Source organism: Arachis hypogaea, chromosome 5, assembly GCF_003086295.3.
Source record: "Arachis hypogaea cultivar Tifrunner chromosome 5, arahy.Tifrunner.gnm2.J5K5, whole genome shotgun sequence".
Classification (NCBI taxonomy): domain Eukaryota; kingdom Viridiplantae; phylum Streptophyta; class Magnoliopsida; order Fabales; family Fabaceae; genus Arachis; species Arachis hypogaea.
This window is the reverse complement of record NC_092040.1, coordinates 113309116-113453294: the sequence shown is the minus strand read 5'-3', so window position 1 is coordinate 113453294 and position 144179 is coordinate 113309116. Positions and strand designations below refer to the sequence as shown.

General features: G+C 32.0%; 12 protein-coding genes, 2 long non-coding RNA genes, 2 other non-coding genes and 1 pseudogene across 22 annotated transcripts; 10 read left to right on the top strand and 7 right to left on the bottom strand.

The window, feature by feature from the left end:
- Positions 1–15964: 15964 nt before the first annotated feature.
- On the top strand, positions 15965–20403 carry LOC112802896 (protein DETOXIFICATION 35). The gene is made up of 7 exons (XM_025846287.3): positions 15965–16371; positions 17164–17789; positions 18198–18254; positions 18407–18645; positions 18745–18863; positions 19805–19891; positions 20198–20403. The coding sequence occupies exons 1-7, from the start codon at positions 16102–16104 to the stop codon at positions 20261–20263; spliced, it is 1464 nt and encodes a 487-aa protein (XP_025702072.1). The 5' UTR covers positions 15965–16101; the 3' UTR covers positions 20264–20403.
- A 6043-nt stretch (positions 20404–26446) lies between these two features.
- On the top strand, positions 26447–27390 carry LOC140173162 (uncharacterized). The gene is made up of 2 exons (XR_011881589.1): positions 26447–26590; positions 26731–27390. It is a non-coding gene; the product is annotated as an uncharacterized lncRNA (long non-coding RNA).
- Positions 27391–30558: 3168 nt separating this feature from the next.
- LOC112804034 (G2/mitotic-specific cyclin S13-7-like) lies at positions 30559–32337 on the top strand (annotated as a pseudogene).
- Positions 32338–46419: 14082 nt separating this feature from the next.
- On the top strand, positions 46420–46941 carry LOC112804033 (protein DETOXIFICATION 35-like). The gene has a single exon (XM_025847469.3). It carries the CDS (start codon positions 46420–46422, stop codon positions 46939–46941), a length of 522 nt encoding a protein of 173 aa, XP_025703254.2.
- An 11948-nt stretch (positions 46942–58889) lies between these two features.
- On the top strand, positions 58890–63060 carry LOC112802893 (protein DETOXIFICATION 35). The gene is made up of 7 exons (XM_025846284.3): positions 58890–59258; positions 60068–60693; positions 61219–61275; positions 61624–61862; positions 62010–62128; positions 62415–62501; positions 62776–63060. The coding sequence occupies exons 1-7, from the start codon at positions 58971–58973 to the stop codon at positions 62839–62841; spliced, it is 1482 nt and encodes a 493-aa protein (XP_025702069.1). The 5' UTR covers positions 58890–58970; the 3' UTR covers positions 62842–63060.
- A 310-nt stretch (positions 63061–63370) lies between these two features.
- LOC112802895 (rRNA 2'-O-methyltransferase fibrillarin 2) lies at positions 63371–66362 on the bottom strand. The gene is made up of 7 exons (XM_025846286.3): positions 66147–66362; positions 65741–66036; positions 65417–65512; positions 65251–65328; positions 64980–65156; positions 64032–64100; positions 63371–63761 (listed from the first exon to the last, which is right to left on the bottom strand). Exons 1-7 carry the CDS (start codon positions 66160–66162, stop codon positions 63585–63587), a joined length of 909 nt encoding a protein of 302 aa, XP_025702071.1. The 5' UTR covers positions 66163–66362; the 3' UTR covers positions 63371–63584.
- On the bottom strand, positions 64392–64464 carry LOC112804643 (small nucleolar RNA snoR60). Its single transcript, XR_003203256.1, has one exon. It is a non-coding gene; the product is annotated as a small nucleolar RNA snoR60 (small nucleolar RNA).
- Positions 66363–69654: 3292 nt separating the features above from the next.
- Positions 69655–71286, bottom strand: LOC112802894 (uncharacterized). Its single transcript, XM_025846285.3, has 2 exons — positions 70607–71286; positions 69655–70381 (listed from the first exon to the last, which is right to left on the bottom strand). The coding sequence occupies exons 1-2, from the start codon at positions 71284–71286 to the stop codon at positions 69655–69657; spliced, it is 1407 nt and encodes a 468-aa protein (XP_025702070.1).
- A 2617-nt stretch (positions 71287–73903) lies between these two features.
- Positions 73904–74701, bottom strand: LOC140173286 (uncharacterized). The gene is made up of 2 exons (XM_072196134.1): positions 74630–74701; positions 73904–74506 (listed from the first exon to the last, which is right to left on the bottom strand). Exons 1-2 carry the CDS (start codon positions 74699–74701, stop codon positions 73904–73906), a joined length of 675 nt encoding a protein of 224 aa, XP_072052235.1.
- Positions 74702–92918: 18217 nt separating this feature from the next.
- LOC112804032 (uncharacterized) lies at positions 92919–95565 on the bottom strand. 3 transcript variants are annotated; one of them, XM_025847468.3, is made up of 3 exons: positions 95435–95565; positions 94038–94761; positions 92919–93889 (listed from the first exon to the last, which is right to left on the bottom strand). In XM_025847468.3, the coding sequence occupies exons 2-3, from the start codon at positions 94745–94747 to the stop codon at positions 93163–93165; spliced, it is 1437 nt and encodes a 478-aa protein (XP_025703253.2). In that variant the 5' UTR covers positions 94748–94761; positions 95435–95565; the 3' UTR covers positions 92919–93162. The 3 variants fall into 3 exon arrangements, with proteins under 3 accessions (XP_025703253.2, XP_072092490.1, XP_072092489.1); XM_072236389.1 differs by lacking the exon at positions 95435–95565 and having other exon boundaries at positions 94038–94398; positions 94501–94974; XM_072236388.1 differs by lacking the exon at positions 95435–95565 and having other exon boundaries at positions 94038–94943.
- A 484-nt stretch (positions 95566–96049) lies between these two features.
- Positions 96050–97558, top strand: LOC112802892 (N-alpha-acetyltransferase MAK3). Of its 2 annotated transcripts, none has more exons than XM_025846282.3 (2): positions 96050–96238; positions 96736–97558. In XM_025846282.3, exon 2 carries the CDS (start codon positions 96791–96793, stop codon positions 97391–97393), a length of 603 nt encoding a protein of 200 aa, XP_025702067.1. In that variant the 5' UTR covers positions 96050–96238; positions 96736–96790; the 3' UTR covers positions 97394–97558. The 2 variants fall into 2 exon arrangements, with proteins under 2 accessions (XP_025702067.1, XP_029154431.1); XM_029298598.2 differs by having other exon boundaries at positions 96076–96238; positions 96739–97558.
- Positions 97559–98947: 1389 nt separating this feature from the next.
- Positions 98948–100400, bottom strand: LOC112802891 (uncharacterized). The gene has a single exon (XM_025846280.3). It carries the CDS (start codon positions 100054–100056, stop codon positions 99178–99180), a length of 879 nt encoding a protein of 292 aa, XP_025702065.1. The 5' UTR covers positions 100057–100400; the 3' UTR covers positions 98948–99177.
- A 1780-nt stretch (positions 100401–102180) lies between these two features.
- Positions 102181–102297, top strand: LOC112804749 (U5 spliceosomal RNA). Its single transcript, XR_003203365.1, has one exon. It is a non-coding gene; the product is annotated as a U5 spliceosomal RNA (small nuclear RNA).
- Positions 102298–106583: 4286 nt separating this feature from the next.
- LOC140184630 (uncharacterized) lies at positions 106584–108608 on the bottom strand. Of its 2 annotated transcripts, XR_011881730.1 has the most exons (3): positions 108170–108596; positions 107281–107492; positions 106584–106646 (listed from the first exon to the last, which is right to left on the bottom strand). It is a non-coding gene; the product is annotated as an uncharacterized lncRNA (long non-coding RNA). The 2 variants fall into 2 exon arrangements; XR_011881729.1 differs by lacking the exon at positions 106584–106646 and having other exon boundaries at positions 107027–107492; positions 108170–108608.
- Positions 108609–112519: 3911 nt separating this feature from the next.
- Positions 112520–115663, top strand: LOC112802890 (BAHD acyltransferase DCR). The gene is made up of 2 exons (XM_025846278.3): positions 112520–113012; positions 114412–115663. Exons 1-2 carry the CDS (start codon positions 112581–112583, stop codon positions 115300–115302), a joined length of 1323 nt encoding a protein of 440 aa, XP_025702063.1. The 5' UTR covers positions 112520–112580; the 3' UTR covers positions 115303–115663.
- A 13286-nt stretch (positions 115664–128949) lies between these two features.
- Positions 128950–132440, top strand: LOC112802889 (uncharacterized). Its single transcript, XM_025846277.3, has 2 exons — positions 128950–129276; positions 130463–132440. The coding sequence occupies exons 1-2, from the start codon at positions 129184–129186 to the stop codon at positions 131804–131806; spliced, it is 1437 nt and encodes a 478-aa protein (XP_025702062.1). The 5' UTR covers positions 128950–129183; the 3' UTR covers positions 131807–132440.
- A 5092-nt stretch (positions 132441–137532) lies between these two features.
- LOC112802887 (silicon efflux transporter LSI2) lies at positions 137533–140916 on the top strand. Of its 3 annotated transcripts, none has more exons than XM_025846275.3 (4): positions 137533–137941; positions 138238–139478; positions 139734–139923; positions 139999–140916. In XM_025846275.3, exons 2-4 carry the CDS (start codon positions 138315–138317, stop codon positions 140259–140261), a joined length of 1617 nt encoding a protein of 538 aa, XP_025702060.1. In that variant the 5' UTR covers positions 137533–137941; positions 138238–138314; the 3' UTR covers positions 140262–140916. The 3 variants fall into 3 exon arrangements, 1 of the variants encoding a protein (XP_025702060.1); XR_011881588.1 differs by lacking the exon at positions 137533–137941 and having other exon boundaries at positions 138315–139478; positions 139999–140604; positions 140704–140916; XR_011881587.1 differs by lacking the exon at positions 137533–137941 and having other exon boundaries at positions 138315–139478; positions 139999–140616; positions 140704–140916.
- The last annotated feature ends 3263 nt before the right edge of the window (positions 140917–144179 follow it).

The window sequence follows — 144179 nt, the reverse complement described above, 5'->3', positions numbered from 1 at the left end:
ATGAACATTGAACAATTTATTGATATGAAAGTTTAAGTGAAATCATAGACAAAAATTAATCATATTAAGTATATATAAAAAAATAATTACTAAATTAATTATTAATATAATATATATTAAAATTTAAATTATATACTGAAAATAAATTTAATAATATATATATATATATAAATATGATGATAAATTTAGTAGTTATTTTTTTTGTGTAGGTAATATTTAAAAAAAATTAATGTGCAAATAATCTAATCGATAATAATAAAAGCTCATTTATAAATAATCAAGATATAAAAACATTAAAATAAAATGCTGCATAGTATAATGGTATCTAAAATCTTCCAATGAGATTTGACGAGATTTAGCAAGATGGGGCCTAACGAAAGATTCTATAAATACTTATGTGGAGAGAGGGCAAAAGAGTCATTACACAGTGTTCTAGTTATTCACCACTTTATCTAGAAACTAGAAAAGCCGTCAGTTTGGCTCAGAGTTCGTGTGTCCTTCTGCCTAACAGAAAGCAGCTTACTTAGTTTGAAGGTTAAAATGGTCATTTGAGCCGGTGGGACCCATGTTTGGTGGCAACCGGCTTTATCGGTTTCCCATTGCGGATCACACTAGACGCCGACACGATGAATTCAACGCGCTCCCGGGGCGAAGGTCTTGCACGCGCTATACAATCTGCATACGGAAACCATCTCACTCTTCCGTTTATAAAAAAAAGTCAGCAGAATCAACGGCTCGTATTCAACGATTGCTCAATCACCATCATCATCTCCATTATCAAAAAATCAAAAAATCCATTTATAATTTTTATATATATAAGAACATTTGGCTAACACGTGTTTTTTCTTTTTTAATTCACAATATTTATGCTAATAAGTGTCTTTAATCTATTTTATTACTTATATCCTTATTTACCGGCTGAAAACTAATTAACAACTAAATGTTAATGAATATTTTATTTATTATATACACGTTGCTTGTAGGGTATTTACTAGAGTATATACAGATCAACATATGTAGACTAGGTAGTATATAACATAAAGTGCGAAAATAGATTTAATTTATTCTAATTATTTTAAATATATATTTTTTAAAATTAATGAGTTTTTACTTTTTATCACACACATATATTTTAAAAATTAAAAATGTATAGCTGATATTAAGCCTTACTAATATTTGGTGGGAATAGTTTGTTGGAAGCAAGCTAGTTAGTGAGAGCCAAGAGGAGACATTGACCTAAAAGAAGGTTCACCATTCACATACATACAAAGCATGCAACATAAAGTATTGTTAAAATATTTATTAATATGTAGTTGGGTAATAGAAGATATTCTCCATTCATATAAGTATATATTCTTTAATTTATATATAGCTCATGTAATTTTCATGAATGGAGTATCATTTATTTTCATCTTGTCCCTTCCATACTCTTGTTTTGAAACAAAAAAAAAGCATTGTTAGTCGTTCATCTTATTATTTTTGGTGTGATTGTGCAACTAAAACTTGTATATGTAAAATTAACGTAACAAAATTTGAGCTTACATATATAAGTATGTGTATGTACACTCAGAGTTTTATTAAAAAAAAAATTGATGCTAAGAGTCTTTACATTAGTTTAAATACTCCTACATATCATTGATATGTTAAAGATATAAATCAATTATTCATGTATCTCTTTTTACCAATTTAAAACTTTAAAAGAAATAGTTTCATAATATTTATTATATTTAAAAAATTTAATTTTTATTGAATCTCACAAAAAAAATTAAGTATAAAATAAATAAATAATATATATATATATATATATATATATATATATATGCAAAAGAATACAAACAAATTAAAAAAAATTTCTTACTTGAGTGATCGATGTGTTAAAAAATATAATTATTTATATATTTTTTATTAACTTAAATTTTTAGAATAAGTGAATATAACCGTATAAATAATTTTTTAGTATTTTATTATAAGAATAAAAAAATATTAAATTGCCTTAATTACTTTGTAATTATAATTATTAATTTATAATTAATACATGGTTGCGGTATCTCATCAATTCTTAAAAGTGATACATCCACTTTGATGGCTTCAAAATTTCTAAAAGATATTACCGGCCAACCGTAGCCGGGATAAAATCTTTTGAACAAAATAAAGGATAATAATGCATAGTTTGAGTCCCACTTTTCAACTATAATAACAATAATAATAGTCAAGAGATTACATATAATTAAATTAATATTTTTTTAATATATATTCATTCCCCTAATTTAATAATAATTTATTTAAAACCAAATTCGAAGTTGAAACTTTTTTTAAAAGCAAACCAACCGTAAAACACGCCCCAGAAAATACCTTTGAAAAAGTAAATTTGGTTCATTAAGATATTTTTAATTATATAGCCATGCATAGGTTGGGCCATATTTAGACCTAACCTACCCAAAACGTATGTACGCGGAGCTTTAATGCTATCAACTTGTAATTTTTTAACTTATTTTATATATTTTAATTGTGCTAGCTATGCATGCATCAACTTTCAATCTATCATATAATAATGATATAATCATATGCTTGTGTTTATAAATTATGTAATATAATTATTGTTTGCTATTAAATTAAACATCTTTATTAATGATGTAAGGTCTCACATCGGTTGGAAAGAAAATGAAACATGTCTTATAAGGATGTGGATATCTCTTTCTAATATGACGCGTTTTGACGAATGAGCGTGGAGAATTTTGGCTATCATCCTTATTGTTAAAGACAAAACCGTAAAATTTTATGTGCTAAAATGGATAATAATATACTAGTAGGTAGTCTAGACTGTTATAGATGACTTATTAGAAATGGATCCACTTTTAAAATTTAATTTGGCATTCTCATTAGTTGTACTTGTATGTATGTGCGTAGATATTATATAATTTTAGGTATAATTTTTTCATAAGTATCTAATTATCATATATTGTGTATTATTCTATTTTTTATAAATATCTAATTAAAAATAAAATATTTTAATCCTTATGCAAAAATATATCATATGATTCTTTTTTGGTGAAAAAGTAGGAGGGTTATTATTAGACACTAGCAATATATCAACCGTATAATAAGTTAACCACATAAAATTAAATGACCCTATAATTAAATTATATCCGTATGTATATTAAATTCTTATATTAACATGTACATACAAGAAGGCTTACCTAACTTTTTATAGTTAATTAATAATGGAAGAGTTTCTTATATTATACCAAACTATATATATAGTTTTGTATGTGATATTATTAAACTAGTAAAATCACTAATAAAAATGAAAGAAGGGGTACTTAATTAGGGCTTCTGGTTAATTGTGTAGCAAAGCATAAAGAGAAAAAACTTTTGACCATTAAAATTACTTGAAGGAGAGAAGTGCTTTGTAATTTTAAAAAGAAGGGTCCTTGCTAAAGATACTATCTTTAATTTGTTAATATTTTTTATGAAATAATTAAAAAAAAAAACACATAGACACATTTGACTTAAGCTAGAGAAAAAGTTAGTGGGATTTGAGAAGATTCTTACATTTCATTGTTTGGTCTTATGCATGGTGTAAAAGGCACATTGAATTCAATTAAGCTAGTTAAGATTATTCATAGTCTAATTTCTCAATCAACAATCATAAATAAAATGTTGTCAAGTAATTAATGTTAAATATCAAATATAAAGCATCCAAAATTTTGTTTGGTTGCCAAAAGAATATATATGATGGTGTATATTATATAGTCAATAAAGATAAATAGTAGAAAGTGCAATAATCCGAGGACCAACCACTTTGTTTGGCCAATGGTTTGGCTAAGAATATGCATTGAATTTCAACCCCAATAACCATTGTATGTGATAGGATCTGCCACATAAGAAAACCCTCCTTGACTTCTCCTACTTGCATTAATAATATATAATATGTTGATTGTTGACACATACTTGGTACTTCTATAGTTAAAGCTGTGTCGGCCAATGGGGTCATTCTAAATTTCTAATCTTCTATGCTTAATAATATGCTTCATGATGATTATGTATGTTATGCGAGTTTTCTTGTTATTTTTATATATGTAATCAATTTTAAATGTATTATTATTGTTGTACAATATTCATAGGATTTAATTTTAATATATTTATAAAAAAATTTTAAGACCAAACAATCTTAGCTTTATAAAGCCATTTAATGAAATTTATATTTTTAGATAATTTTTTAAATAATAAATTAAAAAATAATTATTTTTATTGATGTGATAATAAACGACCAAAAAATGTATGTAAAATTCTTTTACATTAAAAATTAAATTTGTATTATGTGAGACATGTAATTTCATGGAATTTCCATTTTTGTTATAAAATTAAACTTGTTCATCTCTTTATTAGTAATATATGGTATGCTATAAAGAAAATGTTAAAAGGGCCCAACATATTTAATGAAAAAAAGGAAATTAGTCAGTATTGGTTCAAATACAAGATAATATATATACTGATCTTCATATTTTTCTGTTAATAGTATTTAGGTTTAATTATTTTCTTAATTTCTATAATTTTATTAAATTTATAATTATATTTTTATAATTCTTTTTGTTTCAATTAAATTTTTATATTATTTTTTATTTTGTAATTAGGTCTTTCTTAGTATAAAAAATATTAGAATTAACGGAATATTTTTTTAAAAATTAAAAGTATCTACAATTAAAAATCTAATTAGATTTTTATTACATATTTTTTAAGAAGAATATTTTGTTGATTTTAACGTTTTTGAGACGAAAAAAATCTAATTACAAAATTAAAAACCAATATAGAGATCCAATTGAAAGAAAAAAATATATAAAGACCTGACTATGAATTTAATAAAATTATATGACCAATGTAATAATTAAATCTAAGATTTATTGTTGCATCTATTTTTTCTTTTTACGTATCTTTCAACCTGATAAGTTAAGGTCTAATTCGTCGACAATTTAAATTTTAGTAGTTAACAATTTGTCGCTGGTTAATATATAAATTATTGCACACACAAAAAAAAAACTTCAAACTTGCAATAAGTAAATAATTAAATTGACTACTCGACCAATCTATATTAATTATATTATTTCTATCTATAAATCATAGTCATCTGAACCATATTTTTAAACACAAAATAAGTTATTTCAATTATATATATTGTTAAAATGACAATAATTTCTCCCTGTAAAAGAAAAGAAGACGTAGAATTTATAATTTGAAGCCTGCTACTGTCACATTATATATAGTTATGGGGTATGGATCAAGTATATATGCTTCAGTCGACTTGCCAATTTATGAAATTGAAATAAATGATAATGAAAATGATGTTCTTTTTGGGAGATAGAGTTGTAACGAGTAATAACGAGGCTCATCAACTTGATTGAGAGAGACCCCAATCCATAAATTGTTTTATGAACTTTTAATATTATATATATATACATTGGTCCATCCCATGCATCCACCGGGGTCCTTGTGAACATGGAGTCATGGACTTAATTAATATTCTTCTTTAAGTTTTAGATATAATTTTTTAGAGAAAGAAGTTTATACCGTGACAAATAAAAAAACAAATATGTGAAAAGAGTCGTCTATCTATTTAATTAGTTTCGAATTATATATTGAAAAAGTGACTGTACAAGCTAAGTTAACTGTTTTATAATTTAAAAAGTTTATTTTTTTTAGACACCACTTTTATATTTTATCAGGTTATACTAAAAGCCTTAAATTCCAAAGTTTTTTAATATTCTGATTAAATAAAAATCATAAATTTATAAGATTCAAATTTTCAACAAAAGAGGAGTAACTTTTGGCAAAAAAAAAAAAAATCACATAAATTTATGAATAATCAACATTATTTAATGTATTACTGAAAGAATAAGTGATGACTACTTAAAACGATCTTAGATATATTCCATGTTTTGAAGTTTATTTAAGATTCAAGTTTTTTTTTTATGATTTAAAAATCATCCAAAATTTTTTATGAGAATAGTGAATGGTATCTGCAAAGAATTTTAATGTTTAAATTAGTAAAGATTTAAAATTAAGACAGTATTCATTATGAGAATATCATAATATTTGTATAAATGTGTCATCATGAGTAGGTTATTACTTTTGAAGTTATTATTCTATTTTTAACTGTGGATAATTTTTCTTTTATCAGAAAAATTGTTATGATCTCCATTTTAAATTAATAAGAAAGATTGTAAAAATTAGTTAAAATTCATCTTATTCGAATAATTCAGATTAAATTGAATCTATTGTAATGACCTCTATGAAGTCAAATATAAATTTAAATTTTTATTCTGTAAATTGTGAATTGGACTTTACTCTTATGATGAACTATAATATAAACACTGTATATAATCTTAATAATTTATATAAAATCTAGCTATTTCAAAATATTGCACATCAATAATCAATTGATCAATGGTCTCAGTTAAATCCTCCTAAACCTGTATGTATCTCACAATATTTAATGGTAACTGTAGCATCATATTATTATTTATTTATGTCATTATATATTATTATTTATTATGAAAAAAAAATTGGATTTTCCAAAATGAATGATGTCGTCATCAGTACTATATTCATTCAAAAATGAAAATGGACATATATGGATATAGATATGGACATATATCTTCCAATATTGGACATGAGTTTATGTTGATGACCAATGTCAGGTGTTATCAGAATCATGACACCGCAACCACACATCTTATAAGCGTGTTTAGAAATTTGGAATCTCAATCTAATTTTAAAGTCGTACCACATCTAAATTTATTATATAAAAAAGGTTAATTGTCCTTTCTACATGAATTTAGTGAATTATAATTTAGGATGCATTTCACATGTAACATACATGATGTAAGATATTTTTAGTCCTTCATCTCGTTCATAAAATTAATTAGTTTTAACTATTAATTTTAATCATAATATATATATAATTAATAGTAATGGCTAAAAATTTTAGAACACCTAATACTATATAGTACATTTAAAATATTTTCTATAGTTTATAGTATAAATTAGTAAGATATTTCAGTAATTTTAATTATAAAATTGATCTTAACTATTAATCTAAATCAATGGCTAAAACTACTAAATTAAAATACTTAATTTTTTGATACAGTTGAAATACTTCTTATAATATATGATATGATGAAGAGTGACTAAATATTTATGCAAATTACTTTAGTTTAGTAACCACACAATATCAATTTTGTTTTTGTGTTTTGGATTCTCTTAATTTTTCTTCCCATAAGCAATGCTTCTATTATCTAATAAAAAAATTTTAAGTGATCAATATTTTTCTTTTCTTATATTTAAACTAATATGAGTCCATTTTTATTTTTTCACACCAAAAATAAATTAAATTATTTAATAAATTTTAATTATCAATTTTCACATAAATATAACATTCTTCTTCTCGGTTCAAAGCAATTTCAATGCCTACTTTCCAATAAATTTTTTTGCAATGTATTAATTCCTTTGTCTGCTCAGCCCCTTTTTGTCCCAACATAAATGCCTAGTAAACTCAATGCAATGCTGAGAGTAAAAATTAATTTAATACTTAAAATTTTAATTTGATCATTTTTCAAATTTCATTTAAATCAATTTGGAGAATTTCGTGCTACAAGATTAATAGGAATTTTTGTTTATTTTGTTTTATGTTAATCCGCATCAGCAATTTGGGTTATTTTATTGTTTAAAGGTAAATTTTTAGAATTTAAAAATTATTATTTTTTGAACTAATTAACTCCTCTTTTTTTTTTTCCCTCAACGTTGCTAATATATCACAATACGCATACAATAGAATAAAAAGTTTAATTTTTCTTAAAGCACCTAAAAGTAATTATATTAATAAAATGTTCTCTATTTGACCAATAAAAACAACCAACAAATGTGAGTAAAAATATCTTGGTTTGGAAAACTTTTAACATGTAATTATTTAAAAGAAGGTGATAATTTAAAATTCTTTTTTGACATATTTAGTTAAATTTCATTTCTGGTGTCTAATGTTTACTCCAAAAAATTATAAAAAAAAGGAATTCTACTTTATTCTATCTTTATTTTTAGATAAATTAAACAAAAATTTATAAGGATAATTCACATAAATAAAATAAGTTAAAGAAACTCTTACGCAAATACAACATTATAAAACTGCAGATAAAAATGCAACAATTCCAACTGTATGTAATCTGCGACACCCTAACACAAAATCTAAATACACGTAATCTGCTGTACCTTATCGTAAATTACGTTGAGAAACTGATTTCACATAAATCGCTGGTTTATGAGCAGATGGGCCCAAAGCATATTCCACTACACCTTGTACCAGATTATGAGGAGAGTGGTTCACTATAAAAATCGTGTGAGGCTATAACGGATTTCATTTTATGAGAGTGGTTAGATACTTAGAGAGAGAAAGTAGAGAGAAAGGAGATGATATTCTTGGAGCAGTGGAACAATGGAAGATGAACTGGGGTTGTACCGGCTCAACGGCGTTACTCACGTAGCCGGATCAATGAATAGGTAAGTCTCTTTATTTTCTTTCAATTATTTAATACCTGTATATTTTATTTAATATTAAGGAAGTTATTTATTAATTAGAAAGATAAAACCTTAGTTTAACTTAGGTTTTGAAAATCAAAATTTAAAATTTAAAATTTAAAATTAAATTTAAGTTGTGGATGGTAAATTAGTAATTTCAAAACCTAGGTAGTTTGAGTTTTGAAACATAAGCTATGGTTTGGTGATGTCATTATTGTTAGAAATTAAGCAGGTGTTCTTTATTTTTGAATATGCAGCTAACCCGATATATTTATAGCATTCGTAGGCAACAGAATATGTCGTTACATGATAGGATCATACCTTACTTGGAGAGGGCTGGGTTGTACCACCTGACTAGGTTGAACGAGCATTGGTTCTAGTTGGATGAGCCTCTGGTCAACGCATTTATCTAGAGGTGGTGGTTTGAGGCTCACACTTTCCATATGCATTCGGAGAGTGTATATCACGCTCCAGGATGTGGCATATCAGCTGGGGCTGTCACTGATCAGGAGTGGCGCTGGCTCGACGACATGATGCAGGAGGAGCAGCTTGGTGGTGATGACGGAGGCCAAGCAGATCACCACCTACGTCGATCTAGTGCTAGACGACGGGATGCTCGTGCTGGACGAGCACCTTCCGTCCACCATGATGACGAGGCTGGATCGTCCCGTGGTCACCCTACTGACACTCAGATTGGTGGCACTGCGGAGGCTAGTATGGGTGATACACTTTTTACTCACGTATCTAGCTTCCAAGTATTGCATGAATGTAGCACGCAGATGTTTGCTAATCTTGCTAACACTACTTTCACCATGGATTTGGACGATCAGCTGATTGGACCACAGTTCTATGCGAATTTCGCTGAGATCATATAGGGTGACGACGTTCAGCAGTACCAAAGTCCGGTCCCAGGAGGTCCGTCCGAGCTTCCGGAGTACAGGCCACAACCAGCAGATGTGCCGTCCCAGGTTCTTGAGTCCCAGCTGCGATCGACCTGAATGAGCCCGTAGGTAGCCCGTACGACACTTGGTTTGGCATGGGGGACGCTGCCATCTGCATTTGGAGTTGGGCTACAGGATGCTCCACCCGGAGATCGGCGAGCGACCAGAGTTAAGCGTCCGACTCGATGTGGCACAGGCTCGCACCTACTTGGTACATTTGGGGGCGACCATGATGATGATGGAGACCAGCAGTAGCACCCATTGTGTTTGTTCTGACCATTATTTTTGTATGAATTATGACTTATTTATTTCTTGTTAGTCTTAACAACTTGTGACTATTATATTTGTATGACTTCTGTAGTTAATTTATTTTATGTTGGTGTTAATGTCCGGTGGCTATTATTTTTGTACGACTTACTTATGACGATTACATTTGTATGAATTCGTACATTTTGCATTCTGAGTTATTACTATTATACTAGTATTCATATGTTCCAAAGTGAACCACTCTCCTCGTAATCCGCTACAAGGTGTAGCGAAATATGCTTTGGTCCCATCTGCTCATAAACCGCTACAGGGTGTAGCGATTTATGTAGAATCAATTTCTCAATGCAATCCGTGATAGAGTGTAGCGGATTATGTATATTTAAATTTTGCGTTAGGGTGTCGCGGATTACATACAATTGGGATTATTATTACATTTTTGTCTATAATTTCACAATATTATATTTACGTAAAAATTTTTCCAACTTATTTTATTTATGTGAATTGCCCATTTTATAAACACTAAAAAAACCACCTTTAATTAAACTAATTAATATAACATGTATTCTATATATGATTATATTTTGACTATTATTTTCTTAACATCGATCACTATCAAAACAAAAACGATATTTTTATTTTAGTAGAATAAATATTTTATTTAGACAAAAATTTACATATATTTATTTTTATATAAAATTAATAATAAAAAATTATCAAATAATTTAAAATTTAACTAAATTATTACTAAAACTTTTTAACTATTAATTTTAGATAAAAAAATGATTGCATGCGAGTTTTATTTTATTTAAATTAAATTATGTTGAGGAGTATAAAAGGAACCAAAAAAAAAAAGTGCGGAACAAGTGATATCATTTATCTTTTTTTTAAAGAGTGTACCTGACTAAAAAATGAAAAAGATAACATCGTACTCATATATTAATACATACAAGATACAACCTCAAGGATTTGAAAACCAATTAGTACGTACCATTTTATGAGTTTGATGATTACTTACTACTTAAATTCTGAATAGCCTCTCATCTCATGCATGCATTTTAATAATCATGATGAATCATAGAGTCCTTGATGGGAGCCTCAGGTATATATCATCACTTGCAGCCTTTTCATTCGTTAATTAATATTCAATCTATTATTTTTTTTATTCATTGAACTTTTAAAATATTGATAAATTTATCTATATTTGAATGTATTGTCATATAAAAACTTCTTTTTATAAATATAAAACTAATTTCATTTATTATTAATTGATAGATTTATAAGTCTTTGAAATTTTTATAATTTATAAATAGTAATTTATTCTAAACAACCAATACAAATATTATTTAGGTTTGATTCGATCAATTTTTTATTTTTTAAAAATAATTTATTAAAATTAATTTTTAAAATATAATTCTCAAAAGTTGCATAATTATGTTTTGACGACTCAAAATAAAATTAAGTATAAATAAAATAATTTATAACAATAATTATGTTAGGTAAGATAAAAAATATTGTTAAAATTTATAATGATTTAAAAAAAATAAATATAAGACATATAAAATTATATTAGATTTCTTATTTCTTTAAAAGCACCTCAAACTTTAAAAATTACAAATATAAGCACGTAATTTTTATCAAACACAGTAAATTTTTTAATTAAGAGAAGATTTTCTCCTTATTAGATTAGCTTGCATGTAGTAGTATTGTAAAAGAAAAAATATTACATCATCAATTTTTATACAGAATTATATTAATAATTATATATAAAATATAGTTTAGTTGTCTATAAAAATTATTGATATAATATTTTTATGATAAAATAACAAAATTGCTTGACACATGGATTTGCTTATTGTATGGATGTTGCGTTTGCTTTTCTAACTATGCTTTTGCTGGCAACAACACTGAGACAACTACCACAAGCTTACGTTATTAGATTTTTCATTGTTTATTGTTCTTTGAGTTGCTTTTGACTTTAATTTAATTTATTATGTAACAATTTTATGAAAACCACAAAATCCTACGTTATACAACAATGACTTGCTATCATAGAAGTTAATTGCAAGTCCAAGCTCAACTCTCATGTTTAAAATACGACGAAGTATAGAGAACTAATGGAGTATCTATATAATGTATATAATGAGATATAAAGATGTTTGATTTAGTAGGATATCTTATGTTTATTATCCCTGGTTAGTATTTGGATGGTTATTTTGGATAGTATGAATGTATTGTGTTTAAGAAATTAATATCTTGAATATTTATTTTTTAACTCATATTAGGTCAGATAAATAGTCCATTTTACACATTGTATAAATACTCTATTGGCTTTCTAACGGAATTCTATTTAAGTTGAAAGAAAAATAACTACATATTACTCTAAAAAAATTACTATAATTAAGAATTATCAATACAAAATATTATATTGTAGAATTTAATTTTTATGTATTAACTGTATACATCAACAAAAACAACTAACTTTTAAATTTATCACTAAAAAAATTATTTAAATAAATATATTTCATTTGATGATTGAATTATAGTAAAAATTCACATGTATGCAGTTATCTTTTGTACGAAGTCGATAATAAAAAACTATTTAATGATAATTTAGTTAAATATATTAAATTATTTAATAATTTTTAACTAACAATTTTACGTAAAGACAACTAAATTTACATCTTAAATTATCTATCAAAATTAAACTTTTTAAATTTTAAATTTTTGAAAAGGTAACCGTATCCATGCAATAGGTGCAACTTTTGATTGATGAGGCAAAAGGCAATTTGAGGAGTGATGATTTATATGGCTAAGAAAAAGAGAGAATCAATAAAAAGGGGTTAATTTTTTTATATGAAAAAAATATTGGTATTTTTGTTAAAAATAGTATTATTTGATATAATTATAGGTGAGTAAATTTTATAGGTGAAGAGTCAATATACAAAATGCGTATTGGATATTTTTTTACATATTTATAATATTATAATATATTTTAAATATCGATATTTAAATAAAATATTATTTTTATTTTGATATTAAAAATAATTTCCGTAAAATGGGTTAATATAGAATGAAGAAATGAGTGGAAAATAATAACAATAATAATAAAGGATCATTGCTTGTTAGGATATTTTTATGTCAGAGAGATTCCAATATTCTCCACTTTGAAGAGATGTTTATTAACTTAAGAAACTAGGCCTGCCGTTTTGTTTTATATATTGTGTGTAAATTTGCAAGTGGGGATTAAGGATTGGTGTTTTGCATTTGAATCAAATGGATTACGCAATATTCATGTTCATATGATATATAGTTCTGTGACTCTCTCTCTCCGCTTTTAAATTTAAAATCTGATTGCTTAACTTGTGTTAGCCTTGTTCATCAGCACAATAAAGTTGAGTTTGTATTTATTCAAATTCGTCTTATATTTTGACCCGAGCAATTTTTTAGATTCTCTTATTCGATTTAAAATTCAATAAAATTTTTATTATTTTTGAGCAGCACAAATATATTATGTTTAGATCAGGTTTAAATTAGATTTAAATCAATCATAACAAAAAAAAATTAATCTTAAAAATTATTTTATCAAACATAATTATTATTATTTGTGTTTATTAAAATATATTTTTAATTTTATTTATCAAATATTAATGTTACAATTTTTAGAAAATTATCTTTAAAAGTTAGTTTTTATAAATTATTTTTAAAAAATAAATAGTTTATCAAACTAAATCTGATAATAACAAAAGCAAATCAATTCAAGTTTAATCAATCGATCACATCGAATATTAACCTTAGTTTAGTTGATATATTAGGCCTAATAAATCTTTTGAGTTTAGATTTGAATTTTTACAATATTTTTAACTTGACTGACAGAATTAATAACTAATTTTCACGGTATTCTCTAACCCGACATGTTGTGAATCTAAGCTTTATTTACGGATTTATCATTGGCCAATAGATTATTACATGCACAAGACGGGAAGTTAGAGTTTATATTTAATTTGATATTATTGTTGGGCCGATGACTAATCCGTCGCGGTACTGTGCTCCATTTAAGGGTTTGTCGCTAGCCAATAGGTTGTTGCATGCACAAGGCAGGATTTGAACTCCCGACATTGCTTAAACGGACTAATGAGTTAACCACTAGACCAGCCCAACTTGGTTAATTTGATATTATTTATATCAGGATGGATTTGACCCAAACAACCGGGTCGGTGCCGTTTTTTCTACCCGGACCGGATCTTGAGTATGAAAAGTAGCAAAAAAGAAAATGAAGTGTACTTTTAAATCATTGGATTCAACAACTGGAAATTTAATATACTAATAAATCCTAGAATTTTGTTCACGAGAGCCAAATGATGAAACAATGTAAAATTATCAGACATAATGAAAATAAGGCATCTTCATTCCCTTTATATCGGTCACGTGTTTTTCTTTTACTAACCTTTTTTTTGTTGGGTCATGTTTTATTGATAGGTGTGAATTAAATCATATTTTCTTATAAAAAAATTAAAAAAATAATTGCAATGTTCAAATTGATCCTTCAAATTTAATGCGTGAATTTGAGAGACTAAATTGATGAGCAATTACTAGTTTGTTATTCTAATATATAGCAACTCCAAAAATAAGTTTTCAATATGGTCTTTTTAGTCAAATCAATAATAGAATCTTCGATCAATAGGTCATGGAATTAAAAGTCATAGAGGTTAAGGTATATTTCTCAACGAAGATACAATTTGTACAAATGATTTATTAGTCTATTTAAAATAATAGTCATTATTTTTCTGCCATTGAACCTGTTTCTATCAATCAATGAAATTCCTCTTTTGAAAGGGAAAAAATATTTTTTTTTCGAACATAAGGAAAAAATATTCTTTTTTCTGACACCGAGAGAAACAAAAACGGATCTTCAAATATATTAGTGCATGTAAAACGCATACAAATTTATTGAGCAAGGTGGAAATGGAAAAAAATAAAATAAAACAGAAGAACAAAGAGATTTTTATTTTTGGTCTGTATTTTTTTTTTATTTAAGAACTAGTGTAGTGATTGATAATCGCGTCCATTTGTCCTAAGAAGCTTTGATTGGGCCCAATATTTTGCCAAAGCTACCTTTAATGGGCCAAGCCCAATAACCTGGCCTGTTTTGTAGTTTGGTTTCTGAAAGGAACTCAGTGCTCTGCTCTTTTTTCAGATTTGTTTTTGTCTTTCTTGACATTTCTTTTTCTTCACCCAAGGAAAACAAACCCAGACAATTTAGAACAGCTCATTGTGGGGCACCGAACCAGATCCAAGCTTCACCCAGAACAAATATCGTAAGCAACAAAAAAAAAAAAAAAACTCTCCCCTTATTTTATACTATGTTTATTTTTAAAATTTTTTTATAATTAATTTTTTATATTTGTTTAATTGAGTTTTTATATTATTTTTAATTTTTTAATTAGATTATTTTCATATCAAAATCGTTAAATTAACAAAATATTTTTTCAAAAAATATATCATCAAAGATTGAATTAAATTCTTTTTTTTTTTTGGTTTCCCACGGTATCCCCCAGCCCAGCAGGCCAAGGACTAATCCGCCGCGGTACTGAGCTCCATTTAAGGGCTTGCCGCTGGCCAATGGGTTGCTGCATGCACAAGGCGGGATTCAAACCCCCGACACTTGCTTAAGCGGACTAGTGAGCTAACCACTAGACCAACCCAACTTGGTTAAGATTGAATTAAATTCTTAACTGTGAGTATTTTTAATTTGCCAAAAAAATATTTTATTAATTTTAATATTTTTTACATTAACAATCTAATTACAAATTTAAAAATAATATAAAAATTTAATAAAAAAATATAAAAACCTAATTATAAATTTAATAAACAATCTATTAAAAAATATAATTACCAACAAGAAATTAATTCTATTGGTCACGAGCCATTCTTTAATTTTATAAATAGTTAAATACCACTCCTCTCAATTATTTTTTCTAAAATTGTTGCTAACTTAATCATTCATGTCCATTTTTCAATTCTCTATTTTAGGTACACTTAGAAACACCATCCAACCACGCATAAAAAAATCTTAATTTTCTTCACCATGTTTTTGGCAATAACAGTATTTTATTTACACATGTTTCACAACGTCATCTCATTTATTTATTTAGTGTAACATACTATTGTGAGAATTGTTTGCTTCTATGGTTTTCTAGCTTGATTTCGAAAGGAGACAAGACTAATCATACCCCACAAGTGTTGTGTGTTTGTGTGATAATAATTTTAGGTTGAAGTAATCATGTGAGAGTCAAGTGAAGTGTGAAGTGTTATCTTCAAAGCTCTAACCATGGAGGCACCATTACTAATGAGAGAGTCAAGTCCTCCAACAGAATCTGATGATTACCTGGAAGTGAAGAACTTGAAGGATGCAAAATTTGTGTTGTGCAGTGAGACAGTGAAGTTATGGAAGATTGCAGGGCCAGTGGCACTCTCCTCACTCTTTCAGTTTCTCACAGTTTCTTCACTCAACATCTATGCTGGTCACCTTGGAGACATTGTTCTATCTTCCATCTCTCTTTACCTTGGTGTCATATCCTCCTTTTATTATAATTTCTTGGTTCGTATATCTCACATCAACTTTATTTATTTTGAGTAAACTCCTACTATTTCTAAATCAAACATGTAAATCAATTCGATACTTAAATTTTGATTAATGTGTGAACCATTTTTGTTGTGTTGTCTAATTAATTCAATTTTTTATGAATACCAAGTTAAGTTAGTTTAATTTTTTTTTTTTTTTAACTAAGGTAGAATTTGCATTCATTGATGAAAATGAGGACAAAAAATTCCATTAAAAACACACACAAGTTTAGAAATGGGACAACCCAATACCAAGACATAAAACAAATATATTATATAAAGAAAAGAAATGTATGCTTGTTTTGAGAAGAAATTCTTCCCCTTAATTCAACTTTTTCTCTCAACACAAATTCATGAGTAGCTTTTTTTTTCTCAAAAACCCGTTTTTTTTTTTTTGCAATCCAAATTTGCCAAATGAGGACAAATAAGTCTTTGACTTATGAATATCATCACGAAAATAAATTAGTCTTTGACCAATAAAAAATACAAAAGCATCATGATCACTTAGAACCTAAAATTTCTGTGTTTTTCGTATCTTTTAAAAGTTACAGATGTTTTTGTATTTTCATTAGCCAAAAGAGATGAAAAGTCTGAAATTTATTTGTCCTTTTTTCTTCGATTTATCATCCAAAAATTGTAGTTATTAGGATGTATAACATGTATTTGAAAATGTGACATAATAGACAGAAATATAGAGATAATACATGACACTGATCTAAGATAGGTGTTAAAACAAACCAAAATGTGTATGTTTGAGCAAAAATTGCAGTTTGGCATGTCATCAGCACTGCTAACACTATGTGGACAAGCTTATGGAGCAGGACAAGTTAAATCCACTGGAATCTATCTCCAAAGATCATGGATTGTGCTAACTATGAGCTGCATAATCCTCTTACCAACTCACATTTATGCAACTCCAATCTTAGAGTTCCTTGGCCAAGACAAAGAAATATCAGAGCTTGCTGGAAACTATGCATTGAAAGCAATTCCATCCATGTTCTCCTTTGCTTTCATACTCCCCACACAAAGATTCCTTCAAGCTCAAAGCAAGGTTATGGTGATAACATGCATAACATTTGTGGCCCTACTTGTACAAAATTTGCTTCTTTATGTCTTCATCTATGGATTTGATTGGGGCTCAACAGGGTTGGCTATGGCTCATAGTGTCTCACATTGGGTTCTTGCTTTGGCTCTTGTTGTGTATGCTTCTTGTTGGTGTAAGGAAGGTTGGAGTGGTTATTCTTTCTTGGCTTTCAAAGATTTGTTGCCATTTACTTGGCTAAGTCTTTCTTTATCTGTTATGACATGGTTGGAGCAATGGTATTCTACTTTCATTGTCCTTCTTGCTGGTCACTTAGACAACCCTGTTATTGCTCTTGCTTCCTATTCTATTTGGTAAGATAATAATCAAACTTCATTATTTAATCATGACTTTAATTTTAATACTTTAAATTTAATGACATTATTTCCTACTAGATTTGCTCATTTTAATATTTTTTAAGTAAATATTTTAATGATATGATAATACATAATTAAATATTTCGAATATTTTTTTTATTCTGACATAATGCAAAAGACAGTTTGATGCACAAATATCCTGCGTTAACACAGAATCTAAAAAATGATCGTACCCAAAAGGATATAGACAACCTAATTTAATAATTACATCGGTAATAAATTTCATAATTTAAATCTATGATCACTTTTTGTGAAATATGATATTTATTAGTTCCTTTTATCAATTATTTTCAGCTCTTTTATTTTCTCTTAGATTTTTATAACTAAGATGCTTTTGTGTTTTAGCACCAATATTCAGGGTTGGTACTTGATGCTGCTACTTGGAATAAGCACTGCCATAAGGTGAGTTATATATAAAAATGAAATCCATTAGTGTATGTTTGATGTAATTATTATCTATAATTTAGAAGCATTTTATGCATATAGTAGTAAATTTTCTTAAAATTGTTTCACTTGATTGTTGATTTTATTGGTTGTATGAATTGAATTTGAAGTGTTCGAGTGTCCAATACGCTTGGCATGTCACATCCAAGAGCAGCAAGATACTCATTCATTGTGACAATGTGTGAATCTCTCATCATTGGAATTTCATTCATGAGTGTTGTTTTGTTGTGTAAACAAAACCTTGCCATGATCTTCACCAACAGTGAGGATTTGATCAGAGCAGTGGCTGATTTAGCTTACCTTCTTGCTCTAACCATGCTTCTTAGTAGTGTTTCACAAGTCATATCAGGTCAACTATATATAAATTTGCTTTAATTTGGTGACTTAGCCTAAGTCACAACCCATAATAAATTCTAATAGACTTTTGTTTCTATAATAATGTTGATAGGTGTTGCAATTGGAAGTGGATGGCAGGTGATGATTGGATACATAAACTTGGCATGTTATTATATTGTTGGACTCTCTCTTGGCTATTTTCTTGGTTTCAATTACCATGTGGGACTTAAGGTAATTATTAAATGGTTTAGTTACTCTATTACTTCTTATAGTTTTACCAAATTTTTAATTAGGTTTTTATATTTTTATTTTTTAATTAAATTTATATATTACTTTTAATTTTATAATTAGATCTTTTTTCATGTAAAAAATGTAAAAATTAACAGAATTTTTATCTAAAAAAATATGTAGTTAAAAATCTAATTTAGTTCTTAATTATGGATATATCTTTAATTTATAGAGAAATATTTAGTTAATTTTAACATTTTTTATACTAAAAAAGACTAAATTACAAAATTAAAAATAATGTAAGAACTTAATTAAAAAAATATATAAAAATTTAATTAAAAATTTAATAAAATTATCGAGACTAACAGGCTAATTAAACTTTATTAAATAATTATATCTTCTTGCAAGCATAATTAATTTCTCAAAATAGCCTATATGATTTTGTAACCATGAAAGGTATATCCAAAACATTATTTATTAAATTAATCCTTCATATATAAAATATATTAAAATATAAAATATATATTAAAAATTATATAAATACATATATATTTACATGTAAATAAATAATTATTAATTTAGTGACTTATTTTTAATATACACATAATATTTTTGATATTTTACAAAAAAAATATGTGTTGAGTTATTTAAAAAAATTATTATTATACTCTTAAAAAATATTTTTAAAACACAATTTAACTAAACTTTGAAATAAAATTTTTTAAAATAAAAAAATTAGTAAAATGATAAAATAGAAAAAAATTAATTATTTTTAAATTAAATTAGTGAGACATATATTTTTTAAAAATTATAAAACTAATAATAATTAATTCTTTATTTTATCATTTTACTAATTTTCTCTTTTTAGAGAATTCAAATTCTAATAGTTTTATTTTATATAAAAGTTATTGTGACTAACATTTGTTTTTATTTTGATTTCGTAGGGTCTGTGGGGTGGCACACAGTGCGGTAGTGTCATTCAAATATTTGTCCTTATACTAATTATTTGGAAGACCAACTGGACCAAGGAGGTAGTAATAATAATAATGTGGAATCCGATTATGTTATTTGCACATTAAAATTAATTATAAAAATTAGTTATTAGTATAAAATATTTATTAAAATATAAATATATATTAAAAATAAATTAAATCACATATATATTTATATATAAATATATTAATAATTAATTTTAGTAGTTAATTTTAATATACAACTATCATTTTTGCGATGGATCTTTTTCTTTAATTAAACAAGTGATTAAAGTTTTAGATACATAATTAGCGATTTATATGATTTACCAACTATAATTTAATTTATAATAAATATAATTGCAGGTGGAACAAACAGCTAACCGAATGAGAATATGGGGCTCTAGCAACCACCACAAGGAGATGATATAAGATGTGAAATTAAAAAATATATTTATTTTGTTATTATATAATTGACTATTCTAATATTATATTAGAATTTTGTAAAGTGAACTCCAAAAATATTATTATTATTATTATTATTATTATTATTATTATTATTATTATTATTATTATTATTATTATTATTATTATTAAATATATTTTAAGACTCTCGACTATATGATTATTGTTAATATAGTTTTTTTCAAGTTTTTTACCATTTTCACCACTTATTTATCTTTTATCCGATCAATTCTATTAAATGTTCTGTTGATTTTCTCTCTATATGTTTCCACATGAATTTCTTAACACATTAATAAAAATTTAGTTAAAATGATAAATATTCTGTATTTTGCAAAATAAATAAATAAGGATGTAAGTTGAATGTGTGGTTGAATCACACATTTTTCTATTTATAACGGGATCAACTATTGATTATAGTTTATGCAATCAATCAATGATAGTTAAGTAATTAGTCAAGGTGATTAAGCATACTAATTATGTGGATTAGTTCATTCTAATCCTAACTGCTCCCGCTAAAATCTAAGAAGACAAAACACTATAGCATGATGATGAAGGCCCAACTTCCATGATAAAATCACTTTGAGATAACGTGCCACACAGTGCTTTTCATAATTGAGATAAGACTATAAACAAATTATGATCACATAAGGTTTGTTAGTTAGTATTGTTTGCAAGTTCATAACAAAATATTCATCACCCCTTTACTGAGTTCCAAGAATGGAGGAGACACCATTATTGGTTATGGAAGAATCTACCTCAGAGGCTGATTACATGGCAGTGAAGAGCTTCAAGGATGTCAAATTTGTGTTGCGCATAGAGACAGTGAAGTTATGGAAGATTGCAGCACCAATGGCACTCTCATCACTCTTTAATTTTCTCACAATTTCATCACTCAACATATATGCTGGCCATCTTGGAGACATTGTTCTCTCTTCAATATCTCTTTACATCTTTTAATTAATTAATGTCTATGTTCTCAAAACACAATTAAAAATAAAGTTAGAACTTAGAAATGTGTAACTTTACTCAAATTTTAGTCCTCATTTTATATTAACAATTATACTTAAAGAGTAGTTAGTACTAAAAAAAGGACATCACTAAAAAGATTGCACCCAAATGGTATAACGTAAGCAGTTTAACTTGATAATTATATAGTAATTCATTTTGGTTTGAATTTTGCAATTTTAAAGTTACAAAAGATAATTCAACCATTATTCCAGAACTTTCTTAAAAAATAATCGTTATAAAAATAATTAAACTTGTTTTCAAATAGTCTTTTCATTGAACATAAATTTTGAATTTTTTTATGAGATTATAGTTTATCTCACTATCACAGCCATAATTAAAAAAAAAATGAAAGTGACTTTTAGTCTAATAGTTAAAATTAAATTATTAAATAAAATAAATAGTATTTTTGCTTTTATAACTTCAGGCTCACCCAAAGATGATTTGGTACATTCAGCCATTCAGGCCCACCCAAGTTTGGCAATTAACATAGAGTGGGCCACTAATTATTACAAAATTATAATTAATTCAATTTCTATATGAGCACGAAAGAAAATTATGACAAAAAAAAGTAATAATAATAAGTCTCTTTCATGTTTATTTAAAAAAAATAAATTAGTAATTAAAAATTAATAAAAAGACGTTTACCACTTGTTTTTTTATAAATTTACGTAACAGATGTGGTGTGTATAGTTATTTAACTATGATAGATTGTGAGATATTTTAAAAACAATTAAGCAATATTTTTAAAGTTAGACCTGTGACAATAAAAAAAAAATATAATAGGTGATTTTTAACTAATTGATTTTTTTGCTATTATTTGATACATATAAATAAAAAATAACAAACAAAAATAAAAAAAAGAGTTGTAGAAGTTATTAATAGATCATTTGTGAACTAAAAGAATAAAATGGAGTTAATCTTACTAGTTATTAATGATAATATCGAAAATGACTACGAATTAATTTTTGTACTTACGGGCTTCCTTATATAGGTTCATTAATTAATAAAATTTATTGTACAATATATTGTAACGACTAAAAATTTATTTATATCTTTCAGCTGTAAGACTAATTTAATTTCTATCACAATAATTAAAATTAAACTCATTACATATAGAGATAGTTAGATGGTATACAGACTAAATTGATATATAACTATATTATTTATACATAAAAATTAGTCGTTAAAATATTCATATATAATATATATTAAATGATGAAATATTTATTAAAAATATGCGAAACAAAACATACACAAATATAAACACATATAATATATTAAGGGTTAATTCTTTTTTATTGTATGAATTAAAAAGTAAAAAAAAAATTAATTAACTAATTTTTGTATTTAGGTTTATAATTTAAATTAAGATTATATTATTTAAAGTCTAAAATTTAATATAAAAAAACTAATTAAAAAAGTGACAATACTTGGTAAAAAAGTTTAGCCAAAAACAAAATTTACTTTTATGTAATAATTAATAAATATTAAATAAAATAAATTCTATTTATTTTTTATTTTTTTAGTATTATCGTTAAAAAAAATTAGTTAAAAAAAATTTAATTCATCACTAGCATTATTCTTATTAATATTAACTAACACGTTGGATTAACACCTTATTAATATTAATATTATTCCTATTATAGCAACCGACTATTGAAATCGTACAGCCTACAGATATACGGACAATACATGAGTCCATACAGTATCTTATACAAAAAAAAAAAAGATCACGCGTTATAATATTGGAAAGTTATCACGTATGGTAAAGGAAAAAAGAGGCATATGGTATGACTTGTACGAATAGGTAGCCAATAAAAAATTTGTCTATTAGCGAATGTTGAATAGACAAAAATAATCCTGACAAAACACTTGAAATGTCATAAATCTCCTGCTTAGAATGACAAATTGGCGGTGGCTAAAATCGAATGGCGAAACAGGGCTTCGGCTTGGAGACTTGTGTTAGGAAGTGGGGCTGAAATTGTTAGTTGTTTGTGGGAAGAAAGGAGTGAGTGTGTCGTCGCTTCTTCACTTGCAGTAAGTGGAGGCAAAGGTGAACAAATAAATTGCCTAGCCTCCATTGATCTTGTGTGCACGAATCGGTTGGTTACCGTGTTAGGTGGTCAAATCTAAAAGTTTTAGAACATCTTATCTTCTCGGCTTTTGGTGATGTTGAAGACGAATGCGAAGCTATACAAGGTACGTCTGCGTTGATCTGTGTAATGGGGGTTATAATTGTGTTTCTTTTGATGGATTTGGTCGAATGCATTTAATAAGTGGGAGATTTGCATATCACAATAATTGAGTTTTTATATGTTCAAACCGTAAGAACAAAACATGATAGTGTGGAAGGGTAGAATAGAGATGGTGGATAGGGGAATGAAGTAATGGGTTCTGAAAGGGTTTATTTTGGGGTTGGGGATAGAAGGTTTGTTGATTCATAATGTGTACGCAATTAGATTTTGGGATTTAATTTAGGATGGGCGATGGGATTTGAATGTTGTTGACCTAATACGATAGGTGGGATTTGTTTTTGCTAGAAATTATGCAGTTTGGTAGAGAGTGTTTTTGTGGTTTGTGACGGTTGTGAGATGTTCATGGTAAGCTAGTTGTTTAGACAATGAGGTGTTCTGCTGCAGCTATGGCAGTGCGAGTTGAGGTTGTTAAATTGTTGCTTATTTTTTTTATGGTGTAGTTGGTCCTTTAGGCGCATGAAGATAGTTGTGTTAACAACAGATTTTAGGCGTCTAAAAAAAGTTGTAGAGCAATATGGGAAGATTAGCATGCAGTAGTTATGTAGGCAGAAATCTTAGAGGCAGTGTATGAAAGTAGTTTGAGATTGCATTCGTGAATATATGGAACGTGGAACCTTTTACTGAAATACTTATATAGTTTAACTTGTGGCCATATATATTTCTCAATTCCGGATCTTTCTGTGTTTCCTTCATGCAGAAATTGACCCAAAGATTTCCTATCGCTATGTGCAGTGACGTAGGAAGCATGGATTGCGTGATATTATAAGAGATTGTAGTGTTGTTGTGTGAGCGACAAAAGCTTTTTATTATAAACATGGCTTCAAGCAGCATATATGGCAATTTAAATGGGGATAATGTATGATTACTTTATTGGTTAACGCCTAAGTTATGTTGTGGGGTATGATTCTCACTAATCTTGGCATTAGATTAATTTAGAGAATCCATGCGATGTGGATTAAGTTGGCCTGTGACTTTGACTATGTGCAGGTAAGCATGGGAGAAGACTCTGTATGAGAAAGGGGGTAGTGGCCTCATCAAATTGTAACTTTTAGTAACAAAAAAGAAATTTTTATAGATATAGCCCTGTCAATTACATTACATAGCTATCATATTAAGAAAAGAAAATAGCCTCGTTGTTAAATAATAGATGCAATTCATTAATAATTTAGTGTAAGCCGATAAAATAAAATGTCCAAATATATATTGTGTTGTTTTGAGAATGAATTGATTTAGAAAGTAAAATATAAATCCTATTATATTCCTAATGCATTCTTGTACTGAAAGAAGCATTTTTACTGTTGCAACTCAAGCAATAGTAACTTTTACTTTTACTTTTTTTTTGTTAAATTAAATAAAATAAATTTAATTTTCTGTTAGTCCTATTTGATGGTGTTTTTATATATTTTTTTATATATTTGATCACTTACTGAGTTTAATAGTATTTGTTATGTGTGTATGTAATTATATGTTATTTTGTTTAGTTTTTTTTGTTATTTAAATATTAAATTATGATTTTGTATTATTGATACTACAATGTTAGTATTATGGTTCTAAATTTTAAATATCTTATTTTGAATTAAAATATTACTTTTATATTTGATAAGGATCATAGAATGTAATATAATTTGTACTTCTTGCTAAATACATCATCAATTATAAAAAATTATTTGGTCACTTGAATTATGGCCCCTAAATAATTAGTCTACATTTGTCCATGCAGAAAGGGTCATTGGACATTGGCATAGAGGAAGCAGACTTTGGAATAGAATATTTGGAACAGAAAACACTTTTCTTCTATACAAACAAAATATTTGTATTCATTTTTTAATTTACACGTATATTAAAAATAGACAATTACTTTGAATCAAAGAAATAATAACACTTCATTTAATACAATTATCTCATATATAAAATATCATTCATTCATTAAAATTTAATTTTATTTAACAAAAATATTTTTATATCCATAATTTTTTTTATGACCACAAAAAATAAAATACATAATTAATATAAAATAGTTATGTTAATCAATACAGACAACTCTTTTTCTACTGTTGTATCAATCCTCAACATTTTGCCTCTCCACATTATTTATTTTTCATCATAAAAACAGGATTAATCGCAACAAAAGAAAAAATTAGAACAAAAAAAAAATACAAGTTACATATTTTAAAAAACAAATTAGATAACATCATTTTTTCTCTAATCAGCTCAACATCAGGCTTATATGTCTACAAAAAAAAAATTTCAGCTGAGCCCAACAACACGAAGCTAGGCGGCTCCAACAAATGCAACACCAACTCTAGCCTATATTATATCCAGCTCTGGAATCCAGCCAAATCACGTGAGTGCCACAATGAATTACCATACCAAACGGTTGATCCTGTATCATAGATTCTACACGCTCTATTCTACATTATTAACCAACACTTCCATCTGAACCATTAACATATTTTAATTTATATATGCACGATTCACATGCTTGCCATACCAAATTCCGTCTTCGTACGTTGCCATACGGGAACACCTTCCTATAATATTACATACCAGGTGCATTGGTATTTGCAATGGCAAGTGCTGTAGAATCTATAAAGATGGTTTTCGAATAAGGAGAGAGGTTGAAATTGAGAAAATCCATCAGGAAATACTAGCTTGCTATTGAAAATGTATCAATCTACATAACAAAATCCGTTTGATCCAAAAGTAATGATGGAATTTGGAGTGCAACCTCCACGGCCCAACCCAACTATCACCAACTTTCTTGCTTCAACATCAATCAGATCCATTCGACCAAAAAAAAAAACATCAATCAGATCCTACCCCAAACAAACAATAATAATTGAGCAAAGTCTTCCATATAGGTTGATACTTAATATCTATATGCGTTGATTTTTGCTGGAAGTTGTAAGCGACAAGTGTCCTATGGAGGAGACAAAGGCTGCCTTGACAGCTTGTGGTGCAGCGGAAAGCTTGGTAGGTTGGTCAGGTGGTTTAGAAGTGAGAGGCAAGTGAGTTAGGATTATTGGCATGAGTAAGTAGTAAATTTTTTGTTGTTTTTGGGCTTTTGAAAGCCTGGAAAAACCAACCCGACCCGAAAAGAAAATATGTGATCCACCATTCAATGATTGAGCCCTTATTATTCTCAGTCATTGGTTTTATCTTTTTGGACAGGTTCAGGCCCCAAAAGCAAGCCCGAACTGACCGAACCCGCTATCCGATCCGGTTGAATATGAAAAAAAAAACTAGTCTCCTTCATTCTCCATGGCTGCCGCTACTGTTCTGCGAAGGAGAGAAGACCGCAGCTCGTCACGCTCGTTTCCTCCTCGTGTGGCCCGCTTCGCATCGCCGTCAGCCGTGAGAGAAGTTCCACAAAGACACGCCATCTTCTTTAACGCGCAGGAGAAGGACCAGAGGAGGCGCGTTCTTCTTTGACCCCGTGACCGCGCCGAGGATGACGAAGAGGAGATCCAGAAAATGCGCCATCATCTAAGACCCGGTGACCCACAGCGTGAATCTGATGTGACCTGCTTGATCGACTTGAAACAGAGAGTTTGTTGTTGAAGTCTTGTTCTTGCGTCTTTCGCCGTCGACAAAGAAAACTACAATCGGTCCGTGACGTGGCTTCGGGTGAGCACAGTAGTTAATTCCCATGGTGGCTGTTCCATTCTATATTTATAATGATATAGATGTGCGCTGTGCTTGAAACAATTCATCTAATTTTCTGAGTTTCATAGTTGTTGATGACAATGTTTTTCTCTAAAGTAATAATCTCTACAATTTGTAATGGGCACTTGCTTGATCAAATGTGATTTAATTACTGTTGAATTTTCAGTTGAGCTAGATTATTAGGTAGTTTGTTTCCGGCTCTGGGAATCCATCAATCCAAGACAAGGCAAAGTGGGAGATCTTTCTGTTTTGGGGCTTTGAGGTGTTGATTTTTTCTTATCCTTTTGTCAGGATTGAGGTTGTTTTCTTATTAAAAAAATTATTATTCTAGCCATTTTTATCTTACAAAAGGTCTAAGAGATATTATTCAAGTTGTTTTAAATTGTTCTTTTTTATAGGCCCATAAAATACTCATCATAATATAAAGTGAATAGGTCCAACTACTTCTTAATTGCACTACTTTTAATTAGTCTAATAAATTTTCAATTAATCTCAAAAAGTAACACCCCATTCCTGCTGACTAGAGATGTTCATAAGTCGGTGAAACCGGGTTTGATGTGATCCAGACTCGACTCGAAATATATATTGGACTTATTTATTAGATCCAAATCCGATCATAGACCCGATGAAATGTATACACTTCTAGGTCACGATTATATCGGATAAAAATTGAGTAAAAATTAGACCATTAACATTAGATTAACCGGATAAAAATATCCAAATTTTCAAGACTCAAACCATTATTTGACATGATAATTAAAATTCACTTAAAAAAATATAACAAAAACCAATCATTCTCTAAAATTAAAGCATAACCATAATCAATATTAATATTGTCTAATAACATTAAATATTTAAATCAATACAAATAACACAATATTATGCATTAGTCTAAAATCTTATACATTTTAAACATAAAACATTAACTTATAGTCTTATAATGACTAATAACACAAATATTAAGGTTTATAATATTTAAATTTCACATAATAATAATTATCATCTATCACTAATAATACAAAATATTAATTGTGTATGATGACCGAGTCACCAGGCTGAGTTCGGGTGACTCGAGCTATGGGTCGAACCCGATCTAAAATAATGATCGGATCTATTTTTGAGACTCTTACCCGTCCCTAAATTCAAAAAAATCACACCAAATTAATTTTTAAAGTGTTCAGAGTCGGACCAAATTTTCGAACAAGGCCATAAACACCCCTACTGCTGACAACTACTGATGCTAGTATTCCTGCGACTGAAGCAACCACAGAATTTCTCCCATTGACCCATTTAATGGATACATGTCATTCTAAAATTCAAACAGCACAATTCCCCATGTCTATACCAAAAAATTTGTCTAATAATTAATCAGTAGAGACATATAAGATATAACACGACATATAAATTATTAAAGTAGAGTTGGGTTGAATGAATACCAGTAAATTGTGTTCTAAGTGTTGAATGAGAAGTTGTGCATAGTGAAGAGGGGTATAGATTTGGCATGTTGGGTACAATTGTGACACGAAATAATTGTTTATGTAATCATTGTTGCCAATGTTCACATAATACAAGCATTTGCTAAGATATTCCTGAACTTTGTTCATACCTCCTAGTGTGCTGGGAATTCTGTAAATAATTATTCTGTGATGTGTTATTTGTAGTCTTACATTCAGCACAGTTAGGGCTAGCAATGAATAAAGTAAGGTAGGATTCAAACTCTATCCTAATTCTATTTGTGGGTTGAAAATTTTATTAAAATTCTGCCATATTATACTCGTAGATTGAGAATCTCTCAACCCTAACCCTACCCGTATCCTAAAATTTTAAATTCTACCTACCTTATCCTACCCGCAGAAATATCAAATTTTTTCAAAGTAAATATAAAATTCAATTATTTTAAATTTTATACGTATTAATAACATAAAAAATAAAAAACTAATACTCTAAATTATTAAATTAACTCACTAATTTAGTGGTTGTTCACTTGTTATAAGTCATTACATAACAGATGTTGTGGGTTCAACTCTTACTTCTTTCATTATATATATGCGTACCCTACCCTACCCGTAGGCATACACAAACCGTACCCCACTCTACCACCCAAAGTATTTATAGTTACTAAACTATATATTAAAGTTGAAGAATTATTAAAGAAATAAATTATATTAATAATATTAAATATTTAATTATAATAATAATAAATAATGAGATTAATTAAGATGATAAAATAAAATATTTTTAATTAATAATGAAACTAAAAACATTTTTTTTAGTTGCGTATGACAAATTGTATTTTAGAAAAAAAAATTATTCAATAAATCTTTCATATTCTCATTATATATTTTATAGATTACTTAATGATTATTCAATCATTTAATAAAAGAAATACTGAAAATTAATTTCAATAATAATAATAATAATAAAATTAATTATTTAGATAGATAAACGTACAAAATATATTATTATTTTAGTTGATTTGTAATTCAATTTATGCTTAAAAATTAATTACCAAAATGCATGTTTAGTACAAAATTTTTTAATTTACTAGTAAATATTAAAGTTGAATAGAAAAAAATATTTAAGGGTATAAATTTCAATTCAAGCGAATGTAACTAACGTATAAGACAATTATTTTTTATGATATAATATTATATAATTAGATGTACGTGTACAACTATTTTATACTAATAATGTATTAAAATTTTATTTTAGAAGATAAAAAATATATATAAAACAAATATTTTAACATAATTTAATAGTTTTTTTAATGTGAAGACAAATATAATTTTTTTAACAGGAATATATATATATATATATATATATATATATATATATATTTATCATAGAAGGCTTCATTGTCTAAAATCATACATTCATGAGCGTTCACAGCCTCACAAATTAAAGCATGATTCGTCCCTGGCACGGAGTATGGAGTACTTGGTCTTGTACTCTAATTTAATTTATGCAATTTTAATAATTATTTTTAAATTCTCTAGTTCTCTTTTTTTGTGCTATCTCAATTTTTTTATCTATGATGTTTTTCTTATTTTTTTTATAACTTTTATAGTATTTAGAGCCACTAATTTTCATTTGATTCATGATGAAAATCAAATTTTTAGATTTAACAAAAAAAATCTTCTCACCCATTATTAAAAAATTCAATGAAAATAACTACTTTACTTTGAGAGATATTTTGGTATTCTTACATAGCATGACTGATAAAGGAAAAGAAACTATTGTCGATAAGCTGAATGTTGTATCAAAAGAAAATTTAGTTACTATCTCTTCTTATTATAAGCATTAATCACTATTTTGTTGAACCCTGTTCAAATAATGGACGTGGAATTGAAACTAACTTTTTGGTAAGAGAAAAAAAGCACCACATGACTACGCAAATAATAGAAAAAGGGATTGAAGATTGATAACTATAACGAATTTTGTCGGGATTTTTTCTAAAATAAAAAAATTATTATCTTTTCAAATCTAATATTCCAACCTTAATTTTAGGAATGTGATTTTTTTTTGTTAGAGTGACTCTATGATTTTATAGAATTCACACCTCTGCGAAACTTTTAAAAATTTTAATTTTTAAATCATTATTATCGTTTTTAATAGACAATGACTTTTTCGATATAAGAGGCACATTATCATGTTTCTAGAAATACACAAATATATGTAAATAAGTCATATTTAATCAGGACTTTTTAAGAAGCTACTCAGATAAAGATATTGAAAACGTCTTTTTATAAAGATATTTTTTAATAATTAAAATTTAATATTTTACTATACATAATTATTCAATTATTTTTTAATTACATTTAAGTAAATTACACTTAATCACACTATTTTGATTTTAAATAAATTTATTTTTTATAATTTTACTTTTAAAAAATTTTTACTCAACATAAAATGTTTCTAAAATGATTAGAATTATATTATTTTATTATACATGTATCATTTTTTTTATAAATTTATGTACTAGTTATTCTACAAACATCTTATGAGGGTAAAATTTTTTTAGAATAAAATTATAAAAAAATAAATTTATTTAGAATAAAATAATGTGATTAAATGTAATTTACTTAAAATGTGATCGTAAAAGATTGATATTGGTGAAACATAAAATTAAAATTTATTTTTATATATAGTTTTTGTTCCTAATGTGTTCCTCCTATTTAAGTTTTTAATGTTTTAAAAACAAAAACATACTTTAGTCTCTATATTCAATAACATGCAAGTTTGGCGATTGATGATGAATAAGGAAGAATGAGAGCCGTCCACATGATTACATAGACTCACAAGAGAGATCAATGAAAAGATGAGAGTTATATTGGTTGTTGGCTCACAGATTTGCACACCAAGTTTGATCTCTCTAATGAGACACTTTATCTCACCATCAACATCATTGATAGATTCTTAGCAGTGACGACTGTGCCAAGAACGGAACTCCAAGTGGTTGGGATCAGTGCCATGCTCATGGCATCCAAGTATGAAGAAATCTGGCCCCGGAGGTGAATGGACTTTGACTGTGCCTACTCCATTTGTTTTCCTTGTTCGTTTCATCAAGGCTGAAGTTCCAGATCAGCAGGTGTCTGTGAAACATTATGCCTTACACTTAATTCATTTTTTCCTTCTTTTTTTCATAGTAATAATAATAATGTCTAATAATTATTCTGCTTTTAAAATTACCACAGCTGGAGAACATGGCACACTTTCTATCTGAGTTGGGAATGATGCATTATGCAACCTTAATGTACTGTCCATCAATGGTTGCAGCCTCAGCAGTTTTTGCAGCTAGATGTACACTTAACAAGACACCTCTTTGGAGTGACACACTTAAGCTATACACCGGTTACACACAAGAACAACTTATGTAAGTACATAAAATATTATTTGTCTTTAGGATATATGATTGTTGTTACTTTAATTAACTGTGTTTTGTTTGTTGTTGTTACACAGGGATTGTGCTGGGCTACTAGTGAGTTTTCACTCGAATGTTGGGAATGGGAAGTTGAAGGTTTTGTACAGAAAATACTCAGATCCCCTTTGCTTCCACCAGCTAAATATCTTCTCCCGGAAGCGTCTTCTTCCTCTTCTGGCTCTACACATTGACCATAACAAAATGTTGAATGAAGCAGCAGAAAAAAAGACAAGAGTAGTAGAGTTTCTTTGATGTGTTAGGGGGGATTTGGCAATAACCATTTGTTAATTATACGTGTTATATTTTTTTAGAAGCCAGCCATATGACTCATATGGCTTCTAAAAAAATATAACGAGTACAATTAACAATAGTTGATTAGTATATGAGTAATTGAGTTGCAAATTTCTATAGTTGTTCTCTCATTCTCTCCTTCCTTCTTCTTTCTTCTCGGTAGTTATTTCTCTTCTTCTTTCTTCTCCTTCCTTCTGTGATCATGTGTTATTGTTGTTATGCTATGGTTTGAGAAAAGTTTTATCATACATGATGCAACGATTATCGTAGGTGTCAATTGCTTCATCAATGAACAGAAGTGTGCAATTGAATCCTCTTAAGTCATTAGTTGATGAATGTGTTAGATGCTACGGCGACTTGGAAACTGGGAAGACGTTGAACGATGTTGTCACAGGGAATTACTTTGTGCTTGCAACTGTTTTCCCTTCTACGAAGGTTTGTCTTCCTAGTATCTAATTGCAACCATTTTATTTGTAGATTGTTTCATGCAAAGGAATACATACAATAGAGAAGCTAAAATTGACAATTTTTCTTTTTTGTAGTAATTTTCCCGGCTACACATTATGCTCAACGTGCTCAACTTGCTTAAGAAATATCTGATTTTACAATTTCATCAAGAGACTGAAGTTAGAAAAGCCATAGAGAAAATTACTTCATGTATCCACAACACAGAATGCTCTATCAAACAGTTATTATTAAAATTATTAATTAGTAATTTGCCTAATGTGGTTTATTTGTATGTATATTATCTCTTAACAAATCTTGGAAAACATAAATAGGATGCTAAAGATGATGTTTTGCTCCTTTGAGTTATGGCAGATAGTGGCTTTCATATGCGGAGAAGACAATGGCTTCACCATAATGATAGGGTTCATATAATGTATAAACAGTATATCTATCTTTGCCAAATGATTTACTTTGTGACCCTTACAATTCTACACAGGTTTTGAAGAATGGACTATGTCTGTCCTCAAATATTTCTTGTACAATGGGATGTCCTCCTTTGGGTAAGTACAGAAACAGTACTTATCTGGTCTTGCAAATGGGAGCAATGAACTGCATTATACAGAAAGTAATTGTCTCTCTATACATAATTGCAAGGAATTGTATCTACAGGTTGCTCCTCATAAGGATGGATTGTTCTTGTCATTTGAGGCCTCTATTCCATTGCATACAAAATTACCTGCCTTAAAATTCATAATCCATGCATATCATTGATATTATACAAACATGTAATTGTCAGAGTGCAAATTCTCTCATGTGAATTTTTTAGCATGATTTGGTTATATGTGAATTTTTTAAATTTAACACATGTCAAACTTCACAACTCACACTTGTAAGAACAACAATATCCTGCACGGAATTGATGTTAAGCATTGTTTCTTTCCTTTTTTTTTTCAATTTGCTGATGATGATGATGGTCTATAATTATAATCTTCTTGTTAAGTGGGTGTTAAGTTCTATTTTCCTCAATTATTTTAATGTTTTTTTCTCTTTTTTAACAGAATAGATCTCAAACAGAAAATGAGAGTTATTGCTTATTTAATTTTACATTTTGAATTAATGAATGACCTTATGATTAAGTTGTTGATGATTTGCTATGTTTTGATTATATTGCAATTGAAAAAAAATAAAAAGAAAATGGTTGATAGTTATAGTGGGCAAGTAGTAATGGATGTTAATATCGGTAGGATTATTTATTTTAGTGATATAGAAAACCTAAGAATGGATAAACGTGCCTTTTATGCATTGTGTAACATACTTAGAGGGATTGAAAGGGTAGAACCAAGTAGGAATATGAGTGTAGAAAAAATAGTTGCCATGTTTTTACATATTATAGTATATGACATCAAAATTAGAATAATAAAAAGACAATTTGTGAGATATGAAGAAACAATTAGTAGGCGATTTAATGATGTATTGCTTGCTATTTTGAGATGTCATAATCTCTTACAAAAGAAACCTCAACCATTTAGTCAGGATAGAATGGATGAACGATGGAAATGGTTTAAGGTAATTTATCTTACTAATGTTATTAAACCTAATATGCTTGGTGTGTTTTAGGATTGAGTTAATTGATTTTTTTTTTAATTTTAGAATTGCCTAGAAACCTTAGATGGTACCCATATCAAAGTTAATATCCTTGAGGCTGATAAACCTAGATATTGAAACAGAAAAGGTGACATAACAACCAATGTATTTGGAGTGGTTGCTCCCGATATACAATTTATCTATGTATTGGTGGGTTGGGAGGGTTCGACTGCGGATTCTAGGATATTGTGAGTTGCACTATTTCGCAATGGGTTTAGTGTTCCCCAAGGTATTTTATTGAGACTTTAGTATGTTATCAAAGTAACCATTTGATCTTTCATTAATTTTGTTCAATTTTATATGTCACACTAGGTCATTACTACTTATGTGATGCTGGATAGTGGATACATGAATTGTGAAGGATTTTTAGCACCTTATAGAGAACAAAATTATCATTTGAGTGAGTTTAATCCACATAATCAACCCCGTATAGCCCAAGAACTTTTTAATATGAAACACTCACAAACTAGAAATGTCATTGAAAGGGGCATTTGGAGTATTAAAAGCAAGACGAAAAATTTGAAGGGAAATATCATTTTATCCTATTAAGACTCAATGAAGAGTTATAATTGCATGTTGTCTTTTGCATAATCACATTAGAAGAGTGATGGTCGTGGATCCTATTGATGAGATAGCAGATTAAAATATGCTTGGCGTAGATGGTGGGACGATCCTCCATATTGCGACGAGCGATGCTTGGGGTAAATGGAGGGATCAATTTGCACAAGAAATGTGGAACCAATGAAGGAGAAGACATCATATTTGATAATTGTGTTCATTTTTCTATGTGTAAGGCTGTCTATTCTCTATTGTACTATTGATTCCATTTTATTGATGTGTTTGCGTTCTTGTACAAGAATTGTGCATGTATGCTTGCAGCTGCTAGTAAGTTTTAACTTTTGAGATTTCTTTGTAACTTTAATTTGGATAATAGTAAAGCTTTTAATACATATGTCGTTAGAATTGTTGAATTTTATTTTATATAAGTTTAACTATGAATTATGAGACGAATTATAAATTATGGAATTTTTGAAAATTTAGATAAGTATTTTATGTTAATATTAATTGTGATAAGGTTAATTTAGAAAATAATTTTAACTAAAGATATTTGTTATTAGGGATATTTTAATAAATTAAAAAATTTAGAATCAATAATAATTTAGCTAAAGAGAGAGAAACGCACGAGATGATCTCCTATCAAAACCGGCGAGCACAAAGCTAGGAACGGGTAACCAATCTCTTATTCAAGGTTTGGTGAAAGGGCCCACAGTAACGTTGCATACAACCCGGGCGGATGACTCCCCCTCATGGATGGACTCGATCACCGACTTTCTGGAAAATGGTAAACTCCCTGATGACAAAAAGACAGCGAAGGCACTGAGAAGAGAAGCGGCCAAGTACACAATAATACAAGGCCAACTGTTTAAGAAAGGGCTCAACCAACCTCTATTGAAGTGCCTACGCCCCGACCAAACGGACTACGTGTTAAGCGAAGTCCAAGAGGGGTGTTGCGGCCACCACATCGGAGGGAAGGCCTTAGCTTGAAAACTCGTCAGGACTGGTTACTACTGGCCCTCTATGATGGTGGATTCTAAAGAGTTTTTGAGGAAATGCAGAAGATGCCAGGAGAACGTCACTTTTACAGAGCGGCGGCGGCTGAACTGAGCCTACTGATGGCCTCCCGGACATTCTCCTAATGGGGAGTCGACCTGTTAGGGCCTTTTCCGGTCGGACCTGAACAGGTCAAATACCTAATTGTCGCCATCGACTACTATACCAAGTGGGTGGAGGCCGAGTCATTGGCCAGCATATCCTCGACAAATTGCCGAAAGTTCATGTGGAGACAAGTAATAGCCAGATTTGGAATTGGAGAGGTCGTCATCTCGGACAACGGGACACAGTTTGCCGACAAAAAATTTGGAGAATTTCTCGCCGGCTTGGGCATCAAGCAGAAATTCTCATCCATTGAGCACCCCCAAACTAACAGCCAAGTCGAAGCAACAAACAAGATCATCCTACAAGGCCTCAAAAAGCGACTTGACCAAAAGAAGGGAGCCTGGACAGACGAGCTAGCATCGGTCCTCTGGTCCTATCGCACAATGCAGCGGTCATCTACCAGGGGACGCCCTTCCGACTCACTTACGGGGTTGACACGATAATACATGTAGAGATTGGGGAACCAAGTCCACGACTATGCTTGGGAGGAGTTGAGGAAGTCGTGGAGAAGGACTTGATAGACGAAACGAAGGAAATGACCCACTTGTCGGAGACGGCGTTGAAACAAAGGATGACCCTACATTACAACGCCAGCGTATTAAAAAGAGATTTTGAGCCGAATGACCTAGTCTTGCGACACAACGACGTGGGTCTCCCAACACCAGGAGAAGGAAGTTGGCTGCAAATTGGGAAGGTCCATACAGGAAGTGGTCGGCAGTGGTGCCTATAAGCTGGAATGACTGGACGGAAGGGAGGTTCCCAAAACGTAGAACGCGAGAAACCTAAAAACATTATTCTCCTAGAGGCCGAAGTACACCCGACGGGCAGGCGATGTACCGGTTTAGTATGACTCGTTGCACTTCATATTGCATTACCTCCCATTAGTTGTTTATTTGCAATTCATCATGATATAATCATGTTAAGGCTACGCTAGTTTTCTCTTTTTTCGTTTCATATTTTAATATTATTCAAATTATTCAAATTACTTTGCCAAGTAAAGGTAACCAATTCCATAACGACACGGCATCCCGAGACTGATCACTCCAAGAACCACTGAAGTCGCAAACGCTACAACAAACGGCTACTAAATAAGGCCAAGTTTCAGGTACTCAAACAAAAAAGCCTCGATCTGGCTTCGTTAATTACCAACGAAACGGTAAGCAAGGGCAAGCAAATAGTTAATTACCAATAAAACGGTAAACAAACACAGCAGCAAGTCGTTAAAACGGTAAACAAGCAATTTGTTAACTACCGACAAAACGGTAAACAAGTTCGCTAAAACTACTCAAGTATTCAAAGATCTACACAAATTATAAAAATCCAAACAAGATACAACAAGTGAGATTACATCACTTTTTTGGGATATCGACAATCTTGCCATCCTTAATGGTTTTAAAGACGCTGACGGCCGAGGTATTAAAATCGGGAGCTAACAGCTTCACTTGAGCCTTGATCGCCTCCTCGGTCACCAGGATGGCATTCTTACCTTACTTCACAGTCTCTTGTACTTTTTCTTCAAAGCAGCTGCCTCAGTCTTGGCTGTAGTTGCCGACGAGAGGGCCTCATCACACTCTTTCTCGAGCTCCTTCACCCGACCCTGAGCAGCGTTGAGTTGGCCCTCCAAGCTAAGCTCTCGCTCGGTAAGTCGCGCTACGGCAGCATCGAAAGTCTTAACCTTCTCTTCAGAAGCAGCCAACTGTGCCTGCAACAACTTCACCTCTACTTTATACTTTTCATTGGCGCTGACGTACAATTGAAGCTTGTTTTCCAGATTCTGAGCTCCCGCCAAGATGGTCTCTGCCTTCCTTGCTATGGCAGCGGCTCGGAGCAAAGTGCAGTACACCCATTTGACTTGAGAAGCAAGGTCCCCACCAAAGAAGAAGTCCCCTGTACCAGATAGGAGCTGGGAATCGATAAAGCTAATAGCATCAAAGTTTTTCTCCATCACCGTGAGGACCCCCTCAAGGCTGGAGGACGATTTCCTTTTCCTCGGGTTCTCAACGACGATAACCTCAGGACCTCCACCCTCCGTTTCGACCTCTGGTCGGGGACTTAGACCAGAGCTGGTCCCAGCTGCCTCTCCTTGCGTAGGTTGGGACTGGGCCTCGGCCTCGGCAGCAGAAGGGTGAGGCACCTCATTAGTACGGGTGGCGAAATCGTCATCGCTGCCCTCGAGCAGAAATGTGTTGAATAAAGCATCGAGTCCAACCTGCTCGCCAGCCATTAATACTGAAACAATGGACGAAAGCTCGTTAGTCGGCAAAACGGTTAATCAAGCAACGAAAAATAACAAACACGAGCAAACAACCAAACGACCACACACCTATATAACTCCTAGCCATATCCTGATCACCCATGAGGAGATGGGGGTTAACATGATTCTTGCCAAAGATGGCCAACAGAACGTCGGCAAATTTCTTATTCTCGGGAGACAACCCTTTGTATGTCACCTTTGTGAAGGTGTTAGCACCTGCCCCGAAACTCCAATAAGTTGGGATGCGGCGTTCCCCTCCAAGGTCAACCAGAAGGGATGCCGACCTTCGGTGGGATAGACCTTGAAGTACTTATCTTTAAAACCATGATAAGAATCCTCAAACAGGCTAAAAATCCTCTGACCTTGTACAGACCGGAAAGACATGAAGCCTTTCCTGACCCTTCCCTCTTTAGAAGGGTTTGTTAAGGTAAAGAGAAACATTAAAACCTCAACGGAGACCTACAACTCTAAATATTCACAGACCATCTCGAAACAACGGATAGAAGCCCAGCTGTTTGGATGCAGTTGGGATGGTGCTACGTCGCATCGGTTTAGCAGCGCCATCTGAAAAGGGTAGAAGGGTATGTGAATGTCCAAATGGGTGAACATCGCTTTGTATACCCAGATCCAATCGGCGATCCGGGGAGTGTGCAGGTTTAGATGGAATATCCGCTCGTGGTCAGCGGGAATGAAAACCTCGTAGTTAGCTTCTTCGGGGCCTCCTCCACAGAGGTAATCAGCTTGTCGGAACTCCTCAACTGCAAGTTCCTCTAAAGACATCTGATTGGGGATATCCTTCACGTCCAAGGTCACCCAAGCATATCGGTCGTAGGGTGCTCTCGCAACGGGAACCCTCGCGATGAGACGTTGGGCCATACCTACAGTGGCGCACCACTCAGAGTCAGTCTATGAGGTCGGGAGACTGGAATTAACACCAGAAACTACAGTTTGCCTATCCAGTATCTACAGTCAAACAACGGCTAAATCTATAGCCAAAACAAAGCCTAAAAAGCCAAAACCCAAAATGGATACCCCCTAATGTCTGCCTAATATTGGAACTATCCTAGCATGCAATGCAAAACAGGCAATACAGGCGTAGAAGCAACATGCAGAAAAACAACATAAAATGCAAAGTTAAAATAAGAAGAGAAGGAGAAAGGAAACTTACCAGGAGAGTGATGATCAAAGAAGAACTGGATAAATCAAAGAAGAATTGGGTAAATCTCAAGAAAATAGACAACACAGAGATAGACTCAAAGCAAAGAACTGCAGGAGAAATGAGAGAAAATGAGGGGAACGTGTTGATAGGGGGAAGTTAGAAACGTAAAGGGAGAAGGGAAACTGAAGTGGAAACTAACGCATAGGAAGCGCAAAAGACAAGGGTAAAGTGGACTTTTCACGCAGGGTTTAAATCAGCCATCAAGAGCATTAAATGTCGACACAAGGATCGAGGTGACGAGCCTCACTCGCACGTAGGGGGTACGCCCTTACCACGACTAATGACACACCGACCAAGCGACGATACATGTGAATAGAACGCGCCAACAATGGCGCTTATGGCCGTAGCCGCCATGTTGGGGGGCACTGTTCCGGCCCAGTCCGGCAGGTGCATTATCCGAACCAATCCGAGCGGCCGACCCGACGGGCCTCATGCACCCGGATTGCAACCCGGATACCTACTCCCTGGTAGCCAGTTATGCGACAGCTGGGAGAAGAAGCTTCCAGGAAAGGGACCTCCCCTGTGGGACCTGCCCTACTGACAAAGTATATATGGGAAGGGTCCTACCCCTCTCCCACGGTACGTCACTATCCCATTATTCTCACTGCCATCTGTACCATCTCTGACTTGAGTGTCGAAATGTCATTGCAGGTGGCACCCCCTCATACCGTAGCGGCTCGGGAGGTTGTGAAGTCTCCGCCCTCATCCCCTAGACCCAGATCAAGACTGGTTCCTACCATCACATCCCTAGAGCTCCACCGACCTGTTCGGAACCCGAAGAACCGAATATTATTATTAATAAATATATTTTAAGACTTTCGGCTATATGATTATTGTTAATATAGTTTTCTTTTAAGTTTTCTACTATTTTCACTACTTATTTATCTTTTTATGTGATCTATTCTATATATTGTTGATTTTCCCTCCATATGTTCCTACATGAATTTCTTAACACATTAATAAAAATTTAGTTAAAATGATAAATATTCTGTATTTTGCAAAATAAATAAATAAGGATGTAAGTTGAATGTGTGGTTGAATCACACATTTTTCTATTTATAACGGGATCAACTATTGATTATAGTTTATGCAATCAATCAATGATAGTTAAGTAATTAGTCAAGGTGATTAAGCATACTAATTATGTGGATTAGTTCATTCTAATCCTAACTGCTCCCGCTAAAATCTAAGAAGACAAAACACTATAGCATGATGATGAAGGCCCAACTTCCATGATAAAATCACTTTGAGATAACGTGCCACACAGTGCTTTTCATAATTGAGATAAGACTATAAACAAATTATGATCACATAAGGTTTGTTAGTTAGTATTGTTTGCAAGTTCATAACAAAATATTCATCACCCCTTTACTGAGTTCCAAGAATGGAGGAGACACCATTATTGGTTATGGAAGAATCTACCTCAGAGGCTGATTACATGGCAGTGAAGAGCTTCAAGGATGTCAAATTTGTGTTGCGCATAGAGACAGTGAAGTTATGGAAGATTGCAGCACCAATGGCACTCTCATCACTCTTTAATTTTCTCACAATTTCATCACTCAACATATATGCTGGCCATCTTGGAGACATTGTTCTCTCTTCAATATCTCTTTACTTTGGTGTAATCAGTGCCATCTATTTTACTTTGCTGGTTTGCTTCTCCCCATTCTTCCCAAACTTGCTGCTACATCTTTTAATTAATTAATGTCTATGTTCCCAAAACACACAATTAAAGATAAGGTTAAAACTTAGAAATATGTAACTTTATTCCCTTAAACTTTAGTCCTCATCTTATACTAATAACTACACTTAAAAGAGTAGTTAGTACTAAAATAGAGCATCCTGCGTCGCACCCAAAGAATATAATATAGGCAGTCTAACTTAATAATTATATCAGTAATTGATTTCGGTTTGAATTTTGTGACCTTAAAGTCACAACAGAGAACTCAACTGTTACTCCAGGACTCGCCTAAAAAATAATCGTTATAAAAATAATTAGACTTACTTTCAAATACTCTTTTCTTTGAACATAAATTTTGAATTTCTTATGAGATTATAGCCTATCTCACTATCACTGCCATAATTTAAAAAAACATGAAAGTACTGAAGAAAATCTCATGCCCTAAGCTGTTCAAGCTGTGATGTTGATGGTTTGATGAATCAGAAAGGATTAAGAGAGGGAGAGAGATAGGTTCTTCTCATTATTGGAGAGAATGAAAAATTCCCCTTAGAAAATATTTGTTGAGTTATTACACCTTATATACTATGTACTTTTTTTTATGTACTCTCACTAAAAAATAATTACAATGGTAAACCTATTATTGATAAAGAAATAATCTAGGTAACACCCTCCCGCAAGCTAGAATTGTGTAAATCTAACAATCCTAGCTTGGAAACATTGGCAAGAAAAGGACCCGGTGGCAGAGCTTTGGTAAGAAAATCAGCAAGTTGATCCTTGGAACGAACTGGCATAAGATGAATGAGACCAGACAAATGCTTTTCACGAACAATGTGGCAGTCCACTTCAATGTGTTTAGTTCTTTCATGAAAAATGGGATTATTGGCAATGTGAATGACTAACTGGTTGTCACAGAATAGAGTGATAGACTTTTGAAGCGGCAAGCCAATGAAATCCATTAAGAAAGATAACCAACTAGCTTCACAAGTGGCAACAGCAAGAGACCTATATTCAGCTTCTGCAGAGGACTTGGCAACTGTGGTTTGCTTTTTACTCTTCCAGCTAATGAGCGAGTTCCCAAGCATGAAGCAATAACCGGAAATGGAGCGACGAGTATCGGCACAGGTAGCCCAGTCAGCATCGGCAAATCCAGTGAGATGCAGATTAGAAGTAGAGGAGAAGAAGAGACCAGTTGCAGGTCGGCCTTTTAAATATCGGAGTACACGAAAAGCAGCCTGTAGGTGAGAAGTTGTTGCACAGTCCAAAAATTGGCTCAAACGTCCCACAGCATAAGAGATATCGGGTCTAGTATTTGTGAGGTAAAAGAGTCGGCCGATGAGCTGTCTGTAAACAGTATTGTCTGTTAAAATGGTACCTGATTCCTTTGAAAGTTTCTGACTATAATCAAATGGAGTAGAGAGAGGCTTGCAATCTAGATAACCAAAATCTCTGAGAAGGTCCATGGTGTACTTCCGCTGATAAATGTGAATTCCAGAGTTAGAGCGTGCTACTTCCATTTCCAAGAAGTATTTGAGATCACCAAGATCCTTTATTTTGAATTTGTCATCCAAATCTTGCTTGATGGAATTGATTTCACCAATGTCATTCCCGGTTAAAACCAAGTCATCAACATATACTAGAATGGCAGTGAAGCTTTGAGATTGTTTCTTAATGAAGAGTGAATGATCATCAAAAAATTGCTTATAACCAGCATCCACAAGAGTCTGAGTGAGCTTAATGTTCCATTGCCTGCTTGCTTGCTTAAGCCCATATAGAGATTTTTGCAATTTACAAACCAAACCTGGTTGTGACACAGCCAAACCGGGTGGTATCTTCATATAAACTTTTTTGTCCAAATCTCCATGAAGGAAGGCAGTGTTGACATCCAGCTGTTTCAAATGCCATTTCTTTGCCGCTGCTAATGCTAACATTACTCGTAGGGTAGTCATTTTGACAACTGGACTAAAAGTATCACCATAATCTACTCCTTGCACTTGAGTGAATCCTTTTGCAACTAGCCTCGCTTTGTGCCTTTCTATGGTGCCATCGGGATTGAATTTTACCCGAAAAACCCATTTGCAACCCACAACCTTCTTGTCTTTTGGGAGTTCAGTGAGACACCAAGTTCTGTTCTGATCTAGAGCTGTCAATTCATCTTGTATTGCCTTTCTCCAACATTCATGTGCAGCCGCTTCCTCATAAGTGCTAGGTTCTTGATTTGAGGTGATGGCTAGAGAAAGTGACTTATATTTCGGGGTTAGTTTATCATATGACAAGTGTTGTGAGATAGGATATAAAGAGTTAGAGTTGGAAACATTGCTAGAGTGAGCTGTGTGGGTTGTCATACAATGATAGTCCTTCAAATAAGCAGGCGGTTTCTTGACTCTTTCAGACTTTCTAGTAATGCAGTCATGTGTGATGTCAGAGTGTTGTGATGCAGGTGCATTATCAGTGTGTGGTGTGGTAATGGGTGCAATGGTGTGTGAGGAAATTGGTGAGTGCATTGAGCTTGAGAAATGTTCATTTGAATCTATGAGTGTGGTATGTGTGGGTGATTGCAAATGATGTGTGGATGGTGTATCATATTGAAAAAGATCAATGCATTGTGGAGTACGAATGGGCACTACAGAAATGTCAGTGCTAGTGGAATGTAAAAATGGAAAATGAGTTTCATAAAAAATTACATTTCTGGATATGAAAATTTCCTTTGATTTTAAATCAATAAGTCGAAAACCCTTTGTTCCTAATTTAAAACCAAGAAAAGCTGTTTTTCTGGCTCTTGGGTCTAATTTTGTTCTTGAATTTGTTAATGTGGAGGCATATGCAAGAGAACCAAATACTCTTAAATATGAAAGGTCAGGTAATTTGCCATACAAAAGCTTATAAGGACTAGCATTATTCAGGTTAGTGCTGGGCAGCCTATTAATTAGGTGAATGGCGTGAGCAACTACGTATTGCCAAAAACAATGTGGAATTCCTGATTGAAATAGCAGTGCTCTAGCAACACCTAAAATATGCTGGTGTTTTCTCTCTACAATCCCGTTTTGCTCTAGTGTTTCTACACAAGAAGTTTGGTGTAAAATTCCAGTTGATGCAAAAAAGGATTTTAGAGTGAATTCTGGCCCATTGTCGGTCCTTATACACTTAACTTGTTTTTCAAAATGTACTCTGACAAAATTCACAAAATTAATAACCAATTGTGATGCTTCAGATTTGGTTTTCATAAAAAAAATCCAAGTGAATTTGCTCTTACCATCCACCACACTCAAAAAATACCTATGTCCTTCATTGGAAGGGACAGAAATAGGACCCCAGATATCCATATGAACTAAATCAAAACAATCTTTTATTTTAGTTGTACTAAGATTAAAAGATAATTTCTTTTGTTTTGCAAAATGACATGAATCACAAGGAAAATTTGAAGCAATACTATCTATAAAAGGATAATACTTCTTCAGAAAAATTAATTTATGCATGGGTATGTGTCCTAATCTAAGATGCCAAATGTTGTTGTGCTCACTGTGTGAAGGTGTGGTGGGATGAGTAGTAGTAGTAGTTACTGCCAATGAAGCTTGCTTTGTTGGAAAAGGGGGAAAATGAGAGAATTCTGGTTCTCTACTCATTGTATATAACCCTTCTATACACTCAACAATGCCAATCATTTTTGATGTGGATCTATCTTGTATCTCACAACACTTATCATTGATTAACAATTGACAATGTAAGTTTGAGGTTAACTTTGACACAGATATCAATTTAAAATCAAAAGAAGGAATGTATAAAACATTTTTGAGAAAAAAATTTTTAGAAAATGTGATTATGCCAATGATGGTGCTAACAGTTTTGGTTCCATTTGGTAATATCACATTGATTGGATCAATATTTTGAAAACTTGCAAAATCTTTTAAGTCAAAAGTCACATGATCTGTTGCACCGGAATCAATGATCCATAGTGCAGATTTTGGAGTGATAATGCTCATAATTCTCGCATTAAAATGTAATGCAATGGTTTTACCTGGAGTGGAAGTGTGAATGGAATTAGTCAAAATTTGATTTGCATTATGAGGTTGTTGCTGCACACTTTTGTCTTTGATCAACTCTAACAAGGCAAATCTTTGCTCTGGAGTGAATCCAGATCTTGATATTCCAATGTTCTCTTGGAGACAATTGGGCTGGAATTGTTTGTCACTGAGTATATCATCATGCCCCTCAGTGATCACGTGATTGATGGTGGTGTTATGTTGCTGCCATTGGTAGAAGTGGGAGGAGTACCCATGCTTCTTATAGCATACATCTTCTGTGTGGCCTTGCTTGTTGCAATGAGAGCAAGCCAATGTAGCTCCACGATCTCTGCAATGGGAGGATCTGTTTGCCATGTTTGCCATTTTGAGAAATCAATGAATCACAGAGTAATAGGGATTCAGATCTTCTTCCTTCCAACTCGTTGATCGGAACAGCTATGTTCACCAAGAAAGAATCTTGCGAAATAGCCTCTCATCAAACTCTATTGGATGAGTTTGAAGGAAGAGGTAAGAATGGGGGAAAGAAAATGTCGAAAGAAAAATTAGGGATAGAAAGAGAATGGCAAAATTGGATTCGCAACTTTTTCTTTTTTTTTTTTTGATTCACAGCTTGGTTGTTCTCCACGCTCACCGCACCATGAAGAAAATCTCATGCCCTAAGCTGTTCAAGCTGTGATGTTGATGGTTTGATGAATCAGAAAGGATTAAGAGAGGGAGAGAGATAGGTTCTTCTCATTATTGGAGAGGATGAAAAATCCCCTTTAGAAAATATTTGTTGAGTTATTACACCTTATATACTATGTACTTTTTTTTATGTACTCTCACTAAAAAATAATTACAATGGTAAACCTATTATTGATAAAGAAATAATCTAGGTAACACCTTTTCGTCTAGTAGTTAAAACCAGATTATTAAATTAATTATTGAAAGATATATATATAGTCCTTGATACCAATGTTTATTGTTATATATTATTATTATTATTATTGATGAAGAAATTTGATGGAAAAATTGCAGGTTGGTATGTCATCTGCATTAGCAACACTATGTGGACAAGCTTATGGAGCAGGGCAAATTCAATCCACTGGAATTTATGTCCAAAGATCATGGATTGTGTTAGTTATGACCTGCATAATCCTCTTACCAACTCACATATATGCAACAGAAATCTTAAAGTTTCTTGGCCAAGACAAAGAAATAGCAAATCTTGCAGGCAAGTATGCAATGCAAGCAATTCCCACCATGTTCTCCTATGCTATTGTTTTTCCAATTCAAAGATTTCTTCAAGCACAGAGCAAGGTCAATGTGATCATGTTCATGTCACTTGTGTCACTAATACTACAAAATCTGTTGCTTTATATATTCATCTATGCAATGGAATTGGGTACAACAGGGTTAGCTATGGCCAATAACATCACATGTTGGTTCAGTCTCTTGTTGTGTATGTTGCTGGTTGGTGCAAGGAAGGTTGGAGTGGTTTTTCTTGGTTGGCTTTCAAAGATTTGTGGCCATTTACTTGGCTAAGCCTTTCTTTATCTCTTATGAATTGCTTGGAGCAATGGAATGGTACTTTCATTGTGTTGCTTGCTGGTCAACTAGACAACCCTACTATTTCTCTTGCTTCTTATAATATTTGGTGAGACAATCAAACTTAGATTGCTTAGGAATTAGGATACACCTTTCTCTATTATTGGTACTTATATAAGTAGAGATAGTCAATAATAATGTTAAAAAATTGGTAATTTTGAAGAAGTTTATAATCTTTCAACAGTGAAAAAGAAAATAATAATAATAAGTTATTTAAAATAACAATATTATTAGATTAGATCTCTTCTATTCTCTTTGTTACAAAACAGTTTTAGAATAGTGCTCGATTTTGCAATAAATAGGATTTATGATAGGAAAAAAATGTTAGAGGGTATCAATTTTTTTTTCAGTAATTAGCTATTAATGTTTAAAAGTGTGGGTTAAAAGTATGTTATTGAATTACTAGCCTAAAAAAATTGGATTAATGACTAAAAACAATAAATTTTAATGGCCCTTAAACGTTTCTGTAAAAAAATAGTTATTCAATAGATTTTAATTAGACTCAGCCACCAATACCAAAGTCATACTAAGTGGTTACTAAATCAATTATTAAGGGTTTAACGCCCGGTATTTTGGAAGTTGATCCTTTCTAGTGAAAAAAAAAATTGGATGGTGTTCAGTGTTTAATCTCACTTTTTATTATTCTCTCACTCCTCCTATTTATTTTTGCTCCCACTTATATAGAATTAAAGGTAATAAATCACACTCTATTCTCTCAAGTGTTAAAAAAAATAGAGAGGATCTATTTCCCGATATTTTTTAGATAATTTCTTGTAGTGCATGCTTTTCTCTACTAACATGTATTTATGTTCTAGCTTCAATATCTGTGGTTGGTACACCATGCTGATGCTTGGAGTCAATACTGCTATAAGGTGAGGGGACAAGCTAAGATTAGATACTAATATGAATGTAAATATTCCCTTTAATATTTAGGATTAGTCACTAATTATGGATTTTTCTGTGGCTCCAACATCAAGTGTTCGAATCTCTAACACACTTGGGATGTCGCATCCAAGAGCAGCCAAATACTCATTCTATGTGACAATGTCTCAGTCTCTCTTCATTGGAATTTTATTCTTGATTTTTGTTTTGCTGAGCAAAGAGCATCTAGCTCTCATCTTTACCAACAGCGAGGATATGATTAGAGCTGTGTGCGATTTAGCATACCTGCTTGCTGTAGCCATTCTTCTTAGTAGTCTCTCACAAGTTATATCAGGTATTTAATTACTTGCTTTGGTAAGTCCAAACTAAACCTACAAAGCACATAAAAAAAATTTGTATTTTATTTGGTAATAAACTAGGATAAGTTATAAAAGTTTAATTTTTTTATTTAAAAAATTTGAAAAAAAAATATAATAATAAAAAATAAATTATATCTCTTGTTAATGTATCTGTGTCTTTTCTGTTGGAATAAACACAAAATATACTAATTCAATTTCTCTAAACATAATGTCTCTATTAATATCTCATTTGTCAAACATAATTTTATGTTTCTGTATCAGTGTTTCGTGCATATATAATTAGGAAAAACAAAAGAATCCTCATTGTGTGTTTTATTAGGTGTGGCAATTGGGAGTGGATGGCAAGTTATGGTTGGATACATAAACTTGGCATGTCATTACATTGTTGGACTCTCTCTTGGCTATTTTCTGGGTTTCAATAAACATTTGGGGGTTAAGGTAATAATTAAGCATCTTCTAATAGCACATGCATATAAAATGTGTCTTCCTTTATTAAGAAATTTCAGAATTTCTCATAGGGTCTGTGGGGAGGCACAATGTGTGGCAGTATCATCCAGATTTTTGTGCTTATAGTCATTATTTGGAAGACCAACTGGACCAAGCAGGTAAATCAAATTTAGATCTTTTTAATTAATTAATGATTCATGTAATGCTAATTATCACACCAAGTTATTTATAATTAAGCTATATACGAGTTTAATTAACGTCAAATAAATATGATTGTAGGTGGAGCAAACAGCTAATCGCATGCGAATATGGGGCTCCAAGAATTTCCAGAAGGACATGATCTAAAATTGAAAGTGTGTTGGATATGTGTATAACTGTAATATAATATTCCATGGGGAATACTACGGTACAAATGTTAGATACAGATATTTTTTTAGTGCTTTTATTTAAGGACACGTGCCTTTGCTCTTTCCTGTAGCGATCAGAGCTTATAATCATGGCTTATGAAAAAACTGGCTTGGCTGAAAGGCTGAAACATACACTGTAACATGATTTATATTTTTTTTTGGACAGTGTGGTTTACATGTTGAGATGTCCAATTACTTTGTTTGGACTATTGGACTTATTTTCGTTTTGTCAGGCAAGTGTGACTCATTGTGTCCTTACTTTTTTAATAATTAAAAAAATTATTAGTATTATTATATGCTGGATCATTGATTAATTATATTAGTATATTAGACATAAAAATAAAATAAGTATTATTATTAGTATATTAGATATAAAAAAAATTATATGTAAGTAACTCATAATGTATAATGTGTATTGTAATATAATAGTAGTAAGTATTTTAAATAATAATAATATATTACATATAAATATGTAATAAATTTATAATAAATATAGACTAAAATCAAAATAATAGTTAGTCTATTTAATTAATTATAATAATAAATATATATATTTTAATGATTGTGTCACTAATTTAAAAAAAATATTCTTATTTTATATTGAATAATAAATTGTGTATAAAACATTCTTAAAATAAAAACGTCTTGACCATTTGTGCTTTTTTTAAATCATTAAATCACATAAGTTTAATACACAATTAATTTTCAACGTTAAACTGAAACTTCGATTAATTTTTAAGCTTAAACTTTTGGGTGATTTCAAGTTTTTTCTGGGTTTAGAACTTGCACACTCTAAAGATAGCATCGCACTTACTCAAAAAAAGTATGCGTTATCATTATTGGAAGAGATAGGTTTATCTAGGATGTAAGCCTGCCACCACGCCTATGAATGTAAATCTGAAATTTTGAGCTGGTGAAGGCGATCCCGTACATGACCCGTCCTACTATAGAAAATTGATTGGCCGCCTCATGTATTTAACAATTTTCAGACTAGACATTACCTTCGCAGTAGTGAAATTGGCCCAATTTATGTCCGATCCACGCCTTCCCCATTTGAATGCCACTCATCAGGTCCTTCGTTACTTGAAAGCTGCACCGGGACAAGGGCTCCTTTTCTCCTCTAAGTCAAATTCAATCTCACTATGTACACTGATGCGAACTGGGGTGGTTGTTTAGATATGAGGTGATCCACCACTGAGTATTGCACTTTTTTAGGTGATTCTCTGATATCGTGGAAGAGTAAGAAACAAGATGTGGTTTCTAGAAGCTCGATCGAGGCTAAATATCGAGCGTTGGCAAATGCTGCTTGTGAGGTCCTTTCGCTCGTTGCCTTTCTAAAATTCATGCACATTGAGGTCCACTCAACCATGGTTTTTTGCGACAACATATCGGCTATTCAGATGTCTACCAATCTAACGTTACATGAAAGGTCCAAACATATCGAAATCGACTGCCACTTTATTCGAGAGAAAATCGCTTCTGGAATTATCAAGCTAGTGTACGTTCCAAGCAAGCATCAATTTGCAGATATTCTCACTAAAGCACTCCCCGCACTTCAGTTTCAATTTCTCATGGTCAAAGTTAAGAACATACAACATGTATGCTCTAACTTGAGGGGGGACTATTAGATGTATTAATTAGTAGCATAAATTAAAGTTAGTTAAAAATTAAATTAGTTGTACTAATTAATTAGAAATAAGACTCAATTAGTCATATGTTTGATCAACTTCATTATAGTGCATGTATATAAATCTTCCATTAAAAATATCAATAACAAATTTCACTTTTCCTTTCTTTCTGTTTAATAGAAATTACCAAAAAAACTATTTATGGACCTATTTAGCCATTTGAATGAAATAAGTAATTATATTGAAAATTGTGATTTAAAATCTTTTACTTATCACCAGTAATTAACTAATTATCATATAACATTTCTTTAAATGAGAATTATTTTGTTAATGAAAATTTTGTGGTTTAAAAGCTAAATTAATATTTATATTGTTCACAAACTTATAAATTTGATAACCTTTTTAACTTGTTTTTGTTATATTTGATTTATTTCAACTTCTTCTATCTTTATCTCTAATTTAATTGTGTCATATTTGATTTATTTCATTTTGTCTTGTTATTAAAATTGTTCATCCTTATCAATTCACCTCTTTTTAAAGTATTTTGTACTTATTGAGTAATAGATTTTAAATGGGTAAAGTATTAAATTTGTCTCTTATGTTTGGGCGTAATTCTGTTTTGATTCTTAAGGTTTAAAGTGTCCTATTTGAATCTAAAAATGTTTCATTTAGCATCAATTTAGTCCTACAATGAGGTTAAAGTTAAATAATTAATGGAATGTCCTACATAACAACAGTACAAGAACAAAATCGATAATCTGAAGAACAAGTACAAGCTACAGAGGCACAAAATCAACCATTGATGCATCAATACATTTATTTATCATTCTCTTTAGTTTTATAGAAAATATTTTATTTATATTATAAGAAAAATAATAAAGAAATGTATTGATGCATCAACGGTTGATTTTGTACCTCTGGAGCTTGTACTTGTTCTCCAGATTATCGATTTTATTCTTGTACTATTGTTACGTAGAACATTCTGTTAATTATTTAAGTTTGACCTCACTGTGGGACTAAATTGATGTTAAATGAAACTTTTTTGGAATTCAAATAGGACACTTTAAACTTTAAAGACTAAAACAGAATTACACTCAAACATAGGGGACCAATTTAGTACTTTACCCATTTTAGATTTATTTCATTTTTTTTTTCATTTTTATACCTAACATTTTATATGATTAATAAAAGATTTCAAATAAAAAAAATTAACTATTCAATTTTATTTAACTTTTTCTTAATTACTTTAAATTTTTATCGATTATAGAAAATATCATTCACAATTAGGGATGTATATTAAAAAACTAAAATATGGTTAATCGGTAAAAAAATCAGACCCATATTTTAGTTAACCAATTTAATAAAATAATTTTAAAATCATATTCATATTTTTTAAAATTAATTAACCAAAACCAAATAAAAAAAACGATTTTTAACTCGTTAACCAAAATCAAATTAAATTTTTAAAAATTTTAATTTTATTTCTTTATAAAAAAAATTTCAATTTTAAAAAAAAGTAGTTTTTTAAAAAAAACTAATTTTTTAGTATAAAAACCAATATTTTGGTCTAAACATTAATTTTTTGTTCAAAAACCGGTTTTATTTTTTTAAAACTAATTTTTTAATTCAAAATCGGTTACTTTTTTTTAAATTGATTTTTATTTTTATAACGGGTAAAAAACCGGTTATAAAATTTTATAACTGGTTAATAACCAGTTTTATCATATAAAACTAATTTAGTTAATTAACCAAGACTAAATTTTTGGTTAACCAAAAAATATGTTTGGTTTTTAGATTAACTAAACCATGTATAATCTTATTCACAATGCACTATATTAGATATAATTTTCAACTATAAATATTTCATACCTGCTACACATACAAGTTTTTTTAGCATGCAAGTTTATACAAGTTAATCCTAACCCAACAAAACTCACTTTCATAATGAGCGCGTGAAATCACGCTATTCCTCCTCCAACGCTTGTATCTTGCATTCCTCCTCCTCCTCCAATGTTTGTATCTCGCATTCCTCCTCCTCTTTCTCCTTTTCCTCCTCTTCTTTCTTCTTTTTCTTCTTGGCATTCTTCCTTCTTTTTTTTCGCGTCCCGTCTTCTTCTTAGAGTGTTTCATCCTCTTCGTCGTTCTTTTTATTACTGTGGTTGTTGCTGCACTTTTGTTGCTGCACTCAAGATATGAACATGAACGCATCTCGGATACACTGCATCTGAGATATGCTTATATTTTGATATGGACCAGTGCATCCGAGATACGTTCGAAAATGCAAGACGGAGGCACTACATTTGAGATATAGTCAACATCCGATATGGTTATAATATAAATAAAAATAGCATAACAGATCAAAAAAATTACATAACTAATTAAATTTGTGTTAACATAATTTTTTAAATAGTAAATTTAAATTCTCCTGAGAGAATTTATTAAATATTTTAATATGAGAATTTTTTTAAATACCGTTATATATAAAATTTAAGAGCATATTAATATTTTTATATTCTATTTATGATTTATAATTTAAGGAGAGACAAACAAAAGTGAAAAAAAGAAAGATATTTATTTTTATTAGAAATTTAAAAATAAATTAATAAGCACGTATAGATTAATATATTTGTTTCTATTATTATATTATCTTTGTTCTCGTTAAAATTTATGTTAAAAAAAATTATATTATTAAATTTAACATGAAATAATATTTATTTTATTATAAGTATTAAAAATAAAAATAAATAAATAAACAAATTTAACATTAATAAATATTGATATATAATATATTTTTAAAACTAACCAAGCTTAATTAATTAATAAGATAAAATTTAATGGATTTTTTATTTAAATTAAATAAATATTATATTTTTTAATTTAAATAAAAAAAATCCAAAATTTAGTTGTCTAAACATAAATGAAATTATTAGTTTTTTTCAAAAATTGGTTAAGAGAAAAAGAATATTATTTAATTATTAATATTCTTTAAATTGTTAATATATCAAATTAATTTAACAACATATATAAAACACAATATTTAATCATTTTAAAATAAAGAAAAGAAACTTTATAAACATATCGGATTTTGATCATATCTTGGATGCAGTACCTCCATTCTGCATTCTCACACGTATCTTGGATGCACTGATCCATATTAGAATATAAGCATATCTCGGATGCAGTGTATCTGAAATGCGCTCATTTTTATATTTCGAGTGCATACCTGAGATATGACTCTCAGACTCTGTATCGCAGAATAAAATCTTTTTTAGTTTCTTCTACTATATTCGAACTGTGACTAAAAATATATTTTAATAAATACTTGCACATTTATTTAAATCGGTAAATATTATATTTTTAAATTTAAATAAAAAAATCCCAAAATTTAGTCCAGCGCATATATTCTATCTCTTCTGTTATATTTTCTTTTTTTTTTTGGTTCATTTGAGTCATGCAACCTTTTATTTATTTATTTATTTATTTATTTTGGTCAGAGAGTCATACAATCTTTTTTTTTTGTAGATTGGAGTCATACAAATTTTAATTACTTACTCTAGCAGAGACTCTTTTAACCGATCCCACCCTTTCAAGTTTCAATCATGATGCTCCCATGGCCCACTATCATCCAAGGCCTCGTATTGTGTTCATTCCAGTTGGGCCCAATCCTCTCACATCTAAGCGCAGCACCTTCTTTTCAAATGGAGCCAATTTCCTCCCAGCATGAGCTACTCAGCTTTCAAATACACCGTTCAACAAACAATCAGAAACAATTCTGTTAGTACAACATAACTTCAAGAAGAATATCTGTATTCTTGTATCTGTATACTATAATATTCCATTTCATTCATGTGTTACAATCTTTTGCTCTATGCCTTACATAGTTATATAGTAATTAACATGTCAAATAATGGTTTAATAGTAAATTTAGTCTAGAAAAGATTCATCATTTTTTAAATTTATCTCTTAAAAAATTTATCAGTTAAATTAGTTTTTTAAAGATTATAAATTAATTATTTTTGATCTTTTTATTCTATTAATAGTTTTCGGGGTTAAGTATGATTTTGGTCTCCAATGTAGAAGTCAAAAATCAATTTCGTCTTCGACCTTTTTTTCACTACAAAATAGCCCCAGAAATTTCAGTTTATTTTAAAATCGTCTTTTTTATCAATTTTATTTTTTTATTACCGAATTACCTTCGTTAAAAAAATTATAAAATAAAATAAATAAATAATAAAGGGATACAGAAAATCGGGAGGAGAGAAAGAAAGGAGGGGTGGTGGGGTACAAGAAACGGGGGAGGGGGGAGGGAAGGGAAGAAAGGAGAAGGGAAGCCGTACCGCCGCACCGCCGCACCGCCATACCGCCGCACCACCATACCGCCGTCCTGCCGTCTGTGATCCGCCACTACTCATCCTCCTCGCCCTCGCCGACGTCATCGCCTCGTCTTCTCTGTCGCCCTCGTCTCGCCGCATCTCCTCCTCGCCGCTTGCATTGCTATCCGCGTCTTTGCCGCTGCTCCACGATTCTCACCGCCCGCCACTTCTTCTTCTTCTTCTTCTTCTGTGAACTGGATTTTTAGTTTTGAATTTTGTTGATGGTTCTGAGTTTTGATTGTTCTGATTTTTTGAGTTCTGATTTTCTGATGGTTGATGATTCTTCTGATTTTCAATTTTGTTGATGATTCTTCTGATGATGATGATATTGATAACCATGATGATAATGGTGATGGTGGTAGTGGGTTCTGGTTCAGCTTGGGCTTCTGGTTGATTTTGGAAAAAGTTTTGATGATGATGATGATGATGATGATGATAATGGTGGTGGTGGTGGTGGGTTCTGGGCTTAGGCTTCTGTTCTGCTTGTTTCTGCTAAGTTTGATTGATTTTGGGGATGAAGGGGGAAGGGTATTTTCGTCCGAATGACGATTTTAAAACAAACTGAAACTTTGGGGGACAATTTTGTAGCGAAAAAAGGTCGAGGACGAAATCGATTTTCCGCCTCTACGTTGGGACCAAAATCGTACTTAACCCTAGTTTTCGTCAATGATTAATGATATGAAATGTTAATTGACACCATATACGATATCTAACATGTCTAATTAAACATTAAACAAATATGTTTATAAAAATATATCAATTTAGTCATTAGATTATATTGGGACTAAGATTTATATAATAAAAAAATTAGACTAAACTGATATAATTTTATAAATATATTTTGTCAGTCGTTCAATTGGATATGCTAGGGATCATATATGTTATTAATTAGCATTTTACATTATTAATTGTTGACAAAAATTATTAATAGAGTGACGAAAAGACAAAAATAATTAATTTATACGTTTTAAAAAATCAGTTTGATTGATAAAATATTTCAAAAGACAAATTTAAAAAATATTTTATTTTTAAAAACTAATTTGACCATTATCCTATCAAATTATCTATCAATTCTTACTAATTAATTTTACATAAAAATAATTACAAGTAAATTTCACTTTGAAATAAATTACTTCTGAGCAAGAATATTATTTTTATTTATAAAAATTTAATATTAGATAAATTTATTTATATATAAGTGAAATTAATTTCATAATTATAAAAGATAATTTCTATGTGAAAAATGTAATCAAACATTAGTTTTATTTATGGTTAAATTTATCAACAAACTATGTTTGAAATTTTATAAATAAAAATAGTAATTATCTATTTTGAGAAGGTATAAAATTAATTTTGGATAAAAATGATAGTTATCAATTAAGAAAAATCTTATTTATCAAGTGTCTAAAGACACTACTCATAGTTAATAATACTATAGTTAGAAAATTTTGATAAAAATATAAATTAAATATTTTAAAATCTTTTCTTTTTGTTCTCATGTTCTTAGAATTATGAAATAAACAATTTGTTTTTAACTACGTGAGGATATAAATTCATTTTTATTTTATGTGAATGATTTTATTATTTTAATCTCGATAATGACACGTGCCTTAGGCCACTATCTATTAGCATGTGTTGAAAATCATAATGATATCCAAGAAGATTAAACTTCATTGCTTCTCCTTTTTTCATCTTCTTCTTTGGGTCTCTTTCTAACTTTCTTTATGCCATTTTCTGAAGAAGGATGGACTAAAAAAAAAAAGGAAAAAAGTGTCCTTTATCCTTTTTATAAGTAGTGCAATTATTCGTTTTTGTTCATCCACATGTTCATTCCCACTTAGCTTCTTTTCTTCTCTAAATTGTCCATGTCTTTCTCAGTTATTATTCATTTTAGTGCAATCAATGCAAACCTAGACTTTGAAAAGAGAGAAATGCTTTGGATTTTATTAACCAGTGTCGGCAATCCAAGATAGAAAGATATTTTGCTAATATATGCATAATGAATATTGATTAAAATTTTAAATGTAAAATAGCTATTTACTTAAAAAAATTACTTTAATTAACGAGCGAGTGACCTAAGAATTAATATTCGATCTTTTATAGAGTTTAATTTTGATGTACTAATAGTATAAAGTATTTTATATCGTATAATTATATTCGTTTTTTTATAATCACTTATGCAGTGAATATAAAAAGAAGTTATTTTGATTTATATATCATTATATAATTGAATGTACGTATAAAACTATTTTACACCGTACATCAAAATTAAATTCATCTTTTATAATGTCCAAAATTTTAAAAAATTTTAGATTTCTATAAAAAAAATAGAAAATAAATAAACTTGTTATTCAAATTAAAACCCATAATAGTTATAATGAATACTTTAAGATAAGAATAGAAAATAATTTTTAATTAGTCAATATTAATAAAAAAATTTATTGTAACTTTGTTTTTTAACTTTCATTTACTGAAAAATATAATTTTAAAAAGTTAATTGATATTAAATTGAAAAAATTAATTTTTGAGTTGAATTCATAAATATTTATAGTAAGAAAATTTAAACTTATTATACATTTATTAAATTATCCAAATTGTTATATAATTCCTAGTACCTTAATCATATATATGAATTTTTGTTTTCTTAGGAAAAGGAATTTTGATGATTCACACCAACTATAATTAATAGAGGGCCCGGAGAACTACTAGAATATGTAATGGAATCATATTGAGATTTCAGCAGAATATTGACCACCACTACGTTAAGACACATGCATCTATATCCCCCTTAGATATTCAATTCCCAGAAGAAAGGTCACAACAGCAATTAATGAGAAAGCTAATTACTAATATTTCGACGTTGAATTTTGTTTGGACATGTGTTAGTAGTGTACTGTTGTTTTGCATAAAGATAAAGATATTATTAAATAAATATGATTATTTAAAAATATTTCCCCTAGTATGAAAAAGAGTCTTTGAAATAAACGTTTTTTTATATTAAATGTTAATGTACACAATTAAACTCGATATAACATAGGATTTTTTTAAAATTAAATAAAATTCAGATACTTTCTTATTAAAGTAATTTTTATCACAGATATAGTGTATTTTTTTTTAGTTTAGAGAAAATAAAATAAAATTTAGGTTAACGTATGTTCTAAGAATACATCATAAGATTATTATTATTAATAGATTGTTTTAAATATTTTTATTTAATAAATACAAAATAAATACATTAAAATTTTATCTTAAAATATAAATTAGATAAATCCATTAAAATATCTTACATTGAGTGTTGGCAATGCAAATTAATGTTGTTAGCTGTAAAAAAAAGACAAGCGCTATAAATTAAACGTGCCATACTTGTGTCTTAATTGAGTAAAAGACAAAGAAGAAAAGGCTACAACATTACATATGAAAACAAAGGACTTGTTTCGTACAATGCAGCATTCTAAAATCGAAAACTCCGGTTAATAAAATATAACATGCTAAACCAATTTGGATTGGTCGAGTGGTCAGTTCATTCATCTGCTTAAACAAGAATTAGAAGTTTAAATTCTATTTTATGCATACAACAATTTCTTAACCAACGACAGACCCTTAAATAAAGCTCCAAAATATATGATAGATTAATTCTTGGTCCATTAGACTCGGGGATTAAAAAAAATATAACAGTACAAAATAGAGTGTTAATAATATCCTCTACACTATTTTCTTTTGTATGGCTGTGAAACTATATCATCAAATTAAAGTGTTTGGGTTAATATCATCATCATAGAGATAATAAGACTTGTATATTTATATATTAGTGTGTTATATATATCTACATATATAGAATTTTGGGGAAGAGGTGGGTTGCTTGAATTCAAAATGGAGGCACCACTACTAGTTGATGTGAGGAAAGAATCATGTACTGATCATCATCATGATGAAGAGAATGATTACTTGGGAGTGAAGAGCTTGAAGGATGCAAAGTTTGTGTTGTGGAATGAGACAGTGAAGTTATGGAAGATAGCATTGCCAGTGGCACTTTCCTCACTCTTTCAGTTTCTCATAAATTCCTCAGTTAACATATATGCTGGCCATATTGGAGACATAATTCTCTCTTCTATTTCTGTTTACACTGGTGTCATCAGTTCTATCTATCTTTGTTTGCTGGTTTGTACCTTCATTCCTTCTCAATAACTCTCTTCTTACTTCTTCATTCTTATATTACTCTTAATTCTTCATCCAATAACTTGGTTTTTCTTCTTTCCATTTCTCAACATATAGCAATACATACAGTGCTATGTGTTTTAAAAATGCTATACAAAAATGAAAAACTATTGGGTTAACAACTTTTAGTATTTTTGGCCGTTATTGGACCAACACGAATACTAAATTATTTTTAACAAATAAATTTTATTAATTCATGTATGCAAATTCTAAAAAATTTAAGTGTAAATTGTATTGATTTATATGTGCAAAATTTTGATAAATATAAGTGTAAATTACATACTTTTTGTGTGCAAAATGTCTGTAAATATAGGTGTAAATTATTGTTGGTGAAGTACTGACAAACAATGACAAACAATAATAATATTTACTGGTCATGTAATATTGTTCTAAAAAAATTGATTACTAATCAGTTAAATGTCATAATGTGATATTTCATACATTTTCAATATATGTTTTGAATTCTAATACTTATTTTAGTGATCAAAATATTTTTTACCTTAGTCAAAAGTTGGTTTCTAGTTGAATATATATAATCATTTGATGTTTTTCTTCTTCTTTTAAGTTATTTATTATACTCAAATTTTATATAAAATAACTATCATGGAGATTTTAATAAGATATTAACACAATAAATTAGTTAGTAAATAAGATCATTTTAGTAAATATTTTTATAATTAACCCTTGATTTTAAATTCATTGAGAACTATCTACTAATTATCTAAGAGTTCATGGTTTCAATAAAATTGCAGTATGGCATGTCATCAGCAGTGGCAACACTTTGTGGACAAGCATATGGAGCAGGAGAAATTCAATCCACTGGAATTTTTGTTCAAAGATCATGGATTGCATTATCTGTGACATCCATATTTTTGTTACCTACACACATATATGCAACACCAATCTTAGAGTTTCTTGGCCAAGAAAAAGGCATAGCCAAAATTGCTGGCAATTATGCCTTACAAGTAATTCCAAACATGTTTTCCTATGCAATTAGTCTTCCAATCCAAAGATTCCTTCAAGCACAATGCAAAGTCAATGCAATCATGTTCATATCATTTGTGTCCCTAGTGATACAAAATTTGTTGCTTTATATATTCATAAATGCAATGGATTTGGGTACAACAGGTTTAGCTTTGGCCACTAATGTAACAGGTTGGGTTTTTGCTTTGGCTCTTACAATCTATGCTTCTTGTTGGTGCAAAGAAGGGTGGAATGGTTTGTCTTGGATGGCTTTTTCTGATTTATGGGCATTTATTAGGTTAAGTCTTTCATTTTCTGTGATGACTTGCTTAGACCAATGGCATGGTAATTTTGTTGTGCTACTTGTTGGTCAACTTCAAAATCCTGTGATTGCTCTTGGTTCCTATTCTATTTGGTAAGATAATCAAATTAAAATTCATTCTTTGTTGTTATGTAATTATAGAATTTAATTTTAATATACTCATAATGTAAACAGTTTACACAATCATCAGTCATATTTATACGGTTGAAAATTAATTTATGAGTAAACATTTAAACTGATTTTTCAAGAAATTTTTTATTGAATATTTTAATTACCAAAAAAAATTATTACCCTAAAAGTCCTTGAGATATATTGGTACTTTTGCAAAAAGAATAATTTATTTTATAATAAAATTTGTTATAAGCTTTTTTTTTTCACCACGTGTATTAAAAGTTTTATTGAAAGTGATAAAATAATTTGTCTTACGAGAATTATTTTGAGTAATAAAAAATTTTTGAGATCAAAGTATCAAATTTAAAAATTGTTGAGATTGATTTGAGTATTTATTTTAATATACTTTTACTGATATATAAAATTACTTATATTGCTTGGAATACACATAATTTTTTATTCCTATGTTATCTTGGTTTACTTCACTAATGTTACTTTATGTTTCAGCATGAATATTCTGGGTATCTACGCCATGCTTCTCTTTGGAATGAGTATCGCCACCAGGTGAGTGGCGGATTATACTAAAAATCAAAATGACAATTATTATTATTAACAGAAAATAATACATATTGGTGGGGAAATATGACTTTGAGTGTGTGTGTGTTTGATCTCTACTACAATATTATTTTTAAATAAGTCTTTACAAAAAAGTTTAATCTCTATTATACAAAAAAGTTTGTAATTATATTCTTACGATATTATTTTTAAATGATAATTATTTATAGAAATTTGATTTAAAATTTATATCTGCAATAAGAATCTAATTTCTTTTAATGATAATTTGTGTTCATTTTTCTTTGTTTTGGTCTAATGCTTATTTCTTAATGTGATTTTTTATTATTGTACTCCTAGTGTTCGTGTGTCTAACACACTTGGCATGTCACATCCAAGAGCAGCAAGATATTCATTCTTTGTGGCAATGTTTGAGTCCCTTTTCATGGGGATTTTATTCATGATCGTAATCTTCTTTAGCAAACAACAAATTGCCACCATCTTTACCAACAGTGACGATATGATCAAAGCTGTGGGTGATTTAGCTAATGTTCTTGCTCTAGCCTTGATTATTAGTAGTGCTTCGCTAGTGATAACAGGTAATTAATTACACTTCCTCTTTTAACCTTATATAATTATTCACCAAAGGAAGAAAAAAAAAAGGGAAAGAACCTTGTGTTTGTGTAGAGTTATTCCATTTCCATTAAGTATTAACCTTAGTTTGTTTTTTAATTATTTGTCCACAGGTGTGGCTACGGGATGTGGATGGCAAGTAATGGTTGGATACATAAACTTGGCATGTTATTACATTTTGGGACTCTCGCTTGGCTATTTCCTTGGTTTCATTCAACATTTAGGTGTCAAGGTGATTTATCTTGTTTCTATGCCAATTATTTTTTCTTCCTTAATCTTCAAAACCTCCCTCTAAAATAAAAATTTTAATTACAGTACATTTATATAAAAAATTTAACACCCGTGTAAAATATATATTAAAATATAAAAAATAAATATATTTATTTATGTTTATACACAAATATATAATTTACTGATTTTTAATATATCAAATAACCAATAATGAAAGTACTACAACATGGAAAAGCATCTTCAAGGCTTTATATACATTATATTATTTGATACCTTGGTGGATGTAGGGGCTATGGGGTGGGACACTGTCCGGAAGTATTATTCAGATTTTGGTCATCACAGTTATTATTTGGAGAACCAACTGGACCAAGCAGGTAACACTTGGTAACACATTGTTATTGTTATTATATGTAAGCTAGTTACTAGTTATGTCAACATCTTAATCAAGCATCATTAAGCGAGCCAATTAAGTACTTTTTGTGTAGAATTTGGAAGCAATCATTGTCCATTAATCATGATGCATAAAGAGCTATTACAACACAATTTTTCTTTTCCTCGAATGTTTCATACTATTCAACCTGTGTTTTGTAATTTTCTTTTTAATTATCAAATGTTACCATGTGATAAAATCATAAATACAATTTGCAGGTGGAGCAAACAGCTAATCGCATGCAAAAGTGGAGCCCCAAGGGCATCCGAAAAGAGATGATATAAAATATTAAAATGTAACATCTCCCAAGAACCTTAAAAGACATAAGAAAGGACTCTGTTCCCATTTCATATGGTGTGGAATTGTAATTCCTTAGTATAAAAAAAATTGTTGATATTGTAATCATATCTCAATAGGGTCAATATTTTGTAAAGTTAATAATCCCTTCTAAGAGAGGATAAGTTATAAACTGTTACTAAAATTATAATCCAATGGCTGTTACTTAATGCTTGGTTAATACTAAAGAACTTCCCATTTCTATATCAAAAGAAAAGATAAAATTCAAATCAAAATGCAGGGATTCAACCAGATAAAATTCATACATATGATGATGATATGAGAGCAACTGAATGCAAGAACCATATGGAGAAAAATGGCACTCGCAAGCATGTGCTCAATCATCACTTTTGGCAACCAAAAGGGCTGAATACGCTATTCATATAACGCATCAGTAACGCAGAGGATTGCCTTTTCTCCCTTTAAAAGAAGCTTAATTGAAACATTAAGAGAAATTGCTTCAACCAAGCAAGAAGATAACAAAATAATCACTTTGATAACACTAAAAGAAGAAACCCAACCATGAAATTACAAATTTACATTACACATTCTTTTGAAAAGCTTCTATCGAGTAGAGACTACCAAAACAAGGTGTAGGTATAAAAATCTCAAGATTTCTTTATCACAATATATCACTAACATCTCAAGATATTGAATATTAAAACATGTAATGTAATCTAAAGAAACAAGTTTACTCGGCATCTTTTTTCTTCTTAGGCATTCTGTATCCACCAACGACACAGGCATGGTCCCGTTCGAATGGTTCAAGGGTGACTTGCTCAAAAGGCTTAAATTGCTCTGCCTTCAGCTTATTGACTTCACTTGCAAACACAGACTCCGCTGGTACTGTGGAATCTATGCAGTTGGCCTATCGCATACAAAAAAATTAGATTATTAATCACTACCCCTTTTTTCCAAGTCAAACAATCCAATACATTAAGGACTTGTTTGATCCACATAATGAAACTGCACCCATTAGGATAAGGTTTTCAACTGTTGCTGAGCAACTTTAACCATCTATCTAAATCATTCATAAATAATATTATGAAAGGACAGATTTCAATTAAGAATATATGTGAATTATGGATGTACTCCACATGAGAGGCTTTTTATCAACAAAAATCTAACGTAAACAAACCTTGATTGAAATAACTAAATGACCCCCTGCTTTGAGATAATATGAGGCATTCAATGCTAAAATCCTTGCCTGCAAGGGTGATCAATATAGCATAAAGTTTTAGGGGGAAAATATTGATGCATAATCTAATTTATAATCCAGACTGTTGGTAACGTAAGGAAATAATATTCTCATGGAACTATTATCCGGTTAGTTTACAAGTCCACAAATAAAGATAACATGGCTGAATATGCATACTACATTGCTCAAAGAAGACGGGAACATCGAAAGAAAAACCAACTTATCAAGGAACTAAATACTGCAAAGACAAGTTTACTGTTATAGAGAGAAAACATTGGGATAGGAAAAAAAATAAAGCCGTGCATCAGAATCTCGAATCTGCATCATCCAAGATGTCCTGAAGGGGAATCCGAGTATATCTCCTCATGTGCACAGATTTAACATATAGAAGAGGAAATTGTTTAAGTGAAAAAATACTTTGTATTTGTGAACTATTAACATCCATCAATTACTGAAAACAGGAAGCTTTTACGAGAACTTTAAAATGGAAGGTACATTGCATAAACATATAAAAAAATCTGAAAGAAAAAAACTTTGACCTATGCAGCAGGTTACCACTAAAAGTGATAACAGGAATAAAATAAAGATCATAATAAAAACATCATTTGATTGCATCAATGAAAATGTTTAAAAAGAAAAGCGGATATGCAAAAACTGTGAAGCATGAACATACAGAATTGGAGCAAAGAGATACTTACCTGAAGTTTGACAGCCATAAAAGGACGATGAAGAAAAGAAGATAAAAAATGAATAGGTTATACATCACTTATGGAAAATTAGCGTTATATTGGCTTAACAGTCACAAGGAGGGTGGAACCATCCTTGAAAACTTCAACACTTAACCGATATATCTTTCACAATCGAATTGCCAAGAAGTTTAAACCACACCTGATCAGGTTGCGCAACATCAGAAAATATCACATCTACCATGCCAATCAACATCCTGTACTTAGCTGGATGTCTAGCATCTTCAATAATGGGTATAACATTGGTGCGTTTCTTCGCCATGTTGACCAAGTCACGCCCGCTACGATGAGAGAACTCCACGGCATAGACAACTCCATTCTGCATACATCAATCACAAACAACAAATTCTTAGTAGCTCTTGAAAACCGTAAAATCACTTGAAATTATTATAGAAGTTTGAATTAGTACATACCGGACCAACAACATCCGACACATGTGAAACAGTTGTTCCAGAAGCAGCTCCTAGGTACAGGACTCGAGCGCCAGGTTTCTTTATAGAACACAAGCGAAGCCGATCAGAATATGCAAATCAATATACATGGTTCAAAGCAAAGGCTAAGACACTTGAAACTACTTACAATCCATATGTTGTCAACCCCACCGAGAATGGCAGCAGCCAACTTGGAACGGAAAGGGTTCCAAACCCTGTACTCATCTTTTGTGCCATCCTCCTTCTGCAAAATGTAATAATAGTTCATATGCAACATAACAGATGCTAAGTTAAGTACACTAATCTAATTTTTTCTTTCTTTTTGCAAGGCATGAACAAGATAATAACAGATGCTAAAACCAACAGCTATCAAGCATTTCATTACATAATGCAGCATATTATAAAAATCAACAAATTATTTACACACCAAAAAAGAAAAAAAAAATTGGTACAAGCTGAAGAAGAAAATAACCTGCACAGTGATCCTTTTCTCATTATAAACAGCTTCACCAGGAACCAAATTCTTAGTAACAAGAGCATCTTCTTTACCCTTTGCAATGAAAATACCTTCATGTCTGTGAGGCTCAACCACAACCTTGCTGCCTCCCTTCATTCCTCCACGGCCACCCCTACCTCCTCCACGACCACCACCACCTCTGCCGCCGCCACCTCGAGCTTTGAATGGCGTACCTCTTCCACCACCACCACCTCTCCCTCTGCCTCTGTCACCTCTGCCACCCCTGAACCCTCCACCAGCACCACCACGACCTGCAGAAAATGAAACTTCAAACTTATCAAACATTATGAAGAGCCAGTAGAATCAAGCTGAAAGTACTAGAGATTGAATTACGAAAAAGGAAACACAATTTGGCAATAACCTCGGGGAGGAACCATCTTCGAAAGCTTAGATTATTGAAAGAAACACGGATTGGAATGAAGAAAAATGAAGTGTGGTAATGAAGGATTTATAGCTAAACTTTTAGGGTTTAGGGTTTTTGACAGTGCGAGTCTCGGATCAACGAGTTGCTTGGTTACGGGCTCCGCGATCAGGAACTACTTTATGGACAGAAACAATCTAATGGATTACAAAGCCCAATTAATATTAAATATTGAATCCATTCTAATTTTATTATTTAAAATTTAGTTGGATTTTTAATAGTCAAGTGAATAACTTGTTTTAGCATGAAATATCTGTTTAAGAATGGTTTAATTTGTTTAGTGCTAGATATCTAAAGCTTGTTTAATTATCCTTTAATCAATGTTGAATTAATAACTTTTAAACTAGAGATTACGAGCAAATATAATAAAGAAAAGAAGCCAAAAATTAAAACATTAATTAATATATTAAAAAAATAACTTAATTAAAAATATTTTTGGTGGCCGACCCTATTTACATCCCCATACAAAGGTCGAAACTCTGGGAGGCACTTAAGCCGACTAAAGACATAATATAAAAATTACTTAAACACTTAAATTTTAGAAGACATTTAAGTTAACTAAAAGCATAATATAAAAACTACTTAAAATTAATAATTTTTTTTTTTTTTACTTCATTTTCATTTAGTAAAACAGACCACTAGATGTTAATCACTAACGATGATTTCTAGGGCCATAGTTGTCTTTATGCTCCTGAAGATCTGCTTCAGTGGCAAATCTTCTTCCACTCTTGCAAGCAGTGCATATATTAGTTTCGCTGTGATGAACACTAGACTGATGAATTTGAAGGCCATGATTATTGTCAAATTTTCTGTTGCATAAATTGCAATAGCCATTAAAATCTCTTCTTCCAGTCTCTTTGTTTAATTTTTCATTTTTTTCTTTTTTTCCTTCCTTCTCTCTTTTTTTTGTCTTGTTTACTCTTTTTCTTATTAATCTTTTTTTTATTTTCTTCATTTTCATCTTCTTTTTCTTCTTCTTCCTCCTCTTCTTTATTTTTATCATTACTATATTTATATCTATTCAGTCTCACAGTAGCCATTTTTTATTAATGTAAATATAACAAGATATTAATAAATGATATATATTTTATGTGTGATTATTAATTAGTAGGTGAGATTGAAATTTAAACCATAAACTTTGTATATATACTATCTCTGGATGATACGAAAGTGTGATCCTCATTTTACAACTAACATATAATTTATGAACTAGTAGGTAATAATTTAATTATTTTGCATGAGTCTAACTTAATACCTAATGAAAAAATGATGATTTTATTATTATCTAACCCTTTTATAAATTCATTGAAACAACGTGAGTTTATTTGTAGTTAATAAACTTGAAAACGGGAAGTGAATACGGGTAAAATAGCATGAATATAATTTTTGTAAATTACAATTTATATATAAAAATAAAAGAATTAATTATATATAATAAAAAGAGCAACCAAAAATTTAACTAAGATAAAAAAGAACAAAAAATGTTAAAATTACATATTCATCTATTAACTAATATATTTAATATATTTTTTATATGAATGATTAATTTAATAATTAATATTGGTATACAAATAATATAATTGAAGAAGCAAATAACTTTTTTTCAAATATCAAAATATTTGGAATGCTAACTTGCACATAATTGATGTAATTTAGCAATTCATCAATATAGTGTGTGAAAAATAGAACCAATTTACTAGCAAATAAACTAAGCTTAGTAAGTTTAAACTTGACCCATGTAATAATAAATTTTGCAACTGAACTTATGTAGTTATTCATGAGCCAATTTGGTTTACTTCTAACATTTTTTTTCCGTGACTTCTTCCAACTTTATTTGTTAGTGTACAATCTACTTACACCAAAAAAAAAAAAAAAACATTGCCTGGTATTTTTTCTATGTTCAGACCTTATTTGTCAGTTTTTTAATTTGAAAATATACTTGGATTTATAATCATTTTTTTGTTATAATAGAATTTAAATAATTTAGACATATGCAGATATACTTATTTAAATAGTTATCGTTTAATTAATTAGTGGTCAGATATTTGATTTTCGCTCCAAGCATAATAAATTTTAAATTTTCAATCCAACTCTCACATTTATTCAATTTTTAGAAATTAATCAATATATATTAGTTTATTTCTTAATTGATAATATAAAGTGTAATTTCTCATCTTATATATTTTAAGTAGTACAAAAAAATATGTAAAAAAATATTGTATAACAAAAAATCACACTTTATAATATTAAGAACAAAAACTTACCAGAATTATTTCGATTTATAGATATATTTTTTTTCTTTAATATATATTATCCTTTAAATTTTACAGTTAAATGTATTCATAAATTTTATAGTATTTTTAAAATAAAAATAATAAATTATTTACATATCGATCTAAAAAAGCATATATCTTAATTCTTATATATTGATATATTATGAGAAGTTTCTTAACGACTTAACTTATATGCGCATCCTCAATTTTTTAAAAAACTACTTTGTTGAGATGGATTTTGAAACCAAAGAAATTGCTTCTTGCCATTCAATTTCTCCAAATTAAACATAAAATTATTAAAGAAAAATAATATTACAACAATAGAAGGCTAGTAGAAACAACAACTTGTTGATTGTGGAATTTTGTTTAATCTAAATAGAATTTTCTACTTTTAAAGATGATGTAAATTAAATTTGTTAAAATAGTTTTTTTATTTAATAACTGATTTTTAATGTATTAATTATATTTTTAATTTTTTATTGATAAATTCTAGTTAAAAAATAAACTTAATAGTTATAGTAGCTAAATTATTAATTACTCAGTAAAATTATAAAAAAAATAATTTAATTATTTTATTTTTTATAATTTTATCAAATTTTTAATTTTTATATTTTTTTCTTTTTAATTGAATCGTTACACTGTTTTTAATTTTACAATTAAGTTCTTTTCACGTAAAAAATATTAAAATTAACAGAATATTTATCTAAAAACATATATGGTCAAAAATCTAATTTAATTTTTAATTATGAATATCTTCAATCACCAAAAAAAAATTACGAATATTTTTAATTTATAAAAAAATATTCAATTAATTTTAATATTTTGTATATTAAAAAAAATTAATTAATGTAAAGACTTAATTTAAAAAAATTAATTAAAAATTTAATAAAACTAAACAGACTAATAAAATAATTAAAAGAAACAAAATCACAGGGTTGATTTTCTTCCCATAGCGCTAAAAATAAGCACCAGCAGGATGTACCATTATATTAAGTCAAAACAATACAAATAACATCATAGATTATGCATTCATGCTAATTAAGTTGCGTGTGTGAATATATATATTACAAATTGCATCATGAAGTTTAAATATGATAAAACAAATTAACCAACTAAAAAACCATGGTTTCTAACTAGCAAGTAAATTATACAAATTTCATCATAAAATTTATAACCTAAACAATTTTTTTAGCACTACATCTATAGCGTGGAACAACGAAAATTGGTGGTGGCATGCCTTTTGCCGAGAAGCTTGGAACAAAGTGTTTACCAAAATCTTTATTCTCTGGATTGAACACTCCAGTGTCACACGAACCAAATGCAAGATTATGAAAGTAATCACCTACATAATCATCCGTATAATATATTGAATTTGGAATAAGAGTAGGACACCTTGAACTTGGCACCGAAACAGAATTGTTGTCTCCTAGGAACAAGATTTCACCATTCAGTGTTTCCATACTCTTCTGTCCCCTTGATGACGGAAAATTTAGTTTAAACACTGTAAAATTCACACTCAACTGAGGGTTATCATATTTAGGTAACTCCTCCTCTAGAAACTTGCTTAGATCAGGTTCAACATACTCTTCTACTTTTTGGTTTTCAAGTTCATCCATAATCTTGTTTATCTCCTCCCTTAGTTGGTCATGTTCTTCTTGGGTTCTAGCTTCATATTCTGCTCGAGCTCTTTTCATCTCCTCTTCTATCTCGTCATCCTTGCGAATTCTCTCTTCCATGGTAAGGTAGTCTCTTCGAACATGTAGCAACTCTCCAATGGAAGTTTCCACAAGATAAGCATTGCCAGAATAGTTGCACCACAAAAATTCTGAAAGTCTTTCATTTATGGTCTTGAACCGGAGATAACAAGGAGAGGAATTATTACCACCGAGTCTTTGCTTATACCTGTTAGAGAAGAAGAGTAAAAGAGAGCATTGGAGAAAATTATTTCTTGTGTATTGAAATTGTATTTAACATCAAGATATAAAATATTTATAAAAATATTATCTGACTATATAAGAAATGCTAAGTTACTAACAAATAACTATATCATAAATACTTGTGAAAAAGTTAATATCTACTAAGTTGTAAATCCTTAAACATCTATATTCTAATAGTCTTTAATAATACCTTTTGCGATAAATTCTGACGATCCAGCTGTGAAAATCCACGGCGTATGCCATACCCTTGTAAAAGATAACATCCGCAAAGGATTGTATTTTTTTGGTGGGTTTTGGATGGCTCCAGAAATTGTTACCCGATTTGTAATGTGCCAATGTTTGAGTGCCTCCATAGATTGCAATCACTTCAAAATCATTGGGGAAATCATTCGGGTCTTTGGAAAGAACGGCTTTGTTGACACCATACTCGTCCATGTGCATCACTCCGTTATGATCATCGCACCGAATTGGCGGCAGTTTGATCATGGATTTTTCCGATTCGCTTGCAAACGGGTTTATGAGAACCAGTTGTATTTGCGCCGATTTGTTATCTACGAAGAACAACCATCCATGAGAAGATCCACAGCATCTTTTGTAAGGAAGGTTGAGTTGAATTTGATTGCAGAGAGTATCTTTGGCTATGTTGTACAAACCACGAATTTCTTGATGGCCTTCCATAGGAACCACCAGCAGAGGAAGTTGATGATTTGCGCGAAAAAGATGGTGTTTGTGCTTGTAAAATCTATGGGAGAAAGAGAGCCAAGGTTTGCACACTGCCCCGAATCGGACATAGTCATAGATATCATCAAGCCTATCTGTGATCCTATTCAATATGTCATCACCAAGAAGTGTCCATTGAGATGAAGCCATAATCACAATAGAGAGGGAAGGAGAGAAGAGAAAAAGAGAATCACAACAGAGACAGAAGAGAAAAAGACTCTGGTTTACTGGTTTTATTTCCACTTAAAGCCTCGGAGGATCAATCATATGTTTATATGTAGTTGAAAAGATTTTGAGGTCATATTATTATGTAAGTTTGATTTCAAAAAGATACATTTTTTTTTAAGTTTCGAATTGCTTTTAAGGATAGTAACGTAATCTTTTATGGGATCAACTTTTGAACAAAATAGATCTTCTCTAAAATTTTGTAGATGCGGATTACATTTATTTTTTCAAAGTTAATATAGAAAACTAGAAAATAAATTAAGTTCAAAATTTCATGAAAAAAGTGATATTACAATTTAAAAATATATTGTAAAATATTATATCTTAACTGAAATATGAATTAAAGATATCTTTGATTGAAAATCATGTTTATGAAGTAAAAAATTTATTTTAATTTTAAATTATGATTATTATATATTAAGATGATAATGATAGTAATGGTGTTTTGAGGGTGATGCCAATAGTTTTATTTAGTTAAAAAATTTAACCTAATTTAGTTTATGATAAAATGTATGAGCTAACTAACATGTAGAATCCTTATCCTTTCCTTAGTTGATATATTAAAATCCGGAAAAGTCTAGGGGGCCAGCAGGTTTGTTGAATTTTGGCCAGCATTTAACCAGCAGAGAAATGTGAGCCATTGGATGAAATCTCACACCAATCTCACACCATCAAATCATCATTGATGGCTAACAATTACAAAAATTGCTGGCCCCCTAGCATTGCTCTTAAAATCCGGCTGTGTAGCTTCAGGTGTCACAATATCCTCCAGGTGTCACAATATCTTTCTTGACGAAAGATAGAAGTCTCCAACTCTTGCCATGTGCTGATCATGGATGAAAATTCAAAGCATAAACAAGTGTGTTTGATATTTGGCCAATCTGTTCTGAAAATCTATTCTGGTACATGCATTCCTAAGTTATTAGTAAATATGTGTGATTTAAACTAAAAACAGCACAGCGCATATCCCTTGATATTTATTTATTTTTTTACTTAGACCAAGCAAGCATGATTAAAATAGAACAAGGTTCTTTTTTTTCTATTATTTATTTGTTTATCTTTCAAAAACTACGAATGGCAAGAAATCACCTATCTTTAAAGATTATGTCAGAAATTGTAATAAGGATAACATACTAAAAATTTAACTACAATATTCAAAGTAAGAAAAACTAAATCAATCTGAATATATAATATGTAATCTATTCTTTTGGTGTCTGAAAATAAAAGGAAAGAAAAAAAAAACAAAAAAAAGTAAAGAATAAGCACTATCTAAATAACAGTAAGTACATCACAATACAATAGAGGAATGTAATATGTAATATAACGTTATTGAATTTGTTAAAGTAAGAACTATTAGATTGAAAACATAAATTTAAAAGCACATGCAAACAAAATGTTTTAATATTGTACATCGACAATCTAGCATTCCAACATACATAACAATTCCATCCATCAACAATAACATAAGCCTCAATAAAAACATAAATTTAATGACATAGAATATAATATAGTCATTGATAACATTGTTGAACTTTTAAATTGGAATAAAATTTCCTGCTTTTAACTTATGTGGGCACTGAAAGTATGAAATTAAATTAAACAAGGGACAAAAACAAATATAAATTAATAATTGCTTGAAGGAACAAATTTCAGTACTGTACGAAGAACTACTATCAGAGCTTACAGGGACAAAAAAAAAACAAAGTATGTAGAAGCAGCAGAAAATGATACCACGAAGGGGAGGGCTGGAGAAGAGGACGGCGAAACAACAGAGCTCGGAGAAGAGGATGGCGGGACGGCGGCGACGCGGGCCAGACAAAGGCGGCGATGCTCTCGACAGTGGAGACTGTTACGTCCTCAGCCGTGACCGATCTCTCGTCGTCTGGATCTGGGTTTTCTCCAAGCAAAGGAGTTTTTTTTTTTGGACAAAGACCTGGGCCGTCAGACCAGCCCAGGCCAAAACAAAGAACTGCTGCCCTCAAACCGACCCGGTACCCACTTAACCTACCCGTCTGTTGCACTAGAGAAACGGCTAAATTTTACATGTTCAGGAACATCTTCTTCTTCGCAGCACCGGCGTGGGAATCAGAATTCTGAGCGGTGGTTGCGCCTAGTGGATGGCTCGCTGTCAGAAACTAAATTTTATGGAGCCTCCAGTGTAACCCATGTAGTTACTCCTGTCTCCGTCGATGTCCACCATTGCCCAGAAGGTCCGATTCACAAAGTCCAAGAGTCCCTGGCTATTTTACCGCAGCCAATTCCTCTAGTATCTTCTTCTACCGCCTCGTCCTTTCCTTGTATCCTATGTTTTAATCTCAACCCCACCTGTTGATATATGGTTAAAATTCAAACATGGACATTTGCCCATGAGACCGCATCGTCGTGGGATGCATGCGGGTTCTCTGCCTCAGATCATAATGATCTGGATTTAACTCATGTTTTGCTGCCTCAAGACCGGTACGAGCTGTTACCCTTTAGCCTCTATTTTCCTTTTTTCCTCGTCTTTTTATTATTTTTTTTAATAATCTTTGGCATTCTTATTTCATGTTCGAATCTCACTCCTGAGGATGCGTAGTATTTCTGCAGGTGGTTGCAAGCTCCAAGTCGAATTTAACGTTTCTGATTTCGCAGCTTTTGCCATTGCATGATCAAGCCGATTTCCATTCCTAGGAGTCCAAGTCATTCCTTTTTCAGGTAGTTCTTTCATTAAAATTTGAATATCTTGGATGATAGCCGATGCTTCTCCTATAGTTGTCTTGGATTTGATTGTTTGAATGAGCTTTAAATTATCCGATTCTATTAGCGTTTTACCCATATTCAAATTGTTCACTGTGATTAAAGCTTGTCTTATTGCTTGGGCCTCAGCCACAGTGCTTGATTTAGCTTGAATCTTCCCTGAAAATCCTAATACCATCTTTCCTTTGCTATTTCTGATCACCACAGCTATTGCACCTGTCTCATTCTCCTTTCGAAAAGCAGCATCTACATTTGCTTTCAGCCAATTTTCAAGAGGAGGTCTCCATGTCACCGGGTAAGTTCTGCTTCTATTGGCTTCTCTTTTTTGTGTCTGTTGTTTTTCTGCTAGTTTTTCATAAACTGTCTCTAGTGTTCTTGCTCTGCTGATTGTCCAACTTGGATTCACTTCCTGTTGTTGAAATAGTCAAGTCTGTTATTTCTGATTTTTCATATCTCCCACAAGAGAAATCCCAGCTTACTTATCCTCTTCTCCTGGTCTTCTCCGCCTCCTTGTTTTATCTTTCTTATACACTTTACCATCCAACTTCCAATCGAGTTCACTGTCTCCGGTGTTGGGGTCTATTGGCATTCCGTCCGGAACCATGTTGCTCTCGCCCAATCACATAGTAGTAAGGCATGTTCGACCGTCTCCATCTCCAAGCAAGGGAGTTTAGTTAAGAATTAAGATGCAGAATAAGGGTGGGCCAGGTCTCGGATGGGTTGGGTTTCGATGCGGGTTCTGATTGTTTTCGTTCCAGGCCAATTTTTTTGGCACCACGTCCCAAAAAACAGAAAGAGAGTTTCAGAACTTATCACTACTGAGTTTAGAAGAAAAGAATTAAAATATCCTTCTATTACCGTGACGGATTAGTCCTTGACCTGTCAGGTTGAAAATACCGTGGAAAACAAAAAAAAATCCTTCTATCAAAGGTTCAATATTTGAGGACATGGCTGATATTTTTTTTATTAGGACTCTTTTAATTGATACTTAAACGAAATTAAAAAAGTCACCAAAAAAATTAAAAAACAAGTAAGACAATTGTTGGTTTTGGGTGGGGGTAGGTCCTACACCATATTTCACATCGAGTTTGCTGAAGTATATTTGGGTCTTATGCTTGGTCTTTGTTCAGCAGTGAATGGGTGAGGTTGGTGATGAGCTGTGTGAAGAGTGCCAGTTATAGATTTAAAATAAATGGAAAACTATCATCAAAGATTTTCCCTCAAAGAGGTCTCAGGCAGGGAGATCCTCTATCTCCCTACTTATTTATATTGGCAGCCGAAAGCTTCACTGTTCTCATGGAAAAAGCGAGGAGGGATAAGCTCATTTCTGGAATTAGGTTAGCTCCATCAGCACCGGTTATCACTCATTTGTTATTCGCTGATGATTGTATAATTTTTGCAGGTGCGCAGGAAGAAGAGATTTATCAACTCATTCAATTAAATACACCAAGGCATCAGGTCAACGAATCAACACTGAGAAGTCTGGGCTAATTTTTGGCAGTCAAGTATCCATTCAAAGGAGGGTCAATATAGAGGAGATCACCGGAATGGCATCGTGGGAGGATCCTGGAAGATATTTAGGATTACCAGTGACATGGGGCAGATCCAAAAATAAGGCTTTGGAGTGGTTAAAGGAGAAGATACTAGATAAGATGCAAGGATGGAAAGAGAAACTATTAAATCAAGCCGGAAAGGAGGTTTTAATAAAGGCAGTAATTCAAGCGATACCAACTTATGCTATGAACGTCATCAAATTCCCAAAATCATTTTGCAAAAGCATAGAAGCAACAACTGCGAAGTTCTGGTGGACAAACAATGGAAAGGAAAGGAGTATTCATTGGAAAAGCTGGAAAAACTTGACAAAGGGTAAATTAAATGGCGGCCTGGGGTTTAAGGATGTAGAATGCCAAAACGTTGCACACTTGGCAAAACAAGCATGGAGATTACTAAAGGAAGAGGATGCTATCTGGGCTAGGACTCTCAAAGCTATTTATTACCCAAATTGCAGCCTGTGGGAGGCTGGAGAAGGAAGGAACGCGTCATGGATATGGAAGAGCTTGTTGGAAGGGAGAGACTTCCTTAGAAGGAGAGGTAGATGGAGCGTAGGGAGTGGTACGGAGATAGACATTTGGAAAGACAATTGGGTGGTAGGAATAGACAATCTGGGGAGACATGGTGAAGGGCAAACAAAAAGAGTAAGCGAGTTGATAAAAGAGGGCGAGGGATGGGATATGAACAAAGTTAAGGAGGTATTTCTGGGGAATATAGCTGAATTGGTTAACAGAACTCCCATCAGTCTAATTAACAAGAAGGATCATTTTGTATGGCCACACAGTTTGGATGGACAATATTTAGTAAAATCTGGATACCACTTTGCGAAGGAAGAGAAAGATACAAAGGAGGAGATAAAATTCAACAAGGCCTCAACAAGTAAGAACTTTAGGGAGGTTTGGGAAACTATTTGGACATTACCAATACCACAAAAGGTCAAAATGTTCTTGTGGAAAGCAGTACACAGTATCTTGCCAGTGAACTTCAATTTGTATCAGCGAAGATGCGCAATTAAACCATCGTGCAGCATTTGCCATGGTGAAAACGAAACAGTCGAACATGCATTACTATTGTGTCCGTGGACTAGAGTGGTTTGGTTCGGCTCAAGCCTTCAATTAGCGCCTACGGCCAATAATGTCTCATCTTTCGATAATTGGATGATGGATATAGTTGGGAAGATAAAGAGTGGGACAGCGAAGGAACAAGACAGAATTTTATGTCAATTGGGATGTCTTTGTTGGTGTATTTGGAAGGCAAGGAATCAGCAAATTTTCCAGCAAACAAAAATTAATCCAAAACAGGTAATCATCAATGCAGAGCAACTAGCAACAGAATACCACAATACAACCAAGGGGCGCAGCATAGACAACATATCGAGAGCAGAAAGGTATGGAGAGAGGGGGAGAATTACCTGGAGACCCCTGCCACAAAACAGGTTGAAGGTAAACACTGATGCAGCATACCACAGGATGACCGGCGCCGCAGCTTCAGCAGTAGTCGTCAGAAACTGGCAGGGTAAGATCATCACTGGAACAACATCAAGGTTCACCACAACATCAGCAATAGCAGCAGAGGCTCAAGCATATAGAGAGGCACTCATTCTCCAAATGCTGGACGAGGCTCCAGACGTGGGAGCTGCCTGGACTCCAAGGGAAGGTAATAGAGTAGCTCACCAACTGGCAGCGATGGCAGCAGGGAATGATCTAAGGAGGCAGTGGATATTCAATCCTCCTGATCAAGTCAGAAGCACAATCAGAACAGAAGCCGGATTCGCAATTCTTCAGCATAAATATCAAATGCAAAATCAAAGTAAAGGGGTCTCAGGTCATACCAATCAACAAGGACAACAACGAAATGAAGGATTACCTGAGAGGGAGGAAGGGTTTCCTGAAAGAGCGGATACGGAGGTACAGGACATGCAGCTTGCTGAAGGGGGAGTGCAATTGCGATCCACCGAGGGACATCAGCCCACCTCACACACAAGTAAGAATCAGCTTGATCTTCGAAGAGATAATCAAAGAGGGAATGATGACGGACCCACACATCTGCAAGCAAATCTGAGGCGGAGGATAATCGGAGCTGAGAACATGGAATATACTGCAGGAGCTTCTTCGAGGATCCAGCACCATAGGCGGAAACAATGGGGGCCAAGGAGAAATGCGATAGCAGATATCCCAAGGCGATATCAAAGACGAATTCAGGCAGATTTAGGGTGACGATAAAATTGAAGATGGAATGCTTCAAGTTTCAGATCCATGCATCCAGTATGTAATCCGCGATGAAGCTTCAGGCGATATTGGCTATCTCTAACAAAGAGCTTTGTGAAGAAGATGACCTCTGTTCTCTGGGTCGGGTAGCAGATGGGGGTTCGGGCACTAAGGAGTCGGGTCTTGAGGGAAGCGTGGTTTTTGTTCTGGTTGTCGGGTAGGGTCAGTCCTCTGGCCCATTGTCATGACCAAAAAAAAAGTTATTACTTATGACTTTTGTAATTAGTTTGTCCCTTCTTTTATTCGGTTTACTTGTTTTACGGGGTTGTCAAAAGCGCAAATACTTGAGATGTATATTTAAGATGTAGAATCAAAGTTGTATTAAATTTTTAAATTAAGATTTAGTATTTAAAAAAAATATTATTATATTTTGAATTTTAACTGTTGTTACATTATTTATTTTGATTTTTAAATTTTCACAAATTTAAATAAATTAACATTTTATTTTAATTTTAAATTTTTAAATATGATTTTTGTTTCGAGAATTATCTAAAACTGGATTATTTTCGGACTTGTACGTGAGGCCCAAATCCTCAATGGAGCGGATTTTGACTTAGTCTATGTCCAGTAATCGTCGTCTGAGTTATTTGTGAGAAGGTGGGGTGGTACCTACAAAATACTCCAATGCTTAAGTCAGCAAGGATTTTAGCAGGTTTTTAGTGTATTGGAACTTTTTATGTATTTGAGTGTATCGGGGTATTTATAGGAGACGAGCCAATAATAACGTTGAAGTAATTCCACTTTTGTGGTGGATAACCACCTCCTTTATGTTGGAATTGTTGAGATCTCTCCTCTAAAAGGGGACGAGAGATTCATAGAAGTAGTTACCTACGTGGGTAAGCATGAGCTGTCGAGTCCAACCTTTGTAGGAGGTCGGGTAAAGAGTACCTTTATAGTTGGGTATTTCAACTTTATTGGATTAGGCTCTATGTCTTAGGATAGGGTATGAATAAGTTTAAAATTTTTATTTTTTAAATCTATTTAAATAGATCTAAATTAAAACTAACGAATTTTAAATTTTAACATTTATTTTTAGAGTTGTATCTATTATTTTTAATTACATAGTATTTAATTTGAAATTATAATTTAGTATATCTTAAATAATACAAATAGTGATTTTGTATTTTTTGTGAAGATAGAGATGGGTGACTTGTCATGATAGGTTAAATTTTTTTTTTTATATTTCCCAACCCAACAAATCAAGGATCAATCTTTTATTTAAGGGTTTGTCGTTATTCAATGGGTTGCTGCATGTATAAGATGAGATTTGAACTCCCAATATTTACGAATTAATGAGCTAACGACTAGAACAACCCAACTTGATTTTAAATTTTTTTTTTAAGAAGAAGAATAAGAAAAAAAATTCAAATAAAAATCATTCATCAATATTGAACTCTCTTGTATTATTGGCTGATGTTGACTACATAGTATAGTTTATTTTAAAGACTAAATACCTATTTTGATCTCTGAGATTCACACGATTATTTAATTTGGTTCTCGAAATTTAAAATTATCTATACTAGTCCTACAGATTCAAGTTCGGGCACCAATATGGTTCCTAGACTCTTTTTGGCGATGACTAGGCAAACATAGTGCTAATATAGCACCTTCCTTATTACGCTGGATGATGAGTAAACGACGTCGTTTATCCTTGGCGCCCAAACAAGTCAGAAATGAAGAATAGTGGAGGATAGAGAAAAAGAATAATACTTTATTTTGGGTCTCCATCGTTTCTTCTCCCTTCATATACAAAGCGACGACATTTCTGACTTATTTCGATACCAAAGATAAACGACGTTATTTACTCATCATCCAGCGTGGCAAGGAAGGTGCCATCTCAGCATTCCGTTTGTCTAGTCATTGCTGGAAGGAGTCGAGAGACCACATTGGTACCGAGACTTGAATTTGGAAGAGCAGTATAAGTAATTTTAAATTTCAAAGACTAAAATGGATAATGACGTGAATTTCAGGACCAAAATAGAGATTTAATCTTATTTTAAAAATTATTTTGTTTAAATTAAATTCAAATTCAGATTAATGACACACACAAATTTCTTCTTTATAACAATATCATGGCCCTGAAGTTGGGTTATGACCAGCCCGAAATAGTCCGGGACTGACCCGAGGAACCCCCCGGGGGGACCAACTGAAGCGGGTCTTGGTAGAGATCGGTAACCCGGCCCGGTACGGCCCAAGTTGTTAATTTAAAAAAAAATTTGATGTTGCAGCCCGACACACAATATTTCTCCTCTCTGGCCCTCTCTCTCAATCAGGAACGTAGAGAACCCAAGCTCCCAAATCCCAATCCCATTCTCAGACCCTTTGTGAATGCTCGTTCAGACACCCACCAGCCACCATCACTGGCCTCACGGTGTTCTTTCTCGGAACTGGCTGCTCTGCTTCCGCGCTGCACAGCTTCTCCGCGCCGCACTGCTTGCCGGAGAACCTTACTCACGAAGCCACCAAAAGCGGCCGCGAAGTGTGAAGGTCACTGCTCTGCTCGTGCTCCTCTTCTTCTCGGCGCTGCTCATCTTCTTTACGGCGCTGGTGCGCTTTGTTATTGTAATTTATAATTCTGGATTTGTTCAGAATTTGTTATTATAGTTTCTTCCTTAGTTGATTTTTCCAGTTTTTTTTTTCTTAATTTTTCATTTTTGCTTCTATGTATGGTACTTCAAATTTTCGTTGTTGAAATTTGTTCAATTTTAGTTAGATTATATTTTTAGTTCCAATATCAGCTGGATTTTAGCTTTTAGGTAGCTCTAATCTATCTCTGAGAACTGGTTTACTTTTAATGCTTGTATTATGAAACGTATATTCATCATTAAAGTCTTGCTCTATGATTCATTGTGTGGCATATTGTTTGTGATTTATTATTGGATCTTTTTATGCTTCATTTGATTTTAATAAAAAATCATCACCATTAATTGTTTGAAAACTTTCATGACAAGCTTGTTAATTAACGTCAATCTTGAAAGAATTGTGATGCCTCATTTCGAATTTGTTCAAATGAGTAAAGATGTTTGGATTCCTTTAAATGAAACTTATCTCTGGCCTCAACTCTCTTTCCTGGCATTTTTTCTATGTTCAGGCATTTGTCAGTTTTTTTTTTTAAAAAATACTTTGTTGAGATAGATTTTGATCCCAAAAACTTGGCTTTTTGCCTTTCAATCTCTCCAAATTAAACATAAAATTATCAAAGAAAAATATTACAACAATAGAAGGCTAGTAGAAACCACCTTTGTTCATTGTGGAATTTTGTTTGATCTAAATAAAATGTTCTGCTTTTAAAAGTATTGTAAATTAAATTTGTTAAAATAGTTGTTCTGATTAATGACTGATTTATAGATGCTTTATATTTTTATTGATAAATTCTAGTTGAAAAATGAACTCAATAGTTATAGTAGTTTAATTATTAACCACTGAATAAAACTATAAGAAAGAAAAAAAACCAATGGGTTGATTTCTTTCCCATAGCGGCTAAAAAATAAGCACCAACAGAATGTACCATTATATTAAGTCAAAACAATAGAGAACATCGTAGAATGGAGTAATGGACTACTCTAGCATTGCATCATCAAGTTTAATTATGATAAAACAAATTAACCAACTAAAAAATTCCTGTTTCTAACTAGCAAGGAAATTATACAAATTTCATCATAAAATTAAGGGATAAGTATGATTTTGGTCCCTAAAGTTTTCAGTCAGAATCGAAACCATCTCTCATCTAATTTTTTATTTAAAATCGTCCTTAACGTTTTTTTGTATTAAAATCATTTTTTTTTTATTTTTTGGGATAAAAATACCCTCCTTTTCCCCCTTCCTCCTTCCCCACCCCGGCTCCCCTTCCCCGCACCCCCTCCCCGTCTCCCCTTTCCCCCACCCCACCTCCGGTCTCCGCTTCCCTACTTCCGGTCTCCCCTTCCCCCCACCCCCACCCCGCGTCCCCTTCCCCCCACCCTGTCTCCCTTTTTTTTTAATTTTATAATTTTTTAAAAGTAAAAGTAGTTTAGGAATTAAATTAAAAATTTTATTTAAAATGACGATTTTAATACGAAAAAAAATATTAAAGACGATTTTAAAATCGAAAATTAGATGAGAAACGGTTTCGATTCTAACTGAAAATTTTAGAGGTCAAAACCATACTTAACCCTAAAATTAATTACCAAAACAATTCTTTTAGCATTGGATCTATAGCGGGGCAGAACGAAAATTGGCGGTGGCATGTCTTTTGCCGAGAAGCTTGGAACAAAGTGTTTACCAAAGTCCTTATTCTTTACCAAAGCTCTTTTCATCTGTTCTTCATATTTGAATACTTTAGACATAGATATACTTATTTAAATAGTTATCCTTGAATTAATTAGCAGTCAGATATTCGATTTTCACATTTATTCAAGTTTTAGAAATTAATCAATATATATTAGTTTATTTTTTAATTGATAATATAAGGTTTGATTTCTCATCTTATATTTTTTAAGTGGTACAAAAAATTATATCACACTTTATAATATTGAGAACAAAAATTCACAAGAATTATTTTAGTTTATAGATAGACTTTTTTCTTTAATATATATTATCCTTTAAATTTTACAGTTAAATGGATTAAAAAATTTTATACTATTTTTAAAATAAAAATAATAAATTATTTACGTATCTAAAAAAGCATATATTATATATTAGTATATTATGGGAAGTTTCTTAACGACTTAACTTATATGTGCATCCTCCATTTTTTTCTAAAAACTACTTTGTTGAGATAGATTTTGAAACGAAATAAAATAGCTTCTTGCCTTTCAATTTCTCCAAATTAAACATAAAATTATTAAAGAAAAATATTACAATAATAGAAGGCTAGTAGAAACAACAACTTGTTTATTGTGGAATTGTTTGATCTAAATAGAATTTTCTACTTTTAAAGATGTTGTAAATTGAATTTGTTAAAATTTTTTTTTATTTAATAGCTGATTTTTAATGTATGTATTATATTTTTTATTTTTTATTGATAAATTCTAGTTGAAAAATAAACTTAATATAGTAGCTAAATTATTAATTACTCAGTAAAATTATAAAAAAATAATTTAATTATTCTGTTAGTCTCTATAATTTTATCAAAATTTTAATTAGATTCTTATATTTTTCTTTTTAATTGAGTCATTACATTGCTTTTAATCTCATAATAACTACATTCTTTTCACGTTAAAAATATTAAAATTAACAGAATATTTTTTTTAAAAAATATGTGTTAAAAAATCTAATTGAATTTTTAATTTTGAATATCTTCAATTTGTAAAAAAATATCTAATAAATTCTAATATTTTTTATATTAAAAAGGATCTATTTATAAAATTAAAAACAATATAAAAACTATATTAAAAAGAAAAAAAATACAAGAACCTACCTGTTACGGTAGGTAACCGGAGATTAATACGATGGATGGCGTTTGGCGGCCCAAGTGTATGAAGGAGGAAGACTCCGGATGATTCTGCAACTCGGGAGGCTCCGTCCGACTTGTGCTCGCGAGTGAATGGGGGGTGGTACCTGCAAAGACACTCCGATGCCTAAGTTAGCAAGAGTGTGAGCAGGTCTAGAGAGTATTGGACTTAGAGATACCTGAGGGGTGTCAGTGTATTTATAGTGGTGAGCCAATAACCACCGTTGGAGTAGTGTCGTATCTTTAGGGTGCTAACCGTCCCTATTATCTTGGGGAGGTTAAGATATGGCTTTATGAAGCGGTTAGAGAGATTTTAGGGGCGGTTACTCATTTGAGTGAGTATTTATCTGCCAGTTTAATCTCATATCCGACTTCTTCAGACCAAGTCGTGGTTGATACCGACTTCTTATGTGAAGGTCGATACTTAGCTAGGCTCTAATCCTTCAGGTTAGGCCTTTTAATTGGACCTGGGCCTTTGCATTGGGCCAGGGTATGAACAGTGCCCCTACTTGAGCCCAAATTTTCTTTAAAGTTTGGGTTCAAGTATTAACTCGGGTTCGTAGTCGACTTGTTTGGAGGAGACGCGGGTTTTAGAAACCGACGTGATTTTCGCGACCTTTTGTTTCTGACAGTTATGTCAATTCAAGCGTCGTGTCCATTGGGGAAGTGTTAAGGGCTTTGGTAACGGTGCAACCTCATTAATGACTGCTCCGTTTTTACCATTATGCCCCTTAGCGTATTTATAAATACTTTCCCTCTCTTTCATTTTTTCCGTTTCTGCAATCTTCCAAATTTCTTCCTTCCTTGTTCGTGTTGCATTCTTGTGTTCGAAGATTTCTGTTCTTCTCCAACCTTCATTTCTCGGATAAAGGTTAGTTTTGTTTATATCATGCTTTATGTTTGCATGTTTTGTGAGTGGATAGGTTGACCTATAGATTCTAGCTTCGCATCTCTCCTCTTTAGGGGCCGTGTTTTTTTATTTTTCTTTTTCTTTTTCCCTTTTGTAGGTTTCTGCCACTTTTCTTTATAAAAAATGGCTTCCGTAGACGTTCTTTCTCAGTGGGTAGATGTTACGGTCCTTGGGGAGGAACCGTTGGTTGATGCTGAGTTCATCACTCATCTTCGTACTCATCACCGGCTCTGTACTTCGGAGGAGGACGAGCCAAAATATGAACTGATAATCCCGAGTCCTGAAGACCGGGTCTGTTTTGGGAGAGAAAATGAGGCGGCCCCTCATTTTTTCTTTATGTATGAATGCATGATCACCCGCTTGGGTGTTTTTCTTCCTTTCTCAGATTTCGAGATATCTGTCTTGCATCACTGTAGAGTTGCCCCTACTCAACTTCACCCCAATTCTTGGGGTTTTTTGAAGATCTATCAGTTTATAAGCCATGCTCTGGACTTCCCGACCTCTCTGAGGATTTTTTTTCTTTCTCTTTCATATGACTAAGCCCTTTAGTGGGCTAAACAACAAGCAGCAATGGGTATCCTTCCGAGCCATACAAGGTCGGAGGATTTTTACCCTTTTCGACGAATCTTTTTATGACTTCAAAAACTTCTTTTTCAAAGTTCAAGCCGTAGAGGGTCACCACCCCTTTTTCCTGGATGAGCATTCCTCCCCTCGCTTCCCCATTTATTGGTCGCCGCCTTCCTCTTGTGAAAAGTATGGTCCCGATGACCTGGATGAGGTGGAGGTGGCCATTGTGGGGTTTTTCCGAGAAGCGTGGGGGAGGGCCCCATACTTGGATACCAGGAAAATCCTCCAGGGAACACCGACCTTTGTTCAATCTCAACTAGGTAGTGCATGCATTCTTTATTTCCGAGTTGTTTCTGCCGACTTGCATTCTACCGACTTGTAACTTTTGTTAGTTGTTTTCTTTTGTAGATATGGCAAAAAGGAACGCTCAGGAGGCCTACCAAAGGGTCCAGGAGGCTAAGGCGAAGTCCCAGGCTAGGGCCGGAGGTGCCAAGACAGTCATTTCTCCTCCTCCTCCTCCTCCTCCTCCTCCTCCTAAGAATGTCGGTACTCCCTCTCAACCAATTATTATTTCTTCCTCTAGTTTGTCTCGACCACTCCCTTCTGCCCAAACTCTCTCTGAGCCCGAGAAGAAGAAGCGCAAGACTTCAGAGTCTGGCTCTTCTTCTTTTGATGGTGGGGTTAAGGCGGATGCTCTGGCATTCGTCCGAAAGAACATCTATCCCTTTATAAGTATGGATGATGTTTCTGTTCGAAACCACCTTACCGCCATGGCCGAGGAGAGTTTTAGGACAGCGGGTGTTTGTGGCAAACTCTTGGACATTTTTGAGAAGACTCCCCTCAGCTCCCTGGGGGCTTCCTCAAAGGTTGGGGAGTTGGAGGAGAGGCTTCTTATGTTTGAAAAACATGAGAGGGAGTTGAAGGAGGAGAGAGATAAATTGAGGAAGGAGAGGGATCACCTTAAGGAGGAGGAGAGTAAGCTGCGGGCCCAATGCACTTTGGAGGCTAATCTGAGGAAAACAGCACAAGACAGCTACCACAGTTTATTTCAAGATATTGTTGCCGTGAGGAAGGACTTGCTGAATTCTCGGAACGCATACGCCGAGTTGGAGGATTCTATCGCCGAGGGCGCCGAGGAGTCTTGGAGAATTTTCTTGGAGCAAGTTAGGGTTATAGCTCCCGACTTGGATCTTTCTCCACTACATCCTGACAAAGTAGTTATTGATGGCGCCATCGTTGATCCTCCTGTCCCCGAGGTCATTTCCGAGTCAGACCTGAAGACTCGGGGACAGAGGATTATTGAGTCTCCTCCTCATTCCCGAGATGCTCCGAGTTCTTCAGCTGCTCATCCGACTTCCTCTACAGCTCCTCCTCCTGGTCCTGGTGGCGCTCCTCCCGAGTCTGGCGGTGGTGATTCCTCTACTCCTTTGAAGAAATGACTTTTATTATTTTTATGGCTATATGGGGGCCCGGCCTGTGGGTCCCCCCTTTTTTAAACTTTATTTATCTGTTGGTGGTTGTGAACAATTTCTTCTTTGGCCTTTTAAGGCCGTAAACAAAATATTCTGATTTGTGCCCTTTTTGTTGGATAAGGGTTTTTTAAACAAAGTAAATGCCCTTTTTTGGATAAGGGTTTAAGTTACCTTGTGCGTGCATGCTTTTCTGTTTTTGATATGTTTGATCTTTTCGGGAAAACCTTTTTGTTGGCCTGCATCGCTTTCTCAAGCCTTTTTCGTTTAAGTGCTTTTGTGCAGCCTTTTTTCCAAGTTTTCCTATCTCTTTTGTTATCCTTCATACTCAACTTTGCTTTAGTGAGTTTTTATGACTTAGGTTATTTTTGTGATGCGTTTTTCACCTACTCGGAGTGTTCCCGAGTTTGTCTACTCGGGCTCTTGTCTCGACTTACGAGTCGGACTTGTTCCCGAGTTTAATACGATCAACTTATACAACCTCTTTATGCCGACTTGTGCCTCGTCGTTTCATCATGACAACCATATTAGGTCGGTTCATGGGATTTTCACGTTTTGTCGAGCTTAAGTCGGCGCGTTTCGTAGAAAGACTTAAAAAATAAAGGAGGATATTTAAGAGAGATATTGCAAATGAAAAAGATCTTTATTGATTGTGAAGGTACCTTTTTGCTACTAAGGGTTTTGATAGCTTATTTTCCCTTAGCCTCTACTATGATGCCTCGTTAAAAACCCTTCTCCAGAAAAAACCCTTTTTGGGAAAAAATCATGAAGTTGGGAAAAGAGTACATCAGGGAGTAGAGTTCGCTTCTAACTGTAGTACCTTTTCATATTACAAGCATGCCACGACCTTGGTAGCTCAGTGCCATTCAGGTCGGTTACTTTATAATAACCTTTCCCTAACACTTCCTTGATTTTGTATGGCCCCTTCTAATTTGCGGCGAGCTTTCCTTCTCCTGATTTATTGACTCCAATGTCGTTTCTGATGAGGACCAGGTCATCCAGGACAAAAGCTCTTCGAATGACTTTCTTGTTGTATCTAGTAGTCATCCTTTGCTTTAATGCCGCTTCTCTTATTTGGGCACCTTCTCGGACCTCGGGGAGCAAGTCGAGTTCCTCTTTGTGCCCCTGTATATTTCCGACCTCATCATGGAGAATTACCCTTGGGCTTTGCTCATTGATTTCTATTGGAATCATGGCTTCTACGCCGTAGACTAGTCGGAAGGGTGTTTCTCCTGTGGCGGATTGGGGGGTTGTCCTATAAGCCCACAGCACTTGAGGGAGCTCTTCAGCCCAAGCTCCCTTTGCTTCTTGTAGTCTCTTCTTTAATCCTGCCAGTATGACCTTGTTAGCTGCCTCGACTTGCCCATTGGCTTGGGGGTGTTCCACCGAGGTGAACTGATGCTTGATTTTCATACTGGCTACCAAACTTCTGAAGGTGGCGTCGGTGAATTGGGTTCCATTGTCTGTGGTAATGGAATAAGGTATTCCATACCTTGTGATGATGTTTTTGTAGAGGAACCTGCGACTTCTTTGAGCGGTGATGGTGGCTAATGGTTCTGCTTCTATCCACTTTGTGAAGTAATCTATTCCCACGATCAAGTACCTGACTTGTCCTGGCGCTTGGGGAAAAGGACCTAACAAATCCATTCCCCATTTTGCGAAAGGCCAGGGGGAAGTTATACTAATGAGCTCTTCTGGTGGAGCTACGTGGAAATTTGCATGCATCTGGCACGGTTGGCACTTTTTCACAAAGTCTGTGGCATCTCTTTGCAAAGTCGGCCAATAGAATCCTGCTCGGATTACTTTCCTGGCTAGTGACCTTGCTCCGAGATGGTTTCCGCAGATTCCACTATGTACTTCCTCCAACATCGGTGGTTCTTGAGGTCGGTACGCACTTCAGCAATGGTGTTGATATCCCTCTTCTGTAAAGGACATTTCTCACCAAAGTATAATGTTGTGCTTCCCTTCGGATCCTTTTAGCTTCTTTCTCTTCCTTGGGGAGGATGTCGAATTTCAGATATTCGACCAAGGGATTCATCCATCCGAGGTTTAATCCGACTACTTCAAGTACCTCTTGTTCATCTTCTGTTTTTGATACCGAGGGCTCCTGGAGAGTTTCTTGGATCAGGCTTCTATTGTTTCCTCCTGGTTTGGTACTTGCTAACTTGGATAGGGCATCTGCTCTGCTATTTAGGTCCCGAGTTATGTGTTTAACTTCGGTTTCCGCAAAGCGCCCAAGGTGCTCCAAGGTTTTCTCCAAGTATCTCTTCATATTGGGGTCCTTTGCCTGATACTCTCCACTTATTTGGGAAGTCACCACTTGTGAGTCGCTGTAGACCATCACCTTTGTAGCGCCAACTTCTTCTGCTAACTTTAATCCGGCAATCAAGGCTTCATATTCTGCCTGATTATTTGAAGCCGGAAATTCAAATTTTAAGGAGACCTCTATCTGGGTTCCTTTTCCATCCACCAATATTATGCCTGCGCCGCTCCCTGTCTTGTTGGAGGATCCGTCTACGTAGAGTTCTCAAGTAGTCGGTTTTTCCTCTTGCTCTCCTGCATATTCTGCGATGAAGTCGGCGAGGCATTGGGCTTTAATTGCTGTCCGAGTTTCATATTTCAGATCAAACTCGGAGAGCTCTATTGCCCATTGAACCATTCTCCCTGCAACATCCGTCTTTTGGAGGATTTGCTTCATGGGTTGGTTCGTACGGACTCTTATTGTGTGAGCCTGAAAGTAAGGTCGTAGCCTTCGTGAGGCTATCACTAAGGAGTAGGCAAACTTCTCTAGTTTGTGATACCTTAGCTCAGGGCCTTGTAGGACCTTACTGATAAAGTAGACTGGGTGTTGCCCGACCTCGTCTTCTCTGACCAGGGCTGATGAGACAGCCCTGTTTGCCACGGATAGGTACAGGACGAGGTCTTTTCCTGGTACTGGTCGGGTTAAGATAGGAGGTTGGCTTAGGAATCTTTTGAACTCTTGGAACGCCTCCTCGCATTCCGAAGTCCATTCAAATTGGCATCCCTTCCTCAATAAAGAAAATAGTGGAAGGGATTTCAGTGCCGATCCCGCCAAAAATCTGGAGAGGGCTGCAAGTCGGCCATTGAGCTGTTGAACCTCTCTCAAACAAGTCGGGCTTTTCATTTCTATGATGGCTCTGCATTTGTCGGGATTGGCCTCAATCCCTCTTTGTGTTAGCATAAATCCTAGAAATTTTCTTGCTTCTACCGCGAAGGCGCATTTTGCGGGATTTAATCTCATCCCATGCGACCTTATAGTGTTGAAGACTTGGGAGAGGTCGGTTAGGAGGTCGACTTCTTGCTTGGTTTTTACTAACATGTCGTCGACGTATACCTCCATTAGGCTCCCTAGATGGGGGGAAAACACTTTGTTCATCAGCCTTTGATACATGGCTCCTGCATTCTTTAGTCCGAATGGCATGACCACGTAGCAATAGTTGGCTTTTGGTGTGATGAACGATGTTTTCTCCTGGTCGGGTTCATGCATCGGGATTTGGTTATATCCCGAGTAGGCGTCCATGAATGATAAGTATTGGTACCCCGAGCTGGAGTCCACCAGGGTATCAATACTCGGTAGGGGATAAGGGTCCTTAGGACATGCCTTATTCAAGTCGGTATAGTCGACGCACATTCTCCATTTACCATTTTGTTTCTTGACTAGCACTACATTGGCTAGCCACGTTGGGTATTTGACCTCCCTAATAAAGCCGGCTTCCAGAAGCGCCTGTACTTGTTCTTCTACTATTGAGGCTCGTTTTGGGCCGAGCTTGCGTCTTCTTTGCTGTACAGGTCGGGACCCTGGGTAAATCGAAAGTTTGTGGGACATTAGCTCGGGATCAATCCCGGGCATGTCGGAAGCCTTCCATGCGAAGAGGTCGGAATTAGCTCTTAGGAGTTCACCCAACCTTTGCTTTAGGGTTTCCCCTAGGTGGGCTCCTATGTAAGTGTTTTTTCCTTCCTCCTCACCGACTTGTATCTCCTCGGTTTTTCCTCCCGGCTGGGGTCGCAACTCTTCTCTGGTCCTTGTACCGCCTAGCTCTATGGTGTAGACTTCTTTGCCCTTTCCTCTCAGATTTAGGCTTTCATTATAGCACTTTCTCGCCAATTTTTGATCTCCCCTCACCGTTGCTATTCCTCCTGGAGTCGGGAATTTCATGCAAAGGTGGGGAGTGGATACCACTGCTCCTAGGCGATTAAGGGTAGTCCTGCCGATTAAGGCATTGTAGGCTGACCCTTCATCGATGACTATGAAGTCTATACTCAGAGTCCTTGATTTTTCCCCTCTTCCAAAAGTGGTGTGAAGGGGTAGAAATCCCAGTGGTTTTATTGGTGTATCCCCTAACCCATATAGGGTGTCGGGGTAGGTTCTCAACTCCTTTTCATCTAACCCTAGCTTGTCGAAGGCGGGCTTGAAAAGGATGTCCGTCGAGCTTCCTTGGTCTACTAGGGTTCTGTGGAAATGGGCATTGGCTAGGATCATGGTTATCACCACGGGGTCATCGTGCCCGGGGATTACTCCTTGCCCATCTTCTTTTGTGAATGAGATAGTGGGGAGGTCGGGTGTCTCTTCCCCGACCTGATAGACTCTCTTGAGATGTCTTTTGCGAGAAGATTTGGTGATTCCACCTCCCGCAAACCCTCCTGAGATCATATGGATATGTCTCTCTGGGGTCTGTGGTGGTGGATCTCTTCTATCCATGTCATCTCGCTTTCTTTTTCCGTGACCGTCCGACCTTTCCATGAGATATCTATCAAGCCGACCTTCTCTAGCCAGCTTTTCTATCACATTCTTAAGGTCGTAGCAGTCGTTAGTGGAGTGACCATATATCTTATGGTACTCGCAATAATCGCCGCGGCTTCCCCCTTTTTTATTTTTAATATGTCTAGGGGGTGGCAGCCTTTCAGTGTGGCAAATCTCTCTGTATACGTCCACTATAGAGGTTTTTAGAGGAGTATAAGAGTGATATTTCCTGGGCCTCTCGAGACCGAGTTCTTCCTTCTTCTTGCCTTCCCTTTCCCTTTCCTTAGATGAGGAAGCGGGTCCGGGTCGCCAACTCAGGTCTCTTAATTTTGCATTCTCTTCCATGTTGATGTACTTTTCGGCCCTTTCCTGTACATCACTTAGAGAAACGGGGTGTCTTTTAGATATGGACTGGGAGAAGGGACCTTCTCTAAGCCCATTGACTAACCCCATTATGACTGCCTCTGTGGGCAGGTCTTGGATCTCCAAACATGCTTTATTGAACCTTTTCATATAGGCTCGTAAAGGCTCTCCGACCTCCTGTTTTATTCCCAGGAGGCTCGGTGCATGTTTTACCTTGTCTTTTTGGATTGAGAACCTCATCAAGAATTTCCTTGAGAGGTCTTCAAAGCTGGTGATGGATCTCGGGGGGAGGCTATCAAACCACTTCATTGCTGCTTTTGATAAAGTGGTCGGGAAAGCCTTGCATCTCGTAGCGTCGGAGGCATCAGCTAGATACATCCGACTTTTAAAGTTGCTCAGATGATGCTTTGGGTCCGTGGTTCCATCATAGAGGTCCATATCAGGGCTTTTGAAGTTCCTCGGAACTTTTGCCCTCATTATGTCCTCACTGAAAGGATCTTCTCCGCCCGGGAGTTGGTCTTCTTGTTCGTCGCGGGAGTTCTTGAGGGAGGACTCTAGCTGTAAGAGTTTTCTTTCTAACTCTTTTCGCCGTTCCATCTCTTCTTTAAGGTACTTTTCGGTTTCCTTCTGTTTCTCCCGCTCTTGCTCCAATTGTTCCAGGCGGCTATGGACTAATCCCATTAATTCAGTTATGTGGGAGGGTCCGCCCTTTTCTGACTCACGTCCATCTGAGGAATTTACCTTCGGATTCTTCACTCCGGAGGTACCCTCTCTGTGTTGGTCGTTATCTTGTTGTTGGGCCATGTCTTCATTGTCATTACCCATATCTAGATTCTCTTGTTCAGAATCTGTTTCCACATGGCCTTCTTCGTGGGATCTATCCGCCATCGATGGGTGATCTCTCGGGTCCCCGACAACGGCGCCAATGTTACGGTAGGTAACCGGAGATTAATATGATGGATGGCGTTTGGCGGCCCAAGTGTATGAAGGAGGAAGACTCCGGATGATTCTGCAACTCGGGAGGCTCCGTCCGACTTGTGCTCGCGAGTGAATGGGGGGTGGTACCTGCAAAGACACTCCGATGCCTAAGTTAGCAAGAGTGTGAGCAGGTCTAGAGAGTATTGGACTTAGAGATACCTGAGGGGTGTCAGTGTATTTATAGTGGTGAGCCAATAACCACCGTTGGAGTAGTGCCGTATCTTTAGGGTGCTAACCGTCCCTATTATCTTGGGGAGGTTAAGATATGGCTTTATGAAGCGGTTAGAGAGATTTTAGGGGCGGTTACTCATTTGAGTGAGTATTTATCTGCCAGTTTAATCTCATATCCGACTTCTTCAGACCAAGGGGAGGTCGATACTTAGCTAGGCTCTAATCCTTCAGGTTAGGCCTTTTAGTTGGACCTGGGCCTTTGCATTGGGTTAGGGTATGAACACTACCCAAAAAATTGATGAAAATATTTAGACTAATAAAATAATTAAACCAAACAAAATCACAAGGTTGATTTCTTTCCTATAGCGCTAAAAATAAGCACTAGCAGGATGTACCATTATATTAAGTCAAAACAATACAGAACAACATAGATTATGCATTCATGCTAATTAAGTCGCATGTGTGAATAAAAAAAATGGGCTACTGTGACATTACATCAGGAAGTTTAAATATGATAAAACAAATTAACCAACTAAAAAAACCCTGGTTTCGAACTACCAAGTAAATAATACAAATTTCATCATAAAATTTATAACCTAAACAATTCTTTTAGCATTACATCTATAGCGGGGCACAACAAAAATGGGCGGTGGCATGCCTTTTGCCGAGAAGCTTGGAACGAAGTGTTTACCAAATTTTTTATTCTCTACATTGAACACTCCGGTATCACACGAACCAAATGCAAGATTCTGAAAGTAAACATCTACGTAATCATCAGTATAATATATTGAATTTGGAGTAAGAGTAGGACACCTTAAACTCGGCACTGAAACTGAATGATTGTCTCCTACGAATAAGATTTCGCCATTCAGTGTTTCGATGTTCTTCTGTCCCCTTGATAACGGAAGATTTAGTTTAAACACAGTAAAATTCACACTCAAGTGAGGTTTATCAAATTTATGTAACTCCTGCTCTTTATCCTTGCTTAGATCAGGTTCAACATACTCTTCTACTTTTTGGTTTTCAAGTTCATCCATAATCTTGGATATCTCCTCCCTTAGTTGGTCATGTTCTTCTTGGGTTCTAGCTTCATATTCTGCTCGAGCTCTTTTCCTCATCTCTTCTATCTCGACATCCTTGCGAATTCTCTCTTCCATGGTAATGTAGTCTCTTCGAACATGTAGCAACTCTCCCATGGAAGTTTCCACAAGATAAGCATTGCCAGAATAGTTGCACCACAAATATTCCGAAAGTCCTTCATTTATGGTCTTGAACCGGAGATAACAAGGAGAGGAATTATTACCACCGGGTCTTTGCTTATACCTGTTAGAAAAGCAAAAGAGAGCAATGGAAAAATTTGTATTTACAAAATATTTAAAAATATTATTGGACTATATTAAAAAATGCTAAGTTACTAACAAATAACTATATCATAAATACTTATTAATATTCTAATAGTGTTTAATGATACCTTTTGCGATAAATTCTGACGATCCAGCTGTGGAAATCCACGGCGTATGCCATACCCTTGTAAAAGATAACATCCGCAAAGGTTTGTATTTCTTTGTTGGGTTTTGGATAGCTCCAGAAATTGTTACCCGATTTGTAATGTGTCAATGTTTGAGTACCGCCATAGATTGCAATCACTTCAAAATCGTTGGGGAAATCATTCGGGTCTTTGGAAAGAACGGCTTTGTTGACACCATACTCGTCCATGTGCATCACTCGGTCACCATCATCGCACTGAATTGGCGGCAGTTTGATCATGGATTTTTCCAATTCGCTTGCAAACGGGTTTATGAGAACCAGTTCTATTTGCCCCGATTTGTTATCTACGAAGAACAACCATCCATGAGAAGATCCACAGCATCTTTTGTAAGGAAGGCTGAATTGAATTTGATTGCAGAGAGTATCTTTGGCTATGTTGTACAAACCACGAATTTCTTTGTGGTCTTGCATAGGAACCACCAGCAGAGGAAGTTGATGATTTGCGCGGAAAAGATGGTGTTTGTGCTTGTAAAATCTATGAGAGAAAGAGAGCCAAGGTTTGCACACTGCACCGAATCGAGCATAGTCATAGATATCGTCAAACCTATCTGTGATCCTATTCAATATGTCATCGCCAAGAATTGCCCATTGAGATGCAGCATTGCCGTTGTTTTCCTCCACCATTGATGCCATTATCACAACAAACACTGAGGAGGAGAGAAGAGAAAAGGAGAAACTGTGGTTTCCTTTTATTTCCAATTATCTAAAGTGTATGAGAATCAATTATATCTAATTGAAACTTCAAACTTTTTTTTATTAAATTTCAAATCGCTATTAAAGGTAGTAACAATCTTTTCTGTGATGAACTTTTGAATAAAATAAATCTTATCTGAAATTTTGGCGATATGCAGATCAAATTTATTTTATTCGAAGTTAATCAGAAAACTAGTAAACAAATTTAAATTCAAATTTTCGTGAAAAAGTGATATTACAATTTAAAAATGTATATAATAAATTATATCCTAACTGAAATATGAATTAAAGAAAATCATGGCTATGAAATAAAAAAATTGTTTTGATTCTAAATTATTATGCTTACCATATATTAGGATGATAATTATAGCAATAATATTATTGGTGGCGGTGATGGCGTGCCAATAGTTTTTTTTTTTTTTGGTGTGCCAATAGTTTTATTTAGTTAAAAATTTAACCTAATTTAGTTTATGAAAAAAAATATGAGCTAACTAACATGTAGAATATTTAAAAAAAAAAATTTTGGTCATGGGCTCAGCCCAGCAAGAAAAGACCCAATCCGTCCAGAAACCCGCCCCTGAACCCGACCCACCCATACTCTCCTACGGTCCTACCCCGTTCACGTACCACGGTACCAGTATACCACCCCTTCTGAGCAGATCCTTGTCCTACCTTGATGCTGCCGATTCCAATGCCGCCAAACAGCTGCCGTCACCCACCATCAGCGTCAAAACATCGCCAGACCACCACCGCCGTAACTATCCCTCTGAAGCACGCGGCATCTCCGCTCCCTTCTTCGATCAGATTCCTTTTTTGCTATCAGTCACGGTGTTCCCACCACCAAACCTTCGTCGCCGATGCATGTGAGATCGCCAGCTGCCACTCCCGGCCTAAGAGTACGATTGAAGGTCTTTTTCTTCGCGGATTGATGTTCTGCCCCATTGCCTCTTGTTCGATTTGGCAGAGATCTCGCTTTTCCGGTGCTGCTAGCTGCATTACAGATCATTAGTTGTGGAACAATGCCATCGCTACGCCAAGGAGGACGACCTTGAACTTCCGCCGCCGTCATCGTCTTCTGAACGATATGCCCGTTCGGTTTCTGCCTCTGGAAGCTGGCTTCCTCTGCCGCGCCCTCCACGCGTTGCCTAAAAAATTAGAAGTAAGAAAACCGTTTTTTTTTTTGTCGAATGGGTCTTTTTTTGTTTACATAAGTGGGCCAGCCCATGAACCATGTAACTTTTTTTTTGTCCGTTCTTACGGTTTATCTCCCTCAAGTGACTGACTGCCTGCACTGCGCACCCCTCCCTTGCTTCAGAGACCTCGCATCTCGCACGCTGCCTCATCGCCGATCACCGTAGTGGTTTCTTCGCCGGTAATCGGTTGCTGATCCACATATAACATCGTTGCTTCTTCCTTCGTTGATTTGTCCAGGTTTTTTTTCTTAATTTTTCATTTTTGCTTCTCTCTATGGTACTTCAAATCTTCATTATTGAAATTTGTTCAATTTTAGTTATATTTTATTTTTATTTCCAATTCCAGCTGGATTTTAGGTAGCTCTAATCTTTCTCTGAGAACTGGTTTACTTCTACTGCTTGTATCATGAAACGTATATCCATCATTGAAGTCTTGTTCTATGATTTATTGTGTGGCATATTGTTTGTGATTTATTATTGGATCTTTTTATGCTTCATTTGATTTTAATAAAAAATCGATGCTATTAATTGTTTGAAAACTTTCATGATCAGCTTGTTAGTTAACGTCAACCTTAAAAGAATTTGTTCAAAGATGTTTGGATTCTTTTAAACGAAACTTAATCTTTTGATTACTAAATTGATGTCATGGATCTTGAATAAAATCGATGTTTCACGCATTTGAAGAGCTAATTCAAGGGTTTAGCTCTAAATGTTACAATTGTCTTCCAATGCAAGAAGAATATCAAAGCAATAGCCAAGACGAAAACAAGGAGGACAAAGAAGAGACATCATGGAAACAAGCACCAAAGAAGACTTAGAAATCAAGAAGGTGGATTGTGATGCATCGGAGATCGAGTATGTTAGTTATGGTGGCGAGCACCACCTCCCCCTGATCATGAACCTAGTCGACCAAGAACTCAGCGAGCCTTACTCTATATTCACGTATCGTTACTTTGTCTATCTCTGGCCTCAGCTCTCTTTCCTAGCATTCCACAAGGGTAAATGTGTCGGCACGGTGGTTTGTAAGATGGGCGACCATCGAAACGTTTCCAGAGGATACATTGCCATGTTGGTTGTGATAAAGCCCTATAGAGGAAAAGGCATTGCTACAGAACTTGTTACTAGATCTATTAAGGTGATGATGGAATCTGGTTGTGAAGAAGTTACTCTGGAATCAGAAGTTACAAACAAAGGAGCATTGGCACTCTATGGTCGCCTTGGCTTTATTAGGGCTAAGAGGCTCTTTCATTATTATTTGAACGGAGTCGATGCTTTCCGGCTCAAACTGCGATTCCCTCGGCCGGAGCTGCACCCATCTCTGCCTGTGATGGCAGATAAATATGGTACTAGTCATATAACAAGTGATCATGGTAATTCAGCATTTGAACAATGATTTGATTCCTTCAATGCCTGTTTGAGTGTTTGTAAAGAATCATAAACCCTTCTTGAGCATATTGATGTAGAATTAGTTAGATACCAAGATTTTTTATTGGCTCAACTCTATTTATATTACCATGTAATGATTAATATAATGCTATTAGTATTAGTGATTATACAATATATGAATATGGTAAAAGAAAAAACTATAGAATTATGCTATATTCTGTAAAATAATACGCGGTGGGATGCCTTTTATTGTGAAACTTAGAACAAATTGATTATCAAAACCTTTATTTTCTGCATTGAATATAGGAACTTACCACTTCAACGATGCACTCATGCGAGGTGTAGTATCAATCTCACTCAAAGTCATATACATCATGTTCTACCTCTTGATTTTGTATTAAGCAAATATGTAAGAGGACATATATGTTGAACAAAAATATATATTTTGCAAGGGCAATATATACGCAGATGTTTGAGAGTGTTATCCAACAGCAACAAATAAATTAAATAAGTTTTGCAGATGTTGTCTCTTTCAGTTGAAGGCCAAGGACAGAATCCGTTGGTCTGTAGTTTGTATTGATCACAATTAGGGTTGGAAGTAAGTCAATCAAGTCAGCTCGAGCTTGACTCGTTAATAGCTCGATAAGCTGAACTTGTGAGTTGGTGAGTCGAGTTTGAGCTTGGATAAGCTCAACTCATTAGCTCGTGAACTGGTTCGATTATATATATATATATATATATATATATATATATATATATTTAACACACATATTCTATATACATTTAATATATAATTTTAATATTATATATATACGTATGAAATAGTAATATATATATATAATGATTTTAATTATTTAAAATTTTATATTTAATTTTTATATATAATTTTGATGTAGGACATAAATAATAAATTTATAATTTATTGAAAAGATAAAAAATATATAAAATTGATCTTTTTAAATATTTTTTAAAATATATAAGTTATAATTTATCAAGATAGAATTATAGATTATGTTTTTATTATTTGAATCAGCTCGTGAGTTCGAACAAGCTCGTAAACTTTTGGCGAGTCGAACTTGAACTTAACAAATAAGTTTGATTGTTAATGAGTCGAGCCGTGAACCTAGCTCGACTCATTTTCAACCCTAATCACAATGTTCCTTAATTACCTACCAAATCTTGAAAGAATGACTTTTTCCTCATCCATCCAACACCTACATTAAGCTTTGTTACCTATGTTTATAACGTCGTGGAAAGTTGCACCAAGTCATGCTTTATCTTCTAAGAAAAATATCTTAAATGAATATAGAAAACCTTGGATTCTTCTTCAAGTAGCCAGTTGCCAATGGGAGCATATTCTAGAGATAATACGCCATACTAACATTATCTTATCTGTTTCATACTTTCATTTCCTTTATTATCTTTATGCTACATATCTCCATCATATAGAAGTAACATTTGGGTCTGGCCCTACTTGACATCTTGACAACAATTATGCCTTTAAAAAATGAAATTGTGTTCCACGCCTCTCATCTGAAATACCCAAGATCCTTCTTGTAAATTCCTCCGAAATCCATAATTATCTCTATTATTATAAGATAAAACCAAAAATACAGAATAGAACTATTAGATTTCGCTGAACACAATTTATCATTTTCCATTAACAAGTCAACTTCAAACAATTAAAAAGAAGCCACTTATTTTTCTTTTTCTTTTTTTTCCCCATAAAAATAGAAAAAAAAGTTGACAAGTTGGAGTAAGCCGCCGTCGTTTTTCGTTTCTTTCTTGGTTCTAGAAATCATCACCGTCGTAACCACCATCATCGTAGCCAAGATCATCCTCAACCTTCTCAGCAGCATCATCAGCAATCTTATCCTCCAAATAATCAGCACCTTCCACAAGCGCTATTCCACCAACCGCACCAGCTAACGCTCCAACCGCCAAACCCGTCCCCATCCCACCAAACTTACTCTTCTTCTTCTCCTCCACTACAACCGGCGCCGATGACGGAGCCCCCGATCCATACCCGCCGTAACTACCGTACGCTCCCTCACCATACGCCGCCGGCTGAGGAGGAGCTCCACCGTATCCCCCGCCGTACGGATACCCCGCCGGTGGATTCGAATAATACGACCCCTGCACCGGCGGAGCACCACCGTAAGGGTAACCGTATCCCGATCCTGGCGCAGGAGAGTAATCCCTGGACCCTGGCGGTGGAACGCCGTAAGGTGGAGCATTGTATGGATCCGGCGCACGATAGCGTGGCTCTCTAACAGTAACGTTAACGTTAACCTTTCCGTGTGGCCTTCCGGAGGGTCGTTTCAGTTTGAGAGTTCTGCTTAATGGAACGCCGACTCCAACGTCGTCTAGAACCTCGGCTAATTTGAGCCGAGCCGAGCCGATTAGTGGCTTTGTGTCTTCTTCTCTGCCAGCGTGGACGACGTCCACGTGAAGCGTGAGGTTCTCCAGTGGCTCTGGTGGAAGCGGAATGACGAGGGTTTCGTCCCAGTTGGGATCGGTGTCTCCTTCTTCGTCGACACGTGTCGACGTCTTGTTGCTTGGGTCGACCCATACCACGGCGTAGGGCCTGTTGGGCCCGTAGCGCCAGTTCACGTTCTTGAGCCCGCGGGCTGATTCCAGCTTCACTTCGATTTCGTAGCGAGAACCCATCGTTGAGAGTGGTGGTTGGAACTTGGAAGAGTAGAGAGGATTTTTTTTTACGAAACGTTAATGTGGGATGTGCGGGTTTTTATATGGTGAAGTGGAAGGTGGAGGCTTTTGGTGTTTGTTTTTAGGTCCTTGGATTTTGTTAGAATAACGGAATTGCCAAGGACGCCTTTAGCAAATCACAACTTTATCCTTTTTATTTTCCCCTTTGGATAAATTTAATGTAATTTATGTGTTATATATAACGTATAGTTAACGTAAGAATAACAGTACGTTTAATTAACGGGTGTTACCTACTGCTATTATTTAGAATTTTTTTATGTAGGATGAAATTGATTTTTGCAAGGACAAAATTGAAATTAAACATTGAAACTCAAGGTCAATTTAGATATAAATTATTAAAACTTATTTTGATAAAGTTGGTTGGTAATGTGATAATTTCCATACGTTTAAGCCAGCAGGGGTAGGGTGTAGCGGGGGTAAAGAACATCTTGGGTGGGGAATAATAGAGGAGAGTGGTTGCTTCGAAATTAAGGTTTTGAATAATATTTTGTGCCGGTTTGGGGCTTCACTTTGAAAACAAAACATGGAATCGTTCTAGAAGTAGTAACTAATAGTTGGGGCAAATGACATATATAAAATCATTGGATGAAATATTTAAAAAAAAGCAACATTTTAAATATATTACATTTCAGTCTTAAATTTATTTTTAATGAATTTTTAGAAATTATTTATTATTTTATTTTAAATTATTTAATTTCTATTTTTATTCGTTTTAATTTTTTGATATTTTATTTGAATTTAAATGGGAGTATTTAATTTATATAAGTAGTAAATCGAATCAAATTGATTCGATTAATAATGTGCTTTCGTTATAGTGTAAATTAAATCAATATTAAAAATGTATAAATTAAATTTAATTATTTTGATTTATATAATTTTATTTTAGAATATACATGTAAACTAATTTACTTTAAGACATCAATATAATTTTGATCCTCAAATAATTTGTTTGCATGAATTACCCTTAAAATAGAAAGGTTATATCTTATCTTATCATGAATTCTCGCAAAGGATAATTTGCACTAAACTTTGGTATAATTTGAAAAAAAGGGATCTTAGCTTTTCGAAATTATCAAACCATGTATTTTTTTTTTTTCAGTGACCTTGGAGTTGGATGGATATGGCATAGGGTGGGTGCCTGCTTTAGCCAAGTCAGAGAAGGAATAATATAAGATACTTGGATTAGGCTTTGCTCATCACGCATTTAAGCATTGCCACACGGAGAAAACACGGGCATGATGATGCATCCTTATGTTCTTTTCTGGGAAAGCATCACGCCAAAATTAATAAACATAGCGATTGTGATTGTGATGTCATCAATCCATTTATTTTTTATTAAGTTTTTCCATCGATTTAGCATTTGAGTAATATACCTTTTTTAAATACTAATATATTACAAACAAAAAGTGTTAAAACTCCCAAAAAGATTGGTGTGTGATTATATAGATTTTTAATTACTTTAAGTTAAGCAATTCGATAATAATAAAGAGGCAGTTTAGTTCTTCTATACATAGTTATGTTAATGTCAGGTACATACCTAAATTTTGAGCTCATTTCTACGAGTGCATACTATTGGGCATTTATGTGTTGCAATGAGAGTGTATAATTAATATATTTGGGATTCAGATTAAGAAGATAGCTAATCTATAAAATGCAGTTATGGTATTTTATAATTGAGTTTAGTGCATGTTTAGACATCTTTTTCTGGTTTATGTTTGCACATGTACAATGTGAAGTGAATAATTGCACTTTTTAACCAAGCAAAGATTGTTTAATTTGGTTTTCTTCCCACTTTTTTTAAGGTAAAAAACCATGCTCCATAAACAAAAATTTATTTGTTCATTTGTAACTTTACTATGAATTATGATCTATGAACATCTAAAAAGTTTCTAGTTCAATGACCATGGAAGTTAGGCCAAACATCAACCTAGTATAGAGACAGTACCAAATTTTGAGAACTCTATCATAAGAAGCACAAAGAAGCCCACATCGTGTAGAGAGTACGAAAGAAACAAAGTGTAAAGACTATAAATAAAAGCGACGAGTGACATTTAAAACTCATGGAGCCGTGTGGTGAACACAGAGCGAACTATTCTTTCGCCTTTTACTAAAGAATACCGTGTGTTCGCCACTTAATGCGGCATACGCCAATTTTTGGGAGAACTCTTCTTTGAAGAGTTCTACAACAATACTAGTTAAAATGTTATTATTCTCTTTATATGTATGATTTATTTTTAGATCATATATTCTTTTCTCACTGTAATAAGTGTTATTGGATTAATTAATGAAAAAATAATAAATTGGTTTTAAAATTGAGTTCTGAGTAGGTGAAAATAAAAAATTATATATTTTTTTCTAAATTAAATTTTTATATTTTTTTGGTCAGGGACCATGGGCCAAAACTTTCCAAATTAATTTTTTATTTATACCTTTTAGCGAAAATGGCCAACATTAAGCTTTTTTTTGGGGTTTAATACATTTATGTTTTTGTAGTAGGACGAGTGGAAGCCCACGAATAAATTGTCAAAACTGAGGAGGCCAATAACTTCAGAACAAAACTTTAGGCCAAACAAAAAGAAAGACAATGGCTGAACAGTACATGACTATATTAATGAAAATAATAAACCAACCCTTGTAAATAAATAAAAAGGACTGGACATCTAGGGATAAAGCACTGTTTCGGTGCGGGTCAAGGTCAAAAACAACAGAAATAAAGAAAAAAATCATTATAATTTGCTTGTTCCTGAATTCTTTTTTTGCGCTAGACGTCGTAGAGAATTAAGAATTCTAATTTGTTTCAATTCTAAGAATAGAAATAGTGCACATAAAAAAATAATATTTTACAATAAGAATAATAAAGTAAATAATTGCTGTAACGTTTTGGCTGAAAATAAGGATCTTGATAAAAAAAAAAAACCTAATGAAAAAAAACCTAATGAATTTCCATTTTTTTTTTGGCCAAATTTTCGATTAGAGGATTTAGCTTGTATGAATCGCTATTGGGTTGACACCGATAATGGAAGCCGTTTCAGTATAGTAAGGATACATCTGTACCCACGATTGAGAGGTCGTTAATCTATAATCTATATTTCTTTCTTCAATTTAGCGTAACATATCCGGTATGCGGATACAAATAGATACACGCATAGATGCACACACGCATTGTGTTAACTGTATTATGAGGCCTTGATACTAATTCAATTATATATCCTTTAGATACAAAAAGGAATCGAAAAAATCGGCTTATCGTCTTATATCTACTTTTATCTATATAATTATATATATAATTAGTATTTTATTTTTTAAATTGACATTTTTTTTATAGAAATATAGTATGATTTGACATCATAATCGCAAAATGTTAAAGAAATTTAGATTATTGTATATACAAAATACCTAATTTTAAATTAGTATCATTACTATTACAGATCAAACAAGATATCTATAAAATATGGAAGGAGGAGAAGAACGCTTTTAACTTATGGTAAAAAATTTATTTCTACCAAGATTTTCACAAGAAAAAAAAGAAAAAAACCCCGACTCGATTGAATTTCAAGTATTAAATTTCACCAATAAGATACGAAGACTTACCGCACATTTGGAATTGCACCGAAAAGATTATTTATCTCAAAGAGGTTTACAAAAAATTTTGGGAAAACGACAACGGCTACTATCTTATTTGTCAAATAAAAATAGAATACGCTATAACAAATTAATAAATCAATTGGATATTCGGGAGTCAATAATTCGTTAATTGAATTTGAAGAGTCATTTTGAATTATTCGAAATTAGAAAAAATATATATATTTCATTTCTTTTATTTATTATCATTTCGAATTTGTAAAAATTCTATTACAGTTACAGTAATTATATTAATAGATTAATATAGTAATATATACTATTAATATAGTAATATATATTATATACTAATATAGATAGTATCTATAATTTAGAATATTCTTATCCATTAAGATTTAATATGTATAAATTTATCCATAATCTATCTATAAAAGATTGGATTATCAGGGTAAATTTAACCATATATTTATATCCTTAAATTAATTGAATTTATATAAGATAAAGAATTCTCAATTTATATACAGAATGAATTCTAAAAAGTAATTATCAATTCGATATCTCTATCGAATTTCTATTTTATTCGAAATAATCAAAAGAATATCCCAATTACTAACTGAAAGAAAGAGAAAGACCCAATCCAGATCATAATGAAAGATTCCCGTGTTTTCCTTCGAAAAGGTAAAAACTAAGACGAAAAAAAACTTGAGGGGACTATATTAATGAAAATAATAAACCAACTTGGGTTGGTCGATTGGTCAGTTCACTCGTCCGTTTAAGCAAGTGTCGGGTTTGAATCTCGTCTTGTGCATATAGCAATCCATTAGCCAGCCAGCGGCAGACCCTTAAATGAAGCTTAGATCTGCGACAGATTAGTCCTTAACCTGTCGGATTGAGGGATACCGTAGAAAACCCAAAAATTACTAATGAAAATAATATAATGCATGATTGCATTAAAAATATTCATGCTTATATTTTTCTTACTTCTAAATCTTGTTAAGAACCAAAAAAAAGATGTGTTAAGGACCTAAGGTTCTGTTCATTTTAATAATTATTTTATTTAAAAAAAACCCCTAAAAAAGGAAAACTTTTTCATAGCGAATGACAAGTACATTGATGTTCAAACATGCTAATGAGAAGGAATTTCAGCACATCAATCAATGGAGAAACTAAGCAAAGATCTAATATAGAACATAGGATAATATGGTAATAAAGAGTTTATATATATCTCTTGACTCTTCTTTTTTTTTTCGGTTTAGGAGTGATTTGGGGTCATTGTTAAAAGGGATGGATCGCGAATTATTGAATTCTTTTTTCCGATTTTGGGTCAAATTTTGTACAAATGATCGGAGGAAAAAAAAACTTGTGTCTCTCTTGAAATAACGCTGAAGTGTCCTTAAATGACAAGCCAAATTTATTGGCATGATAATTGCATTAAACACTAGCATAAAACTATAACAAGTTTATTTCCTTTAAGACCAATACAATAATGCTGCTTTAGTGGTTAGACATTAAAAACATGGTTGCCAAGACTGATGAGACTATTTTCAATATTTCATACAAATATAATTACAGTCAAGACTAATTAATTACGGTCTTTCAAACCCAGTAGTAGTAAGCTCAATCTTTCAAGTTATGTAGTACAACCCCAATTATTTGCCGTCACAATTAGGTAGGTACAAGGTACACAATTGAAAGTACATGCATCCACTACATTTTTTTAATCAAATATCACAAAAGTTAATAAATTGTACTTCAAATTATTAAAATGACCTCCATGAAATTTTTGTCTATCCATGCAAGTATCAATGATTTCATTTGGGCCTTTTGAGTTACATGAATAATTTTCACCAAAGTTAATTGGTTGTAGAAAGTAGAAATTAAATGAGGAGTTAATAAGAGTTGGTTTGAGTTGTCTTAATTGTGGCACGTGGTGGAACAGCTTGCATGCATGTGGGAGAACACATAGGCCAATATATGTTTAATGATATTTAGTAGTAACCCTGCATATATGTAACCTGGATATACCAAAATTAAAAGAAAAATGGAAATGAAAAATACAATGCAAATCAATTTGGCTTAGTCGCCTCAATTCCCTTATCTGCTTTGATAAGTATTAGAAAGTTGAATTTCATTTTGTATATATAATAATTTATTGGTTAAGAACAAACTTTTATATAAAGTTAAAATCTACTAATACATAATATTTTTTAGCTTCTTAATGGAAAATACCGAGAAATAAAATGGATGCATGCATGTGTTTTTACATTAATAATTATATATTATGAGCAATCTTATATGATTAGTATATATTATTATTTTTTGTGAACAATCATATTTATATACGTTTTGTACAAAAAAATATATAATTTGTATTTATATTTATTAAAATTTTACACACATAAATTAATATAATTTATACCAATATTTTTTAAAATTTATATACATAAATTAATAAAATAAAAATTTAGTATTTGCATTGTATTAATTAAATAATGATAAAAAATACTAAAAATGGTTAGTTTCAAAAAATTTCTCATGCATTATTAAGTCATTTTAGCTGGTCTTTTATTTCATTGAATGTAGTGATGTGTAAATAAGAATAATATATCATAAATAATCTATATATTGTCCTGGTTCTCAAATTGAATTGACAATATGGCAAGCAAATTAATTGGAGTTTTGAAGAAACTATATCTAGCTATGAATAACTGCTCTCTGCAACACAATAAATTGAAAACCAGCAACATTATTACTGTTCACTAAAAGTATGTTTGGTTGATATATAGTAGTAAAATTGTTAACGGAGTGAAATGTTCAAGAATATAATAATCTTAGTGTGACATGTTGAGATGACGAACTAATAATTCGATATATTTCCAACATAAGCTTTTGGTTTTTACCAAGGTTCGGAAAACCGGACCGGTCATCAAACCGCTCTAGTTACTGGTTCACTGATTCATTGGTCCAACCGGTTCAACCGGTGGTTCAATTGGAAAAACCGTTTCAGAATAAAATAATAAATAAATTATATATAAACATTATAAAATATAATTATAGTCTAATATAAATCTTAAATATCTTCCAAATTTAAAACATTATATGAAATGTCAACAAAATCCATATGATCTTATCAAAATACAAAGTTAAATAGTGAAAAGAGCAATGGTGCAAACAGTAACAATACAACTAGAAATAATCATTAATCACTCCTAAATTAATTCAAAACAGTAGCATAACAAATAATCACCCCTAAATTAATTCAAAACAGCAGCATAACAAAATCACAAATCACAAATCACAAATTCAAAATTCAAAACACTCAGTGGCATAATTTCATAACAAAACAGCAGTATAAGTGCATAACAAGTTAACAACAGCAGCTTAACAAGCCACAATCAATAATCACAAATTTCAAACTCAAATCAGCAGCATTACAAAAGACCCAAGAAATCACAAATCACAAATTCAACCTCAAATCCCTAAAAGAGTAACACAGACTCAACTTTTCACTAACCTCAAATCAGTAAATCAGTAATCAGTAAATCAGTAAATCAGCATTGATCAAACTAAATGTATACCAGCTACCTTCAATTTATTTTTGTATTTTGCAACCCCTGGTTTTGTTTTGCAGTTTTGCTTCCTTCCACTTGATCACATTAGATGTATTGAATCTAATTCGTGCAGCCCCACTTGCCCATTAATGTCTCCCACAATTTGGTGCAGAGGATTGCATATTCAGCTTGACAAAAATGTTAGAGCTTCCATTTCCACCAACCTCGGAAGTTCAACCTGAAATCCTTGAAAACAGAGTAACACAGACTCAACTTTCCACTAACCTCAAATCAGTAAATCAGTAATCACAATAAAAATAGGAGGATCGACAAGCATGTTATTATTCACAGAAGCTAAGAACAATGAAAAATGGAGAAAGATTCAACAGTTTTCAACCCAATTTTAACAAAGCTCATCACAATCATTAACAACAATAAAAAGCATTGAAGGAACAGTGAATCAGTAACATAGGCAGTGCAAATTTAAAATTTAAAAGCTATCAATTTAAAATTTATCATCAAATACAATCAGAAAGCAAAGCCAATCAACCAAGCACTGAATGAGCATTCTGTTCTGATTATGTGACTGGGAAGCAACAAATTCAGCAACAAATTCAAGTTATAGCAACAAAAACATAATAGAAAATCGTTTATGGTTTCTATTGTATATTGGAAATTTTGCTATTAATTGTTTATGATTTCAACAAAAACACAATGCAGCAGCAGTAGCACAGTGGAGCCACAAAACACACAACAACACACTAGAAGCCAGAAGCCACAGCAGAAAGCCAAAGCCAGAGAAAATCAATGATTTCAACAAAAACACAAAACCCTATCATCATTGAATGATTTGTTGATTTCAGAACAGAGAGTCACATAATAAAACGAAAAACGAAGAACAAGGGCACACCAAAGCCACTGACCTTCGAGAGGGCGAGGGCGACAAGACGACGGCAAGCAGGACGAATCCGATGGAGGATGGGCGCCGAGCGAGGAAAAAGACAGCGAACAGGGGGTTTGACTTGGATAATGCCAACAGACGAAGAGAGACTCCTTGGTGACAAACCCCTGACTGCTACAGATGGCGACAAACAACAGCGACAAACAACGGCGACAACACGACGGCGGCCGAGCTCAAGGAAGAAGCAGTGCACCTGCGACTGGTTACTGCGAACAGATCGAAGACTTGGAGAACTCCCCTGACTGTGACGCACGAAGACTCGAGGAGACAAGCCCCTGACTGCGATGGACGGCGGCAAACACGGCTCCTCCCTGCGGCGGTGGTGGCGGTGGTGGCGGCTAGGATTTTTCCCTGGTTGAGGCCAAGCGTGTTCTGCACTTCTGCTCGAAGGAATAAGGAAGGAGATGGTGAAGGGCGTTTTGTTTCTCCCCTTAAGCGCGAAACGGCGCCGTTTTATTCAAACCGGGCGGTTCCGGTTCCGGTTTGACCGGCCGGTTTTTGTCCGGTTTAACGGTTTATATCCGGTTTTATAATTTCCGGTTTTAGGCATCAAACCAAACCGTTTATGTCTCCGGTTCGCGGTTGAACCGGTCGAACCGGCCGGTCCGGTCCGGTTTTCAGAACATTGGTTTTTACGGAAAATTGAAAAAGGCAATAATTGATTAATCCTTAATGGCTTGATTATCTTGTTGATCTAACAAGACATATTCATTTAAATTACGTATTCGAAAATTCTAATGCTACTAAATATTAGCCTTTGATTACCCCTAAGAAAAATAATTAACTAGCTTGATTGTCTGGACCTAAGCTAAAATAATAGTAGCTACCTGGAATATATAACCTCTAATATCGGCTCATTAATTTTTATAGATATGGAGTCCAATTTTATCTTATTATGGATTTCAAAAACTTTGACACAAATATGGAGTAGAGAGGAATTGCATTTGCCAGTTGACAATTCATGTAAAACGATTAATATAATGATTTATTTAACTTGTGATCCGGGGTGTTATAAAATCTTCAATGGATTTGCCAAGGTTGCGAGAACCGGACCGGTCAATGAACCGGTGAGGTTACTGGTTCAATGGTTCAATGGTTCAACCGGGGTTCAATCGGGGTTCAACCGGTTTAATTAAATATTAAATAAAATTATTAAAAAAGCTAAAAATAATTTTAAATATATTAATTTAATAAAAAACCGTTAAAAAACCAGCCGGTTCGTCCGGTTTACCGGTTTACCGGCCGGTTTGACCGGTTTTTTACCGGTTTTTTGCTGGCCGGTTTTTGAGCTTACCCGGACCGATTAACTGACCGGTTCCCGATTTTTCCGGTTGAACCGGCCGGTCCGGTCCGGTTTTCAGAACCATGGGATTTGCTATCTACTACTTATTTTGCCAAAATAACAAAAAATATTAGTAGCGTTTGGTTTGGTAAAATTTTAGAGAATTATTTGTGTTTTTAGTTTTGAAAAACTAAGGGTGTTTTTTTAAATATTTATAAAGATATTTTTTAAAAATAATTTATATTTTTTAAAATTAAAAAATTTAATATAATTTTATATATTAATGAATATTGATATTATTTATTTTTTATTATATTTATGTTTATTAAAACCGTTTTAAATATTAAAAGCAATCACTATAACAAAAATTATTTTAGGTAATAACATAATAACTATTATACATCTTATTTAACTAATATTTTTGCGTCAATAATATATTTGTCGTTATTACTATATATTATAATAGCAATTATATATTTTTTGTGATCAATAAAAAAGTTTTTACCGACAATTGTATAATTATCGTTGAAATTTTTTAACGACAAAATATAAAATGACTAATGTCTAATTATCAGTAAATTATTAGTAATTATTTTTATTACCACTAAAAGTAAATAAATAATCGTTAAAAGTGACTTTTTTAAGAGTGAATTTTATTAAACGCAATTTTAAGTAAAAACTTTAATAAATCCATATATATATATTTAAATTGGTCTCACAAATTTTATATATGAGTCAAGTTAATATTCTAAACTTCTGTTAAATTAAAATGGTCATTTATATATATATATATATATATATATATATATATATATATATATATATTGGTCTTATACCATTTTTCATTTTCTCTGTCATTATACAAAGGACGTAATTTTGTTGTATTTTATGTAAAATTTAGGGGTAAGTACGGGTAACGGATACTCGATTATCCGTCAAATCTGAATTGAACCAATTAAATTAGTTATGGAACCAATCGGTAATCAGATTCAACTCGAATCAAATCAATAGTCTTTGTTAGTGATTGGTTCGGGTATCGGTTCTGAGATGTGGAATCCGAACCAACCCGCAAACCCGATCATATATTAATTAAATATATATATATATATATGACTTTTTCATTAGACAAAGATTATTCACTATTAATATGTTTGGATTTTAATGAGTTTAATTTTTAATGTATTTAGTATTTAACATATTTTAGATGATTTCTATTGATGTTACATATTTATTGTATTTGTTAAATTTTTAAGATAAAAATTTAGGTTTTTTTAATAAATTTTAAAGTTATCGAGTACTCAATTACTCGAACTAAACCAATCCGTTCTTAATCGGTTTGGTTTAGTTCGGATATATATATATATATATATATATATATATATATATATATATATATATATATATATAATACAAATTCAAACAAAATTGAACAAATTACAGTTTGATCGATTCGATTTTAATTTGACCATAAATCCGAACGAAACTGATCCGTACTCACCCTAATAAAATTCAATCATTTACATAAGTATAGGTCAAATAATAACAATAAGATACAAAATAGTTTGAGGACAAATAGATGTGATACACATCATGATGATTAATAAAAATTTATGGGACTAATTTACCCCCTCATGCATGCATAAAATCTTAGACCAATTTAAGCATGGGTTAGGAAAAAAAATCACAATGAAAACAATATTCTCAAATGTCTTTATGTAGAAAACTGAAAACTTCTATTAAGCCATTAGTATTAGTGAGAAAATTAGGTTGGAAATTATTGATATATATGTTATAGACTTGTGGAAATGGACGGTAAACGCCTACAAATTAATAGAGTTTAATTTTGATTCACTGATAACGTAAAATATTTTACATAATAATATAATTATGTTTATTTTTTTATATGACTATTTATACGATTAATATAAAAATTAATTTTTTTTGATATAATATTACGTAATTAAATATATATAAAATTATTTTACACTGAAAATGAATTAAAATTAAATTTTAATTAATAAAACAGCTGAAAGGATCCTTAACAGAACAGACGGCGTGTTTTAATATTCGGCAAGAATGATACAAAAAAAGACAAGTATCTACAACCTAAGCTGGACCATTAAAAGGTTAACATGAAAGTCATCAGATAACAATGACTTTGAGGATGTGTATTGTGACCTTATAATTAGTCTCACAAGTCACAACAATAACTAACATTATAACCACATCCCTTTTCTTTCTTTCTACTTTTTAATCTATCCAACGGACACAAATTTGTTTAACAAAGATGTTACCTGTATAAAAAATAGCCATGATGTATTTATATATAAATAAATATGTTGTAATAAAGTTTATTCTTTTAACATTTGATAGCATTGAATAATGGATCATTTATCATTAAGTTAAAAAGCTGTTACTATATCTATTCATTTTGTATAATGTTTATACTCTTTTAATATAAAAAAAATTGTGCTAATTTAATATATAAGTCACTATCACTACACAAAACATTTATTTATCCTTTAAAAATCCAATTCCAAAAGAATTGGGGAAGCATGTTCATGTGCTCAGAGCAAATGCATACTTCCAAATTTGAAGATCAAAGTACATATTTGAAGTGTGACATATGAAATGGACCTACATACATAGATTTACGGTAAAAATTCAGGTGAAGTCGACTTCACGTGAAGTTGATATCTGAGAGTTGTTAGATGAAAATTTAGTCAAATCAGTCAAATCATCTAATGACTCTCAGATATCAACTTCACTTGAAGTGGATTGCACCTGAGTTTCCACCTAGATTTATAGCTTTAGATGCTTTGATTTTAGGCATCATTAGGCATAAAAAATGTAACAATTTCTAAAACTTTTACTTAAAAGAAAAAATTAAATTACTACCTCCTACCAAAGCTAACAGAGTAAAGGGCTCATTAATTGGTCACAACCACTTCCATGGATTCCATAAATGCTATCCAACAACATCACTCAAATGCAGTTGTCTATAAAAATCAAAATTCACTCTAACACACACACATCAAATAAAATTGTTACTTCAAATTTTATTTATTTATTTATTTTTATCATTGTGAAAATGGCAGCAGAGTCTCTGAATCTGAAGATGACAGGTAAGAGCCATGTGAAGGCAAAGAAGAACATTGGAAGAAAAGAGTATCAACTTGTGACCTTTGATCTTCCATACTTAGCATTTTACTACAACCAGAAGCTGCTGTTTTATAAAGGGAATGACTTTGAAGGAATGGTGGAGAAGGTGAAAGAGGGTCTAAGTGTGGTTCTTGAGGAGTTTCATCAGCTAGCAGGGAAGATAGGAAAAGATGAAGAAGGAGTGTTCAGAGTGGAATATGATGATGAAATGGAAGGTGTTGAAGTAACTGAGGCTGTTGCTGAGGATGTTGGTGTTGAAGATCTTGCTGTTTCTGAGAGTAGCAGTTCCTTGATGGAACTTGTTCCTTACAATGGTATCTTGAATTTAGAAGGCATGCATAGGCCTTTGCTTGCAATTCAGGTAACTTTTTTCTTTTCTTTTTGCATCTTCAATAAGGTAACTTCTTAAGAGTTTGATTTTGATGCACTGACACAAAGTCGAGCAATCACATCCATTCTTTTAGATAACGTGAAAGGTGAAAGATAGTTATTTTTATTAATGTGATATTATGTAATTGAATGCGTATGTAAAATAGTTTTATATTGCCAGTGCATCAAAATTAAATTCAAATTTTTATTTATATTTTTTTATTAGGGTACTATGATTTAAGAGGATAATTGTCATATTAATTTCAACGGAATGAACTTTGTAGGGTAGGAGAAGTTTCTTACTAATCATTTGTATGAAATATTATATAAATTTGGTTATCTTATGTCATAAAGATATATTTTAAGAATATAATAATATTATTTTTTTAATTTTTTATGTATTTAATATACTAAAAATGTTAAAAGGATTATTTTTTTAATAATTTTTAGTAAAATATTTCTTTATGTATTTTTAACATGTGTCTTTAAAAGAAGGATTTTATTTGGATATAGCTTCATAATGCAACATAATACACATATTTTACACCATTTTTAAAAGGTGATGATAGATGTACTTGTTTTATGTTATAACTTATAAGGTAAATTGATTAAGACTTTAGTTATGAGATTGTAGGTTAACTTAGTTATATAATGCAAATTAGTTAGTCTCTCTTATATCCTACTTAGCTTAGCAAGTTGGCAAAACAAGAATGAGTAGGCTATTTAATAGGATTATTAATGAGTTGAAAACTGGAAACAGCTTCTTCTTCCCTTTCATTTGGTTGAATTTTAGAATGGTCCTAGTAACAGATATATTAATGGACCCAATCCAAGGCAACTGAACTCAACTACCACATTTAGTGACTTGCATGCTGCATTGCATGTGATATTCATGATTACCAATTCATGACTCTCTGCTTTTGCATGAAAAAAAAAAAAAAAAACTAAACATCTTCACTATTAGTATTTAGTAACAATACACCTTCCTAAATGTTTTCTTAAATTAGTAATTTTTTTTTCAACTTTTGAGTGTATAATAACATACAATTACATGGAAATGAAACTCCCTTAATCATAAGTGCTTAAACACTTATTTCCCAAAATACAGGTTTTAAGTTTATCTTGATAAATGTTTTCATAAATTAAAGGGTCAGGTTTGGGACCATTGCCTTTGCTATCTCTAACTTTTCATTGTGGTAATAAATAGAACCATGTCACATTCAATACAAAGGTAAGGTGTAGGTAGTCTAATAAATTGAAAGTTTTAAGCTCTAAAGATAAGGCATGGTGAAAAATCACCCCATGTTACCCTATTTTGAAATTACCTTTATACTAAATTTAATTTATGTGGAAAATATTTAAGAGATTTTTTTTTTTTTGGTTGTGAACAGCTGACCAAACTGAAAGATGGGCTTGCAATGGGCTGTGCCTTCAACCATGCAGTCCTTGATGGGACTTCCACGTGGCAATTCATGAGTTCATGGGCCGAGATCTGCAGCGGCGCACCGTCAACAGTAGCCCCACCCTTCCTTGACCGGACCAAGGCCCGAAACACCCGGGTGAAGCTTGACCTCTCATTGCCTGAGCCCAACGGGCCGACATCCGATAACGAGGAAAAGCCCAAGCCCAAGCCCAAATTAAGAGAAAAGATCTTCAAATTTTCCGAGTCTGCCATCGACAAGATCAAGTCAACGGTCAACAAAAACCCACCATCGGACGGCTCAAAGGCATTCTCAACATTCCAAGCTCTCTCGGCCCATGTTTGGCGCCACATAACCCTGGCCCGTAACCTAAAGCCCGAAGACTACACAGTCTTTACCGTATTCGTAGATTGTAGAAAACGGATCGACCCACCAATGCCAGAGGCCTATTTTGGAAACCTTATCCAAGCCATATTCACCGTGACAGCAGGTGGGCTTCTGTTGGCCCATCCACCACAATTCGGTGCATCATTGATCCAAAAAGCAATTGAAGCCCACAATGGTAAGGCAATTGATGAGAGAAACAAAGAGTGGGAGAGTGCACCAAAGATATTTGAATTCAAGGATGCTGGAGTGAATTGTGTGGCTGTGGGAAGCTCTCCTAGGTTTAAAGTTTATGACATTGATTTTGGTTGGGGGAAGCCTGAAAATGTGAGGAGTGGAACCAATAACAAGTTTGATGGTATGATTTATTTGTATCCCGGCAAGAGTGGTGGTAGGAGCATTGATGTTGAGTTGACTTTGGACCCTCATGCTATGGAGATTTTGGAGAAAGACAAAGACTTCCTTCTTGAGGTTTAACATTTTCATTCCCAACTCTTTCCAATAAATTAAAATTAGGTGATTATTGCTATTCGGTAGTTATTCACTTGAAGATCCATGTTTTCAGGTAAAAATAATAGATAAGATATTGACATATGTATGTCAAATTATTTAATGCAATTCTTATCTATATTTTTACATGAAAATATTGTTTTTATATGAATAGTTACCTTGTTATTATCTATACTAATGTCATGTAATTTTCAATTTTTATTATGATTGTGGGTTTTTCGTTCTTAGTAATTAACCATGTATGGTTATGGATATGGTTATTGGTTATTGTTATTGTTATGGTCATGGTTATTGAGTGAATGCATATATAAAATAAGTAATTAGTTCCTATGGTTTTCATTTTTATCTGAATACTTTTGGTCTTTATACACGTATATATATTCACCATCTTAATTTCCACCGAAATTTGGGTACGTGGAATTTCAATAAGATCGCCCAACATGAACTTTGAATGACATAACTTTGACTTCAATCCAAATATATAATGTACCATATTATTAATTTCTTCGAAATTCCTAGTTAAAATTTAATGAGACATTATTAGACCACATATTTTCTCCAACCCTTCATAATAGATTCGCTCGTACGTACTATCCCCAATCATGTTGAATACAATAGAGAAAAATGATGGATTAAATTATATAATAAAAATATTTGATAACTAAAAAAAATAATAAAAACAGTTAGAATTTATTTTATTTAATATTTATTAATTATTGTTAGAATTAATAATTGTTAAATAAAGTAAGTTTTGATTTTTTTTATTTTTTTAATATTATCGATTAAATAAATATATGCGGCGGTTTCCAGTTTCTAGTTTCGGTGATGACTGATGAGTGACATAAAATCGGTGCATGTGGCCATTAAATAGTAGTTTAATTTCACACACACTTGTAAGGTAGTATAAGTTGAGGGAACATATGATTAAAAAAAAATGGTTGACAACTCGAGATGCATGACACACCTAAACATAGATCTATCATATATGTGGATGAGTACATATGAACAAGATAAATTTTTTTAGGGTTAAAGTGACCAAATTCATGTTGTCTTATAATTAAGCAATTAAATAGTTGGTGTAGTCTTAATTATTTATTTTGCTTAGTTTATTTATTTATTTTTATTTTTTAGTCACTGGTCAGTTGAAGCTTAGTTGTTGTTGTTATTTTTTTTTTTTCTCATCTAACCACCTAAACTTGTAGCTACCAATTTTGGGCCTATAACGTGCTTTTTCTTTCTGTGGAGTAAAACATAAAATAAAATCCTAGCTTGGTCAATTACCCAAAAACGCAGAAAATATCCTAGTTTGGTCCAACCCTTTCTTCAAATCTTCATATCTCGTATCATCTCTCATTTTTTATTTTTTATTACTGTGACAAAAAATTCCCACCACAAAATACAAAAATTCATATCGCTTCCGAGAAAACGGATAACTGATAATCTACTCAATTATTCATATTTTATTACAAAAAATTGTTATTATGTGTATATAAATTGTAGAGTACCATGCCACTTAGGATTGATAATTGAGCTTGAATAATTAGACGATGTCTTACATCTCTCATATATATGCAGTTTAGAGAACAAAATTCTATGTTATTAGCTTCTTATTATGGGACAGACAAGGAGAAAAATAAAAAGAAAAATCAAAATAAAAAAATGACCAAAGGGAGATCTAATTTTGCTTGTTCTTATATAAAACGAATTTATTCAATAGTATCTCTGGATTATTTGGCAGGCTAAGGGTTAATAATCTGCACGAATTTAAATTTTACTTAAAAATTTATTATTGACTAATAAATTATTGTATACACAAAATATAATTAGAATTTTTGATACTTATTTAAACAGACGAGTAAATTAACCACTTAACCAATTCAAAATTAACTAGAGAATAGTCTAGACAAGCATAATTCTAACATTATTATTGTTTATATTTCAGTCGATAGAAATCTGTCCATATATTTAGTACTTAACCATATCTTAAATAAAATTGTCTCTAAATAAAGATAATACTTTAAGATAAAAAGTAGTATGATTATCCATATAAAAATATATATTTAGTACTTAACCATATCTTAAATAAAATTGTCTCTAAATAAAGATAATACTTTAAAATAAAAAATAGTATGATTATCCATATAAAAATATCAAATTATTTATAATTATATAATTTATCATTTTACATACATAAAGATATTTTTATATGAATAGTCATCTTAAATAATTTATAGACGAATGTATTTAAGTCATGCTTTTATCAATCATCCAAAAATATGATGTCTATGAATTAAAAGAATTATTTGCCAACATATTTGTGGCAGAATTGCTGCATCAAATAGCTACTAATTTGTTTTAGACCCTTCGTTTTGAAATATAGCTTTGAAGATAAGCTGTTGTCAAACAAAAAGCAAGTATATATGAGTGGTGCATTTTATCCATAAAGGACACCAAAAAGAGCCTACATATATATAAAGGAGAATCATCATCCTTCTTTTTGAAATCAAATCTTTCCATATAATTTTTTGCCTATTAATTAATTAGAATATGTATGTAGATTAACCACCACACTTATTATTTGTTAATATTGGGAACATGTGGTTTGCTGGGTTAACTTTTGAGTGGTGGGACACTGAACCACACAAAGCCAATCTCATATATGCATGATGAGGGGTGGAACCCACTAATGTATAATATAGAGTGCTTTTATTTTATTTTTTCATTATTAAAATACTCATCTCATAAGTTAATATTTTTATATAATAGTTAGTTAAAGAACATTATTAAAATCTAATTTAATTCAAAGCTATTTTGTTTTTCTTTTTTCAACAAAAAGTTACAAATTACCCTTTAAAAAAAAAGATTATATTAGTTCCAAAAATTTATACAAATATTGAAAGGTGACTTTCTAAAATAATTAAAATAAGTATGAGGAGCTAATGTAATTAGCATACAATTTATACAATGGAGTATTTTTGAAATTAACATTAAATGATAATTAAATTAATTAATTACAAATTTATTTTTAATTTTAAATACAAAATAAATAATGATTTCAAATATAAAGCAAATAAGAATTCTAAACAGTTACGAACACCTCCAACCTGTCTTCCTCTCCCCCTCTATCTCTCTCTATCCTCTCTCATCTACGGCGCTGCGTGACCTGAAGTCTTCATCATCGCCGATCAGAATTGCAGCGCCCAATCTTCTTCGCGTGCGTCTTTCTCCCGCTAGCAGCAGTGGCTTCGGTCGACCCCGATCCTACACTGCTCACCCATTGCGTGTGCCCATCTTTTGGCTCCAGCCTGTCTCCGCGCCAGTAACCTGCACGTTGTGCGCGCTCTGCGTTTGCCTGGCTTCTGCCTCCTTGGTCAACCAGTTGAAGGCGTGACCGTTGGACGGGTCACGGTCGTATTGGTGTTACGGCCCCCTCATACCTATCGTCGTCTTCTCCTCGTATGTTCAAGCTTTTTTTTTCAATTTTTTATTTTATAATTACATCAAATCATAAGACTCATGTGTCAAATTATACATTTTTTAATAAAAATTAAATTGTTGGATGATCATAGTTGCTTCTTCTGTTTATTCATCTTTTTCTTCTTCTATTTTAATGGTCAATTTAGAATGGTCATTTTAGTAGGTATGCGGATTGTTATTTTAAATTTTACGTAGATCATTATTTTGACTGGATTGAGTTTAGTTATATATAATTAAAATATGTTGGATGTTCAATTCACTAAGTAAGCTGATGATTATTTTTATTCTTATGTATGGTTATTTTTACTAAGGGTGAGTGGCGTGTGGCAAGTCAAGCAACAAAGGTGAAGTGGGATGATTATTGATGAAAGTGGGGATGACCGTTGATTGAAAAAGAAGAGAATATTAGAGTAAAATATTTTAGTAAATTAGAATTTTGGATGGTTATTTATTTGAAATAATTAATTAGATTTTTTGAAAATTTGAAATTTAAAATTAAAAATTTTAAAATTTTATGTGAAATAATTGAATGAAAGTTTTTGAATTTAGAATAATTTACGAAAGAATTTTTATTATTTATTTTTATTGGGCTAAATAACTAGCCCATTATACACATTGTCAAAAAATTTTATTGTCTTCCTTACAGAATTCATTTATTATTTCAATTCTTTCAACCAGGTAAACTAATTAATTAATGGTTACCCAATCACAATGGTTACTATTATCTTTCATTTCGGAATTGATTAGTTGAATAACTATGTTATGTATATATTAAAATTAATTATTAATATATAATATATGTTAAAATATAAATACATATTATTAAAAATAAATTAAATTATATATATATATATTAATAATTAATTTTAATGGCTGATTTTAGTTTACTAATACCATTTTTAAATATATCTTTAAGTTGGTTATCTACATATATGAATAACTAAAGTAATGCTAATTTCATAATAACGACCACATGGAAATCTACCAACTCCTATATAATAATAACAATTAAAGATGCTGTAATAGTCAAATTAATTTTACTCGAATAATAATTATAGGTTCAATTATTATTATAGGATTCGACGTTTGTGAAACAGGTCATTAAAAAGTGGCTTTTTTTAAAGGGCAGTGCTACGGTGCGGATGCTTATCTTTTTCAGCATGTACTAAAAAGACGTGGCTATTAACAAACAACAACGCGTGTAAAAATTGTTCCATTGAACGAGGCAGCTGCTGCATTAGCTGCTGCATTAAGTTCAGCTGCTACAGGTCTTGTCGGCTGTTTGGTTTTTAATTATGTGAAATTAGGGGTTATGATTAAGTTTTTGGGCTTCTTTGTTGTTGACTTACCAGATATGATAAAGGAATGAGTTTGGGTTGTTAATGGACCTTATGAGTCCATGGAATAATATATAAAAAAAGAATTGGGTTTAATGGAAGTGTTATTTGGCCTTGGAAATAATAATAATAATAATAATAATAATAATAATAATAATAATAATAATAATAACTTAGCAGCAAATTACAAGTTAGAGCCACTTGAAAAAAATTTGAATAAAACGAAACAAGTCAAAATTCAAATTTCTTTTTTTTTATTTAAGGTATAAAGTGAAATTTGAACTTACGATCTTTAAATGAGTATGGAAAGACTATACTATTTAAATTATAGTTTATAGGCAAAAACATAAAATCCAAACTTTCATTGAATATGGCCAAATATGTTTATCGTATAATTAATTAAATTAATGATTATAATAAATAATATTTTTTAATTTAATTTTTTTTAATTTTTAATTTATATTAAATAGGCATAATTAATTTCTGTAAGGTTAAAATTTTATTTTTAATTTTTTAAGTAGTTTTAACTTGTAATTTGCTGCTAAATCATTATTATTACGGTATTTCTCAATCCAACCGACTAAAATTAATCTGTTGCGGATCTGAGCTTCATTTAAAGGTCTGTCGCTAGATAATGAAGGTGTTGCTGTATGCACAAGGTGAGGTTTGAACTCTCGATACTTGCTTAAGCGGACTAGTTATTATTATTTTTTTGATATATCATTATCATCATCAACTTGCTATATCTACACTAAAATTAGCCACCAAAGTTTCAGTATAAAATAAGAGTTAATAATCAAATTCATCCTGAAAGATCACCCATTTTTCAAATTAGTTATCAAAAAATTTTTTCTAGTCATATTAGTTCTTAAAAGAAGTCAAATTGGTCCTTCCGTTAGTTAGATGATGGCGTGGTAGGCAAGTCACAAATGATTGGTTGACGTGTCAGGTCAGTGACACCTAACACGCCACGTGTCACTTGACATGTAAAAAAATTATTTATAATCACAATAGTCCCTGAAAGTTTAGATATAAGTCATTTTCATCCCTAAAATTTTAAAAATTAATCAAATTAGTCCTTAATAATTTTTTTTTATTTTTGCTTATAATATTAAATTTGAAGTATTTTTTATAGTACTAATTTTAAGATTATTTTTTAGACTTTAATAAACAAATTTTTTTACATAAAATAATAAAAATAATTAAATTATTATAAAATTATTTTGTCATTTTTATTTTAAAATTTTATATTTTCAAATTATAATTTTTTATAGTAATTTTTTTTATTTAAACGAATTTATCAAATTATTGTTGATTATATATTTAAATATTTAATATTTTAAATCTTACTACATAATATAGTAGTTATTTTAAAATTTAAATCTTTTAATTTTTATTAAATTATAATTTTTAATATTGTTTAATATATATGGTAGAACTCAATAATTGAAAAATTGATTTGTGGGATCACTTGTTGAATTTTAATATTTTAATATATTTTTTAAAATAACTACTATATTTATTTAGTGAGATCTAAAAGATTCAAACATTTAAAATAACTACTATATTTATTTAGTGAAATCCAAAATATTAAAACTAGTTATATACTAAAAGTTTTAATATTTTGGATTTTACTAAATAAATATAGCAGTTATTTTTAAAAAAATTATAAATTTAAAATATTAAATTTTTAAATATATAATCAACAATAATATGATAAATTCGTTTAAATAAAAAAATTCACTATAAAAAAATTACAATTTAAAAATATAAATGAAAAAATAATTTAATAATAATTTAATTATTTTTATTATTTTATGTAAAAAAAATTTGTTTATTAAGGTCTAAAAAATAATATATTAAAATTAATACTATCAAAAAATATTTTAAATTTAATATTACGAAAAAAATAAAAAAATTTATATAAGGACTAATTTGATTAATTTTTAAAATTTTAGGAATGAAAATAACTTACGTCTGGACTTTCAGAAACTATTTTAATTATAAATAATTTTTTTACATGTCAAGTGACACGCGGCATGCTAGGTGTCATTGAACTGACACGCCAACCAATCATCTTGTAACACGTGGTATTAACCTATCACGTCATTATGCCACATAGCACTTAACCTGATACGTCATCGTGCCACGTGGTACTTAACGTAACATGTCATCATCTAACTAACGAAAGAACCAATTTGACTTACCTTTTATTTTTTAAAGACTAATATGACTAAAAATTTTTTGAGGACTAATTTAAAGAATGGATGATATTTCAGAAACGAATTTAACTATTAACTCTATAAAATAAATATTAGAATATAAATATACATTAAAAATAAATTAGACCACACATATATTTGTACATAAATTTATTAATTTATTTTTGTATTATTATTATTATTATTTCCGAGGTCAAATAACACTTCCACTAAACCCAACTCTTTTTTTTTATGTTATTCCATGGACTCATAAGGTCCATTAACAACCCAAACCCATTCCTTTATCATACCTGGTGAGTCAACAACAAAAAAGCCAAGAACTTAATTATGACCCCTAATTTCACATAATTAGAAACCAAACAGTCGACAAGACCTGCAGCAGCTGAATTTAATGCAGCAGCTGTCTCGTTCAAAGCAGCAGCTGTCTCGTTCAATGAAACAATTTTTACACGCGTTACTGTTTGTCAATAGCCACATCTTTTTAATACATGCCGAAAAAAATAAACATCTGCACCGTAGCACTGCCCTTTTTTAAATTTAGTTACTAGTAATAAAAAGTTGCTTTTGGTGGACGTGAGAGTGAGTGGGAAAAGAAGAGAGAAAGGGAGTGTTGGAAAGGAAGGAAAGTGAAGTAATCTTAAGAGTTTTAAAAGAGAGGTGCTTATTACTTATTAGGGTTATGGAATGTCGCAATCTCTTTCAAACTCACACACACAAACACATAAGATTTAAGCACGAAAATTCATTCACATTCACATATGTCACCAAAGTGCGAGTAATGGATCAGCACACGTGCACATAAAGTTTCCCTTCCACAAAATAATTCATCAACCTATATTTTTCTTTCTTCCCCCTAGCTATAGCTATCATTTTTAAAATTGAATAAAACAAGTTAGTATTTTGAAGGATTAAAATACTACACTCTCTTTTAGGAAGTAAGTTTCAATCATTATTAACATTTCTATACGAATTTTCAGACTTTTTAATGTGTTAAAATTTTTTAATAAATGTCCTAAGGATATTAAAAAGTGGCTTTTAAAGAAAATAAAAAATATGATAAATATTAGAATGTGTTTGAGTTGAATTTTTATTTTCTATCTTTATCTTAGGTATCTTTTGTTTTTAGAATTATTAAAAAAAATATTTTTACTTTTTATTTTTATTTAAAAAATTCTAAAAGCAAAAATTATTAAAAATAAAAATACAAATCAAATATAGTCTTAGTTTTTTAAATTTCTATGTATTAAATGAACACATTAAAAAAATCAATTTTTTATTCATATAGTCTTTAATCAATGTTCTTTTAACTGAATTCTTAAAATTTATTAATTTAAAAAAATAAGAATTTAACTAGAGTAAGATATTTATTTTGAATTTAATTTTAATATACTGTCATTGTAAAATAGCCTTACATGTATATCTAATTATGTAATGTCACATCATAAAAAATAATTATTATTTTCTTTAATTGCATGGATAATCATCCAAAAGACAAGATGTGATTATAATATACAACTACGTAAAATGTTTTATACTGTTTGTCAAGTATAAAAAACTTATGTTTAATTAAAATGATGATAAAATATTATTAAAATATTTATTAAAAAATTATTAAATTGTTATTTGCTTTCAATGGTTTGTTTGATGTGTTTGTTAGTGTGCAGGAAGATGAAATTAATTTTTTATTAGGCCAAAAAGCTAGAGCAGCCCACTTTGATTAATGAATTAATTTCGTTTTGTGCAAAATTAATTTAAATATAAAGTGGTTGAACTTTGAGATTCAGACAAGCCCAAATCACAAGCCCATTTTGATAAAACAAAAGAATGAAGAAAATGACCTAAGAGTTTCTAGCATGTTTCGGCCACTTTGATAACTTGAAGTTAAAATTTTAAATTGGTTGAATCACATTAAAAGATCTATACGTTATTCTATGCATTGGTTACACTCAAATTCCAATTTAGTTAAATGTATGCATAAGTAACCGAAACTCAAAATTAAATTGAGTTTAACAGTGCATTGAAAGTTTTGTCTCTTCTCTCTCCTCTCTCTCTTTGCATTCGGTCATGTCAATAAGAGAAAAGAAGATTGAAGAGGTTATCAGAAGAAAAAAGAGTCACACTGAAGCCTATGGAAAAAAGGCTATGAAGAAGGAAGATCTAAAGTAAGGCATGGCAAGATCTTTGCCATTGAAGGCAAGATTTTGAAGAAGAGCTTGAAGATCTTTCATACCAAAAAAAGAAAGGATCCGCCTCTGTCAGAGAAGAAGATCTCAGTTGCAAAAGTTCATTTCTATTTTTGTTCATCAAAGAAAGAAGATAACCTCTAGAACTACGCATAGGAAGAAGCAAAAATGGAAGGAAAGAAGCGGCTCTGGGTCAGAAGATCATCAAGGGTCCGAATCCTTTTTTGGAGTCAAAGACAAGATCAAAGATTCAGATTGAATGATCTTGATGAAAAGGGTTAAGAGAGGTACATGCATGTTGGTTTTTTGTTTTCTCTCTCTCTTCTTTCTATCCGAATCGTGCTTTTGGTTGGAGAATAAGTTATTTGGTTGAACCGGTTTCAACCTTGGAAGCTTCCCCTTCTATATTAAGGGTGAACGGCCAAGGGTTGAGATCAAGGAGAGAAGGTGAAAAAACACAGAGTTCTCATAGCTACCTGAGCTTCCCGAGTTGTTCTCCTTCAATGGTGTTCATTTTGTTTTCTTTTTCTTAGTATTGTCTGTCTGAGTCTCATGGTAAAAAGCAAGTATGGTGATATTTGTAAGAAAAAGCCAGTGAGAGAAAAAAGACAGTGAGTAATATTAGAGAAAAAATCACAGATGTTTCAGAGTTTCTTTGTACATTTGTATGTTGTGTTTTATGATCCTGTGGGGGATTCCCTTACAAATTGGGTTAGCACTTTACAGTTAAAAGCTAGGTTTTGAGTTATAGTCAAATTCAGATTGGGTGTAGAATTTGGATTTGTCCTAGATAGAAATGGATAGTTCATAGGGAGAAATTGGTGTTTGTAATGTTGTGATAATATAGTGAAATTTCATCATTATTGTGATGGAGACTAGATGTAGGCCACATTGCACCTAGTGGCTGAACCAAGATATATCAGGTGTTAATTCTTCTTCCCTACTCAGACAAAAACAAAAATATTTCTCAACTCGACACGAGACAAAATAAAAGTGTCTCTCAACTCAACACGAAACAAAAAGCAGAAATATATCCTAAAGTTCCTTTAAAAGTCAGAAATTAATATTTAGTAAAAAGTGGCTAAAATTTAACTCCTTTCTCTTAGCCACTAATTATTATCACTGTTAGTACTTTAAAATTAAACACATTTATTTTAAAATTAATGATACTAAATATATTATTATAAAAAATATAAAAAAAGGTTTTATACTTCAATATGTATATCGTATAAAACTTATAATTTTTTTATATTTTTACATAAACAGGATTTTCTATTGTTAAGTGTTAACCAAAAAATATTTTTTAAAAAATAAAAAAAATATTTATCTAGCCTATTTATTTTAACACAAAATCAGAGAACTGCTATATAATAAGAATTTGGCTGTTGTAAAAAGAAAATTTTATATATAAAGTAAAAAAAACAAAAATTGACAAACTAATTAATTTTAACGTAAAAATTTATTAGAGGTAAATTTTACAAAATAATTTATTAATAAAAATAAGAGTAAATATTTTTTTTTATCTTTAACCATTTATCTCATAGACATTATTACGCCTCCTAACAATTATAAAAACATAAATCGATCTTCATCCATTTTTGTATTTGTTCAATCTCGTTTCTGAGACCTATTGATAGCAGGTCAATGCTGACGTATCAGGTAACTGTGTCTACGTGGCTTTATCTCCTTTGTAATAGGGACAAATTGTCTCCTGAACCCTCAATCAATAGGGACAAATCGCACCCTGAACCTTTCAAACATCTTCCTCCTCCGCTTCACTGGCTCTTTCTGTGTCACTGCCTCCTCTCTCTCCATCCGAAACTCTCTCTCTCCTCTTCTCCCTCTTCTCCATGACTTCTCTCAACTCCAAAACCGTAACTCCCAACACCCCCAATCCGTCTCACTTCATCTCCCGAATTATCATCAATATCATCACCACCACAATCATCATCAAAATCACCATATTTATTTCTCCTCATTCTCATCACAATTATTATCGTCATCAATAATATTATCAACATAATCTAAAAATTCAAAACCAGAAAATATAATCACATTAAATAAGTATTTTGGACACCTAGAAGAAAAAAAGTATTTATTTTTCAAAAAAATTACCAGAAAATAAAAGCTAAAAAAAAGTAAAGTTTGAGTGTTAAAATAAATGAAACTCGTGATGTTGTGGCGATGGTGGTAGTGGTGAGTAATGAAGAGAAATAAGAAAGTAAAAAATTGCAAAGAGGAAAGAAAGGGAGGAGAGGAGGGAGATGGAGGAGTGTGAGTGCGGTGGCGATGGAGAAGAAGGAAGAAAGGAGGAAAAAAGAGTTGCGAATGAGGGAGATAGTTAAAGAGTTTAAGGAGGGATCTGTTCCTATTATAAAAAAGATGTTGCTTGACATATCAGTGTTATCCTGTTGTTAACCAGTTTTAGGAGCTAAATTGAACAAATATATATTACTTGACATATTAGTATTATCCTGTTGTTAACCAATTTTAGGAGCTAAATTGAACAAATATAAAAATAGGTAAGATCAATTTATATTTTTATAATTATTAAAAAGCGTAATGTCTATCAAATAAATGGTTAAAGACCGGAAATAATTTTTATTCTAAAAATAATTAATCTCCCACTTTCCATAAACATATATGATTGCTAAGAAGTAAGAAATGTCTACAGTCTACCAAATGTACTCCACAGCTATTCGTCAGAGATTCTAATGATTAGATCAACGTCTGAAATAGGGTCAAAAATATCAGTTTGGTCAACTGATTGTACGTTCTTGATTCGTCTAATGACGAGTTCTACCAGTAAGCATGTGGTCCTATACGCACTCAATTAGCACCATCATGAGGGTCACGTGAACGCTCTGAATAAAGGTAACATAAGCTGTTAAAAGCATTGAGGAAGGAATGAAATGAATAACCCATGCAATGAATCACGAGTATCTCACCCTCTTATTAGTTATTACTTATTACACCCCCGTTATTTTTAACCTGGTGGCAAAATAGTAATTTTACCTGTACAAGGATAGGCACTTGTGTCAATTCACCACAATCTATCACATACATTTCACTATTTCAGAGCCTGCGCTGTCATCATTATTTTATAATCTAAATCCTTAGCTTGCTAAGCTAGATCTCAATTATTAAGAAATCCTTGTATGAAACAGTGGTACCACTATAACAATAGTAATAATTAATTATTATTACTATTATTACTTTTCTTTATGTGAATACAATTTAGCACATATAGATGACTTTTTTTTTCTTTTCTCTAAGATGGAAACTTATTTGGGCTTTTAAACGTAGTCTGAAATTAGGATAAGTTCACTTTTAAAGTTGGATAAAACATTATCTATTATGATTCATTTTTTATTTATTTAAACATTCTCCTGAAAAAAATAGTTATAATTATGTCATACAAAGGAAAAATAAAGGGCCGTAGCTTGATCAATATTATGAGCATTATTGTTGTTGTGATGATCATATCATTGTTAAATTATTCAACAACAACACCGGTTATTATCTTGTCAATTCTTTAAAAAGATAGCTGTAATTATACGCAACTATATGTATAAATAATCATTTAGCCTAATATTGAGATTATATAGTATTCATATTTATATTAATTTTTATGCTGTGCTTTATATTTGTTAACTATATATAATTAATATGTAAGTAAAAAATATATTCAATTAAGATTTTCTAAAAATTTAATGGCTTATATTTTTTTTAAAAGGATTAAAATACTAAATTAAGAAGAAGAGATCATTTGGTATTTTAATATTTAAATTCTTAAATATAGAAGCTAAAATTTTCGCTCTTCATGTGTAATAAAGTTACAACGTAGAGGAAAATAAGGAGAATGAAAAATGAAGTAGTTTACCATTTACATTTATCACCATCATCTAATAAAGCTCTTCTTTAAGAAAGCGGTTTCGCCACGTTACCAACTGCATATTTGCCAATTTCTGCCAACTCTTATTTATAATTGTGTTTCATAGAAATGTGTTTATGGATGTGTCTAATAAAAATATATTTTTTATAACTGTATTTAATAAAAATGTCTTTATAAATATATTTTCTGGATGTATCATGTATTTAAAATATATTAATTATTAGACACATCTACAAACACACTTCTATGAAACACAAATATAAATAAAAATTAAGACAAATAATATGTTGGTACCTTATACTTTTCCTTAAGAAAAACAACATAAAAATAAGAATTATACATTTTTATGATTTTCGTAAAATAGAAATTTGATCAACAGAATGGCAAAATAGTTGTATGATAATTAATTATTAATTAAAGACGTATAAATTATTTTTTTTAGAAAAATGATAAATAATAATAATAATAATAATATATTAATATAGTTCCATTCCATTCCCATGTTGGCAACTTAATGTGATCATCATCATCATGCTCATAACTTTCCACTCGCTTTTCTAATTCTCTTTCTCTCTCTCTCTCTCTCTCTCTCTCTCTCTCTCTCTCTCTCTCTCTCTCTCATCCATTTTCTGTTTTCCAAATCCATGATTGCCTCTCGCCGGAACCTCCTCTCTCCGTCGTCACTTCTCCAGCTCCGGTGACCGTACCACCACCTTCCTCCGTGCATATCTGCCATGGGAAGCCTCAACAACAGCGTAGACACCGTGAACGCCGCCGCAACCGCCATCGTCACCGCAGAATCCAGAGTCCAACCAACTACCATACCGGTCGGTTTCTCTCTTCTCTCTCTCTCTCTCTCTCTCTCTCTCTCTCTCTCTCTCTCTCTCTCTGAAACATTCCTGTGCACGTGTGCCTGTTTTCTGGCGCCATCGCTTCGCTTTTCGATGCTCTGTTTCGTTACTGTGATACAGCTTCGCGAAGAATGACAGAAAATCAATGAGATCTTGTGTTTTGTGCTTAGTTTATTTATTTAATTAATTAATTTTATTTTTTATTTTTGTTAAATCTACTTTTTATTTATTTATTTATTTTTTATAGCGATGAACTTCTGGTCTAGCTATAGTCTTTATTTGACTCAAGTGATGGTTGCGTTGAAAAGTTTGAATAACTTTTTTGCATTCTTTAAACATTTCTTACTGTTCCGTTTTGGAAAAGTTTGTGAGGATGGATCTTAGATTTGCGTTGTTTTTTTTGCTCGCGTTTCCGTTTTTGTTCCTGTTATTATAACGCATAAGATTGCAGGTGATGAATTGAGTGTTGTGCGATGGATTCAACTATATATCAGATATTCAGATGCTTAATTGTTTTCTTAGTTAGTTATTAAGTAGTCAGAATAAGAAAGAACCTTTTAAAGAAGATTTGATATGATGAATATATTCCATGAACTCTGTTACTGCTTGCTATTGATGATTTTTGTTATGAGTCGTTACACAGTCACACGGATCTAATGTGAGTAAAACGTGGATGACTAATTCAACGGAGATATCGATCTTATGATTAGGGCCTTTTTTAGCTTGACTTTAGGGAACACAGCATTTGATTAAAGCTTATCAACTTTTTAGAAAACATTTGGAAATATATTATTAAGGTAGCGCCATCATTTGCTGATAATTCATTTTTTCCTTTCAAGGCTTCACGAGATAGTTTTCTTGAAGCTATTGATTTTCTTTACACATCTGGTGTATAATAATGTTCCTCTTTATACTATCTAAAAAGTAAAGCACAAATTTATTTGAGAAATTGAGGTGCTTATTGATGTTTTGATGACTTGTGAAATGCCTTTATATTTGCAATATGTTTGACGTAATAAGTTTATAGATTTCAAACTCAGTTGATAGGAAAATTACAATAGATCAAAGACATTAGAAATTTGGAAAAATTCCAGTGGAAGATGTTTAATGTTTTGGTCCTGCTTCTACATTTGATTTAGAATTGTTTCTTCACTAACTGCAGAAAAAACGTTGGGGAAGCTGGTGGAGCCTGTATTGGTGTTTTGGATCTACTCATAAAAGCAACAAGCGGATTGGTCATGCTGTCCTTGTTCCTGAACCTGTTGCACCAGCAGGTCCAGCTGCTACTGTGCCGCCAAATCCTTCAACCACCATTGTAATGCCATTCATTGTCCCTCCATCTTCTCCTGCATCTTTTCTCCAATCTGATCCACCTTCCGCTACTCATTCCCCGGCTGGATTGCTCTCTCTCACAGTCAATTCTTACTCATCTGGTGGACCTGCATCCATTTTTACCATAGGTCCTTACGCCTACGAGACACAATTAGTTTCACCCCCTGTATTTTCAAATTTTACAACTGAACCATCAACTGCTCCTTTTACTCCCCCACCTGAATCAGTGCAGATGACAACACCATCATCTCCTGAGGTTCCATTTGCTCAGTTGTTAGCGTCGTCACTTGACCGGGCTCGTAAAAATAATGGGATTCAAAAGTTTGCATTACACAATTATGAATTTCAGCCTTATCAACAACATCCTGGGAGCCCAGGTGGCCAACTCATATCACCTGGATCAGCAATTTCAACTTCCGGAACCTGTACTCCTTACCCCGAGAAACGCCCAACTCTTGAGTTCTACAAGGGAGAATCACCAAGGATATTGGGCTTTGAACACTTCTCTTCTCGAAAATGGAGTTCAAGGGTGGGTTCTGGATCCTTGACACCAGATGGTACAGGGCAAGGTTCAAGATTAGGTTCGGGATCTTTGACACCTGATGGTGCGGGTCTGGCCTCAAGACTTGGATCTGGATGTGCAACACCTGATGGTTTGGGGCAGGATTCAAGGTTGGGTTCTGGCTCTTTGACCCCTGATAGTGCTGGACCAACCACTAAATGCAGCATCTATGTGCAAAACCAGATTTCCGAGGTAGCATCCGTTGCAAACTCAGAGAATGTACATCAAAGTAATGCACCATTAGTTGATCACAGAGTCTCATTTGAACTAACCGGAGAAGAAATCGCAAGATGCCTTGCCAATAAAACAGGTGCATTGCTTCGAAACGTGTCTCAGTCTTCACAGGGTATACTAGCCAAAGAAACCATTGACAGAGAAAGCATACAAAAAGACAGCATTAGTTGTTGTGATGTGTGTTCAGGGAAAACGAACTATAACCCCAACAGTCCTCTAGGAGAAGAACGGCAGTGCTGTCAGAAGCATCAATCCGTTAATTCTTCCAAAGAATTCAATTTTGACAACAGGAAAGGTGATGTTTCTGCTAATGCTGCCAAGGAAGGTAGATCAGCCAACAGCTGGGCTTTCTTCCCACTGTTACAACCAGAAATCTGAGGACTTAGTTAATTGCAGCATGACTTGACATGCATGATTCAAGACAAAAGGGATTTTTAATATCTATGCAGGACTTAGTTCGCTGAATCCATATCTGAGGACTTCGTTTCACAATGCAGTTGGTTCAGCGTTTGAGGAAATGGTGATAATTGGATGGGTGAGTGAGACACAGAAGAGGGAAAACCAAAAAAGAAAAACAAAACTAAAGTTGGTATTATTGTCCTTTAAGACCCAAGGGGAGCATAGTTGGTAGGTAGGGACCTAGTAGAAAGAATTCTAAATTCTCATAGATCATTGGTTATGGACATTTCCTCGTTTCAAGCATACAGAAATAGCAAAATACAGGTACTTCATGTTGTGAATTCTTGTATCATTCCACGTGCAATAATGAAATAGGTAACTTTTTTGTTGGCACTTGGATCATGGATATAACCTGCATATTTCTTTCGAATTTCTACTTTGATGCCTGCATCCTTTTCGTGCATTGGTGGTGGGGGCACTTTTCTAGGTTCTAGTAAGTGGGTTCCCCATGCATCTCTGTTTTCTCCACATGTTAACTTGTTACATGGATCTGTAATTATGTACTTATGTACCATTTAAATCAAGACTTATGTGATTTGAAGTTTGAACATAATATTTGTGGGAACACTCTGCTAATATACCTTCATCGACCATTAGATGAAATGTGAAACATTGGTATGTCGGCACAGTGTCCCAGAATGTTACATACTAATAACATTATAGCACAATCTGGTACTATCTGCCACTAACCGTAACATGGCCCCTAATGTATGAATGGGTTACTGAAAGACTGCAATGAAGTTGTGCTGTAGCTTGGTGGGTTCAATTCAATTCGTTATCTCATTTCATTTCAATTACAAAATACAAGGAGAAAAAAAGGTGACATTATCCGGTGAGAGTCAGAGTAATCATGGTGGGACCTATAAAATAGTTGTATGCAGTGCACTAATTAGTTGGGTTTGTCTGAGTTGTTTGGTTTGGCTTGTTGTCCTTCAGAGTCTCCCAATGGACAAAATGTTTCGCTTTCATTGCATGGACTTTAATGATAGGTGGGTGCCAGTTTCATTCACCCACCTGCACGATTAAACTTTTCCTTTGACCCTGTCTCTCTACATTGCAAAATGCTTTTGATAAAATAGAAGATATTAATCTGGTGTACAACACAGAATAAATGAGGTTTTGTGGTAACATAAATTAACAGGCAATGTTATGGCTTATGATTAAGAAATAATCAAAATCATGGTGACGGATGAATGAGTAGTCAATTAATTAATCCAATATTCATTGGCCCTGATAATGTAGAAAATACCAATAGAATTTTTTTTTTGGTTAACTAAAAAAAATACCAATAGAATTCATCTTATCAGACACAGCCATAAGTCCATAACGGAGTAGTTTGCGTTAATGAGCTGTAGTTCAAGTGATAATAATAAATAAATCACCCTCCTTGTTCCTGGGGTTGTGGGTTTGAGTTTTTTTTTCTTTCATTTTTTGGATGTCAGGAGTACCCTCCAAAAACCAAAAACAAACAAGTAACTTAGTTTTAGGCCTTTAAATCTGCAATAATTGAATGGAGTTAGGTTCGTTCGGTCGTTCGAGTTGCACCGCTGAAAAATGACAAGGCTCTATCTATGATTCTATGTATAGAGTATAGTTGAATTGAAATTGAAATCATAATATATTGCACGTGTTTCCCTTGATCTCTCTCTAACTCTCTAAGTTATGAAATGAAAAATGTTGACCAATAAAAAACTCACTTACGAAAATGACAACTCGTATATGTTAAAAATGATTTTCACACACAATATGCATAAGCAACTTTCCAAAATCTTCCAAAGCATATTCTTACTTTGTGGACTTTCTTGATTTACATGAGTTTAATTTTATACACTCTATATAAATGTGGTCACATACATAAAAATAGTTATTTTTTCAGGTTGACAAAAAAAAAATTTGTTCTGTCATTTTTACACCGAGCACTATCCTATTTCTATTTACCTGACAGTGTTTAATTATATATTATTAACATATTTTTATATTGATAGTAATGCACAAAAATTAAAATCTCTACATGTGTAAAAAAATAATGAGTAAAAATATTATCTTTTGGGTTCTCTGCTTAACTGACCTTATTATTATCACATTAATATATATAACACAAGCGACAAAATCTGATATCACATAATTTGACATTTCTATTAGTATTTGAGAGGTTGAAAATAATTTAATATTATCATTATCTCCAGTTTTCATTCATGAAGTATATAGTATATAGTGTACAACTGGGTTGTTATGTAGACACGTTTCCTTGGAACTTATTATAGCTGTGGCTATATAGCTTATAAATTTGGATCTTTTAAATTTTAAATTTTATTTTAAAAAATAAAATATAATTTTTTATTATTTATTTTATATGTAAAATTAAAAAAAAATATAAAAAAATTATTTAAAGATAAAAAATTATACTTTATATTCTAAATTAAAAAATTTAAAATTTAAAAGATTTAAATTTATAATTTATATATTGCGATTAAATTAGTTTAACAAAATTAATTATTGGTAGTGTAGCAATCTTTGAGACTGAATACCAATTTTTTTTTTTTTTTATTATCACGTGATTAGGACGGGTTGATGTTGAATAGAGACTCCTTTCTGACCACATAACTATAGCCAAACACATATGGTTGGCAAACTTGGAGAACAAGAAGAAGAGAACCTATACTACCCTATTTGAATTTGAATCGGATCGAATTGTATTGAATTAAAACATTTTACACTAACTCAAATTCGTAGAACACTAATTTAAATTAATCAAGTAATCAATTTATTTGTTAACTTAAATAAATATTAAAATTTAAATTTTGTTTTGTATATATAACAATTAATTGACCAAAACAAAAAAACTCTTAAATAGAGCAATTTCATAACAAATCTTATTGAACTAAAAAATACTTAAAAAAAAAAATCGTAAGAGTTCACCTTTTAATAAGAGATTCTCAAACTTATAAAACGTATTGCATATATTGATTATTTTTAGGGTTTGAATTCGGACATAAAGTTAAAGTAATCTTTGTAGTCAATATTATTTAGTCTGTTTGGAAAACACTAAAAAGTTACTTTTTTTATTTTTGACTTATAAAAAGTTATATTAATAGTGTTTAGTACAATTTTTTAGATAAATTTTAAATTTTTTAAAAATTTATTTAAGAACTTTTTAAAAAGTTAAAAAATGTGACTTTTTCTATTTTCAAAAACTATTTTATCACTCTTATTTAATGCACAACTTTAAAACAAAAATTTTTATAATAATTTTTTAAATACAAACTAACTTATTTAAAAATTATTATTAATAAAAGTCTTTATATTTTAAGTTTATTTTTTAAAAGAATTTATTTAAAAAATTTAGCCAAACTGACCTTAGAGAGAAAGAAATTAAAGTGAATCAGAGTTAGCATTGAGTGAGCAACACAATTGTATGATTCCTGTGTTTTTTTAAACTACTAATCAGTGATTAAAACAATTATGTGCAATTTTTAAACTTAATAATTCGAGCAGTTTATTTTAAACAAAGTAGAATCAATGGGCTGTCTGAATCACAATTTAAAAAATGAAATAATTGCACATTAGTCCTCGTTGAAGATTATGAATAAAACAAATAGGAAAGTATTTTTATTACATTGTTTATCATAAAAATATAAAATAATTGTAATAGAGATAATATAATTTGTTGGTCAGCAGTGGACAATATGTGCCTTCAAGATGGTGATTGGCTTGCCTCCAATCAAAGTTAATTAGACCCACCTTATCTAGCCAGAAACTATGTGATATAAACAAACTTTTGTAGTCTATTTCTTTTTAAATAAACCGACAATTCGTCTAATTAATTTTATATCATCCTTTTGTTATTTGAAAATATTTAGTTTTAGGGGAACGCAGCACTCACTCAAATACACATTACTAGTTAATTTAGGGCTGTCAAAACAGATAGTCCGGTCCATTTAGGTTCTATCCATTAAATTTGTAAGTTAAATAAATTGGTCTGTTTAAGTTTATTTTATTTGTAGGCCAAAATTCTTTAGTCCGGATCGTTTATGAATGGATTAAATTGGTCAGCCCGTTTATTATTTAATTTTATTTTAAAAAAATATGTTGACAAAATATTATTTTTAAGTCAAAAACCTTTTTTTAAAAAAATTTTTTTAGTTGATAGGTCAGATTTTTAGGTCGGATTTTCGGGTCGGATAATGAGAAATATCAACTAAAAGTACTATTTTTTTTTTTGAAAAAAATGTAAAAAAAAAAATAGGCCACCCGTTTAGTTCGCGGACTAACCTATTTAACTTGTCATTTTTTTCGGATTAATCGAGCTCAACCCATTTAATCTGAAATTTAAACGGACTTAATTTTAAAAGTAAAATTTATCCATTTAAATGGATAAATAGACTGGTCTGATTAATTTAACCTATTTTAACGGTCCCAAATTAATTATAAAGTATTTTTCTTACTAAAGGGAAAACATGCATGTAAAATTTACGTATATTAGTTATATCTTAATTTATCATTCAAATGTTCTTTCCCTTACTCAATCTCCTTCAACAATTTCATAAATCTTCAAGTGTGACCACCATGTCATCTTCAATGCTATTTCATGTGTCTCAAGCCCAATTGAATAAGGTTCTTTTCAAAAGGATTCACAAGATTTTGTTGTTACTTGCACTTTCTTATCTTCAAGTTGTACTTCAACTTTTATCCTTAATGTTAATTATTTTTTAGTTATTATAATAGAGATCAAGGTATCTCGTGTGTCCAGGTGTAAAGTTTTGTTATTTTACACAATCAAATATTTTTTTTATGCACAAAATTTTATTAATTTATTAATTACTAAATCACGTCATATTATTTTAATAATCGTATAATCAAATTTTTAAAAATTAAATATCACTAAGTATATAATCTAATAATTATATTCATTTATATTTTTAAAACTATAATATACGTACATAAAAATAAAATATTATGATATCATATAAATCCACATATTATAATGATACAAAAATGGTATACTTAGAAACCGCCCAATAAACCTCACTTAATTCTAATAATAACATGTTATATTAGATAGTAGAAAAAATATACGAAATTAATTTTTAATTAGTCAATATTAATTAATTTTAAAATTTAATTTTATAATTTAAAATTTAAAATTTAAGATAAACTACATAAATTTAAAAAAATTGATAGATGTTGACTAAAAAAATTAGTTTTTTAATAGCATTATTTTAGATTCTATTAAGTTCTTAATAGATTATCTATACATAAATTTTTCTTCGTCATTTTGATTACGTTAATACAGAAATTTTCAATAGGATTTTGTCAAAGTGGTAAGTATACCAAACTATTGAAACCAATAAGCAAGTGATCTATGATGATGATAATTATTTTGAAACAATGCTAAAGACTTAATATAAAAACTGGCATGAGATGATGACATATGTTATGAGTTGCATTTCTGTTCTTATTGTCAAGTAGCTGTTGTTAATGCCCCATGTTCTTTCTGTTCGATGTAGGTATCAAAATTAATTTTATTTTTTATGACTATCTTCAATTTTATGGCCCACAAATGTACACACACCATTAAATAAAAAAGAAAAAAATTGCACAAATTTGTCGTCATTTATGTTAGAATTTTGGCATTGGAAGTTGTTAATAGAGAATTGTCATCTACGGCTGTGTTTATGTGCATAATATTGTGTATTTTATTTTTAAGGTGTATTTTATGTTATTTTAATGATTAATTATTTAATTCTTAGTATATATATAGCATAATTAAGATATAAATAATGATCCATATATCGTTGACCATGTGGCTATGACGTGTCTTCAAAAGTTTCAGGCTCAGAGTGATGCACCAAACTCCTCTCTAATTTTCACCACCACCATTTTTTTTGGCATATATTTATTTATTTTTCTCAATCTCAATCCACTCATAACCATAAAGGACACTCTTCCAAAAAGGTTGCTAGCTTTTCGTGAATATTTGATTGACACAAACCAATCCAAAGACAGCATATATGGGTTTTTTGAATTGAGCCATGAAACATTTTCCCTTTTGAGGTAAGTACATACAAGATCAACTATCTAAGTTGTTTGTTGCATGTTGTTTTATTACATGTTTTGTGTAAGATTTTATGCATGTCTTCGCTTCTAATTTTAATACTATTATTCAATATTGATAGAGTTGAATAAGTTTGACTTCATGGAAGAAAAATGGTGTTATTATCTTTGAAAAACTCATACATAGATCTATGGTGTTGTTATCTAGGGTCAACAAAATGAGTTGACTTTGTATGAAAACAGTGGAATTTGAGCTATGTTCATGCAATCTAACTATTCAATTGCCTTTTCAACAGTTGAGGAAATTTGATAAAACCCCTTTTGGTTTTGGAACTGATTCTTACTTGTTTAGCCACAAAAAGAGAAGAAAAAAATGGCACTAGCTTCTATTCCAAAAGTTGTGTTAGGCTCACTAGCCTTTGCAATTTTCTGGGTATTAGCAGTGTTCCCAGCTGTTCCTTTTCTACCAATTGGAAGAACAGCAGGATCATTGCTTGGTGCAATGCTTATGGTCATATTTCGAGTTCTTTCGCCGGATCAAGCCTACGCAGCAATTGATCTTCCAATTCTTGGCCTTCTTTTTGGAACAATGGTTGTGAGTGTGTATCTTGAAAGAGCAGACATGTTCAAGTACTTGGGGAAATTGCTATCTTGGAAGAGTAAAGGCCCAAAAGATTTGCTTTGTAGAATCTGTTTGATTTCTGCAATTTCAAGTGCTCTTTTCACCAATGACACTTCTTGTGTTGTTTTGACTGAATTCATATTGAAAATTGCAAGGCAGCATAATTTGCCACCACACCCTTTTCTTCTTGCACTTGCTTCAAGTGCTAACATTGGTTCCTCAGCAACTCCAATTGGGAATCCTCAGAATCTTGTTATTGCTGTTCAGAGTAAGATTCCATTTGGAGAGTTTCTAGTTGGTGTTCTTCCAGCTATGCTTCTTGGGGTTGTGGTGAATGCTTCAATTCTTATATTGATGTATTGGAAGTTGTTGTCTGTTCACAAAGATGAGGAGGATCCAAAAGCAGAGGTTGTAGCAGAGGAGGAGGTTAATTCTCATCAGTTTTCGCCGGCTACAATGTCTCATTTTACTTCCATGAATTCACAAGAGTGGAATATGTGTCTGGACAATGTTAGTATTCAAAACTCTCCTCAAGTTCAGACCTTGAGAAACCGGGCATCTCCGAATGAAGGCGAAATTTACAGGGTTCCTAGTAGCATTGTGGATTCCTCGAGGAACTCGAATGCGTCGAAGGAGGCAGCGAATGAAGTGGCCGAGAAGACTAGGGAGGATCACAATCATGTCAAGGTTGTTGAGGCAGAATCAAATAGTTTTGTTATGCACTTTGCAGAAGGAAGAATGGACTTTTTGGATGAGAAGTGGAAAAGGGTTTTGTGGAAATGTTGTGTTTATATGATCACTTTAGGGATGTTGATTGCAATGCTTTTAGGTTTGAATTTGTCTTGGACTGCAATCACAGCTGCACTAGCCCTGGTTGTTCTTGATTTCAAAGATGCTAGGCCATGCTTAGAGAAGGTAAAACCTATATAAACAATTTCGACCGAGTTTGATTTGCATTCTCATTTTCCATTTTCAATATTGTCCGTTTTCAAAATTTCGTGAAGAACAAAAGACAAAAACAGAAAATAAAATATGACACATCAGTAAAACAGTAATGGTTGACTCGTAGTTGACTTATCTAATTTGAACTTTTTACTCATTTTTTTTATTATGTTTTCTGTGAGAACATTGTATGGTCTCTAAGAATGTTTTACTCTCTTGATGGAACAGGTTTCCTATTCACTTTTGATATTCTTTTGTGGAATGTTTATCACAGTAGATGGGTTCAACAAAACTGGAATTCCAAGTGCTATGTGGGAATTGATGGAGCCATATTCCCATGTAGATCATGCCACTGGCATAATAGTACTTGCACTTGTTATACTAGTCCTTTCAAATTTGGCTTCAAATGTTCCAACCGGTAATTAACTCATAATTCTATGACTCTTGTTCTAGCTAATTTCATAATAACTCTTGTTTTGATTGTTATATATAGTTCTGTTGCTTGGAGGGAGAGTAGCAGCATCAGCAGCAGCAATATCAGCAAAAGATGAGAAGAAAGCATGGCTGATACTGGCATGGGTAAGCACCATTGCAGGGAACCTCTCACTGTTGGGATCAGCTGCAAACTTGATAGTGTGTGAACAAGCTCGTAGAGCACCAAATCTTGCTTACACCTTAACCTTCTGGAACCATCTCAAGTTTGGTCTTCCTTCCACTCTCATTGTCACTGCTATTGGTTTGACTCTCATAAGATAGATTATATTATGAACATCAATTATATATAGAATCAATCTTCTTGTAGAAATTTATACAACAGTAAAGTCACTTGTATACCCTACCCATTTTTAATCATTAACTTGAGGTTAAGGGTACGTGTTAAGATTTGCAATATGTACTAAAATAGTGTCTGGGAATTTAAATTCTATCAGATTATATTTCTGAAATTGGCAAAAATACACTATGTTAATCTTGTAATATTTTTTTCTCATCAAATGACTTATCATGTCGTTAAGGAATAACATGGTGTATTTTTGTCTAATCCATGCAATTAAAATCCCAAAAATTATTTTAGTACAAGCCACAGTACAAAGAAAATATGGTGAAAACTCAAGTGAAGTCGACTTCACGTGAAGTTGATATCTGGGAGTGGTTAGATGAAAATTTAATCAAATCAGTCAAATCATCTAACTGCTCTCAGATATCAACTTCACGTGAAGTCGACTGCACCTAAGTTTTCACCAATATACATGTGTGTAAATGAAACATGGATTTTCTGTGCTTTGACTTTTCAGTTAAGATCATTGATCATGAAACTTGGCATGTGATGCATGATGCATCATTGCAATGAAATCTCAAGTTCCAAGGGAATGCTATATGCATAAGAGCTCATGATCTCATTTTGCACTTGAAATCAGTTCATTCTTAGTTTTTACTATGCTTCAAACTTGACGGAAATTTAACTTAAATTGAATTGATTTTAACATTTTCATATATTTATTCCCTTTTTTCTTTATTTTATTTTATATTTTTTTTAATAAACCAAGATTAAATTTGATTAGCAGTGTTTTTTATTTTGAAATTTTATGAAACAGCTTTTTTTTAATAATTGTCCATTTTCTATTTGTATTTTTCACTTCCACATAATTGTAAAAACAAAAAATAATAAAAACAAGGCAAGTCAGACTTATCATAAGATTTTTTTCCTTCATGTAAAAGCAATAAAAGCATTGTGTATATATTTGAATGAATCAATTTTTTAATGTGAAAAGGTTGATAAAGTAAAAAAACAAATATTTAATTATTTTAAATTAAAATAATAAAATTTACATATGATAAAAATTATATTCAATGATAATTAAATTTTTATTTTCTTATTTTTTTTATTTTAGATGTTTTTTTAATCAATAGAGAAAATGATAAGAATAGTAATTTTTTGTTGGTCATATTTTTTTGTCAAATGAATTTAAATCATTATACAAACTTTTTTTTTTGGTAAAAAGATATTACAAACTTACTAACATCATATTCACATTTCACACACACAATATTTAAGGGTTCTATTTATTATTTAGCCTAACCAAATTTTAAATCTAGATGTACTTGTTATAAGATATACATGGATGATTATGTTTTTTTTTTGTTTATGATTTTTTTTTGTTGATAGAATAAAAATTAATTGGTCACAAATTTAAATTCTATTTAAAGAGTTATTATTGGCTAATAAATTATTGTATACACGGATAGAGGGTGGCAAGTGAAAAAATCCATCCAGCTCCGACTAGAAGTTCGCCCTTTGGTAGGTCAGTTCCACCCCACCCCACCTAATAAGATAGTCTTAGAATCCTACTCCACCCCACTTAACTGCGGACTGGTAGGCTGGCGGGTTAAGCCCGCTAAAACTTTTTTTTTATTATTAACTACTAAATAATATATATAATTTTACAATTATATTAATAAATTTATAATTTCTAAATACATAAAAAAATTATTTTTTAATTCACAAACATTCAAGTCTTTGTAATTATAAATATCTAATAAATATAATTATAAACTAAATTTTTATCTAAAATATAATTATAAATATTCTCTCCAAAGCAAAATAAATATAATAAAAAAATATAATTATAAATATTGTCTCCAAAACAACATAAACATAATTTAAAACACTCAATTTTTATTTTCATATTTTTGTAAGTTGGGTTGAAAAATTTTAGATTTTGACAAAAAAAATTACAAAAATACCCTGTTACCAAAAAAAATTAAATCCGGCAAAAAAGTCCACCCCGCTAAAGCCCGTGGTTTAAGTGTTAAACAAACTTTTTCTCTTTGACGATTCCAATTTTTCCAATTCGACTCCTTTTTTGGGCAAATTACTCGAACCGACCCGATAAATTTAGATCCGTTTGTCACCCCAATACACACGGATAATCACTTTTGAATGACAAGGGACATTGAGTTTGGGCCTTAAAAGGTGACACGTGCGTGGTTATGTATAGGAAGCCGCATGTGGGACCATGGCACGTGCGACAATGGCCATGGCCATAATTGCTCCATTGATTCATCTCCCTTCACATTTGCAATTTGCAGCATCATAATATAAGATGCTGTTCCTATTATTTTGTTTTCCTTTTCACCGTCAAATTCTTCTTATCTAACCATATAACTATGCCTTGCATCATCCTTGTTTAATGTTTATTATTATGTCTACAATCATTTTATCTTTTTTCCGCCTTACTTCTTATCGATTATTTTTAATAACAAAAGTAAATTAAAAGACACACAAAAAAAAAGATGTACATTGCATAGATATAACATTATTTCATATTTCATCCACTATTATTATATGTTTCCCACCTTCCAAGCTCGCATGTCTCACCACCACATCATCTAACATCACCATGTCTTTCTATAACATTTTTTTAAATCTAAATTGAATTGAAGTTCCAATGTTCTCTTCTAATTGTAAATCTCTTGAATTATTGCTCTACAATTTTCTTTGCTTTTTAGTATTTATTATTATCATAAGATATTGAGCGCTTTTGGGTGTTATGTTAAGGAAGGAATTAAGTGTAATTTATTTTACATCTAATATAGACATGAATTAATTTGACAGCTTCAATTGAAATGGAAGCAAACATGATGTGTACTATGAGCATGTAAGATTGCTTGCACGCAAATATTGGAAACACAATAACCTTAAATGGATTATGGATGGAACACATTGTGATAGTTTCTTGCATGATTTGCCCGCCACTTAATAGTGGCGCTATTATGGACCTATATATATACACACTCAATTTAATAATAAGTACTTTTCATTGATTGTTGTAACATCCATATACACACTCAGAAATCATACCCCATTCATATACTTCCACATATATACTTTGATTTCCGGAGCTTCTATTCAAATATATAGTGCATGCATGTACGCAAGTTTTTTAACCAAGCACTCTCAATTTTCTTCTTGGAACGATAATTTTTTGAAGCTTCAAAAAATCCTTGAAATCATATATATACATATATAGAGAGAGAGAGAGTTTGAGTTACGATTTTAGGCGTTTGTTTATGAGAACAAGATAGTAGGATAAGACATTGAAAATAGGATAGAATAAGGCATTGATGGATAGAGATACAAAATTTTGTGTTTTTGTATTTTATTTAGTGATAAACTAGAACAAATTATAAAAATTTAATTTATTCTATTTTTTCATTCAAAAAATTTGAGATAAAAAATATAATAATAAAAAATATAATTATGAAAAAATTAACCAAAATAATAAAAGAAAAAATAAAAAAATTAATGTCTCTTGTGAGTCTTGTCCTTCCTGTCAGGACACAAAATACACTAATTCAATGTCTCTCGATATATTGTTTCTGTCCATGTCTCTTATGTAAAACACAATTTTATATTTTTGTATCCCTGTTTCAATGTCCTATCTTTGTAAATAAACGCAGCCTTAAAGTCAAGATTTGCATAATTTTTATATTCCTACGATAATCAAAGAATATTTAATTTTATAGGCGGTTTAAAATTTCAAATAATTTCTTATGATGCATGTAAGATTGATATGTATAATCTTTTTATTATTATTATTATTATTATTATATACATTATTTAAAATATTTTTTGAATTAGTAAATAATATAATTTATTTTTAAACTCATTTTAAA

Coding starts and splice junctions, on each gene's coding strand:
- LOC112802889 (XM_025846277.3), top strand. CDS start 129,184: ATGGGAAGCCTCAACAACAGCGTAGACACCGTGAACGCCGCCGCAACC. Junction 129,277..130,462: donor TCCAACCAACTACCATACCG/GTCGGTTTCTCT, acceptor CACTAACTGCAG/AAAAAACGTTGGGGAAGCTG.
- LOC112804033 (XM_025847469.3), top strand. CDS start 46,420: ATGGAAAAATTGCAGGTTGGTATGTCATCTGCATTAGCAACACTATGT.
- LOC112802891 (XM_025846280.3), bottom strand. CDS start 100,056: ATGGGTTCTCGCTACGAAATCGAAGTGAAGCTGGAATCAGCCCGCGGG.
- LOC140173286 (XM_072196134.1), bottom strand. CDS start 74,701: ATGGTTCCGGACGGAATGCCAATAGACCCCAACACCGGAGACAGTGAA. Junction 74,507..74,629: donor ATTGGAAGTTGGATGGTAAA/GTGTATAAGAAA, acceptor TTTCAACAACAG/GAAGTGAATCCAAGTTGGAC.
- LOC112802887 (XM_025846275.3), top strand. CDS start 138,315: ATGGCACTAGCTTCTATTCCAAAAGTTGTGTTAGGCTCACTAGCCTTT. Junction 139,479..139,733: donor CTAGGCCATGCTTAGAGAAG/GTAAAACCTATA, acceptor TTGATGGAACAG/GTTTCCTATTCACTTTTGAT. Junction 139,924..139,998: donor GGCTTCAAATGTTCCAACCG/GTAATTAACTCA, acceptor TGTTATATATAG/TTCTGTTGCTTGGAGGGAGA.
- LOC112802894 (XM_025846285.3), bottom strand. CDS start 71,286: ATGGCTTCATCTCAATGGACACTTCTTGGTGATGACATATTGAATAGG. Junction 70,382..70,606: donor GTCAGAATTTATCGCAAAAG/GTATTATTAAAG, acceptor CTTCTCTAACAG/GTATAAGCAAAGACTCGGTG.
- LOC112804032 (XM_025847468.3), bottom strand. CDS start 94,747: ATGGCATCAATGGTGGAGGAAAACAACGGCAATGCTGCATCTCAATGG. Junction 93,890..94,037: donor GTCAGAATTTATCGCAAAAG/GTATCATTAAAC, acceptor CTTTTCTAACAG/GTATAAGCAAAGACCCGGTG.
- LOC112802893 (XM_025846284.3), top strand. CDS start 58,971: ATGGAGGCACCACTACTAGTTGATGTGAGGAAAGAATCATGTACTGAT. Junction 59,259..60,067: donor CTATCTATCTTTGTTTGCTG/GTTTGTACCTTC, acceptor ATAAAATTGCAG/TATGGCATGTCATCAGCAGT. Junction 62,502..62,775: donor GAACCAACTGGACCAAGCAG/GTAACACTTGGT, acceptor TACAATTTGCAG/GTGGAGCAAACAGCTAATCG.
- LOC112802896 (XM_025846287.3), top strand. CDS start 16,102: ATGGAGGCACCATTACTAATGAGAGAGTCAAGTCCTCCAACAGAATCT. Junction 18,646..18,744: donor TGTTTCACAAGTCATATCAG/GTCAACTATATA, acceptor TAATGTTGATAG/GTGTTGCAATTGGAAGTGGA. Junction 18,864..19,804: donor ATTACCATGTGGGACTTAAG/GTAATTATTAAA, acceptor TTGATTTCGTAG/GGTCTGTGGGGTGGCACACA.
- LOC112802890 (XM_025846278.3), top strand. CDS start 112,581: ATGGCAGCAGAGTCTCTGAATCTGAAGATGACAGGTAAGAGCCATGTG. Junction 113,013..114,411: donor GGCCTTTGCTTGCAATTCAG/GTAACTTTTTTC, acceptor GGTTGTGAACAG/CTGACCAAACTGAAAGATGG.
- LOC112802892 (XM_025846282.3), top strand. CDS start 96,791: ATGGAAACAAGCACCAAAGAAGACTTAGAAATCAAGAAGGTGGATTGT.
- LOC112802895 (XM_025846286.3), bottom strand. Junction 65,513..65,740: donor AGAAAAGGATCACTGTGCAG/GTTATTTTCTTC, acceptor TACATTTTGCAG/AAGGAGGATGGCACAAAAGA. Junction 63,762..64,031: donor ATTTAGTTATTTCAATCAAG/GTTTGTTTACGT, acceptor TGTATGCGATAG/GCCAACTGCATAGATTCCAC.